The sequence below is a fragment of the Triticum urartu genome, chromosome 7A (assembly GCF_056163025.1).
Source record: "Triticum urartu cultivar PI428250 chromosome 7A, HENAU_Tu73, whole genome shotgun sequence".
Lineage (NCBI taxonomy): Eukaryota > Viridiplantae > Streptophyta > Magnoliopsida > Poales > Poaceae > Triticum > Triticum urartu.
Window position 1 is genome coordinate 202,671,322 of NC_141879.1, and position 144,179 is coordinate 202,815,500.

General features: G+C 45.0%; 1 pseudogene; it reads left to right on the forward strand.

Annotated features, from left to right (window-relative positions):
- Positions 1 to 62,533: 62,533 nt before the first annotated feature.
- LOC147959003 (uncharacterized) lies at positions 62,534 to 62,680 on the forward strand (annotated as a pseudogene).
- Positions 62,681 to 144,179: the final 81,499 nt, after the last annotated feature.

A 144,179-nucleotide genomic window follows, 5' to 3' on the forward strand; every position in this document is an offset into this window, starting at 1 on the left:
ACTTTAAACCATGTCTCTTTATCCTTAGATGTCAACGAATGTGAGGAAATAGACAATACAGTAGGCATGCTACATGGACATATGTTCCGAAAGTGATTTTATTATGTAGTTGGCACTACAATACATGCTAATATATTACAGTAGTTCACCAAAATAAGTTATGTATAAATGTTTAACCTACTTTGTTTGTTTTTTATCTCATTAGTAACTTATCTGGTACACTAATCTACAAGTTCAAACTTTCAGGAAGCTATGGAACAATTGATTGAACAACCACAACCACCTGAAGGTGACGAGGCTACTACAGGCACAATGTCACCTCTTGCTGCCGTGCGTCAGTATCTCTCCACTAACAGTGCAAAAAGCACCTTCCTGCGTAATTCTGGGTTGGTTGTCAAGGTAACCTCGTCCAAATCGCCTACTGAACAAAATCTTCCTGCTAGACAGAGTGATATATCTGTGCTCCATACACAAGTCCAATCCCTAATGGACGTTGTTTCGGAAACAAGAATAGTGGTTGAGAAACGTCGTCAAGATATGAATGGTTTTGAAACCAGACTATCAGTCACTCGATTCGTTGTTCAAGAGCAACGGCGGAAAAAGGTGGAGATCATGCTACTCCATCAGATTCTACAACCTGAAACATTAGCACTCAGGTCAAATGATCTGTGCTTCTATACATCTGATGGTGCTTTTATCTGGAAGGACTATAAACTTTATGCCAACAGGCCTTTTGTTGTATGGTTGGAATTTATTTTGTTGTGATACAACATTTATGATGCTGCCTCAGGCTGCAGTAATTACGACGCTATTTTTGTATACTGTAGGTTTATATTAGTAATGTATTCGGTCGAAAGCTTCATAGGAGCCCAACATGCCAACATTCGTCGGGCCCATTCCAATTGGGCTAAAAACGATTACGGGCCAAAATTGGCATGTAGCCCACTAAAAATATCTGGGCCTAAATCAGCATAAGCTTTCATATTTTTCTGGTAGGCCTGTGCCCATAGTGGGCCTTTAACAGGCCTAAACATAATTTGGGCCCTCAGTAAAAATTGGCCGTTTACAGGTGTAAATATCTCGAGCCCATAAAAAACATGGGCCTTTAATAGACCGAAAGTGATATTGGGCCCTGATTGTGCCAAATAACCAACTGGACTTAGTAGGCCGAAATGGTGGCCCATTTACGATGCGGATCTTTGACAGGCCGAAATTCGGACGGGCCGTAAATGCGCCGACCTAATACACGTGCCTTTAACAGGCCGGAACTTCGGTCGGGCTAGATTATCATCATTTTTATATGGGCCGTTAATGGGCCCGATATGACGTTTGGCCACATATGGCCCATGGTTTACGTCCGGCGTTAACATGCCGAAAATGACAACAGGCCGAAAGTGGCCCAAAGCTATAGTGGGCCTCTAACAGGCCGAATGTCAGACATGGCCGAATATGACCAAAATCCTTCACGGTCATTTATGGGCCGAAAGTTTTGATGGCCTGTAAATGGGCCCAAATGAAGCCGGACCTTTAACAGGCCGGAAATACACTGGGCCGTAATTCGGCCCAATTACTTAGCGGACAGTTAACGGGCCAGAAGTGACCATGGGCCGCGTTGATGACAAGTTTAGGACAAGCCGTTGACGGGCCGATTTGACAGAGAATGTTGGGCCTTTAGCTGGGTCGGCCCATTATGGTCTGCAGAATCTTGTGGGCCTTTAGCTGGGCCGGCCCATTGTGGTCTGCAAAATCTTGTGGGCATTTAGCTGGGCCGGCCCATTATGGTCTGCAAAATCGTGTGGGCCTTTAGCTGGGCCGGCCCATTATGGTCCACTAAAGTTTGTGGGCCTTTAGCTGGGCCAGCCCATTATGGTCCGCTAAATCTTATGGGCCTTCGGTTGGGCCGGCCGATTTAAACTTTGTGGGCCACTTTTGGGCCGGTCCACGTGTCAACATATCATAGGCCCATCTCGACCGTTGGATGAGTGACACCTGTGCCAACGCGGAGCTGACGCGTGGATCCGTCAGCCAATGATAATTTTGCATGTGGAAAATCGGCATTGGTCATGGCTGTTAACGGGTTATCGGATCCAAAATCCGACCCGATAGCTTAACGGCGTTCCGTTATGGTGGATGCCACGTGTCGGTCACCCTTGACGAAAGAACTTCCGCGACGCGCTATTTATCGTCATGGAAGTGGACACTTCCGTGATGATAATTTTGGCAATGTCATGGAACACTTCTACGACAGCACAGGTATGACTATCTTGATTCTGTCATAAATTTGTCATGGATGTACATGCATGACAGAAAACGCGACCTACTGTGACAAACACGTATCATCACGGAAGTGCATTTTTTTGTAGTGGTATTCACGAAGAGATTGTGCGGGCCTTGAGGTGGGAAGGGGCCGGGTGAGGGTGTCAAAATGTGCGCGTTGATGCATGTGTTGCATGCGACCATGCGAGGGATGGACGAATCGAGCGAGATGGTTGTTGTGTTACGGATGCTCCTCTCTCTGTCTCTCTCTCTCTCTCTCTCACACACACACACAAAGACACACACACACACACAAGTAAACTAGAAGACCGTTCTCTCATGTATACACAATGTATCGGCATCTGTCTATGTCTCACCCATGCATGATCATTTGCACATTCACACCTCTCTATGTCTGTATCACACGCACACCGTCTCCACATTGCCCTTCCGCCACAACACACATATGGACACATACACACGTTCTCTCTCAGTCACACACACAAAATCAGTATTAAAAAAAACTAGGGCGCACCTAAAACGTCCAAATCCAAATAAACACGAACTGGAGCTAAATTCAAATATATGGAAATATTGCAGCGTCAAGAACTTTCACAGGAAAAAAAAGTTGAGTAATATTCGAGGATTGTTTTCACACACAAAAAAAGGTTCGGTGGATGTCCTTTGAGCGTGACACGGTGACGCACCGTTCGATCGACCACGCGGCCGCGGTTCACGCGCTTGCACAGGATTCTGTATCGTGGCTGTGGTACTAACTAATAAAAGCGCTGCCTAAGTCTAATGTTTACATGTACTAGTACGGTTTTCTTTTAAGTTTGACCAACCTTATATATAAAACTAAAGTAAGCTCCCACATGCGCACTCATCAATATTCCGCCGCCGCCGTTGCGCATGCCGGCGCCCACATGCTCCGGCCAACAATTTCTCGCCCATCACCGCCGTGTCGCCGCCATCCCTGTGCCATGAAGCCGAAGGCTCACCCTCTCACGTCGTCTACAATCCCTCCTCGCGATGCTGCCGCGCCGCCAAGCATGCGAGCCGCTGGTGGAGCCGCGTCTATGCACGCAGCGTACGAAGAGGAGGACGAGCGCGGGCTCCAGCACGCCGATGAGGAGGAACTAGCGTGTCATTGTCGTCTCCTCCCGCGCGGAGGAGGCACGCATGGTGGCTGCCGTGGCGGAAGCCGGTCGCGCACGCGTCGAGCCCGCAAACCGGGTGCGGACGCGGAATCTACCTTCGAGACCTTGAATGCCACGTGGATCTTGTAATCTGAAGGAGCAATTTGGGTCAATCGACTCATGTGAGCCGTTTGATGCAACATGGATGGCTAGAAGGGCTTCTTCCACCTCTTCTGTCGTCTTCTTCCTTCGCTCCGTCGAACTTCTTTCACAAATCGACTGACCCAAATTATACTACTAGTACGAACGTATTAAGTACAATAGGAACAAGAAGATATGAGCAGTAGTACCAACTGCAAGAAGAACAGTAGTAAGACATAGTACTAGTACTACTGTACGTACTAAAGAGTTCAAAATAACGAGAAAGAACATAAACATAGTTCTGCTGGGGCCTCAGCACAACACACCCTTGAAAATAAACTAAGCACCTAGTCCGCTTGACACTGCAGTAGAACCAGCATGAGCAACGGCACTGCCACCTACTCGGAGTCCGAGTGCACGTCCACGTCCTCGACTTCGTCCTCGTCCCTCTTCCTCTTCCTCTTCGCTGACGCTTCTTTGCTTGAACCAGACACTAGGCTCTGCTTCTTCATCCAACCCTTGTAGATATTTAAACAAAGGTAGGCATCCATTGCTGCGTATAGGATGTGATTTTCATCTAATGTCTTCGACTCCCATGCATGATGAAGCTCGTGATGAGGTTTCTTCAGTTTGGCATACGAAGGATCAATCATGGCTGCTGCCAGGGTCAGCATTGAAGGTTGAGAGGAGGACACCAGGCTTTCCTTCTGGAGATCGAAGGGCTGGCCTACAACGAGACCTATCCAACGCAGGACATCCCTGTCGTTCTTAAAGCCTACAGTAACGAATTTCACTCTTTTGTCCTTGAGGAAGTTCTTAAAATCCTGGCACTCAACGTCGGCATGGCATATGTGGTAGACCAAGCAAACATTATGTATGCAAACCTGGATCATGGAGGGCTTCTTCCTCTCTTTGTCCTTTAGATCCTTCTCTTGTCCCAGGCCTGTGGTGTACTCAACATCTAGCCCAGCGACCCACTCATCCGTTGAACTGTTGAACATGCGTAGGAAGCGAGCAAGCCATGCTTTCATCGTCTCGGATCCACGTGTGTAGATGACGATGAACTGATCGCCGGTGATGGCTCTAACCTGGTACTCAGCGGCGGCCAGGGAGATTTGGGAGGCCATAGATTTTGGAGGAGGGTTAGGAGAAGTTGAACTGTTGGACCCCGCAAAAAAACTGGGAGCGAACTAATGTGAAAGGTCGGGATGACTGGGAGCGAACTATTGTAAGGTAGAAGACGGGGACGAGTAGGGCGTGCGAACGGCATGGGGTTGCTGGCTTGCCCGGTGGATAAACTGCTGCAAGCCCCCAAAGAGTTCTCGAGTACTATGCGAGACCCACTAGATGTCATGTCTACTCGACCCATATCGTAGGCCTGACAGTATAGCTTCTGCCTGTTCGTACGCCATGCCGGCGCGTGGATGTAACTTCACTTAATTCCGTCAAACATTGCGCCTCTCATGACCTTCGCCTCCCTCGCACGGTCGCGCCCTTTGAGATTTCGACCGGCTATAAATGAGCAATTTTTTTGCCTTTTTTAGACAAGCAATTTTTTTGCCTACTCCGCATGCATGATACTCCCTCTGGTCCTTTTTACTCCCATCAACTGTTTGCAAAGTGTTTGACCAAGTTTATACTTTTTTTGAACACCACCTTATATTAATTAACCAGCCACACTAGTACACTCATTCGATACAATATTCACCACACAGGGTGGTACATTATTTACAAGAATACCATCTAATCTATTGTCAAAGCTATACTTAGCGATTAAGTGTGCCACCTTATTGGCCGAACGGCTAATCTTTGACAATTGAAGATTGTTGATCAACTTCGAGATGCTCAACGCTTTCATCTTCAGGTCACGCATAACAGACCTGTCATAATCCCCCGATGCAAGAGACGCTAGCACAAAAGCGCAATCAGTCTCTAAAATTACAGGATTATGAAGAGAAATACCTATGTAGAGACCAACAATGCAAGCCCTAAGCTCTGCTTCCTCCATGCTTTGACAGGCATCAATGAAATCCCATGACCAAATTTATACTAAAAATATCAATATCTAGAATATTGATTATAACGAGTATAAGAACTACGTTTTATAATGAGTGTAAAAATATTGATTTGACATTGTGAATGTTGACATGTTTTTCTATAAGTCTGGTGAAAGTAGAGGTACATTGACTTCAGACAAAACTTAAATGCACAATGCAGACTAGTTCCTCCATCCAGGTGCGTGCCATGTCCTATCTTGTCATCACAACAAGGTTAGCTATTAGAGTACCACTACCTCCCTTCCAGTTTAAAGGGCTCGATTCAAAAATTTCACCTACTCTTAGCAACATAGTAGAGGAAGTGGAATAGTTTTTGAAGTCTGCAAAAGTACTCAACTAGTGATGTCGTTCTTCACAAAAAATGTGTTTACCAATGCATGCATGAACACTAGTTACTCTAACCCCCCTCTCTTCATTAATTCTTTGCCACATCAGCATGTTTGCTATTCCCGTGTGCATGGTACCAGCTAAGATACCACCATTATGGCCAACCTTAATCATTGCATGCAATAATTTAGAGCACCTTGAAATATGAACATGTGTGGGGCATGCATGTTTTTAATGACTTGAGACTATACCTAGCCCGGCATGCAAGATGACTTATTATGTACCATTCTCCATACCTGCAGGAAGCCTGGTCATCTCCAAATATTTTCCTCTCCATGTGTGGAAACAATATGCCTGCCAAACTCTCCTTCTCCCTCCGGCGGTCCCACCACTCCACCCCGTGTGAAAAAATCTGCATGCATGACTCTCCTCCCCCCACGCTCGTCCAATCCGTTGTGACCAGCAATATTTCCACCCCTTCGCTCCCCCGTAATTTACTCCAACAAATATGCCCACGTAGCTGTTACTTAACTGCAGGTGCATTGGGTCACTGACATGCACCGCGCGGACGGTCACGCATCACCGTTCCGCTCCTCGCCGCCACTAGTCGAGGAGGACGCGTCGGTGCTCCGCTCCTCGCCGCGACGCGTCGAGGTGGACGCGTCGGCTTTCCCAATCTCGCCAGCACGCACGCCGGAGAATGCGTCGGCTCCCCGCTACGAGGAGAACACCGCGCCGCCCGCCGAGCCCCCCCAGCCTTGAGGAGCTTTGGAAAGAAATGGATGTCGCCTTGTGGGAGGCTTTGCCTCCAGCAGAGCGCACCAAAATAGAGGCAGAGAAGAAGGACGAGGAAGAGAAGCGTACCACGGAACAAGCTACCTGGGAGGCCTATGTCGCATTCGAGAGAGTCCGGCAATTGGCTCTTTGGCAGAAGGCTCGTGCGAGGGTCGTGAGGGTGGCGGAGGATGCCCGTGCCGACGCCCTGAGTGTACTCGAGCCCAAGCGCCTCATCTACGCTTGGCGGTACGTGGACTGGGTGCATGCTTCCAGCGATGAGGAGTACCTGTTGGCGCCGGATCACCACACCGGTGAGATCGCGCTCGCCCACCGGCAAGCCGCCAATCAGCATCTCGCGAGTTGCAAGGCTGAGGAAGAGGTGTTATGTCGGCGCACTGGGAAACGGTCGCGCACCAGGGCACTCGTGGCGCGCCGCAAGCACTCCTGCGAGCGCCGTGGCTTTTAGGAGGAGTATAATTTTTGTTTCATAAGGCAATCACATTAGTTTTGGGACACAAATGATAAATCCCGAACGTTCAGGAATTTTTAGTGTCCTTAATTAAGTATGTAAAAGGGAAAGTTTGGAAACCTTGTGTATTCGTACGCATTTTGCAAGTATGTGCATATAGCACAAACTTTACTATATACTATCGCACTACACGTCTCTCTCGATATATGCTTGCAGACTGTGCTACTCCCTCCATCCAGGTCAATAAGTCATCTTTGGTTGTGCACCGTGACCAAGAAGGAGGGAAGACTTATACACCTAGATGGAGGGAGTACTACTATTACTTATGTACGTGCAAATGCATGTTTTAACATTACGATGCGGTTTTTGTAAAAGTAGAAAAACAACACTAGTCAAGCTTGTGAAACGATTCAATGCAAAACAAATGCAAAAATGCTCGTTTGATTGTTTACTTTTAGCTTCCTTCTCTGTGGTTATTTCTCTTTCGTACTTTGTATGGAGTATCTCACTGGTTGGAAAGGCATGAAAATTCCCAAACCGCTTCCTACACCCTTTATCGAATTTTTTGCCTAACAAGTTGTGCCGTGCAATTGGAATTCCAACTTGAGTACTACTACTAGTAGGAGTACCAGGGGCCAGCTCTTTTAGGCTTCTAGATTAGTAATCCCATAACTACTACCTCCGTCCTGGTTTATTGGTCCCCATTGTAATCTGTGTCAAATTTTGATCATAAATTTAACTAATGAAATGTTAGTGCATGTCACATGCACTACTCCATCCGTCTAGGTGAGTAAGTCATCTTAGGCTGTGCACCGTGACCAAGGAGGAGGAGAAAACGAGAAACGTTAATTTTTATTTGCTAATTAATAGTATTGCATGCAATGAACTAACCACTGCATGCCGTGTTTGATATCTCAAGTCATTAAAAGCATGCACACTCTTTATGTCTTATTGGTTGATATGTCAAGAAACAAGAAACGAGGTAGAAGTTAATGCACCGCGCCTAAGTGTTTTGGGATTATTTGGTTTTCGTAAGATGACTTACACACCTAGACGGAGGGATTACAATGGTGAGGAATAAATCAGTTAAATCTTTGGTCAAAATTTAGCTCAAATTACAATGGTGAGGAATAAACCAGGACGGAGTAGTAGTTTAGAAGCCCAAATAAATGAGTGAGGCGCCTTATTGTTACTCTCCACTGTGACTAGTCTTGTGGGAAAAGCTGGGAAAGCCGCCAAAAGAACTGGCCCTAGGATTAGTAGCTAGGAATCGAGTGTGCGAGATGAACCGGAGAAAGTAAATGCAGAGAGATGAAATGCAAAAAAGACGGAGGGATGTGATGGTTGCTTATCCATTTATTTTACCAGGCCACTTATTACTGGGAGTGGTTGGGTTTTGTGATATGACGGCTTTACTGCTGCGCCACAAGTGGGGTGAGAGGTGAGACTCCTGTGCAGCGCCGCCCTCTACACTTGTACTACATCGGTCATGGTTTATTAGTCCCCCATTGAATTTGACTGAAGATTTAACTGACAAAATGTTAGTGCATGTCAACAAAAACTATATCGTTGGATTCATATTTGAAAATAGTTTTGAATGATACGTTCAGCATTTATCGTACTATATATAATGTTAGTTCAATTTTTGGTCGTACTAATCTATAGTAGTAAGGTCCCCGTGCGTTGCACCGAAGAGTGAAATGCATTGATCGGGGGGTTGTTTATTTTGACAAAGGATGTGGGGGTCATCTCATGTGTAACGGGTATCGATAGGTTTCTTCGGATATTATTTCATCTCTAGATCTCACAAACATCTGGGTGAAATAGATAAAAAGGTATCTTTTGCAAACAAAAGCATTCAACTGTTCAACCTGCATCCAAAACTAGCTTGTGAAGAAATAACACTGATTGTGCTTTGCAAGAAATGATCTTTAGGAATTAGTTTTTGAGTATTGATTGTTATACATGTTGGCTATAGATGACATGGCACTTTCTTATAGTAAACAGTTGGCTACACTATTAAGTAATATTAACCATGCCCTTATACACCTAGACGGAGGGATTAAATCAGGATGACTTCCAAGCGGGCAGAGGAGATGTAAGAAATGGTTCATCGTAAGTCTTTCACCAGTACTGTAGTAAAAATTCATCCATGGAAGATTCTAGACTAAACCATAAACGGATACACTTTTATTCATGCGCGATACTCCAATAGAGAAAGATCCTGCATGGAAGTCTCCACATGCTTAGATAGCGGATTACATTGAGAGAAGACTAATGATCAACATTTAACTTGATAATTGAAAGTGCAACTATCCCTAGGTGGTTTTGGTAATACATAACAACATATAGCTCATTGAGCTAATGCTATTCCAAGATGATTATTTCAGGAAAGCTCAATGATTAGCATGGCATGGATGTGAAAGTGGAACCCTCAAAATGCTAAGGACAAGGGATTGGCTCAAGCTCAAAAGCTCAAGACTCTTCATTTTATATTTTAGTGATCCAAGATCACATTGAGTCTTTAGGAAAAGCCAATACTATCAAGGAGGGATGAGGTGTTGCTTAATGAGCCTCTTGCTTCATGTGCTTAGTGATATGCTCCAAAACCCTCAACTACTTTCACATATCCACATATGACCTAAACCCTAAGCCAAACTCGGTCCTACCGATTCTTCCTATCTGGCGCCACCGAGTTTCACTTGTCATAAGCCACTGCCAAACCCTAGCAATTCGGTTCTACCGATAGGGATCTCGGTCTCACCGAGATGGGATTGCAAACTCTCTGTTTCCCTTTCGTAACTTTTCGGTCTCACCAAAAGAGCGAATCGGTCCCACCGAGATTGCAATGTAAATCCAGTGTTTCCTTTTTGTAACTTTTCGGTCTCACCGAAAGAGCAAATCGGTCCCACCGAGTTTGCCCGACCAACTCTCTGGTTAGCTAATTACCAAATTCGGTCTCACCGAGTTTGTGTAATCGGTATCACCGAGATTTCGTTATGCCCAAACCCTAACCATATTGGTCCCACCGAGTTGCATGTCAGTCCCACCAAAAATCTCTAACGGTCACTAGGTTTACATTTTCGGTCCGACCGAGTTTGTTGATTCGGTCCCACTGAGATTGGAAAACTATGTGTAACGGTTGATTTTTGTGTGGAGGCTATATATACCCCTCCACCTCCTCTTCATTCGCTGACAGAGCCATCAGAACACATACACAATTCCAACTCATATGTTCTGAGAAAGAACCACCTACTCATGTGTTGAGACCAAGATATTCCATTCCTACCATATGAATCTTGATCTCTAGCCTTCCCCAAGTTGCTTTCCACTCAAATCTTCTTTCCACAAAATCCAAATCCTATGAGAGAGAGTTGAGTGTTGGGGAGACTATCATTTGAAGCACAAGAGCAAGGAGTTCATTACCTACACACCATTTGTTACTTCTTGGAGAGTGGTGTCTCCTAGATTGGCTAGGTGTCACTTGGGAGCCTCCGACAAGATTGTGGAGTTGAACCAAGGAGTTTGTAAGGGCAAGGAGATCGCCTACTTCGTGAAGATCTACCGCTAGTGAGGCAAGTCCTGTGTGGGCGATGGCCATGGTGGGATAGACAAGGTTGCTTCTTCGTGGACCCTGTGTGGGTGGTTGCTTCTTCGTGGACCCTTCGTGGGTGGATCCCTTTGTGGACTCGCGCAACTGTTACCCTTTGTGGGTGGAGCCCTTTGTGAACTCGCGCAACTGTTACCCTTTGTGGGTTGAAGTCTCCATCAACGTGGATGTAGGATAGCACCACCTATCCGAACCACGGAAAAAAAACATCCGTGTCTCCAATTGCGTTTGAATTCTCCAAACCTTTCCCTTTACATTCTTGCAAGTTGCATGCTTTACTTTCGGCTGCCAATATACTCTTTGCATGCTTGCTTGAATTGTGTGATGATTGCTTGACTTGTCCTACATTAGCTAAAATCTGCCAAGAACTAAAATTGGGAAAAGGTTAAGTTTTTATTTGGTCAAGTAGTCTAATCACCCCCCCCTCTAGACATACTTTCGATCCTACAATAATGCGTATGTCCAGGTGAACCTCCTTGGAGTCCCCGTGCACCGCGTCGGCGGGTAAAGGATGCCTTGGGTTTTCCAAGTCCACATTGGCGGGATAGTCCCAGCTCCCCAGAGTCCAAGTCCGTTTGATGAGGCCGGTGTCGCCGCCCACATGACCTGGAGGGGTAGTAACACTGACCACGCACCCGTACATCGGCCTTGTGTCAGTGTCAGCGTCAGCGGCGTTGCCCCTGACGCACATTACAGAGATGGGGCAGGGGCCTACGCGGGCCTCGCCGGTGCCCATGATCAAGAAGAAGACGCTGCCGTCCTCCTCCGAGACTAGCAGGCGGCGGTGATCCTCTAGCGACTCCGGCATGGTGAACGGGTAGCATGTCTCGTACTTGATGTTCTCCACCAAGGGCCAGCATTGACCATTGCACGCATCCGTGAGGTGATGCACCATGTCCGCCGGCGAGCCACAAAACGGCATCGGACACTCATAGCAGTGGATGAAGGGCTCCTTGGAGGCATCGACCAGGCCGTCCATGAAACGGGAGTGGCTATAGGGGACGTTGCGCTAGTTGAATATATGAGCAAGTTACTATGATATTTAATCCGAATAAGCACAAAATAAATCATGATGACTATAGCAGAGATGAAACTAATCATGTGGACTAGCATAGTAGTAGGATACAGGGTAGAAACATGAATTCTACCACGATTTCTAACAGGAAGGACGGAAACAATAGGGTGCAACGGGAGCAGCACCGTTGGCGTTGAGGTTGTCGCCCATGTCCAAACACCATGTAGACACGGTCTTTGAGCACGGTTCGTAGTCGTTCCATGCTCGGGCATTGAAGTTTGTAACTATTTTAGATTAGAATATACTACTCCTTCGGTGCTAATAGTAGAGCAGAGTCCTACTCTACTACTCTACTCAAGCAAGTTAGGGCATAGCACTGTAGGGAGTACCAGTACTGTGATCACTCAAGCAAGTTGTCTGGCATCGACATGACCCTACGCTGCTGGTATGTGTCTCGTAAGTCAAGTGGCGTTCTGTAGTCATCGTCACATGTCCACTTCCCGCAGCACATATTCGCTTCTCCATCTTTGTCCGCACATAATCTCGTCCAATCTTCCATCTCCGCTAAGGCGCCTCCCCCCCTCGTCCGAAACCCAAGCACTAACAATGGCAGAACCGAGCAGCGTCCGTCGAAAGAGTGGCTGGAATTTGTTCCCCACAGAGGCAATCAAGCTCACTGTTTCGCGTGTGGACAATCTCAGTACCATGTCACTCGCCGCTTGCTCGTCGGGGCTGTACTGTTTAGTCAAAGCCCTCAGGCCGGAGCTTTCTAAGCCAGCTCCTTGCTTGCTGATGCCGCCTGATCTTCAGAAACGACGTGTCACGCAGCATAACGATCATAGGGTGGCGAGCATCAACCCCCTTGATTGCGATCCGATCCCCGTCAGCCTCAACTACATTAACGGTATGTACTGGGTCGGCATGAACACGTCTTGGATGGTGCTCGTCGACGGTCGCGGCAGTTGGATGCTCGTGGAGGTCTACACCCGGCGATTGATCCCCCTTCCTTCGATTAACACTGCACTGCTTTGGCACCGCGGCCCAGAATACTCGGAATCTTACAGTAGCCAACATGATACCAAGTTTGATTTGCTCAAGGTTGTAATCTGCCAAGTGCCCACAAGATCTGCGAATTATAAAGACTTCAGGCTAATTGCGTTCTTCAACCGCGGTCTCGCCTATCTGACAGGTCACTGCGGTAAGTGGATAAATCTGCACGTCCATCGCAGGATCATACATCCTCCATGGTTCTCTGATGCCATTGAACACAAGGGCTTCATTTACGCTGTCGACTCCTTCTATGGCTGGATGTATTGCTGGCCTACTCCAGTCATCGCTACAAACGGCTGTTACAGCAGTATGTTACTTTCCTATGATATCATGATGGCTTGCTTATATTACTGTCAACATTTGCTGAAAAAATATTCATGCTCATAACATGTTGTTCTTAAGATTGACTAAATCAAGAGCCCTTTTTTATTAGACTCCAACTTGATATGATGTTGTAGGCCGCCTGGTGTCCCTATCCTTCCTAATCCCAGAACCTTTCAAAGAAAAGCGGCATGGCAGTTGCAGGTGGTTCCTGGCTCGATCAGACGACGACGGAAGATTGATGATCGTTCGCACGTACCAGACGTGTTGTTTTGCGGAATACATTCACAGTCACTGCAAGGTCTTTGAGCACGATCCCAGCTTCTCTGGGCCTTCAGGAATTTTTGACTAGAGGCTGGTAAGTAGCCTTGCTACATGCTCTCTGTTTGTCGGACTGAATTATCCGATTAACCAGGAGATAACCGACGACAAGGATCATGATGGCAGCGTGGTTTTGTTCATCAGGAAAAACGATGTGTACACAGCGTACCATGCATCTCTGCATGCACCATACCCTGATATGTGCCACCATGCTCTGCAGCCCAAAGTAGGAGAGAGGGTCGCAAGTATCAGACTTCGACTTACTGGCTAGAGTTTCCCCCGTCAGGCACCCATCTGGTTCAAGCCGTCAGCCGATCTCCACAGCTTAATAAATAGTAACGTCTAACTGAGCCAGTTAGTTAGATGCGTACACTTGGTGTAGTAGGATCTTTATTTAGTTTGATGCATAGACTTGTTCTTTTTTGGTAGCCCTTTTGTAATGATGGCTGATGCTTGGTTTGGAAGAGAGAGCTGTGTCTTCACTCTTCTGGTCTGCTTACTGCTTCTGTTGCACCCCCAACCCTGGTTGCTGCAGCTGTTGTTTTCAATGTACAATCAGTAGTATATTTTGTCCGTTGGTTGAATAAATGTGTTTTTAGAATGACAAACACAATGTTTTGGAAGTCGTTGCACGGTTCGATTGTTTAGTGCCCCGTACAGTACGTAGCGCATACTATTTTTCGTACGGAACACATTTTCCACTTGTTGATAACATGCAGCCCACTGATGAAGGACCAATAGAGAAGCCCATAATTAACTAGAAGGGAGGCTCTCACATGAATACGGCCCAGGTACATGCTCATGGTCCCCTAAACATAAATAAGTAAATAAATAAATAAAGCTAAATGCTCATGCACCAGTTCTTTGGGAAAATAGGTAGCCCAGTATTTCTTTTTGAAGAATACCCAAGCTAGGCCTATTTGTTTTCTCCGAATTACTGGGCTGCAAATCTTCCAAGACGAGGAGGGATGCATTCCGGCCTGGCTTAAGAGTATGGTCAATGTCTGTTAAAAGTCATATCAAAAGGGGTTGAAAATTCCAAAAAATTTATAGCAAATGGGACATAAGTTTCTTTTTTTGTTTTTGTTCATTGATATCTTATACGTATTTCATTGGATTTAACATGACATAGTACTAATTTATTTTTAAATTTGTTTTAGTATGGCTATTAATTTTTGGATTAAGAATATTTCATTCCCTAGCAAAAATTTGCGAATTTTCAAAATTTCCCACAAATTTAGTTAAATTTTTTACCCTGGTACTGGCCAGAAAATGGCCAGCAATTCTAAAAATGGAAAACAGGCTGCAAGAAATTCCATATAAATTAGAAAATGAGTAAAAATTATAAAAATAATAGCAAATGGGCTGTACACGCCACAGATTTCGAGGCTGACTTGTTTACGCAAGGCTTTGTCGATGAACACATGATTCTAGCAGCAGTGACTGTTGGATGTCCATCCAACGGCCGACGTGCTTCTTCACTCTCTGATCTTCCTGCTCCAGCCGCCTAAACTAGCGTCGGCGGAACTGCCTGCTCCCTCCTCTTGTGGCCCGCTGTGATGCCGCGCAGGCTTCCCCATCCCACCCTACTCCCTCCTCTGGCCTGGCCGCACGCAATCAACTGTCTCCTTATTATGCGAAAAAAATTATTCCTCCCACTGACATCTGGGGCACACCGATTGGGAGGCTGACTGTGGGCCTACTAAGTTGACGCGTACGCAGGGCTTGTCAACTTAGTCAACAAACGATTCTAGCAGCAGTAACCGTTGGATTTGAATCGAACGGTCCTGCTGCTTCTTCAATCGCTGCTCTTCTTGCACTAGCCGTCCAAACCAGCGCCGGGGAGACCGCCTGCTCCTACCTCCAGTGGCCGGCTGTGCTACCGTTGAGGTCTCATCGCCCCCTACTACTGCCACTGCTAGCCAGGCCCTGCGGCGACGGCAGCCTCACACCACAGCCGAACCAGTGAACCCTCGTACTTCTCTCCGCGTGGGCATCCACTGCCGCGTCTTCCCCAGCTCCGCGTCGTCCCCTTCCTAGGCCTCGCCGTCGTCCACCGCCTTGGTGCTCTCGGTGCGGCGTGGTTAATGTGGTCAACGACATTCCATCGAAAGAGTACTGTACGTGGAGAGGCTGACAGCTGGGTCCATGGCCACAGCCCAGTTTTTTTGTGATTTGCCAAGTAAGTCGCTTTGTCAGGCCTCTTGGGCTGAAAATGTTTCAAGACGAGGAGAGCTTTAATTCGGCTGGCCGAGAAAATGAGAAATGGGTTGTACATTTTTAAAACACATCAAACCGGCAATTAGTTTCAAATATCTTTTTTCCATTTTGAGATTTTAAATTACATTAATTTTTATGCATGGAGAATTTGTTGGATTTTATATTGATATACATTTATTTGTAAAATCAATTTGAATGTGAGTCGAAATTTCAGGATTAAAAACAGTTCGGACCGCACCGAAATATGCAAAATTTCGTATAATTTTTTAACCGTGGCCACAATATGGGCTGTAATGCTAACAAAAAGAATATGGGCTCCAAAAAAACCTTAATAATTAGCAAATGGGCTGTAAATTATTAGAAATAATGGAAGATGGGTTGTATGATGTTTTCCATAGATTTGAGGCTTTCCTAAAAAAAGGTTGACGCATAAGCAGTGACTATTGGATGGCCATCCAACGGCCGTCGTGCTTCTTCAATCTCTGCTCTTCCTGCTCTAGCCGCTCAAACAAGCGCCGGCGGGACTGCCTGCTCCCTCCTCCTCGCGGTCGGCTTTGCTGTCGCGCAGGCCTCACCGCCCCACCGTACTCTCATCGCTGGCCTAGCCATCCCTCTACTCACCCACACCTGCTGTTATTCTTCGGCGACGGCAGACGAACCAGTAAACCCTCGTACAGTCGTACTCCCCTCCGTGTGGGAAACAACTGCCGAGTCTTCCCTGCCTCCATGTCATTCCCTTCCTAGACCTCGCCGTCGTCCACCGCCCTGGTGCTCTCGGCGCGGCCTGGTCAACATGGTCAACGACCGACATGCATCTGAAGTGGACTGTACGTGGAGAGGCCGACAGCTAGGTCCATGGCCGCATGCAAGGAAATGCCTCCTTATTACGCGTAAAATAATGGTTCCTCCACCTGACATCAGGGACCCACCAAAAGGGCCTCTGTATTTCGCGAAAAGAACGTTACCCACGCTGACAGCTCGGACCCAATAACTATATCTTCACACGCAAGCAAGTGCCTCCTTATTACGCACAAAATAATGAATACTCCCCTATTAGCTGGGACCCAATATAGTGGCAGGCTGACTTGTGGGCCTACTAAGTTGACGGGGACGGAGGGCTTTGTCAAATTAGTCAATATGCACGATTCTAGCTCCAGTGACCGTACGATGTCCATCCAACGGCCGTAGTGCTTCTTCAACCTCTGGTCTTCTTGCTCCAGCCGCCCAAGCCAGCGCCGGTCGTGCCTTGTGCTCCTGCCTCCCGTGGCCGGCTGCGATGCGGCGGAGGCCTCACCGCCCCCTACTACTCCCACTGCTGGCCAGGCCATCCCTCTACTCACCCACACCCCCTGTTTTTCTGTGGCGATAGCAGCCTCACACTGTAGCGAACCAGTGAACCCTCGTACTCCTCTACGCATGGGCATCCACTGTCACGTCTTCCCCGGCTCCGCGTCGTCCCCTTCCTAGGCCTCACCGTCGTCCACCGCCCTGGTGCTCTCAGTGTGGTGTGGTCAACGTGGTCAAGGAACGGCTTCCATCAGACGTGGAATGTAGATGGAGAGGCTGACAGCTGGGTCCACGGCCACAGCAAGGAAGTGCCTGCTTATTACGAGCAAAATAATTATTCCTCGACCTGACAGCGGGGACCCACCGGACGGGCCACCATATTTCGCGAAAAAAACGTTTCCCCCCTGACTGCTGGGACCCACCAGCTACATCTTCACATGCAAGGAAGTGCCTGACAGTCGGGACCCACCTGGTCGAAGCGTACGTCGCGTTGTAATTCTGGTCGTGAATGTGTATGTACATATATACTGGTGGATGTGGAGGCGCGCACGTGTCATAGTAGAGGCGCGCACGTAGCATGTACACGTACGTACAGCGGCCAGGGTGCAAGAAAGAAAATACGGCCATGTATGTGTACATTCGGGCGGGGTCTCGAACGCCTACTCGCGCATACGTACGGCCAGGGCTTGTGTACATGGCTAGGTCGGAACGGAGAAACAGCTTCGTCGTCGTGTTCATGGGGAGGCAACGGGATGTGTCATGTTCATGGGGAGGCAACAGAATGCGTCGTGTTCATGGGGAGGCAACGGAATGGGTCGTGTTCATGGGGAGGCAACGGAATGCGTCATGTTCATCGGGAGGCAACGGAATGCATGGGAGCCAACCGGCTGGGTCGGAACGGAATGCGTGGTCGTGTTCATCGAGAGGGCTTGGACGGAATAGGTGATGAAAACGTGGCCTGGCGTACCGCAAAACAGAGGAAACAGACCTCCTATGTTCGGAATGGGGTCCTGTTGATCGGGAGGGGTGTGGCGTACCGCAAAACGGAGGAAACGGACCTCCTACAGTCGAAATGGGGGTCCTGTTGATCAGGAGGGGTGTGGCGTACCGCAAAACGGACGAAATGGACCTCCTACGGTCGAAACGGGGGTCCTGTTGATCGGGAGGGGTGTGGCGTACCGCAAAATGGACGAAACAGACCTCCTACGGTAGAAACGAGGGTCCTGTTGATCGGGAGGGGTGTGGCGTACTGCAGAACGGGACTCCAGGGGATACTGTTCATCTCCACTGTCGACCTCCTCTAGCCTCCACGGGCTCCTGTTCATCCAGCCTCCACCGCGCGCTACTCCACCGGCTACTGTTCAACCACCCCTCAACGGGCACCCATCCACCGTCTACTGTTCATCCAGCCCTCCACACCACGGGGTCCTATTCAACCACCCCTTCATGGGCACCCCTCCACCGTCTACTGTTCATCCAGCCCTCCACACCACGGGGTCCTGTTCATCCAGAGGCAATGCCACCGCTCACTGTTCATCCACCCCCCCGCAATGCTCACTGTTCATCCAATCGATCAGCTTAAGTTAGCGAAGGAATCGCTCGATCGGGTTCAGTTAACTGCCATCGATCGATCACTCGGGTTCAGTAACGCGTAGCCTGGATTGCAATTGCCCGGGTTCAGTTAGAGCCCAACGCCTCGCTCGGGTTCAGCTAGAGCCAACGCCTCGCACACACACGCGTACGTGTACGAGAGAAACGCGCATCGCTCGGCCCCCGACCTCCCACTGTAACCGGGAACTCCAAAATTTTCCTCCACCTCGCTTCTACCATGGTTTTTTCCGTCATGGACGGCCCAAAGAATGTCATGCAGCTGCGTCTCCGGCCCGCCCAGGACGAAAAGCCCATTTTCTGTCATGATTTTTTGTCATAGAAGTAGTAGCCCACCACATCTATGATGATACCGGGTTTTGTCACAATTATCGTCATAGAAGTGTCATATGTATGACAGAATTTTTTTCGTTCGGCCCAAAATGTCACGGATGTGTCTTTTTATGTAGTGGGGTTTGTCACCTAGCGGTGCTTCCAGGACGTAATTCTTCTGTGCAACAATGAGGATAATCCTCAAGTTACGGACCCAGTCCGTTTAATTGCTACAATCATCTTTCAACTTAGCTTTCTCTAGGAACGCATTAAAATTCAACGGAACAACAGCACGGGCCATTAATCTACAACCACATAGACATGCAAAATACTATCGGGTACTAAGTTCATGATAAATTAAAGTTCAATTAATCATATTACTTAAGAACTCCCACTTAGATAGACATCCCTCTAATCATCTAAGTGATCACGTGATCCATATCAACTAAACCATGTCCGATCATCATGTGAGATGGAGTAGTTTTCAATGGTGAACATCACTATGTTGATCATATATAATATATGATTCACGCTCGACCTTTCGGTCTCAGTGTTCTGAGGCCATATCTGCATATGCTAGGGTCGTCAAGTTTAACCCGAGTATTCTGCGTGTGCAAAACGTGCTTGCACCCGTTGTATGTGAACGTAGAGCTTATCACACCCGATCATCACGTGTTGTCTCGGCACGACGAACTGTAGCAACGGTGCATACTCACGGAGAACACTTGGACCTTGAAATTTAGTGAGAGATCATCTTATAATGCTACCGCAGAATTAAGCAAAATAAGATGCATAAAGGATAAACATCACATGCAATCAAATATAAGGGATATGATATGGCCATCATCATCTTGTGCCTTTGATCTCCATCTCCAAAGCACCGTCATCATCACCATCATCACCGGCTTGACACCTTGATCTCCATCGTAGCATCGTTGTCGTCTCGCCAACTGTTGCTTCTACGACTATCTCTACCGCTTAGTGATAAAGTAAAGCAATTACATGGCGATTGCATTTCATACAATAAAGGGACACCATATGGCTCCTGCCAATTGCCGATAATTGAGTTACAAAACATGATCATCTCTTACAACAATTTATATAATCACGTCTTGACCGCATCACATCACAACATGCTCTGCAAAGAAAAGTTAGACATCCTCTACTTTGTTGTTGCAAGTTTTACGTGGCTGCTACGGGCTTAGCAAGAACCATTCTTACCAACGCAAAAAAACCACAACGCGGTATAGTGATTGCTTTTTGATATTCAGAAAGAACCCTGTTCATTGAATCTGATTCAACTAAAGTTGGAGAAACAGAAACCCACTAGCCACATGTGTGCGAATCACGTCGGTAGAACCAGTCTCGCGTAAGCATACGCGTAATGTCGGTCTGAGACGCTTCATCCAACAATACCGCTGAATCAAGAATCAACTAGTGACGGCAAGCAATATGTATATATCCACGCCCACAACTCCTTTGTGTTCTACTCGTCCATATAAAATCTACGCATAGACCTGGCTCGGATGCCATTGTTGGGTAACGCAGTAATTTCAAAAAATTCCTACGCACACGCAAGATCCATCTAGGTGATGCATAGAAACAAGAGGGAAGAGTGTTGTCCACGTACCCTTGTAGACCAAAAGCGGAAGTGTTATGACAACGCGGTTTATGTAGTCGTACGTCTTCACTATCCGACCGATCCTAGCACCGAAGGTATGGCACCTCCGAGTTCAGCACGCGTTTAGCTCGAGGACGTCCCACGAACTCCGATCCAGCAGAGCTTCACGGGAGAGTTCCGTCAGCACGACGGCGTGATGACGGTGATGATGAAGTAACCGATGCAGGGCTTCGCCTAAGCACTACAACGATATGACCGAGGTGGAAATCTGTGGAGTGGGGCACCGCACACGGCTAAACAATCAACTTGTGTGTCTATGGGGTGCCCCCTCCCTCGTATATAAAAGGAGTGGAGGAGGGGAAGGGCCGGCCCTCTAATGGCGCGCCCAAGGGGGGAGTCCTACTCCCGATGGGAGTAGGATTCCCCCTTCCCTAGTTGGACTAGGAGCGGAAGGAAGGGGGAGAGAGAGGGAAGGAAAGGGGGGCCGGCCCCCACCCAATTCTGATTGTGCTTGGGGGGCCTCCACCTTGGTCGCCTGCTCTTCTCTCCTACTAAGGCCCTAGAAGGCCCATACACTCCCCGGGGGGTTCCGGTAAGCCCTCGGTACTCTGGTAAATGCCCGAACTCACCCGGAACAATTCCGATGTCCAAACATAGCTGTCCAATATATCGATCTTTATGTGTCGACCATTTCGAGACTCCTCGTCATGTCTGTGATCACATCCGAGACTCCGAACAACCTTCGGTACATGAAAACAAATAAACTCATAATACCGATCGTCATCAAACATTTAGCGTGTGGACCCTACAGGTTCAAGAACTATGTAAACATGACCGAGACTCATCTCCGGTCAATAACCAATAGCGTCACCTCGATGCTCATATTGGTTCCTACCTATTCTATGAAGATCTTTATCGGTCATACCGCATAACAACATACGTTGTTCCCTTTGTCATCGGTATGTTACTTGCCCGAGGTTCGATCGTCGGTATCTCAATACCTAGTTCAATGTCGTCACCGGCAAGTCTCTTTGCTCGTTCCGTAATGCATCATCCCGTAACTAACTCATTAGTCACATTGCTTGCAAGGCTTATAGTGATGTGCATTACCGAGAGGGCCCAAAGATACCTCTCCCACAATCGGAGTGACAAATCCTAATCTCGATCTATGCCAACTCAACAAGCACCATCGGAGACACCTGCAGGGCATCTTTATAATCACCCAGTTACGTTGTGACATTTTATAGCACACTAAGTGTTCCTCCGGTATTCGGGAGTTGCATAATCTCATAGTCATAGGAACATGTATAAGTTATGAAGAAAGCAATAGCAACAAACTAAACGATCATCGTGCTAAGCTAACGGATGGGTCAAGTCAATCACATCATTCTCTAATGATGTGATCCCGTTAATCAAATGACAACTCATGTCCATGGCTAGGAAACTTAACCATCTTTGATTAACAAGCTAGTCAAGTAGAGGCATACTAGTGACATTCATTTTGTGTATGTATTCACACATGTACTAAGTTTCCGGTTAACAGAATTCTAGCATGAATAATAAACATTTATCATTATATAAGGAAATATAAATAACAACTTTATTATTGCCTCTAGGGCATATTTCCTTCATGTATCACTAAACAGCGGCCAAAATTATCCTTAGTGGAATAAGGAAATATTTCTCGGTTATGGAGGTGACAAAGAGTTCGTGGTAAAGATTTACGTCGATGCAAGCTTTGACACCGATCTGGATGACCCTAAGTCTCGATCTAGATACATATTGAAAGTGGGAGCGATTAGCTAGAGTAGCTCCGTGTAGAGCATTATAGACATAGAAAATTTGCAAAATACATATGGCTCTGAATGTGGCAAACCCGTTGACTAAACTTCTCTCACAAGAAAAACATGATCACCCTTTTGGTGTTAATCACATAGCAATGTGAACTATATTATTGACTCTAGTAAACCCTTTGGGTATTAGTCACATGGAGATGTGAACTAATCACATAAAGATGTGAACTATTGGTGTGAAATCACGTGACGATGTGGACTAGATTGTTGACTCTAGTGCAAGTGAGAGACTGAAGGAAATATGCCCTAGAGGCAATAATAAAGTTGTTATTTATATTTCCTTATATCATGATAAATTTTTATTATTGATGCTAGAATTGTGTTAACCGGAAACTTAGTACATGTGTGAATACATAGACAAACAGAGTGTCCCTAGTATGCCTCTACTTGACTAGCTCGTTAATCAAAGATGGTTAAGTTTCCTGACCATAGACATGTGTTGTCATTTGATGAACGGGATCACATCATTAGAGAATGATGTGATGGACAAGACCCATCCCTTAGCTTAGCACTATGATCGTTTAGTTTATTGCTATTGCTTTCTTCATGACTTATACATGTTCCTATGACTATGAGATTATGCAACTCCCGAATACCAGAGGAACACTTAGTGTGCTATCAAACGTCACAATGTAACTGGGTGATTATAAAGATGCTCTACAGGTGTCTCAGATGGCGTTTGTTGAGTTGGCATAGATCAGGATTAGGATTTGTTACTCCATTTGTCGGAGAGGTATCTCTGGGCCCTCTCGGTAATGCACATCACTATAAGCCTTGCAAGCAATGTGGCTAATGAGTTTATTACGGGATGATGCATTACGGAACGAGTAAAGAGACTTGCCGGTAACGAGAATGAACTAGGTATGATGATACCGACGATCGAATCTTGGGCAAGTAACATACCGATGACAAAGGGAACAACGTATTTTGTTGTGCGGTTTGACCGATAAAGATCTTCATAAATATGTAGGAGCCAATATGAGCATCCAGGTTTCGCTATTGGTTATTGACCGGAGATGTGTCTCGGTCATGTCTACATAGTTCTCGAACCCGTAGGGTCCGCACGCTTAATGTTTGATGACGATTTGTATTATGAGTTATGTTATTTGATGACCGAAGTTTGTTCGGAGTCCCGGATAAGATCATAGACATGACGAAGTGTCTCGAAATGGTCGAGACATAAAGATCGATATATTGGAAGGCTATATTCGAACATCGGAAAGGTTTTAAGTGGTTCGGGTATTTTTCGGAGTACCGGACAGTTATGGGAATTCGCCGGGGGAAGTATTGTGCCTTAGTGGAAAGGCGAGAAGGGCCACAAGGGGAGCCCCCCCCATCGGCTGGTCCAAATTGGACTAGGGAGGGGGCGGCGCCCCCCTCTTTCCTTCTCCCTCTCCTCTCCTTCCTTCTTCTCCTACTTGGACTAGGAAAAAGGGAAACCTACTCCTACTAGGAATAGGAATCCCCCCTTTGGGCGCGCCCCTTATGGCTGGCCCTCCTCCTCCTCCCCTCCTTGATATACGGGGGAGGGGGCACCCCATAGACACACAAGTTGATTTCTTAGTCGTGTGCGGTGCCCCCCTCCAGAGATTTCCACCTCGGTCATATTGTCATAGTGCTTAGGCGAAGCCCTGCATCGGTAACGTCATCATCACCGTCACCACGCCGTCGTGCTAACGAAACTCTCCCACAGCCTCAGCTGGATCTAGAGTTCAAGGGATGCCACCAAGTTGAACGTGTGCACATCGCGGAGGTGACGTGCGTTCGGTATTTGATCGGTTGGATCGCGAAGATGTTCGACTACATCAACCGCTTTACTTAAACGCTTCCGCTTTCGGTCTACAAGGGTACGTAGAGACACTCTCCCCTCTTAGTGCTATGCATCCCTGTCGTCCTTAAATCCTACAGTAACGAATTTCACTCTTTTGTCCTTGAGGAAGTTCTTAAAATCCTAGCACTCAATGTCGGCATGGCATATGTGGTAGACCAAGCAAACATTATGTACGCAAACCTGGATCACGGCGGGCTTCTTCCTCTCTTCGTCCTTTAGATCCTTCTCTCGTCCCAGGCCTGTGGTGTACTCAACATCTATCCCAGCGACCCACTCTTCCGTTGAACTGTTGAACATGCGTAGGAAGCGAGCAAGCCATGCTTTCACCGTCTCGGATCCACGTGTGTAGATGAGGATGAACTGATCGCCGGTGATGGCTCTAACCTGGTACTCAGCGGCGACCATGGAGATTTGGGAGGCCATAGATTATGGAGGAGGGTTAGGAGAAGTTGAACTGTTGTACCCCGCAAAAAAACTGGGAGTGAACTAATGTGAAAGGACGGGATGAGTGGGAGCGAACTATTGTAAGGTAGAAGACGGGGACGAGTAGGGCGTGCGAACGGCATGGGGTTGCTGGCTTGCCCGGTGGATAAACGGATGCAAGCCCCCAAAGAGTTCTCGAGTACTATGCGAGACCCACTAGATGTCATGTCTACTAGACCCATATCATAGGCCTAACAGTATAGCTTCTGCCTGTTCGCATGCCATGCCGGCGCGTGGATGTAACTTCACTTAATTCCGTCAAACGTTGCGCCTCTCATGACCTTCGCCTCCCTCGCACGGTCGCGCCCTTTGAGACTTCGACCGGCTATAAATGAGCAATTTTTTTTGCCTTTTTTTAGACAAGCAATTTTTTTGCCTACTCCGCATGCATGATACTCCCTCTGGTCCTTTTTACTCCCGTCAACCATTTGCAAAGTGTTTGACCAAATTTATACTTTTTTTGAACACAACCTTATATTAATTAACTAGCCACACCAGTACACTCATTCGATACAATATTCACCACACAGGGTGGTACGTTATTTACAAGAATACCATCTAATCTATTGTCAAAGCTATACTTAGCGATTAAGTGTGCCACCTTATTGGCCGAACGGCTAATCTTTGACAATTGAAGATTGTTGATCAACTTCGAGATGCTCAATGCTTTCATCTTCAGGTCACGCATAGCAGACCTGTCATAGTCCCCCGATGCAAGAGACGCTAGCACAAAAGCGCAATCAGTCTCTAAAATTATAGGATTATGAAGAGAAATACCTATGTAGAGACCGGCAATGCAAGCCCTAAGCTCTGCTTCCTCCACGCTTTGACAGGCATCAATGAAATCCCATGACCAAATTTATACTAAAAATATCAATATCTACAATACTGATTATAATGAGTATAAGAACTACGTTTTATAATGAGTGTAAAAATATTGATTTGACATTGTGAATGTTGACACATTTTTCTATAAGTCTGGTAAAAGTAGAGGTACATTGACTTCAGACAAAACTTAAATGCACAATGCAGACTAGTTCCTCCGTCCAGGTGCGTGCCATGTCCTATCTTTTCATCACAACAAGGTTAGGTATTAGAGTACCACTACCTCCCTTCTAGTTTAAAGGGCTCGATTCAAAAATTTCACCTACTCTTAGCAACATAGTAGAGGCGGTGGAATAGTTTTTGAAGTCTACAAAAGTACTCAACTAGTGATGTCGTTCTTCACAAAAAATGTGTTTACCAATGCATGCATGAACACTAGTTACTCTAACCCCCCTCTCTTCATTAATTCTTTGCCACATCAGCATGTTTGCTATTCCCGTGTGCATGATACCAGCTAAGATACCACCATTATGGCCACCCTTAATCATTGCATGCAATAATTTAGTGCACCTTGAAATATGAACATGTGTGGGGCATGCATGTTTTTAATGACTTGAGACTATACCTAGCCCGGCATGCAAGATGACTTATTATGCACCATTCCCCATACCTGCAGGAAGCCCGTTCATCTCCAAATCTTTTCCTCTCCATGTGTGGAAACAATATGCCTGCCAAACTCTCCTTCTCCCTCAGGCGGTCCCACCACTCCACCCCGTGTGAAAAAATCTGCATGCATGACTCTCCTCCCCCCACGCTCGTCCAATCCGTTGTGACCAACAATATTTCCACCCCTTCGCTCCCCCGTAATTTACTCCAACAAATATGCCCACGTAGCTGTTACTTAACTGCAGGTGCATTGGGTCACTGACATATGGGCCCAACAGGGGTCTGGCTCACATGTCAGTGACGCAACTGGACCTGCAGTTAAGTCAGTGCAGCTCAGTCCATATCTTACGTAGGTGTGCCATTGCTCGCTATAAATACTGCGCCTCCCACGACATCTCTATCTCCTCCCCCTCACGTTCACGTTCATCGCTATCTCCTCCCCCTCCCTCTCACGTCGACCACCATGGCATCGCCCCTCCCAAGACCTAGGAGCCCCTCGCTGCACCGCGCGGACGGTCACGCGTCATCGTTCCATTCCTCGCCGCCACTAGTCGAGGAGGACGCGTCGGTGTTCCGCTCCTCGCTGCTACGCGACGCGTCGCCATTCCGTTCCTCGCCGCCACTAGTCGAGGAGGACGCATCGGCTTTCCGCTCCTCGCTGCCACTAGTCGAGGAGGACGCGTCGGTGTTCCGCTCCTCACCGCGACGCATCGAGGTGGACGCGTCGGCGTTCCCAATCTCGCCAGCACGCACGCCGGAGAACGTGTCGGCTCCCCACTACGAGGAGAACGCCGCGCCGCCCGCCGAGCCCCCCAGCCTTGAGGAGCTTTGGAAAGAAATGGATGTCTCCTTGTTGGAGGCTTTGCCTCCAGCAGAGCGCGCCAAAATAGAGGCAGAGAAGAAGGACGAGGAAGAGAAGTGTACCATGGAACAAGCTGCTTGGGAGGCCTATGTCGCGTTCGAGAGAGTCCGGCAATTGGCTCTTTGGTAGAAGGCTCGTGCGAGGGCCGTGAGGGTGGCGGAGGATGCCCGTGCCGACGCCCTGAGTGCAGTCGAGCCCAAGCGCCTCATCTACGCTTGGTGGTACGTGGACCGGGTGCATGCTTCCAGTGAGGAGGAGTACCTGTTGGCGCCGGATCACCACACCGGTGAGATCGCGCTTGCCCACCGGCAAGCTGCCAATCAGCATCTCGCGAGTTGCAAGGCTGAGGAAGAGGCATTGTGTCGGCGCGCTGGGAATCGGTCGCGCACCAGGGCACTCGTGGCGCGCCGCAAGCGCTCCTGCGAGCATCGTGGCTTTTAGGAGGAGTATAATTTTTGTTTCATAAGGCGATCCCATTAGTTTTGGGACGCAAATGATAAATCCCGAACGTTCAGGAAATTTTAGTGTCCTTAATTAAGCATATAGCACAAACTTTACTATATACTATCACACTACACGTCTCTCTCGATATATGCTTGCAGACTGTGCTACTCCCTCCATCCAGGTCAATAAGTCATCTTTGGTTGTGCACAATGACCAAGAAGGAGGGAAGACTTATACACCTAGATGGAGGGAGTACTACTATTACTTATGTACGTGCAAATGCATGTTTTAACATTACGATGCGGTTTTTGTAAAAGTAGAAAAACAACACTAGTCAAGCTTGTGAAACGATTCAATGCAAAACAAATGCAAAAATGCTCGTTTGATTGTTTACTTTTAGCTTCCTTCTCTGTGGTTATTTCTCTTTCGTACTTTGTATGGAGTATCTCACTGGTTGGAAAGGCATGAAAATTCCCAAACCGCTTCCTACACCCTTTATCGAATTTTTTGCCTAACAAGTTGTGCCGTGCAATTGGAATTCCAACTTGAGTACTACTACTAGTAGGAGTACCAGGGCCAGCTCTTTTAGGCTTCTAGATTAGTAATCCCATAACTACTACCTCCGTCCTGGTTTATTGGTCCCCATTGTAATCTGTGTCAAATTTTGATCATAAATTTAACTAATGAAATGTTAGTGCATGTCACATGCACTACTCCATCCGTCTAGGTGAGTAAGTCATCTTAGGCTGTGCACCGTGACCAAGGAGGAGGAGAAAACGAGAAACGTTAATTTTTATTTGCTAATTAATAGTATTGCATGCAATGAACTAACCACTGCATGTCGTGTTTGATATCTCAAGTCATTAAAAGCATGCACACTCTTTATGTCTTATTGGTTGATATGTCAAGAAACAAGAAACGAGGTAGAAGTTAATGCACCGCGCCTAAGTGTTTTGGGATTATTTGGTTTTCGTAAGATGACTTACACACCTAGACGGAGGGATTACAATGGTGAGGAATAAATCAGTTAAATCTTTGGTCAAAATTTAGCACAAATTACAATGGTGAGGAATAAACCAGGACGGAGTAGTAGTTTAGAAGCCCAAATAAATGAGTGAGGCGCCTTATTGTTACTCTCCACTGTGACTAGTCTTGTGGGAAAAGCTGGGAAAGCCGCCAAAAGAACTGGCCCTAGGATTAGTAGCTAGGAATCGAGTGTGCGAGATGAACCGGAGAAAGTAAATGCAGAGAGATGAAATGCAAAAAAGACGGAGGGATGTGATGGTTGCTTATCCATTTATTTTACCAGGCCACTTATTACTAGGAGTGGTTGGGTTTTGTGATATGACGGCTTTACTGCTGCGCCACAAGTGGGGTGAGAGGTGAGACTCCTGTGCAGCGCCGCCCTCTACACTTGTACTACATCGGTCATGGTTTATTAGTCCCCCATTGAATTTGACTGAAGATTTAACTGACAAAATGTTAGTGCATGTCAACAAAAACTATATCGTTGGATTCATATTTGAAAATAGTTTTGAATGATACAGTCAGCATTTATCGTACTATATATAATGTTAGTTCAATTTTTGGTCGTACTAATCTATAGTAGTAAGGTCCCCGTGCGTTGCACCGAAGAGTGAAATGCATTGATCGGGGGGTTGTTTATTTTGACAAAGGATGTGGGGGTCATCTCATGTGTAACGGGTATCGATAGGTTTCTTCGGATATTATTTCATCTCTAGAGCTCACAAACATCCGGGTGAAATAGATAAAAAGGTATCTTTTGCAAACAAAAGCATTCAACTGTTCAACCTGCATCCAAAACTAGCTTGTGAAGAAATAACACTGATTGTGCTTTGCAAGAAATGATCTTTAAGAATTAGTTTTTGAGTATTGATTGTTATACATGTTGGCTATAGATGACATGGCACTTTCTTATAGTCAACAGTTGGCTATACTATTAAGTAATATTAACCATGCCCTTATACACCTAGACGGAGGAATTAAATCAGGATGACTTCCAAGCGGGCAGAGGAGATGTAAGAAATGGTTCATCGTAAGTCTTTCACCAGTACTGTAGTAAAAATTCATACATGGAAAATTCTAGACTAAACCATAAACGGATACACTTTTATTCATGCGCGATACTCCAATAGAGCAAGATCCTGCATGGAAGTCTCCTCATGCTTAGACAGCGGATTACATTGAGAGAAGACTAATGATCTACATTTAACTTGATAATGCGTATGTCCAGGTGAACCTCCTTGGAGTCCCCGTGCACCGCGTCGGCGGGTAAAGGATGCCTTGGGTTTTCCAAGTCAACATTGGCGGGATAGTCCCAGCTCCCCAGAGTCCAAGTCCGTTTGATGAGGCCGGTGTCGCCGCCCACGCGACCTGGAGGGGTAGTAACACTGACCACGCACCTGTACATCGGCCTTGTGTCAGTGTCAGCATTAGCGGCGTCGCCCCTGACGCACATTACAGAGATGGGGCGGCGGCCTACGCGGGCCTCGCTAGTGCCCACAATCAAGAGGAAGACGTTGCCGTCCTCCTCCGAGACTAGCAGGCGGCGGTGATCCTCTAGCGACTCCGGCATGGTGAACGGGTAGCATGTCTCGTACTTGATGTTCTCCGCCAAGGGCCAGCAGTGACCGTTGCACGCATCCGTGAGGTGATGCACCATGTCCGCCGGCGAGCCACAAAACGGCATCAGACACTCATAGTAGTGGACGAAGGGCTCCTTGGAGGCATCGACCAGGCCGTCCATGAAACGGGAGTGGCTGTAGGGGACGTTGCGCTAGTTGAATATATGAGCAAGTTACTATGATATTTAATCCGAATAAGCACAAAATAAATCATGACGGCTATAGCAGAGATGAAACTAATCATCTGGACTAGCATAGTAGTAGGATACAGAGTAGAAACATGAATTCTACCACGATTTTGAACAGGAAGGACAGAAACAATACGGTGCAACGGGAGCAGCACCGTTGGCGTTGAGGTTGTCGCCCATGTCCAAACACCACGTAGACACGGTCTTTGAGCACGGTTCATAGTCGTTCCACGCTCGGGCATTGAAGTTTGTAACTATTTTAGATTAGAATATACTACTCCTTCGGTGCTAGTAGTAGAGTAGAGTCCTACTCTACTACTCTACTCAAGCAAGTTAGGGCATAGCACTGTAGGGAGTACCAGTACTGTGATCACTCAAGCAAGTTGTCTGGCATCGACATGACCCTACGCTGCTGGTATGCGTCTCGTAAGTCAAGTGGCGTTCTGTAGTCATCATCACATGTCCACTTCCCGCAGCACATATTCGCTTCTCCATCTTTGTCCGCACATAATCTCGTCCAATCTTCCATCTCCGCTAAGGCGCCTCCCCCCCTCGTCCGAAACCCAAGCACTAACAATGGCAGAACCGAGCAGCGTCCGTCAAAAGAGTGGCTGGAATTTGCTCCCCACAGAGGCAATCAAGCTCACTGTTTCGCGTGTGGACAATCTCAGTACCATGTCACTCGCCGCGTGCTCGTCGGTGCTGTACTGTTTACTCAAAGCCCTAAGGCCAGAGCTTTTTAAGCCAGCTCCTTGCTTGCTGATGCCGCCTGATCTTCATAAACGACGTGTCATCCAGCATAACGATCATAGGGTGGCGAGCATCAACCCCCTTGACTGCGATCCGATCCCCGTCAGCCTCAACTACATTAACGGTATGTACTGGGTCGGCATCACTAGTGCAGAACCGGGCAATAGCACCGGTTCGTAAGGCCCTTTAGTGCCGGTTTAGGAACCGGCACTATTATTTCGGCACTAAAGGCCCCCCCTTTAGTACCGGTTGAGCACGAACCGGTGCTAAAGGGGTACCACGTGGCACGAGCCAGCTCCGGGGGCCGGGAGCCCTTTAGTACCGGTTGGTAAAACCAACCGGTACTAAATGGTTGTGGGTTTTTGTTTTATTTTGTATTTTTCAATTAAATTTGTGTTATCAATTTAATTTAGGATTGTTTTACGTTATAATGAGTTGTAGTCGTCGTCATCATCATCATCATCGCATATTAATAAATAAATAAACTCTAGCTAGCTAAAAATCATCATAGTCATCTAATTACCACTATTTAATCATCATAGTCATTACCGCTAGCTATGTAATCATCATCAACGTTGGCTAGCTTAAAGAGGAAACATTCACATTGTAACAGAAGCAAAGAGATATCATCAAGTTCAACATAATCATCACCAACATCAAAGTTCAAGACACGGATCCATGAGACAAGTACTAATTAAGAGCATGAAGTAGTAGCTACTGATTCTACTGCTCCTTCTCAGGTAGAATAGCATAGAACATGTATAGCTCTCCTGATTCATCATACTGGAGCATGCAGATGAATCTGTCTCCTAATCTTGGGTTGCGCTTCTCCTTACTGCCCCCTAGTACTTCTCTGCGATCGTTAACAATTTTGCTCCAATCTTTCACTATTAAGCATTCTTCGCTTTTAGAAATCCTGAATGCACTCATGTGCAATGTAGGAAATCTTGGTCGTAAGCTAACCATTGACATGCGACCTTTTGTCTCGATCCACTGAGGCACAACTGTCATCGGAAGTCCCTGTTGAACAACATCGTATAGTAATTAATATACTAAGCAATGAAAGTTTAGCTTCAAAAATAATGTATGCAAAAGATGCACTAATTAAGGACAAATATTTAAAATCTTACCATCTTTTGATTATAGATGTGACCGTAGTTCAATACGATCACCATTGGTCGCACGTTTTGAGTACTAACATTTCTAAGTTTAGGAAAAAAAATTGTCTTGACAGTATTAAGATCCTCAAGCCATGAAACATAATGACTTATCTCCTCGCAGTTTAGTTGAGCCCCGGGGCAGTAGTAGGTCCTGTCTACCAAGCGCCGGACATGTTTGCTTGAACCGAAATAAGCTGACAATACAAATTAGTTGTCAACTATTTTTGAATAAACTGTATGAAAGACATAAACATATGCATGCATGGTTGAGAAAAACTCACCAAATGGTAGGACTGGAGGCGTTTGCACATCGACCCAGATGTCTATATTACCTTCAATATCATCTTCCGGACGAATATCAAAGGTGATAACCATATCAGGCTCAAATGCATAAGCCTTGCATAGTGCTTGCCAAGTTTTGCATTCAAAATGGGTGTATGTGTCTCCATTATATAATTTGACGTTGAAAGTATACCCATGCTCCGTCTTCAAGTAAACTCTCTTTACCTCCATATCATCTATAGCACTAAAACCTATCTTATCCAAGACAAAAATTCTTGCATGGCAGGGGATGCGCTAGTAGAATAGTGAAAATTTAAAATTGTAAGTTGAAGCAAATGAAGCATAAGTTTTGCATTCAAATAATAATTGACAAAGTTACTTACTGTATCAACTTCGAATGTCTCATCCAGCTTGATGCTGAAGCGCCTACCATCAACAAGGAAATTTTGGTCGCACAGGCCGCGCTGGTCTTCACAGTGTTCGCACCTAATAAAATCTTTTTCGTCGTCAGATGACATTTCCTATGTTCATATAGGTGAAACATTAAACACCTATATCTAGCCAAATATATATTCATCTAACATTTTACATTAATATGTCTAACTATATATTCAATTGACATTACAAAATATTTAACTTTTCTATCTAATTCATCTAACATTCGACATTAATCTAACATTTATATAAACTCAAAATATATAAAAAAAAATTCTTACTAAAAATAAACTAGTTATATTAATTATTCCACTAGTTCTAATCTCATATACCTAAATTTTCTTACTAAAAATAAACTAGTTATATTAATTATTCAACTAGTTCTAATCTCTAGTTCGATAATTTTTCTATCTAGCTAGCTAATTCATCTAACATTCGACATTAATCTAACATTCGATCATCTAATTAACTTTTCTAAAAAACAAAAAATAAGTAAAAAATGTGTGTGTGTATGTGTGTGTATGCATGTGTGTGTATATATACGTATATGTGTGTACGTATGTGTGTGTGTATGCATGTGTGTGTGGTATATGTGTGTGTCTGCGGCCCCGTACGCCGCCGCCCCGTACGTACGAGCGGGGGCGCCGGCGTACGGGGCGGGTGCGCCGGTGTGTGTGTGTGTGTATGTGTGTGTACGTATGTGTGTGTATGTGTGTGCGGGAGCGAGAGAGAGACGTACGGCCGCGGCGATGGCGACGGACGGCGGCGGCGTTCGGGGCGGTAGCGCGAGACGACGACGACGACGGGCGGCGGCGGGGACAGCAACGATGACGACGGACGACGGTACGGGCGACGGGCGGCGACGACGGGATCGAGCGGCGCGCGCGGCGGAGGTTGGAGACGAAGTGGGGATGAAACTGAAATTTTCGTAAGTGCTATATATATAGGATGGGCCTTTAGTACCGGTTCATGGCTCCAACCGGCACTAAAGGCCTATTTTCGCCAGGCCAAGCGGCGGGAAACGAAGGCTTTTAGTACCGGTTGGAGCCACCAACCGGTACTAAATGGGGGGCCTTTAGTACCGGTTGGAGCCACCAACCGGTACTAAAGGGTGTGCGCTGCCAGGCGAGGGGCGCAGAAGTTTAGTCCCACCTCGCTAGCCGAAGGGCGCACACACCTGCTTATAAGCCCCGCCGCCGCTGCTGTCTCGAGCTCCTCTCTAAAGCAGGCCTTCTGGGCTTACCTCTGCTACTCTGCCCTGTGGGGCCTATTGAGCTTGCGGGCCTGCATCCTGGCCCAACAACAGGTTGGGTTTCTAGTTGTATGCAGGCCGCTGTGGCCCGGTAGGTGGGCGTTTTTCATTTAGTTTTTTCTTTTCTGCTTTATTTATTTTGTTTTATTTATTTTTAGTTGTTTTTTGCTGTATTTAGAGTTTCTTTGTGAATATTTTTGATAGTCTTTAGAAACTTTCAGTTAGTGCCGGTAGTTTTTAAATTTGAATAGTTTAAATTTTGAATTATTTGAAATTTGTGTGAATCACTAGTTTGTGAATAACTTAACTTTAAAAATACATTTTTCAGTGATTCTTTTTTCTTATGTTTAATATTAGTGTGTTTTATCATTATATTCAATTTGGTAATGCTTAAGTTATTTAAAAAATGAAATGCCTTTGTAACGGATGAGTTTTCGTCCGAAACCCTGATACTTCGAAACAGATTGTCCATTTTGTACACGAAGTGCATCCAGTTTTTGCGATAACCCTCTCTACTTTTTTGCACATGCTATGTGGGTGAAATTATGATACCATGCCAACTTTCATCCTTTTCTGAGTTCATTTGAAATGCTTTTCAATTTCAGGGTCATTTAGCTGAAAAAATCAGTAAATGCATGAAAGAATTTGCTTGCACATAAAATTTCTTCGCGTTTCAAGGCTTGAAGCTAATCAACATGTAGATGAGCATTGCAACTCTTCGTCATTGTCTGTGCACTCACGGCTTATAAACCGCTCATACTGCCTCTCTCTTGGCGAAGATCACAAGATAGTTTGGTTAAATTGCATTACTTGTAAGTCCAGTTAACATGGATGCTTATGATGCAAGAGCAACAGCAAAAGTGAAAATTTGGCACAAATAGGTAGTTGTGTAACTAAAATAGGTAGGAGGAGAGATAGCTCTTATGTCACAAAAAAGAAGTTGTATCAAACCTTTTATGTCGGATCTAGAACAAACCAATCGGTATCGCCATCATACAGCCCAACCATGGCTCGTGATGCATATATATGCATATGAAATGCACGGTTGGACGTATGATGGCGAATCTGAATGATTTGTATTCAGTCGATGAACTGGTAGATGTATGCAGTCGATGAACTGGTAGATGTATGTAGTCGATGAACTGAAAGACTTATGCAGGGAAGGCGAGAGGTGGGCTATATATAGGGTCGTCTGGCTCACAAAGTGATTGTGGTAGTTTCGATCGAACGACTCACATGAGCTAGGAAGAAACACACCCTTGATCCAACGACTCGCAAGAGCTAGAAAGAAACACACGATCCGTGTGATTCTTCCTGATTGGTGGGATGCACATTAATTAGTACCCACTCCGGACTCCGAAACCCTGATACTCGGAAAGAGTTTGTCCAGTTTGTACACGAAGTGCGTCCAGTTTTTGCCGTGACCCTCTCTACTCTTTCGTGCATGTTATGCGGGTGATATGATGATACCATGCCAAGTTTCAACATTTTCAGGATTCATTTTGTAGTGATTTTCAATTTCACGGTCATTTAGCTCTCTAAACAATTAGGTAAATGACCGAAAAACAACAAATGATGTCAGAACATGTTGGAAATTGATGACGTCGCTTTAAATGCTGCATACTGAACACAAAAGAAGTCCAGCGTTTAAATAAGTTATTAAAAATAAAAAAGAGGTGCAATGCTGGTTAATTTGCTTCAAGCCTTTCGGAATAGTATAGATTGCACTAAGCCACTGCAAATAGCTCAATGCAATCTATGCTATTCCGCAAGGCTTGAAGCTAATCAACATGTAGGTGAGCATTACAACTCTTCGTCATTGTCTGTGCACTCACGGCTTATGAACCGCTCATACTGCCTCTCTCTTGGCGAGGTGGGACTAAAAACAGCTTGCCGTAACCTCATTAGTACCGGTTCGTGCTATGAACCGGCACTAAATGGTGATGGTGGGGCCATAGCCTGACCGCAGGCTGACACAGCCTCTTTAGTACCGGTTCGTGGCATGAACCGGTACTAAAGGTTCGCCACGAACCGGTACTATTGATCGCCGCCACGAACCGGCACTAATGTACACATTAGTGCCGGCTCTAATGCAAACCGACACTAATGTGCTTCACGTTTGACCCTTTTTCTACTAGTGCATGAACACGTCTTGGATGGTGCTCGTCAACGGTCGCGGTAGTTGGATGCTCGTGGAGGTCTACACCCGACGATTGATCCCCCTTCCTTCGATTAACACTGCACTGCTTTGGCACCGCGGCCCAGAATACTCGGAATCTTACAGTAGCCAACATGATACCAAGTTTGATTTGCTCAAGGTTGTAATCTGCCAAGTGCCCACAAGATCTGCGAATTATAAAGACTTCAGGCTAATTGCCTTCTTCAACCACGGTCTCGCCTATCTGACAGGTCACTGCGGTAAGTGGATAAATCTGCACGTCCATCGTAGGATCATACATCCTCCATGGTTCTCTGATGCCATTGAACACAAGGGCTTCATTTACGTTGTCGACTCCTTCTATGGCTGGACGTATTGCTGGCCTACTCCAGTCATCGCTACAAACGACTGTTACAGCAGTATGATACTTTCCTATGATATCATGATGGCTGGCTTATATTACTGTCAACATTTGCTGAAAAAATATGCATGCTCATAATATGTTGTTCTTAAGATTGACTATATCAAGAGCCCTTTTTTATTTGACTCCAACTTGATATGATGTTGTAGGCTGCCTGGTGTCCCTATCCTCCCTAATCCAAGAACCTTTCAAAGAAAAGCGACATGGCAGTTGCAGGTGGTTCCTGGCTCGACCAGAGGACGGCGAAAGATTGATGATCGTTCGCATGTACCGGACGTGTTGTGTCGCGACCAGACCTCAAACAGTCTGATCTCTGTGCTCCGGTGTCATCCCTGGATCAGTAATGCTGACACCACACAGTACTCGGAGGATTTATAACAGAGTTGCAATCACACACTTATTACATCGAGTGTCTCAAAAGAGAACTTATTACAATAAATATGGCTTAAGGCCATCTAATAACGATAACAACGGAAGGCTTGAAAGATAAGTGAGTCCATCAACTCCAACGGCATCACTGAGTATAGAACCACGACCTAAAAACTCCTTAATCATCGTCTGAAAATTCTGCAACATTAACGTTGTAGCCCGAAAACGGGTCAGCACATGGAATATGCTGGCAAGGTAACACATAGAGAGTAATGGAATGAAACAGCTATACTATATGCATATTTGGCTGGTGGAAAGCTCTATGGTTACAGTTTTGCGTAAAGCCAATTTTTCCCTACTACAAAGGAATAAATTTATTTAACTATCATGGTGGTTGTTAAACATTGAGAATGGTTGACAGCATTCTCAATCCCAATTAAGCATCATCATTAAGCATAACCCAACAAAATTAATTTAGAGTAACATGTTGAGATTCACATGAAAATCCAAGTACTAGATACTCAAGATGTCCATAACCAGGGACACGGCTAACCATGATTAGTTTATTATACTCTGCAGAGGTTTGCGCACTTTTCCCCATAAGACTCGATTGCCTCCGTTTGGTTTCTCGCACTACATGGTGTTTGAGAAGACGGATGACCGAGACATAGTCTTTCAGAAGCGCTAGCACCTTACGATCGGGTAGACCGTACCACCTACATCCCCTACATCTATTAGTCTACCACTGTAAGAGTTCGCACAACTTAGTCAACTATGCTAGAGCCCATAATAGCTTGTGGCTGCACACGGAAGTTTCTAGTATGAATAGTCTCATGATCCCTTTGAGCCTGGGTGGCGGTCCAAAAGAAAACAGGCAAGTCCTGGAATACCCAGGTGCCTCAATCCACCTAGATGTGTGTTTAAGTTGCCACCTTAGATAAACCATTAATTAACAATCTCACATCTGTCATGGATATCACTCATCCAATCCACGTCTACTAGCATAGCATGGCATAATAAGCAAACGTAGAAGTAACTCCCAAAGGTTTGATAATAAACAGGTAATAGGTACTACCTCAACTACTTCCTATCCCACAATTTAATTAGATCCTAATCATGCAATGTGTGAGGATTGACCTAATGCAATAAAACTGGGTAGTAGAAAAGGTATGATCAAAGTGTTACTTGCCTTGCTGATGATCCGCGAAACCAAACGATTCGAAGTAACAAGCAGCGCACTCCGGGTATTCTATCACAAACAAACAAACAAGCATACAATAAGTACTCATCTAATGCACAGGTAAAACTCAAATAAAAGATCTAACCAGAAGGTTCAACTTAAGAACTCCGGTTGGCAAAAAGAATCAAATCGAACAAAGCAACGAAAATCAAACGGCGAAAGAAAACAACTTCGTTCTAGTAATCTGGATCTAGGGAAAATTTTACAGTAGAAAAAACTTGTTTAAGTTGGTTAAACGGGTAGAGGGTTTCCAGACGAATCCCTAGGCGCTTGAATCGCCTGATTCCGATAAACGAGCGAAAAGTTATACTAAAACAAAAATCGGATCAGGAATCGCGATCAGAAAAATCACGGATTTAATCCGAGAAAAAGAAAAACAACGAACGCCGAATTTTTTTTCTCTTTTTTTCGGCACGGAAAATGAGGCGCGACGAACCTTGGGTGGTGGGATCGTTGGCGGCGGCGGCTCCGGCGGCGCGCGCGGATCAAGGTGGGGCTGATGGGCTGGGGCGGCTCGGGGCGGCGCTATTTAAAGGCTGCCCCCGGGCGGTGTCCCGCTCGGGTACGGCCCGAAGTCGGTTCGTTTTTTTTAATTATTCCGCTCGGAAGAAAAATAAAAAGAAATACTAAATGGACTCCAAAAATTCCAAAATAAATTTTCACGGGCTTCTAAAATCAAGCCGCACAAGGTGAACATTTATTTGGGCCCTAAATGCAATTTTGAAAAAGGCACTTTTTTCCTAAATTCAAATAAAACACCGAAAAACTCCGAAATAAAATCTTATTTGATTTTATTATTAAATCCTCAATATTTCTTTATTTTGGGAAATTCATTTTGTTCCCTCTCTCATATTTTTGTAGTAGAAATATTTGATGATAAAATAAATAAAATCAAATGATCCTATTCTCAAAATTTGAGAAAACTCAAATATGAAAAATAACGAAATCCCCAACTCTCTCCGTGGGTCATTGAGTTGCGTAGAATTTCTAGCATCAACCAAAATGCAAAATAAAATATGATATGCATGATGATCTAATGTATAACATTCCAAATTGAAAATTTGGGATGTTACAAACCTACCCCCCTTAAGATGAATCTCGCCCTCGAGATTCGGGTTGGCTAGAAAATAGGTGAGGGTGGTCTTTGAGCAAATCTTCCTCTCGCTCCTAGGTGGCTTCATCCTCTGAGTGGTGGCTCCACTGAACTTTGCAAAACTTGATAACCTTGCTGCGAGTAACTCGGCTGGCAAACTCGAGAATCTTGACCGGTTTCTCCTCGTAGGTCAAATCATTATCCAACTGAATAGTTTCCAAAGGCACTGTGTCTCTCAATGGTATGTCAGCCATCTCCGCGTGACACTTCTTTAACTGAGAAACGTGGAACACATCATGTACTCCTGACAATCCTTCGGGCAATTCCAACTTGTAGGCCACTTCTGCCATACGCTCCAAAACTCGATATGGTCCTACAAATCGTGGTGCTAACTTCCCTTTAACTCCAAAACATTTTTTCCCCGAAGTGGAGATACTCGAAGATAAGCTCTATCTCTGACTTCGTAAATTGTCTCCTTGCATTTAGAATCCGCATAACTCTTCTGTCTGGACTGGGCTACATTGAGCCTATCGCGAATCAATTTCACCTTCTGTTCAGACTCCTTAATCAAGTCAGACCCAATCAACTGGCGGTCTCCAACTTCGTCCCATGACAATGGTGTCCTGCACCTCCTTCCGTACAAGGCTTCGAAAGGGGCCATCTTTAAACTGGTTTGGTAACTGTTGTTGTAAGAGAACTCTGCATATGGCAAATTATCGTACCAACCAGATCCATAATCTAGCGCACAAGCTCTCAGCATATCCTCCAAAATCTGATTGACTCTCTCGGTCTGTCCATCTGTTTGTGGATGAAAAGCTGTACTGAATTCTAGCCTGGTTCCCAAAGTTTCGTGCAACTATTTCCAGAACTTTGAGGTAAACTGGGTTCCTCTATCCGATACGATACTCCTTGGAACTCCATGCAAACATACGATCCTGGTCATGTATATCTTTGCCAACTTAGCACTGGTGTAAGTGGTCTTTACCGGGATGAAATGAGCTACTTTCGTCAATCGATCAACTACAACCCAAATCGAGTCATAGCCTAAACGAGTCCTGGGCAATCCCGTGATAAAATCCATGCCTAGCTTATCCCACTTCCATTTGGGTATCGGCAATGGTTGTAACAATCCTGCTAGCTTTTGATGCTCTGCCTTTACTCTCTGACATACATCACAAACTGCTACATACTCCGCTATATCCTTCTTCATTACGGTCCACCAGAAAATATCCTTCAAATCCAGATACATCTTGGTATTTCCTGGGTGAATTGAATACGGTGAGTCGTGTGCCTCTTGCAAAATCAACTTCCTGATCTCCGGGTCATTGGGCACATAAACGCGGTCTTCAAACCATAAGGTGTCGTGCTCATCCTCACGAAATCCTTTAGCTTTTCCTTTGCTCAGTTTCTCCTTTACAGCGGCAATCTCTTTGTCAGCTTTCTGAGCTTCCCTGATTTTATCCATCAAGGTTGACTGAATCTCCATTGCTGCTACATAACCTCTCGGAACTATTTCCAAACATAGTTCACGAATATTTTCTGCTAACTCCTTGGGTATTTCTCCCATCATTAATGTATTGACGTCGCTCTTACGGCTTAATGCGTCAGCTACTACATTAGCCTTTCCGGGGTGATAATGCAATTTCATATCATAATCCTTGATAAGCTCCAACCATCTCCTTTGTATGAGATTTAACTCCTTCTGTGTGAAAATGTACTTCAAACTCTTACGATCCGTGTACACCTCACAATGATTTCCAATGAGAAAATGTCTCCATGTCTTCAATTCATGCACTACGACTGCTAACTCCAAATCATGCGTGGCATAATTCAACTCATGAGGTTTCAGTTGTCTTGAGGCATATGAAACAACTCTCCCTTCCTGCATAAGCACTGCTCCAAGTCCTCGACATGAAGCATCGCAATACACCTCATAATCCTTGGTCTGGTCTGGCAAGATCAATACTGGTGAGGTAACTAAGCGTTTCTTCAACTCCTGGAAACTAGCCTCACACTCCTCCGTCCATATGAACTTGGTATCCTTCTTCAACAACTCAGTCATAGGCTTCGCAATCTTTGAGAAATTCCCAATAAATCTCCGGTAGTATCCTGCGAGTCCAAGAAAACTCCAGATCTCTCCAACTGTTGTTGGGGCTTCCCACTTGGTCACGGTTTCGACTTTAGCGGGATATACTGCTATACCTTCTCCAGATATAACATGTCCGAGGAATCCTACTTCCTTCAACCAAAACTCACATTTGCTGAACTTGGCATATAATTGATGTTCTCTGAGCTTTCCAAATACCAAACGCAAATGTTCCTTATGCTCCTCTTCATTCTTTGAATAAACCAGGATATCAACAATGGACACTACGACGAACTTATCCAAGAACTCCATAAACACTTTGTTCATCATGTTCATAAAATAGGCAGGTGCGTTAGTCACACCAAATGACATAACGGTACACTACTAGGAAACGGCATGCTAGTGGCGCACCGAATTTGCCTTCTAATGGCGCACTACTGGTGCGCCACTGGCATCACGCCATTAGAATTAAATTCTAATGGCGCACCACCGGTGCGCCATTAGTATCTGGTGTTCTAATGGCGCACCACGTAGTGCGCCATTAGTATAGCGTGCAGTGCGCCATTAGAATGCCTCCCAGGGGGCCATATGTACCCATGTGCTTTGGCATTCTAATGGCGCACCAGCAGTTAATGCGCCATTAGTGTGATGATCACAGTGCGCCATTAGTGTCTTGTGTGGTGCGCCATTAGTATGAATATTAGGTTTTTTTTTGCTTTTCTGATTTTTGCACAGGTTACAAAATATATTATTGGACCGAATATAGACAGCAGCACACATCAACATCAGATTCATCGAATACAATAGAAGATTAGCTAATAACTATTTTGAAATAAACAATATAAATTAGCTAATAACTATGTTTGAGAAACTCACATAGCGGTAGAACTGGAGGCGTATCAACAAGGACCCAAATGTCCATATTGTCTTGGTTGATGTCAGGATTACCAAGATCCATGGTGATAAGCATACCCTCATCAAAACCATACATCTTGCAAAATGCTTCCCAATTTTTGCAACTAAAATGGGTTACGCTCTCAGAATTATATAGATTTACTTCAAAGTCCACATCGTGATGAGTCCTTAGGTGAATTTTCTTTGTTTCAGAAATTTCATGGTCTTAAAAATCCATCCTCTCGAAGACATAGCGTCTTGCATGGCATGGGATAAGCAATACTCGAATTGTAAAAGATGAAAATTACACGTTGAAATAGTTGAAGTCATGCTTAATTATGAAAATAACACTTGTCGTTGTTGTGTACAGTTTCAACTTCGAAGGTCTCCTCGAGCTTAATGTTGAAGCACCGATCATCGTCCAGGTGAGGCATGTCGCACAGACCTCGATCGTCGTGGCACCAGTCGCACTCCGCCAGGAAACTTTCGTCGTCCGATGATGATGACGACATATCCTGGGACAGCTCCCAGAATTGCTTGCCACCCGAACTACCAGCCTCATCGTTGTGGGCCATGTTTCGCTCTAAATAGGAAAAAAGTTTGGTCAAAAAGTTGGTTATTGTCAAGGAACAAGATCATGGTCTCATCATTTAGGGTTTGTCGACACCGAGGCACCCTAAAAGCCTAAGCTTTCATCATTTAGGGTTTGTCGACGCCGAGGCACCCTAAAAGCCTAAGCGTACATCATTTAGGTTCTCATCGACACCAAGGCATCCGGGGTAGCCAAGTTAAGTTTTCATCATTTAGGGTTTATCGATGCCAAGGCACCCTAGGTTGGGCCTAATCACTTGGCACTAATCACTTGGCTCTATTGCCACCTATGGTTTAATACAGCAAGAATAAAGGGGCAGTTGATCCTACTTAATTAAGTACTAAGATACCCCGGCCCAAGCATTAGTAGCAAGTACCTCATATGTCCGTTTTTAGCAAAGTCATGCTAAAATTCACGGAAAATTTCAGCATGACCTTTGCTGAAAATAGGACATATGGAGTACCCGAATTTGCCGGAACAGAAGTTAATCAACATTCCGGCAAACTCAAGGGCCTCTCGGGGTACCTGCAAAATCATCACGACACGAAGGGCCTCTCAAGGGCCTCAAGCAGCAGCGACGTCTCCCAGGACCCCATTTTTTTGCTAAATTTCTTTGAGCAACAATCAGAGCAGAAAATTCAGCATATTTCTATACAACAGCACTGTAAAGATGAAGAACAGTTCTACAGCAGCCCATTTATATACAATAGCATCTTTGGTCATACCAATTTCTGAAACAATTCAAATCTGAACTATATCTTTGGTCATACAAATCTTTGAAACTATACAAATCTGATATATATATTTGGTCATACAAATTTATGGAACTAATCAAATCTAAACTGTATCTTTGGTCATACAAATCTCTGAAAATTTTCTAATCTGTGGTCATACAAATTTATGGAACTAATCAAATTATGATAGCTGGACACATAAATTATGATAGATTGTGATAGCTTGGGGAATAGATTATGATAGATTGTGTTGCATGGACTTGTTCTACTCCAGGTTTTCAATTTACAAACACATACAAGCACAAGCAGTGCCAGAGATGATATTTGCTAGATATAATTTCGGCAATGAGATTTAAATAGAGCTGTGGTGATGTAACCTAGGTGAATATACATGAAATAAGGTTTACTGGTGCTACCCAATGCTAGTAATCAAGCAGTAACATAAAATGCTAGTAAGTTCACTGGGAGAACTGTGAAAAAACAAGCAGCGGTAGCAGAATATGTTTGGAGTAGCATCAACTATTTTACAAATCAAATAGGCCACACAAGGGGCTGATCTAGGAACCTTGACAGGGATACCCAGAACAGGAGACTCAGTCATGTGCAGCTTACAGCCTAGTAGCCTACAGGCATGGAATTGCAGAGTACAAGCATTGTTGGAGACCACAAGGTTGGGTATGTTTCCCTGGAGGTGCTCACGCATGGGTCCATCCGATATATGCAATGGTTGTCGGCAGCCTAGTAGTGGAAAATTTTCTGGATTCTAGAGTGTTGGCTAGCAAGCTCCAGCCAAAGTGTGAATGCGTTAAGTCTATGAGGTCAGGGGCATTCTTGCGTTATAACTGTGGAAACAGAACCGCGCCAAGGCTGACACATCTCTGCACCATGGAGTGTTCCTTTTTCTCAATTCCCCAAGCAGCCTGGCACAGCTCCATGACCTGACCTTTTATACTATGATGAACAAAAGCATCTACCTTAGAAATCTCCAGTACATAGACCACGGGTAGAACAAGTCCATGCATCACAAAGTCACACAAATCAGAGTGACAACACCAACAATTTCGAGCTCCCTGTGCTACAAAGCAGCCCTGGAATTGCTCAGACGGGCAGTCCGACTGGTGACAGGGTCCGAACCAAAAGCTATATGCTACCACAATCTATCATGAACACGGCCCAAACGAAGTCAATTCTACACTACATCTAACAGACTACTCCGTGTTCTCTCAGATTTCCTCCACTCGCCGAAATGGGTTCCCACCCAGCCCAGCCATCCCCGCCTCTCCTCTCTCGCGCGCACGCAGCAACCCAGAAAAACACAAGACAAGCAGTAGAATCTCTGCTCTACCGGGAGGCAACGAAGTGGCCAAGGTCACAGGGGGCGATACCTGAGCAGAAGCCCTAGGCTAGCGTGAGGGGGCGGAGCGCTGCTGCTGCTGTTGCTCGAGGACGGCGAGGTCGGAGTGGGCGGCGCGGGAAGGCGGCGGGAGGCGGGGGAGGGGGTTCCGCCGATCCGGCTGGAGGGGCGAGAGGTGGGAGGAGACGAGGCGGCGGCGCGGTCGGGTGGGTGCGTGGGGCAATCCTCCCTGGTCCGGACTGGCCAGGCTGCTCGGGGACGACGAAGGAGGCGAGGGGGGCGGCGAGGGGGACGGCGAACACGGGGGGCAGTGGGTGAGATCGATGAGGCAGGGGATTTAGTGTGGGGGGAAGCTTTCTAATGGCGCACCACCCCCTCGTGCGCCATAAGTATGACTATTCTAATGGCGCACCACCCCTCGGTGCGCCATTAGAATTTTGTTTTAATCATAACAGTAATACTTTTTTTATAAAAACAGTAATAATTTTTTAAAAAATATGTTCAAATTTGTTACTTGAAAATATCATCGGCGGCGGTGGTGGAGCGGGGGAGGGTGCGGGGGGTGCCCGTTGGCGCCGGTGGAGCGGGGGAGGGTGCGGGGGGGCGGGTGCTCGTCGGCGGCGGTGGAGCGGGGGAGGGTTGCGGTGGGTCGTCGGCGGCGGTGGAGCTAGCGGGGGAGGGTGCGGGTGGGATCGAGATGGAGGGGGATCGAGATCGAGATGGAGGGGGAATCGAGATCGAGATGGAGGGGGATCGAGATCAAGTGTCCTCATGAATTCAAAAAGTGCCCATGAAATTTAAAAATATTCATGATATCAAAAAGTTCCCATGAAATACAATCGAGAAATGAAGACTACGATTTAAATACAATCGATCTTAGCTAGCTATCTGTTCACAATCTTCTTGCCCTTCTTTTTCGCCAATGGAGTTCTTCTGTGGAACGGACGTCCTTTAGGTAGGGTGGTCCTGCTTCTTCTTGTGGTGTGTGCTGCTACTTCATCATCGTCGTCATGTTCGATCTTCGGGTCGCCGTACTTGTCGAAGTCTTGCTCATTGGCTACACCATCCATTCCGATGATCTTCCTTTTGCCTCTCCTCACAACAACACGACTGGGCTTTGACGGGTCGATAATGAAGAAGCATTGGTCCACTTGGGAAGCCAGTACCCATGGCTCATTTTTCACGGTGACGTTTGCGCCCACGGTGTTGGATTTGGCTTCGGGTATAACCATGGTGGTGAAATACCGGTCTTCTTTTAGGACGCTCTTGGCCCATCTGATACGGAACATCGGGACCTTCTCTCCAGCGTAGCTCAGCTCCCAGATCTCCTCGATCCTTCCGTAGTATCTGTCCTTGTCGTTACCGGTGTAGGATTCCATCGTTACCCCGGAGTTCTGATAACCATCGCTCTTCATGTCCTTGTCCTCAGTGTAGAATGTGTAGCCGTTGATATCGTACGCCTCATAGGTCATAAGGTTGTGCTCGGCGCCCTGTGACAAGGCGAATATGAGTTGTTCTTCCGCGGAAGAATCTTCATGTAAAGGGTACGACAGAAGCTTCTGCTTGAACCAACGCGTGAAACATGAGTTGTGCTCTTTGAGTATATCTCCGTCCGTCCTCTGTTGGCCTCAGTCATTGTACGTCTTCTCAATAAAGGTTTTGTGCTCTACCACCCAAGGATCGACCACATCTATGTGTTGTAGCGCGACTAGGTTTGCTCTTTCAAAGTCGGTGAGTCGACCCTCGAAGTCGACATGCATTTCGCGGCGACCCTCACGGTGACCCCATCCAGCGAGCCTGCCGAGGTGCTTGTTGACGGGCAGACCAATGGGGTTCTCGATGCCTAGATAATTCGTGCAGTAGGAGATGCACTCTTCTGTCAGGAAGCCCCTGGCTATACTTCCCTCTGGACGTGACATGTTGCGAACGTATCCTTTGATGACACCATTCATCCTTTCGAACGACATCATGCTGTGCAGGAACGTCGGCCCGAGTTGGATGATATCCTCCATGATATGGACCAGCAGATGCACCATAACATCGAAGAATGCGGGCGGGAAGTACATCTCAAGCTCACATAGTATCACCACGATCTCTTCCTGTAGCCTTCTGAGTTGCCTCACGCCAATCGACTTCCGAGAGATGACGTCGAAAAAGTTGCATAGGCCAAATAGCGTTTCACGGACGTGCGCGTCCAGGATCCCACGGATTGCAACTGGAAGTATCTGCGTCATCAGCACGTGACAGTCGTGAGACTTCATCCCGCTGAACTTCTGCTTCGCTGGGTCTAGGTATCTGCTTATCTTCCCCGCGTAACCGTAAGGAAGTTTTACTCCTAGGACGCAGGTGAAAAACTGCTCGATCTCCTCCTGACTTAGAGTGAAGCACGCGGGAGGGTAGTCATTTCCGGTCTTCTTGGCCTATTTGCCTTTGCGACGACTTTCTGTGTCCTACTTCGCCTCATCATCATCATCATCATCATCATCATCATCATTAGCGTGAAGCTCCTGCCTGATGCCCATTGATTTCAAGTCTGCCCTTGCTTTTGGCCCATCTTTGGTCCTCTCTGGCATGTTGAGCAGGGTACCAAGCAGACTCTCGCACACGTTCTTCGTGATATGCATGACATCAAGGCTGTGAGGCACACGGTGGATCTTCCAGTACGGCAAGTCCCAGAAAACATACCTCGTTTTCCATACCTTCAGCAGCGGCTCTGGCGCCTTTCGCTTCTTTCCCGGCTCTGGCGCCTTTTGCTTCTTTCCCGGCAGTGGGCAGTCTTTCCAATTTTTCAACAGCTCGTCTATTTCCTCACCGCTCCTCATACACGGGCGTTTTTGGGGTTCGGTTTCACCATCGAACAGATCCTTGCGTTTCCTCCACGGGTCATCGTCGCGAAGCCACCTTCGATGTCCCATGAACACGGTTTTCGAAGACCCGGGATCTCTATCTAGCTGGCGATACGTTGTGTCATCCATGCACCGTACGCATCCAGAAAATCCGTGGACTACCTGCCCCGCGAGATATCCGTAACCGAGATAGTCGTGCACCGTCGTGAGCAGTGCGGCTCTCATAGGGAAATATTCTTTCTCTGCGGCGTCCCACGTATTGGCTGGCGTTTTCCACAGCGTGTCTAGCTCCTCCTTCAGCAGCCCCAGATACAGATTGATGTTGTTCCCTGGTTGTTTCGGCCCTTCAATTAGCATACTCATGTGAATGTACTTCCTCTTCATGCACAACCAGGGGGGAAGGTTGTACATCCACACAAACACAGGCCAGGTGCTATGTGTGCTTCTCTGGCTGCCAAATGGATTGACTCCGTTGGTGCTCGCGCCCAGCACGATGTTCCTTGGATCCTTCCCAAATTCTGGGTATTCGAAGTTCAACGCTTGCCACTGGCTCGCATCCTTAGGGTGACTCAGCATCTTGTCTTTTTTATTTATCACCGGATCATTTCCGTCATCTTCCCGCTTCTTCTCCTCCCTATCCGCGTGCCAACGCAGGAGCTTTGCTACCTTAGGGTCCGCGAAATACCGCTACAGACGAGGAGTGATCGGAAAGTACCACACTGATTTTCGAGGAGCTTTCTTCCTCTTCTTGTATCGAGTGACGCCGCACACCGGACATATGGTAGACTCCGCGTGCTCGTCCCGATAAATGATACAATTGTTCATGCACACATGGTATTTCACGTGCGGTAAATCCAGAGGACACACGATTTTCTTCGCCTCCTCGAAACTGGTCGGGCACTTGTTCCCCTTGGGAAGACGTTCGTGCCAGAATGACATGTTCTCGTCGAAGCATGCATCGGTCATTTTGTGTTTTACCTTCATCTCCAGAGCCATGAGCGTTACTTTCAGGCGGGTATCCTCGGGCCTGCATCCTTCATACAATGGAGTAACCGCGTCTATCTCCAGTTGATCCAGCTTGGCTTTCTCTCGGGCGGCAGCTCTTGCGTTATCCGTCTGCTTGAGAAGCAGCTCTTGAATATGAGGGTCCTGCACCCAGCCTCCATCGTCGTCTGCTCCGGCATCTTCATCTTCATGATCATGCCCTTCGTCTTGATCTTCCTCATCATCATGTACGACATCTTCTACATGATGACTGTGTACAGCATCACCGTCGTTATCATGTCCTGGAGATTCTTTGTCTTCTCGCCCGCCCTCGCCGCGGTGGTACTTGTCTTGTTGCCCTTCCTCATTTCTTGCCCGGCCCCCATGGACGACTTCATAGTCATCTTCATCACCTTGCCACCGATAGCCATCCATGAAACCACGCAAGAGCAGGTGGTCCCGCACCTGCCCGGAATCCGGGTCCGCAATAAGGCTCTTCAGCTTGCATCTTCGACACGGACATCTTATCTCCGTCTCGTTCTTTTGAAGCATCTCGGCCTTCGCGGAGCTCAAAAACCTATTCACGATGCCTTCAGTCATCGTGCGGACCATGGTCGCCTGCGGGGTAGAGCAAAACGATATTTTAGAACCAAGAAAAAATTTGGCATGACCTTCCCTAAAAATAGGACCAAAAAGAATGCATAGTGCCAAAATTCTCGCCGAAACGGAAATGAATCAAAACATTCCGGCAAAATATTGGCAACTATCGCATTTCAAATACCGGTACCTTCAAACACAAACATATATGCAACACCACAAACACATGCAACACCACAAACATACATAGATCTAGCTAGGCCACAAAAAGTGCATGTGCACGTTGTTGGAGCGAGCTAGGGAGAAAAAAAGTAGATCTACAACATGAAGATAGCTTTCCCCTTACTTACCTATCAAAAAAAGGTAATTTCACCACTTAATTTTGATGAATCTATGGTGGAAATGAGGTGAGGAGGAGGAGATGGCGGAAAGCTTGGAGAAGGAGGTGGAGGGAATGAAGTGGGGAAAGTGAGTGGGTAGGTGTGGGGCTGTCCAAAATATCTTGTTGGGGTCCCAGGTTACTAATGGCGCACCACCAGCAAATGCGCCATTAGTAACCCTGGTTACTAATGGCACACCTGCAAGTGGTGCGCCATTTGTAGTTTTGCAAAAAAGAAAAAAAAATTATATATATATATATATATATATATATATATATACTAATGGCGCACCAGGTAATAGTGCGCCATTACTAGTTTAAACTAGTAATGGCGCACTGTGAAACGATGCGCCATTAGTAGTTTTGCAAAAAAAAGAATAATTTTTTTACAGTAATGGCGCACTGTCTGCTTGGTGCGCCATTACTACTTAGAACTAGTAATGGCGCACTTCGACCTGATGCGCCATTAGTATGTATGGAAAAATGGAAAAATAATAATTTAATACTAGTCGCACCCTGTTTCTAGTGCGCCATTAGTGTCTTCCACACTAATGGCGCATCACCAACCGGTGCGCCATTAGTATATAGTAGTGGCGCACTGCTTCCATGGTGCGCCATTAGTATCAATCCTATCTATAGCCCTTTTCCTAGTAGTGGTATACTCATACAGCCCATACCTGGTGGTGAAAGCTGTCTTAGGAATATCCTGTTCTCGAATCTTCAACTGGTGGTATCCTGATCGCAGATCGATCTTGGAAAATACCTTAGCTCCTTGCAATCGATCAAATAGATCGTTGATCATTGGTAGTGGGTACTTGTTCTTGATCGTTGCTTCATTCAATCCTCGATAATCAATAACCATCCTTAACGATCCATCCTTCTTCTCCACTAGAAGTACTGGCGATCCCCAAGGCGAAGAACTTGGGCGAATATATCCCTTATCCAGTAACTCCTTAATCTGCTTCTTAATTTCCACCAAATCCTTTGCTGGCATCCTATATGGTCTCTTTGATATTGGCCCTGTGCCTGGCAATAGCTCAATCAAAAACTCAATATCTCTATCCGGTGGCATGCCTGGCAACTCCTCTGGAAATACTTCAGGGAAATCCCTTACCACTGGTAATTCCTCCTGCACAACTCCTATTAGGCAATTTACTTGAGTCCTCTTTGGCTCATGCCGGGATACATACTTGATCCTTCTCCCTTCTGGTGTGGTAAGCAAAATTGACTTACTAGCACATTCAATATTCCCTTCATACTTTGATAACCAATCCATGCCTAATATCACATCCAATCCTTGAGAGTCCAATACTATTAGGTCTGAGGGAAAAACATAGTTACCAATCCTTAATGGTAACCGATCACACCATAGACTAGCCACATACGCTGCTCCGGCGCGAGGTTACTAACATGGGTGACCTAAGGGCTTGAGTTGATAGGTTATACTTATCCACAAATCCCCTTGAGATGTATGAATGCGATGCGACAGTATCAAAAAGAACGAGTGCGGTAAATGACTTAACCAGAAACTTACCTATTACTGCATCGGGCTGAGCTTCAACCTCCTCCACGCTAACGTGGTTCACTTGTCCCCTGTTGAAAGGGTTCGGCTTCTTCCCAGAACTTCCATTGCTATTTCCATTTTGCAATTCAGGACATTCATTTGCATAATGTCTTGTCTTCGAACACTTAAAACAAGTGACTTGGCTTAAGTCCTTCTTGGCTGGGGTTGATGGGTTGGTGCGATTCTGGCCATTGCTTCCTCCATTGCCATTACCATTCTTGGTGCCATTGTGATTGTGCGAGCTACCTCCTCCATGGGTATGCTGAAAATGTCCTCCCGGTCTAGGGGTAAAACATGGCTTCTGCTGAGCTCCCGAATTGTATTTTCCTTGTCCATACTTCCTCTTGCGATTCTCAATCTGCTGCTGCTTCCCTTCAATCATAAGAGCATGATCTACCAACTCCTGGTAGTTGTTGAAGGTTGCTACCATCAACTGCATGCTCAACTCATCATTCAGTCCTTCCAGAAACTTTTCCTACTTAGCTGCATCCGTAGCAACGTCATCTGGGGCATAACATGCTAGCTTACTAAATTCCTCCACATACTGGCCAACTGTCCTTCCTCCTTGGCGCAAGTTGCAAAACTCCCGCTTCTTCATGGCCATAGCTCCTGCTGAAACGTGTGTAGTACGAAAAGCCTACTGAAACTGGTCCCATGTGACTGTGTCTACTGGGAAAGTGGCTGTGAAATTCTCCCACCATGATGCCGCGGGTCCTTCTAGCTGATGTGCGGCAAACTTCACCTTCTCCGCATCTGTGCATCCTGCTGTGGTCAACTCCCTAACTGTCTTGCGGAGCCAATCGTCTGCTACTATCGGCTCGGTGCTACTGGAAAACACCGGCGGATTCAGCCTAAGAAAACGGGCTAAGTGGTCAACAGGTGGTGGTGGTGGTGGGTTGTTGTTGTTTTTCCCCTGATTCTGATTCTGGACTAGCAACTGCATCAATGTGTTCTGCTGCTGGATCAACTAAGTGAGCTCTGGTGGAAAGGCAAATCTGGGGTCACGTCTCGGAGGCATCTGAGGGTTGAGATATAAGAATAGAGGGGGTCTAAAGAGAAAACACTACCCATATGCACATGAGGCAAAACAAACAATTCACTTCAATCAATCAAACAAGGGCATACAACCGATCTATCTATCGCAAAAGTGCTCGGACTACTATTTTTACATGGTGGACTACTACTACTAATGAGGTGCTCTACTAGAAATATTCTACGGTCGTTGACTCCATAATATCTGCTCCAGCTTCATCAACATGGTCATCATCGCTACTATCTACTTCCGAGTCGGTGCCGTCGATGATGATGTAGTCTTCCGGGCTAATTTCCTTGGGTTCTTCATCTTCATCTACTGGCGTAGGGTCTCCCATAAATATTCCAATCTTCTTGATTAGGTCGTCATTCTTCTCCACCAATACTTCAATTTCTTCTTCATAATCTTCACGTGTAGCCTTGAGTTCTTCCTCCAGTTCCTTGATTCTAGTCTTAGCCTTCTTAAGATCAATCATGTCGGCGCACATCTGGTTCTCCTGTCGTCGAATGTGCTGGTTTAGCTCCTAGATAAAAGCTGTGATTGACCTATCCTTCCTGGTACTGATCATCTCCCAGTGCTCATCTCGGCGCCCACAAATCTGGTAGATAGTATCCTTGGGATCCTTGCGGTAGACTTCTCCAATGCGTCCCATGGCGATGTGAGCTGCCATGCTCTTTCCTAGACTCCAAGTTGGTGCATCAAAAGAAAACTCTATGGGCTCAGTGACTGGCATGAACGTCCTTCCTGGAACTTGAACTTGAATCATCCAGCGCTCTTCTTCAGGTAAAGTGGTGTTGTAGGTTCCTGTGAAGCTTGGTACTCCTATATTCAGGTATCTAGTGACTTCCTTCAAGTGACGTCCAAAGGGTGTATCTTCATCCGGTTGCGTGAACATGTTCCTTGCATCCGCCATCCTAAAGAGTAGAAAAGATGAGAGGTCAGAAGAGAAGAGAGTGAATAGTGATCTAGATCTCTAACTTAGTGGTCGTGTCCTACAGTCAGCGTGTGCTCTGATACCATCTCTGTAGAGACCAGACCTCAAACAGTCCGATCTCTGTGCTCCGGTGTCATCCCTGGATCAGTAATGCTGACACTACATAGTACTCGGAGGATTTATAACAGAGTAGCAATCACACACTTATTACATCGAGTGTCTCAAAAGAGAACTTATTACAATAAATATGGCTTAAGGCCATCTAATAACGATAACAGCGGAAGGCTTGGAAGATAAGTGAGTCCATCAACTCCAACGGCATCACTGAGTATAGAACCACGACCTAAAAACTCCTTAATCATCATCTGAAAAGTCTGCAACATTAACGTTGCAGCCCGAAAACGGGTCAGCACATGGAATATGCTGGCAAGGTAACACATAGAGAGTAATGGAATGAAACAGCTATACTATATGCATATTTGGCTGGTGGAAAGCTCTATGGTTATAGTTTTGCGTAAAGCCAATTTTTCCCTACTACAAAGGAATAAATTTATTTAACTATCATGGTGGTTGTTAAACATTGAGAATGGTTGACAACATTCTCAATCCCAATTAAGCATCATCATTAACCATAACCCAACAAAATTAATTTAGAGTAACATGTTGAGATTCACTTGAAAATCCAAGTACTAGATACTCAAGATGTCCATAACCGGGGACACGGCTAACCATGATTCGTTTATTACACTCTGTAGAGATTTGCGCACTTTTCCCCACAAGACTCGATCGCCTCCGTTTGGTTTCTCACACTACATGGTGTTTGAGAAGACGGATGACCGAGACATAGTCTTTCAGAAGCGCTAGCACCTTACAATCGGGTAGACCGTACCACCTACATCCCCTACATCTACTAGTCTACCACTGTAAGAGTTCGCACAACTTAGTCAACTATGCTGGAGCCCATAATAGCTTGTGGCTGCACACGGAAGATTCTAGTATGAATAGTCTCATGATCCCTTTGAGCCTGGGTGGCGGTCCAAAAGAAAACAGGCAAGTCCTGGAATACCCAGATGCCTCAATCCACCCAGATGTGTGTTTAAGTTGCCACCTTAGATAAACCATTAATTAACAATCTCACATCTGTCATGGATATCACTCACCCAATCCACGTCTACTAGCATAGCATGGCATAGTAAGCAAACGTAGAAGTAACTCCCAAAGGTTTGATAATAAACAGGTAATAGGTACTACCTCAACTACTTCCCATCCCACAATTTAATTAGATCCTAATCATGCAATGTGTGAGGATTGATCTAATGCAATAAAACTGGGTAGTAGAAAAGGTATGATCAAAGTGTTACTTGCCTTGTTGATGATCCGTGAAACCTAACGATTCGAAGTAACAAGCGGCGCACTCCGGGTATTCTATCACAGACAAACAAACAAGCATACAATAAGTACTCATCTAATGCATAGGTAAAACTCAAATAAAAGATCTAACCAGAAGGTTCAACTTAAGAACTCCGGTTGGCAAAAAGAATCAAATCGAACGAAGCAACGAAAATCAAACAGCGAAAGAAACAACTTCGTTCTAGTAATCTGGATCTATGGCAAATTTTACAGTAGCAAAAACTTGTTTAAGTTGGTTAAACGGGTAGAGGGTATCGAGACGAATCCCTAGGCGCTTGAGTCGCCTGATTCCGATAAACGAGCGAAAAGTTATACTAAAACGAAAATCGGATCAGGAATCGCGATCAGAAAAATCGCGGATTTAATCCGAGAAAAAGAAAAACGACGAACGCCGATTTTTTTTCTCTTTTTTCGGCATGGAAAACGAGGCGTGACGAACATCGAGCGGCGGGATCGGCGGCGGCTCCGGCGGCACGCGCGGATCGAGGCGGGGCTGATGGGCTGGGGCGGCGCTATTTAAAGGCTGCCCCCGGGCGGTGTCCCGCTCGGGTACGGCCCGAAGTCGGTTCGTTTTTTTAATTATTCTGCTCGGAAGAAAAATAAAAAGAAATACTAAACGGACTCCAAAAATTCCAAAATAAATTTTCACGGGCTTCTAAAATCAAGCCGCACAAGGTGAACATTTATTGGGGCCCTAAATGCAATTTTGAAAAACACACTTTTTTCCTAAATTCAAATAAAACACCGAAAAACTCCGAAATAAAATCTTATTTGATTTTATTATTAAATCCTCAATATTTCTTTATTTTGGGAAAGTCATTTTATTCCCTCTCTCATATTTTTGTAGTAGAAATAATCGATGATAAAATAAATAAAATCAAATGATCCTATTCTCAAAATTTGAGAAAACTCAAATATGAAAATAACGAAATCCCCAACTCTCTCCGTGGGTCATTGAGTTGCGTAGAATTTCTAGGATCAACCAAAATGCAAAATAAAATATGATATGCATGATGATCTAATGTATAACATTCCAAATTGAAAATTTAGGATGTTACATGTTGTTTCGCGGAATACAATCATAGTCACTGCAAGGTCTTTGAGCAGGATCCCAGCTTCTCTGGGCCTTCAGGAATTTTTGACTGGAGGCTAGTAAGTAGCCTTGGTACACGCTCTCTGTTTGTCAGACTGAATTATCTGATTAACCAGGAGATAACTGACGTCAAGGATCATGATGGCAGCGTGGTTTTGTTCATCAGGAAAAACTGTGTGTACACAGCGTACCATGCGTCTCTGCATGCACCATACCCTGATATGTGCCGCCATGCTCTGCAGCCCAAACTAGGAGAGAGGGTCGCAAGTATCAGACTTCGACCTGCTGGCTGGAGTTTCCCCCGTCAAGCACCCATCTAGTTCTAGCCGTCAGCCAATCTCCACAGCTTAATAAATAATAACGTCTAACTGAGCCAGTTAGTTAGATGCGTACACTTGGTGTAGTAGGATCTTTATTTAGTTTGATGCATACACTTGTTCTTTTTTGGTAGCCCTTTTGTAATGATGGCTGATGTTTGGTTTGGAAGAGAAAGCTGTGTCTTCACTCTTCTGGCCTGCTTACTGCTTTTGTTGCAACCCCAACCCTGGTTGCTGCTGCTGCTGTTTTCAATGTACAATCAGTAGTATATTTCGTTTGTTGGTTGAATAAATGTGTTTTTAGAATGACAAATACAATGTTTTGGAAGTCGTTGCACGGTTCGATCGTTTAGTGCCCCGTACCGTACGTAGCGCATACTATTTTTCGTACGGAACACATTTTCCACTTGTTGATAACATGCAGCCCACTGATGAAGGCCCAATAGAGAAGCCCATAATTAACTGGAAGGGAGGCTCTCACATGAATCCGGCCCAGGTACATGCTCATAGTCCCCTAAACATAAATAAGTAAATAAATAAATAAAGCTAAATGCTCATGCACCAGTTCTTTGGGAAAATAGGTAGCCCATTATTTCTTTTTGAAGAATACCCAAGCTAGGCCTATTTGTTTTCTCCGAATTACTGGGCTGCAAATCTCTCAAGACAAGGAGGGATGCATTCCGGCCTGGCTTAAGAGTGTGGTCAATGTCTGTTAAAAGTAATATCAAAAGGGGTTGAAAATTCCAAAAAAAATATAGCAAATGGGATATAAGTTTCTTTTTTTGTTTTTGTTCTTCACTGATATCTTATACGTATTTCATTGGATTTAACATGACATAGTACTAATTTATTTTTAAATTTGTTTTAGCATGGCTATTAATTTTTGGATTAAGAATATTTCATTCCCTAGCAAAAATTTGCGAATTTTCAAAATTACCCACAAATTTAGTTATTTTTTCCCTGGTACTGACCAGAAAATGGCCAGCAATTCTAAAAATGGAAAACAGGCTGCAAGAAATTCCATATAAATTAGAAAATGAGTAAAAATTATAAAAATAATAGCAAATGGGCTGTACACGCCACAGATTTCGAGGCTGACTTGTTTACGCAAGGCTTTGTCAGTGAACACATGATTCTAGCAGCAGTGACTGTTGGATGTCCATCCAACGGCCGACGTGCTTCTTTAATCTCTGATCTTCCTTCTCCAGCCGCCTAAACTAGCGCCGGCGGGACTGCCTGCTCCCTCCTCTTGTGGCCCACTGTGATGCGGCGCAGGCTACCCCATCCCACCCTACTCCCTTCGCTGGCCTGGCCGCATGCAATCAACTGTCTCCTTATTACGCGAAAAAAATTATTCCTCCCACTGACATCTGGGACGCACCGGTTGGGAGGCTGACTATGGGCCTACTAAGTTGACGCGCATGCAGGGCTTGTCAACTTAGTCAACAAATGATTCTAGCAGCAGTAACCGTTGGATTTGAATCAAACGGTCCTGCTGCTTCTTCAATCGCTGCTCTTCTTGCACCAGCCGTCCAAACCAGTGCCGGGGAGACCGCCTGCTCCTACCTCCAGTGGCCGGCTGTGCTACCGTTGAGGCCTCATCGCCCCCTACTACTCCCACCACTAGCCAGGCCCTGCGGCAATGGCAGCCTCACACCGCAGCCGAACCAGTGAACCCTCGTACTTCTCTCCGCGTGGGCATCCACTGCCGCGTCTTCCCAGCTCCGCGTCGTCCCCTTCCTAGGCCTCACCGTCGTCCACCGCCTTGGTGCTCTCGGCGCGGCGTGGTCAATGTGGTCAACGACATTCCATCGGAAGATTACTATATGTGGAGAGGCTAACAGCTGGGTCCATGGCCACAGCCTAGTTTTTTTGTGATTTGCCAAGTAAGTCGCTTTGTCAGGCCTCTTGGGCTAAAAATCTTTCAAGACGAGGAGAGCTTTCATTCGGCTGGCCGAGAAAATGGCCCATCAGTAATGAGAAATGGGCTGTACATTTTTAAAACACATCAAACCGGCAATTAGTTTCAAATATCTTTTTTCCATTTCGAGATTTTAAATTACATTAATTTTTATGCATGGAGAATTTGTTGGATTTTATATTGATATACATTTATTTGTAAAATCAGTTTGAATGTGAGTCAAAATTTCGGGATTAAAAACAGTTCGGACCGCACCGAAATATGCAAAATTTTGTATAATTTTTTAACCGTGGCCACAATATGGGCTTTAATGCTAACAAAAAGAATATGGGCTCCAAAAAAACCTTAATAATTAGCAAATGGGCTGGAAATTATTAGAAATAATGGCAGATGGGTTGTATGCTGTTTTCCATAGATTTGAGGCTTTCCTAAAAAAAGGTTGACGCACAAGCAGTGACTATTGGATGGCCATCCAACGGCCGTCGTGCTTCTTCAATCTCTGCTCTTCCTGCTCCAGCCGCTCAAACAAGCGCCGGCGGGACTGCCTGCTCCCTCCTCCCCGTGGCCGGCTCTGCTGTAGCGCAGGCCTCACCGCCCCACCGTACTCTCATCGCTGGCCTAGCCATCCCTCTACTCACCCAAACCTGCTGTTATTCTCCGGCGACAGCAGACGAACCAGTAAACCCTCGTACAGTCGTACTTCCTTCTGTGTGGGAAACAACTGCCAAGTCTTCCCTGCCTCCGTGTCGTTCCCTTCCTAGGCCTTGCCGTCGTCCACCGCCCTGGTGCTCTCGGCGCGGCCTGGTCAACGTGGTCGACGACCGACATGCATCTGAAGTGGACTGTACGTGGAGAGGCCGACAGCTGGGTCCATGGCCGCATGCAAGGAAATGCCTCCTTATTACGCGTAAAATAATGATTCCTCCACCTGACATCAGGGACCCACCGAAAGGGCCTCTGTATTTCGCGAAAAAAACGTTACCCACGCTGACAGCTTGGACCCAATAACTATATCTTCGCACGCAGGGAAGTGCCTCCTTATTACGCACAAAAAAATGTATACTCCCCTGTTAGCTGGGACCCAGTATAGTGGCAGGCTGACTTGTGGGCCTACTAAGTTGACGGGGACGGAGGGCTTTGTCAACTTAGTCAATATGCACGATTCTAGCTCCAGTGACCGTACGATGTCCATCCAACGGCCGTAGTGCTTCTTCAACCTCTGGTCTTCTTGCTCCAGCCGCCCAAGCCAGCGCCGGTCATGCCTTGTGCCCCTGCTTCCCGTGGCCGGCTGCGATGCGGCGGAGGCCTCACCGCCCCCTACTACTCCCACCGCTGGCCAAGCCATCCCTCTAATCACCCACACCCCCTGTTATTCTGCGGCGACAGCAGCCTCACACTGAAGTGAACCAGTGAACCCTCGTACTCCTCTACGCATGGGCATCCACTGCCACGTCTTCCCCGGCTCCGCGTCGTCCCCTTCCTAGGCCTCGCCGTCGTCCGCCGCCCTGGTGCTCTCAGCGTGGCGTGGTCAACATGGTCAAGGAACGGCTTCCATCAGATGTGGAATGTACATGGATAGGCTGACAGCTGAGTCCACGGCCACAGCAAGGAAGGGCCTGCTTATTATGAGCAAAATAATTATTCCTCCACCTGACAGCGGGGACCCACCGGACAGGCCACCGTATTTCGCAAAAAAATGTTTCCCCCCTGATTGCTGGGACCCGCCAGCTACATCTTCGCACGCAAGGAAGTGCCTGACAGTCGGGACCCACCTGGTCGAAGCGTACGTAGCGTTGTAATTTTGGTCATGAACGTGTATGTACATATATACTGGTGTATGTAGAGGCACGCACATGTCATAGTAGAGGCGCGCATGTAGCATGTACACATACGTACGACGGCCAGGGTGCAAGAAAGAAAATACGGCCATGTATGTGTACATTCGGGCGGGGTCTCGAATGCCTACTCGCGCATACGTACGGCCAGGGCTCATGTACATGGCTGGGTCGAAACGGAGAAACAGCGTCGTCGTCGTGTTCATGGGGAGGCAACGGAATGTGTCGTGTTCATGGGGAGGCAATGGAATGCCTCGTGTTCATGGGGAGGCAGCGGAATGCGTCGTGTTCATGGGGAGGCAACGGAATGCGTCGTGTTCATCAGGAGGTAACGGAATGCGCCCTGTTCATCGGGAGGCAACGGAATGCGTGGGAGCCAACCGGCTGGGTCGGAACAGAATGCGTGGTCGTGTTCATCGGGAGGTCTTGGACGGAACATGTGATGTAAACGAGGCCTGGCGTACCGCAAAACAGAGGAAACGGACCTCCTACGTTCGGAATGGGGTCCTGTTGATCGGGAGGGGTGTGGCATACCGCAAAACAAAGGAAACGGACCTCCTATGGTCGAAACGGGGGTCCTGTTGATCAGGAGGGGTGTGGCGTATCGCAAAACGGACGAAATGGACCTCCTACGGTCGAAACGGGGGTCCTGTTGATCAGGAGGGGTGTGGCGTATTGCAAAACGGATGAAATGGACCTCCTACGGTCGAAACGGGGGTCCTGTTGATCAGGAGGGGTGTGGCATACCACAAAATGGACGAAACAGACCTCCTACGGTCGAAACGGGGGTCCTGTTGATCGGGAGGGGTGTGGCGTACTGCAAAACGGGACTCCAGGGGATACTGTTCATCTCCACCGTCGACCTCCTCTAGCCTCCACGGGCTCCTGTTCATCCAGCCTCCACCGCACGCTACTCCACCGGCTACTGTTCAACCACCCACTACTAGGGAAAACCTTATACACAGAAGTTTATCAGTAGCGCGGTTTAAAAATGGGCGCTACTGCTAATTAGTAGTAGCGAGGGGTATAAAAACCGCGCTACTACTAAGTTGATAGTAGTAGCGAGGGGTATAAACCCGCGCTGCTACTAAGTGGTGTCCAACAATGCCCCGTGGATAGGCCATAGTAGTAGCGAGGGGTATAAAACCGACGCTACTACTAAGTAAGTAGTAGTAGCGTAGGTAAGACCCCCACGCTACTACTAAGCGTGTCCACCCCGGCCCGACCCACACTCCCACCCCACCACGAACACATGACTAAAAAACAATGTTCCTCGGTCCACCCCACCCCGGCTCCTCTCCCCATGATCTCCTCGCCGCCTCCACCACCCACCCTGGCCGGTTCCGGCGAGCATCGGTCGCGCGCAATACTCCCCCAAGCTCCGCCCCTCCATCCAGATCCGACATGGTTGCAGTTCCTGCATGGACACCCTCTTCTCCACCGCGCTCTCGCACCACTTCATCCCGCTCCTCCGCCGCCTCCTTTGCCTGCGGCCCGCTGCGCGCCGTGTCGGCGCTGCTGGTGCCACGGAGGCGGCTCCTGCTGCCCATGGCCATGGGGGACGCCGGGGGGACAGAGCGAGGGCGCCGAGGGAGGATCTGCCATTCCCCGTGATGGCGCGACAAAGGAGGAGCTGAGCTGTTGTGCACGCCGGACAAGGAGCTCAAATCCTGCTTCGGGAGGCAACGCACAGGAAGTAGCAACTAAGCCAGAGGAGATGCATGGGAGGGAACACGCCGTTGCCGTCCGCCTGACACCCCCGCTTCTTCTCCGCCGTCGGCGTCGTCCCCATGATTCAGCTGTTCTCTCGCCAGATCTGAGTGAATAGGGCATCTCAAAGGTTCATTCTCTAGCTAAGTACACTTCTGATTTGTTTTTCCTCCTTCATTAATTGCAAAGGGGATTAATCACCGCTATCTGATTCTGCTTGTTGTATTGTTGTTTTTGAGTAAAATTGGTATGCCTATATGTAGAGAGTTTTGTAGCTAACTGATGAAAATAAAATGTGGCATCTCAGAAGCCTTTTTGTTCGTCTGAATCCTAAAGCTATATGCAGATGCGTAGATGGGGAACTTAGGGGAGCATTAAGATTAAAACGTGAGGGTCGGTTTCAATAGATAGTAAGATTAAAGCGCCAGGGTAAATTTTTACTGAAAGACAAATTGCTGTATATTTCTTTAGTGGGTGCATCTGCATCGGGCAACCCAACGTCTTCACCATGATTGAGCTGATCAATCTTCACATCTGAATGAACAGGGCATCCATCCATCTCAAAGGTTTATTTTGTACGACTAGCTAATTAAACTTCTTATTTGTTTTTTCTTATTCTTCATTCAGTAATTGCTAGCTGATTCTACTTGTTGTACTGCTGTTGGTGTGAATCCCATTTGAAAATTGCTTTGCCTGCAACTGCAACGGCAACGCCAGCAAAGTAAGGAACGCTAAGGCTAGGTAGAGCAAGGAAGGGGAAGGATGACCATGCCGTGGGAGCTGGTGGCGTACATGGTGGACATGGTGTGGGCGGTGCTCACCTAGTGGGTGTCGGCATGCCTGCAGGTCGCCAACGAGATCGCCCGCGGCATGCGGGCCGGGGAGATTGGCCCCTTCGTCGTGGGGTGAATCTCACTTCGGGAATCCTCCCTTCTAACTCCTTCATGCAGGTGCTCTGCTCTGAACCTTCTGCTCTAGTTTCTTTGCAAGTAAATTGATGAACATGGGGATACATTTTTTGATTACCCTATCTGCTCTATATCCTGAAATACACGCCGGTGATGTGTTAATTGGCTCTGAGATTTGTGTTTGCCAAATACATTCAAGTACCTAACAAGAGGCTAATGAGAGACTTTATACAGAGTAGTTTTATCTTCTGGATATAGGTTATTTTTCTTCTGGATAAGATAAGATGTTGTTATACTGGTATAGGTTATACTATACTGGTATAGGTTATTTTTCTTCTGGATAAGATAAGATGTTGTAAAATAGTCTCGGCTTGAACTAAGTTCAAATTGGTTCAGTAAATCACTAGGCAAATGAATGCTCCATTGCAGCAGAGCTGCACATGGACGTGGAGTTGTTATACAAGTGAATGCTGTTCTGCACTTTTGCTTATTGTACGCTCCTCCTTTTGCCCATTTTATTTCCTTAGGCAATGTACTCTGATTCAGCCAGGATATCACACGACTGTGCTCTATTTCTTCTCAGGTCCAGCCTGATTCGAGCTTCCTGGACAGCCACAAGGCATGCCTTGGCCGCCATTGAGCAGAATGCCGCTGGTGGCCAGCGGCGATAGAGTGTCGTCTCAGCGGATAAGGGAGTATCAAGCGAGACATCATCATCATCAAGTGAGCATGGGAGTTTTTCCTGCAAGCAAGTATCTCATTATCCTTACCTTCATCTGAACCACACTTGCATTTTTAAATCTTTGGAGAAGGCGTAGGATAAGGCCCAGATGAACGCTTGTGGAAATATTATAGCCCCACTATTAGGAGTACAAGTTAAGTCCTGACAGACTGGGCGTAAGTGGATTGGTTTGCCTTTTGATTAGTATATAAGTAGATGGTAGCAGACCTGGACAAATAGCATTAAAAATAAACTTCGCCTATTCCCTGTTTTGAAGAGCAGTGGGAATCAATTTTGTGATCTCCTTTGTTGGCGATTTCCCTATCCATGAAATGATAAATTTTGAACAGATGTTAACTGTCAAATATTTCAAGCATATATAGCTCAAATACACTAGTATTTCTTGAATGCACCAAAACAAGAAGATATCATGAACACGTACAGCTAGGGTATGCATTTAGTAGGTGTTTTTCCGTTTTGAAGATTCATAATAGACTAAAAGAGAAAAAATTGAAGAAAATACCCTACTGGATCTGCACGAGGGCGCGAACTAACAAGTTTTCACTTTCTCGACTGGGTGCAGGGTGATCGACGAGGACTACTGCGGACCGATGGGAGTTGTGCTCTTCAACTACTCGGAGGTAGACTTCACCGTGAAGCCTCGCGACCGCGTCATACAGATTATCGTCCAGGTGATTGTGACGCAGGAGGTCCCCGGGGTGGAGGACCTCGACGCCACCGTCCGGTCACCGAGGTGGAGGACGCCACCACCGTCCGGAGTTCCTCAAGGTGGAGGTCCTCGACGCTTTGTACATACATCTAGAGAAGTGGTCTGGTTAGGTTGGTGGTGAAACGCTAGGGAAGGTACCAACCTTTTGATGATGGTTGTGTGCGTCCTCATGATCTCTTCGAGTTGAGATGTTCAATGTTGCATCCATGAACACTGCTAGTGTTAAGATGGTTCTGTGAAATTTATTTTGCACTGGATGTGTCTCTGATCTCCATTCATGAATACTGCATCTATTTTTATTTTTTTTTATTCCTAATTTGTTACTAGTAGCATTGGGAAAAAAGTGCCCTACTAGTATTTAGGATACTAGTATCGCTGGTTTTATAGGCACGCTATTACTACTTCATTAGTAGTAGCGCGAGTCTGTAATAGTAGTAGCGTGGGCGGCACACGCTACAACTAACAAAGTTAGTAGTAGCGCGGGTCTCACCCATGCTACTACTAACTATTAGCTGTAGCGCTGCTAGTAGCCTTTTTCCTAGTAGTGACCCCTCAACGGGCACCCATCCACCGTCTACTGTTCATCCAGCCCTCCACACCACGGGGTCCTGTTCAACCACCCCTCCACGGGCACCCCTCCACCGTCTACTGTTCATCCAGCCCTCCACACCACGGGGTCCTGTTCATCCAGAGGCAACGCTACCGCTCACTGTTCATCCACCCCCCCGGCAACGCTCACTGTTCATCCAATCGATCAGCTTCAGTTAGCAGCACTAGCGAAGGAATCGCTCGATCAGGTTCAGTTAACTGCCATCGATCGATCGCTCGGGTTCAGTAACGCGTAGCCTGGATTGCAATCGCTCGGGTTCAATTAGAGCCCAACGCCTCGCTCGGGTTCAGCTAGAGCCAACGCCTCGCACACACACGTGTACGTGTACGAGAGAAACGCGCATCGCTCGGCCCCCGACCTCCCACCGTAACCGGGAACTCCCCAAAATTTTCCTCCACCTCGTTTCTACCACGGTTTTTTCCGTCATGGACGGCCCAAAGAATGTCATGCAGCTGTGTCTCCGGCCCGCCCAGGACGAAAGGCCCATTTTCTGTCATGATTTTTTGTCATAGAAGTAGTAGCCCACCACATCTATGATGATACCGGGTTTTGTCACAATTATCATCATAGAAGTGTCATATGTATGACAGAATTTTTTTTCGTTCGGCCCAAAATGTCACGGATGTGTCTTTTTTTTGTAGTGGGGTTTGTCACCTAGCGGTGCTTCCAGGACGTAATTTTTCTGTGCAGCAATGAGGATAATCCTCAAAGTTACGGACCCAGTCCATTTAATTGCTACCATCATCTTTCAACTTAGCTTTCTCTAGCAACGCATTAAAATTCAACGGAACAACAACACGGGCCATTAATCTACAACCACATAGACATGCAAAATACTATCGGGTACTAAGTTAATGATAAATTAAAGTTCAATTAATCATATTACTTAAGAACTCCCACTTAGATAGACATCCCTCTAATCATCTAAGTGATCACGTGATCCATATCAACTAAACCATGTCCGATCATCACGTGAGATGGAGTAGTTTTCAATGGTGAACATCACTATGTTGATCATATATAATATATGATTCATGCTCGACCTTTCGGTCTCAGTGTTCTAAGGCCATATCTGCATATGCTAGGGTCATCAAGTTTAACCCGAGTATTCTGCGTGTGCAAAACTTGCTTGCACCCGTTGTATGTGAACGTAGAGCTTATCACACCCGATCATCAGGTGGTGTCTCGGCACGACGAATTGTAGCAACGGTGCATACTCAGGGAGAACACTTGTACCTTGAAATTTAGTGAGAGATCAACTTATAATGCTACCGCAGAATTAAGCAAAATAAGATGCATAAAGGATAAACATCATATGCAATCAAATATAAGGGATATGATATGGCCATCATCATCTTGTGCCTTTGATCTCCATCTCCAAAGCACCGTCATGATCACCATCATCACCGGCTTGACACCTTGATCTCCATCGTAGCATTGTTATCATCTCGCCAACTGTTGCTTCTACGACTATCTCTATCGCTTAGTGATAAAGTAAAGCTATTACATGGCGATTGCATTTCATACAATAAAGGGACACCATATGGCTCCTGCCAATTGCCGATAATTGAGTTACAAAACATGATCATCTCTTACAACAATTTATATAATCACGTCTTGACCGTATCACATCACACCATGCTCTGCAAAAACAAGTTAGACGTCCTCTACTTTGTTGTTGCAAGTTTTACGTGGCTGCTATGGGCTTAGCAAGAACCGTTCTTACCAACGCAAAAAAAACCGCAACGCGGTATAGTGATTGATTTTTGATATTCAGAAAGAACCCTGTTCATTGAATCCGATTCAACTAAAGTTGGAGAAACAGAAACCCACTAGCCACATGTGTGCGAATCACGTCGGTAGAACCAGTCTCGCGTAAGCGTACGCGTAATGTCGGTCTGAGACGCTTCATCCAACAATACCGTTGAATCAAGAATCAAGTAGTGATGGCAAGCAATATGTATATATCCACGCCCACAACTCCTTTGTGTTCTACTCGTGCATATAAAATCTACGCATAGACCTGGCTCGGATGCCATTGTTGGGTAACGTAGTAATTTCAAAAAATTCCTACGCACACGCAAGATCCTTCTAGGTGATGCATAGCAACAAGAGGGAAGAGTGTTGTCCACATACCCTTGTAGACCGAAAGCGGAAGCGTTATGACAACGCGGTTGATGTAGTCGTACGTCTTCTCTATCCGACCGATCCTAGCACCGAAGGTACGGCACCTCCGAGTTCAGCACACGTTCAGCTCGAGGATGTCCCATGAACTCCGATCCAGCAGAGCTTCACGGGAGAGTTCCGTCAGCATGACGGCGTGATGACGGTGATGATGAAGTAACCGATGCAGGGCTTCGCCTAAGCACTATAACGATATGACCGAGGTGGAAATCTGTGGAGGGGGGCACCGCACACGGCTAAACAATCAACTTGTGTGTCTATGGGGTGCCCCCTCCCCCGTATATAAAAGGAGTGGAGGAGGGGAAGGGCCGGCCCTCTCATGGCGCGCCCAAGGGGGGAGTCCTACTCCCGGTGGGAGTAGGATTCCCCCTTCCCTAGTTGGAGTAGGAGCGGAAGGAAGGGGGAGAGAGAGGGAAGGAAAGGGGGGACGGCCCCCACCCAATTCTGATTGTGCTTGGGGGGCCTCCACCTTGGTCGCCTCCTCATCTCTCCTACTAAGGCCCTATAAGGCCCATACACTCCTCGGGGGGTTCCGGTAAGCCCTCGGTACTCTGGTAAATGCCCGAACTCACCCGGAACAATTCCGATGTCCAAACATAGCCGTCCAATATATCGATCTTTATGTGTTGACCATTTCGAGACTCCTCGTCATGTCTGTGATCACATCCGGGACTCCGAACAACCTTCGGTACATGAAAACACATAAACTCATAATACTGATCGTCGTCGAACGTTAAGCGTGTGGACCCTACGGGTTCAAGAACTATGTAGACATGACCGAGACTCATCTCCGGTCAATAACCAGTAGCGTCACCTGGATGCTCATATTGGTTCCTACCTATTCTATGAAGATCTTTATCGGTCATACCGCATAACAACATACGTTGTTCCCTTTGTCATCGGTATATTACTTGCCCGAGGTTCGATCGTCGGTATCTCAATACCTAGTTCAATGTCGTTACCGGCAAGTCTCTTTGCTCGTTCCGTAATGCATCATCCCATAACTAACTCATTAGTCACATTGCTTGCAAGGCTTATAGTGATGTGCATTACCGAGAGGGCCCAAAGATACCTCTCCCACAATCGGAGTGACAAATCCTAATCTCGATCTATGCCAACTCAACAAGCACCATCGGAGACACTTGCAGAGCATCTTTATAATCACCCAGTTACGTTGTGACGTTTTATAGCACACTAAGTGTTCCTCCGGTATTCGGGAGTTGCATAATCTCATAGTCATAGGAACATGTATAAGTTATGAAGAAAGCAATAGAAACAAACTAAACGATCATTGTACTAAGCTAACGGATGGGTCAAGTCAATCACATCATTCTCTAATGATGTGATCCCGTTAATCAAATGACAACTCATGTCCATGGCTAGGAAACTTAACCATCTTTGATTAACGAGCTAGTCAAGTAGAGGCATACTAGTGACATTCATTTTGTCTATGTATTCACACATGTACTAAGTTTCCGGTTAATAGAATTCTAGCATGAATAATAAAAATTTATCATTATATAAGGAAATATAAATAACAACTTTATTATTGCCTCTAGGGCATATTTCCTTCATGTATCACTAAACAGCGGTCAAATTTATCCTTAGTGGAATAAGGAAATATTTCTCGGTTATGGAGGTGACAACGAGTTCGTCGTAAAGATTTACGTCGATGCAAGCTTTGACACCGATCTGGATGACCCTAAGTCTCGATCTAGGTACATATTGAAAGTGGGAGCGATTAGCTAGAGTAGCTCCGTGTAGAGCATTATAGACATAGAAAATTTGCAAAATACATATGGCTCTGAATGTGGCAAACCCGTTGACTAAACTTCTCTCACTAGCAAAACATGATCACCCTTTTGGTGCTAATCACATAGCGATGTGAACTATATTATTGACTCTAGTAAACCCTTTGGGTATTAGTCACATGGAGATGTGAACTAATCACATAAAGATGTGAACTAATCACATAAAGATGTGAACTATTGGTGTGAAATCACATGATGATGTGGACTAGATTGTTGACTCTAGTGCAAGTGGGAGACTGAAGGAAATATGCCCTAGAGGCAATAATAAAGTTGTTATTTATATTTCCTTATATCATGATAAATTTTTATTATTGATGCTAGAATTGTGTTAACCGGAAACTTAGTACATGTGTGAATACATAGACAAGCAGAGTGTCCCTAGTATGCCTCTACTTGACTAGCTCGTTAATCAAAGATGGTTAATTTTCCTGACCATAGACATGTGTTGTCATTTGATGAACGGGATCACATCATTAGAGAATGATATGATGGACAAGACCCATCCCTTAGCTTAGCACTATGATCATTTAGTTTATTGATATTGCTTTCTTCATGACTTATACATGTTCCTATGACTATGAGATTATGCAACTCCCGAATATCGGAGGAACACTTAGTGTGCTATCAAACATCACAATGTAACTAGGTGATTATAAAGATGCTCTACAGGTGTCTCCGATGGCGTTTGTTGAGTTGGCATAGATCAGGATTAGGATTTGTTACTCTGTTTGTCGGAGAGGTATCTCTGGGCCCTCTCGGTAATGCACATCACTATAAGCCTTGCAAGCAATGTGACTAATGAGTTTGTTACGGGATGATGCATTACGGAACGAGTAAAGAGACTTGCCGGTAACGAGATTGAACTAGGTATGATGATACTGATGATCGAATCTCGGGCAAGTAACATACCGATGACAAAGGGAACAACGTATATTGTTGTGCGGTTTGACCGATAAAGATCTTCGTAAAATATGTAGGAGCCAATATGAGCATCCAGGTTGCGCTATTGGTTATTGACCGGAGATGTGTCTCGGTCATGTCTACATAGTTCTCGAACCCGCAGGGTCCACACGCTTAACGTTCGATGACGATTTGTATTATGAGTTATGTTATTTGATGACCGAAGTTTGTTCGGAGTCCCGGATAGGATCACAGACATGATGAAGAGTCTCGAAATGGTCGAGACGTAAAGATCGATATATTGGAAGGCTATATTCGAACATCGGAAAGGTTCTAAGTGGTTCGGTAATTTTCGGAGTACCGGAGAGTTACGGGAATTCGTCGGGGGAAGTATTGTGCCTTAGTGGAAAGGCGAGAAAGGCCACAAGGGGAGCCCCCCCCCATCAGCTGGTCCAAATTGGACTAGGGAGGGGGCGGCGCCCCCCTCTTTCCGTCTCCCTCTCCTCTCCTTCCTTCTTCTCCTACTTGTACAAGGAAAAGGGGAAACCTACTCCTACTAGGAATAGGAATCCCCCCTTTGGGCGCGCCCCTTGTGGCCGGCCCTCCTCATCCTCCCCTCCTTTATATACGGGGGAGGGGGCACCCCATAAACACACAAGTTGATTTCTTAGTCGTGTGCGGTGCCCCCCTCCAGAGATTTCCACCTCGGTCATATTGTCATAGTGCTTAGGAGAAGCCCTGCGTCGGTAACGTCATCATCACCGTCACCATGCCGTCGTGCTGACGAAACTCTCCCACAGCCTCAGCTGGGTCTAGAGTTCGAGGGATGCCACCAAGTTGAACGTGTGCAGATCGCGGAGGTGACGTGCGTTCGGTATTTGATCGGTTGGATCACGAAGATGTTCGACTACATCAACCGCGTTACTTAAACGCTTCCGCTTTCGGTCTACAAGGGTACGTAGAGTCACTCTCCCCTCTCACTGCTATGCATCTCCTAGATAGATCTTGTGTGATCGTAGGAAAATTTTGAAATACTGCGTTCCCCTACATAATAGTCATACTGCTTACCAGCAACGTCTTACTTTGATTCGGCGGTATTGTTGGATTAAGCGGTCCGGACCGACATTACATGACCACATTCTTGAGACTGGTTCTACCGACGTGCTTTGCACATAGGTGGCTAGTGGGTGTCTGTTTCTCCAACTTTAGTTGAATTGAGTTTGACTACGCCCGGTCCTTGTTGAAGGTTAAAACAGCACACTTGACGAAAAATAGTTGTGGTTTTGATGCGTAGGTAAGAACGGTTCTTGCTAGATGCCCGTAGTAGCCACGTAAAACTTGCAACAACAAAATAGAGGACGTCTAACTTATTTTTGTAGGGCGTGTTGTGATGCGATATGGTCAAGACGTGATGAGATATAAATTGTTGTATGAGATGATCATGTTTTGTTGAAGTTATCGACAGCTGGCAGTAACCTTATGGTTGTCTCTTTATTTCATAAGATGCAAGTGCCATATAATTGCTTTACTTTATCGCTATGCAATAGCAATAGTTGCAAAAGCAATAGTTGGCGAGACAACCATGTGACGACACGTTGATGAAGATCAAGATGATGGAGATCATGGTGTCATGCCGGTGATGATGGATATCATGACGATACTTTGGAGATGGAGATCAAAGGCACGAGATGATGATGGCCATATCATGTCACATATTTTGATTGCATGTGATGTCTATCTTTTATGCATCTTATTTTTCTTAGTACGACGGTAGCATTATGAGATGATCCCTTACTAAAATTTCAAGGTATAAGTGTTCTCCCTGAGTATGCACCATTGCACAGTTCTTCATGCTGAGACACCATGTGATGATCGGGTGTGATAAGCTCTACGTTCACATACAATGGGTGCAAGCCAATTTTGCACATGGATAATACTCGGGTTAAACTTGACGAGCCTAGCATATGCAGATATGGCCTCGGAACACTGAGACCAAAAGGTCGAACGTGAATCATATAGTAGATATGATCAACATAGTGATGTTCACCATTGAAAGCTACTCCATCTCACGTGATGATCAGACATGGTTTAGTTGATATGGATCACGTGATCATTTAGATGACTAGAGAGATGTCTATCTAAGTGGGAGTTCTTAAGTAATATGATTAATTGAACTTTAATTTATCATGAACTTAGTCCTGATAGTATTTGCATATCTATGTTGTAGATCAATTGCTCACGTATAGCTTCCCTGTTTTATTTATGATATGTTCCTAGAGAAAACTAAGTTGAAAGTTGATAGTAGCAATGATGCGGACTAGGTCCGTGATCTGAGGATTATCCTCATTGCTGCAAAGAAGAATTATGTCCTTGATGCACCGCTAGGTGACAGAACTATTGCAGGAGCAAATGCAGACGTTATGAACATTTGACAAGCTCGATATGATGACTACTTGATAATTTAGTGCACCATGCTTTACGGCTTAGAACCGGGACTTCAAAAATGTTTTGAAACGCCATGGAGCATATGAGATGTTCTAAGAGTTGAAATTTGTATTTCAGACTTATGCCCGAGTCGAGAGGTATGAGACCTCTGACAAGTATTTTTTTCCCTACAAGATGGAGGAGAATAGCTCAACCAGTGAGCATGTGCTCAGAATGTCTGAGTACTACAATCGCTTGAATCAAGTGGGAGTTGATCTTCCAGATAAGATAGTGGTGGACAGAGTTCCCTAGTCACTATCACCAAGTTACTGGAACATCATGATGAACTATAATATGCAAGGGATGACGAAAACGATTCCTCGAGCTCTTCGCGATGCTGAAATCGGCGAAGGTAGAAATCAAGAAAAGCATCAAGTGTTGATGGTTGAAAAGACCACTAGTTTCAAGTAAAAGGGCAAGGGAAAGAAAGGGAACTTCAAGAAGAATGACAAGCAAGTTGCCACTCCCATGAAGAAGCCCAAAGCTAGACCCAAGCCTAAAACTGAGTGCTTCTACTTCAAAGGAAATGGTCACTGGAAGCGGAACTGCCCCAAATTACTTGGAGGATAAGAAGGATGGCAAAGTGAACAAAAGTATATATGATATACATGTTATTGATGTGTACTTTACTAGTATTCATAGTAGCCCCTGGGTATTTGATACTGGTTCAGTTGCTAGGATTAGTAACTTGAAACAGGAGTAGTAAAATGAACAGAGACTAGTTGAGAGCAAGGTGACGATGTGTGTTGTAAGTGATTCCAAGGTTGATAAGATCAGCATCGCAGACTCCCTTTACTTTTGGGATTAGTGGTGAACCTAAAATAAATGTTATTTGGTCTTTGCGTTGATCATAATATGATTGGATCATGTTTATTGCAATACGATTATTCATTTAAGTCAAAGAATAATTGTTATTCTGTTTACAAGAATAAAACCTTCTGTGGTCATACACCCAAGGTGAATGGCTTATTGAATCTCGATTGTAGTGATACACATATTCATAATATTGAAGCCAAAAGATGCAAGGTTAATAATGATAGTGCAACTTATTTGTGGCACTGCCGTTTAGGTCATATTGGTGTAAAGCGCATGAAGAAACTCCATGTTGATGGGCTTTTGGAACCACTTGATTATGAATCACTTGATGCTTGTGAACCATGCCTCATGGGAAATATGACTAAGACTCTGTTCTCTGGAACAATGGAGCGAGCCACTGACATATTGGAAATAATACATATCGATGTATGCAGTTCGATGAGTGTTGAGGCTCGTGGCGGGTACGTTATTTTCTGACCTTCATAGATGATTTGAGCATATATGGGTATATCTACTTAATGAAACACATGTCTGAAACATTGAAAAGTTCAAAGAATTTTAGATTGAAGTTGAGAATCATCGGAACAAGAAAATAAAGTTTTTACGATCTGATCGCCGATACATCTCCAACGTATCTATAATTTTTGATTGTTACATGCTATTATATTATCTGTTTTGGATGTTAATGGGCTTATTCATACACTTTTATATTATTTTTGGGACTAACCTACTAACCCAAGGAATATCAAATGGAATCCAAACGGAATGAAACCTTCGGGAGAGTTATTTTGGGAACAAACGTGATCCAGGTGTAACGCCCCGGATACAACTTTCCATATTTGTAACTCCGACTCTTGCCTTTTCCAAAGATGCGATATGAGATTCCCTTCGTGGTAGGGTTTTGTCTTTGTTTTGCATTTTGTTCATTTCATGTCATGTCATCATGTGCATCGCATTTGCATACGTGTTTGTCTCTTGCATCCGAGCATTTTCCCCGTTGTCCGTTTTGCAATCCGACACTCCTACGTCCTCCGGCGCCCCCTTTTGCCTCTTTCCGTGAGCGGGTGTTGAACTTTCTCGGAATGGACCAAGATTTGCCAAGCAGCCTTGGTACACCACCGGTAGACCGCCTGTCAAGTTTCGTGCCATTTGGAGTCCGTTTGATACTCCAACGGTTAACCGGGGAACCGTAAAGGCCTCGTGTGTGTTGCAGCCCAACACCCCTCCCAAGACATCCCACAAACCTTTTCAGACCCCCTCCATCCTCTCGACCGTTCGATCACGATCGCGTGGCCGAAAACCGCACTCCATTTGGACATTCCTACCTCCTCCTAGCTATAAATATGTGTCTTCCTCCGAAATTCGCGGTCTAACCCTAATCTTCTTCCTCCACCGCGCATCCGGACGCGTCCACGCCGCGCCGGACATGTCCACCGCGCCGGACATGTCCACCGCGCCCTCCACGTCACTCCGACCAATGGCGTCACACCACGTCACCTCCGCCGCCGCCCTCAGCCTACCGGAGCGCGCCACGTCGCCTCGCCGGCTCCCCTGCAGCCGCCGGGCCCGCAAGCCCAGATCTGGCCCGCCCGGCCCGATCCGCCGCCGCCGCCCGCCCGTGGGACGCTCGCACCTGAGCCCGCAAGAGCTCTCCGCCGCCCGTGCCCGAGGTCGCCAGCGCCTCCACTCCGGCGCCGTCCGCTTCCCGCCTTCGCTCCGCGCCTCCGTCTCCCGCCGCCGCCTTCGCCGGCCGCGGCCCGCACGCCGCCCAGCACCGACCGGCGCCGCCCCGAAGACCCGCGCGTCTCGCCATGGCCTCGCCCGACGCCGCCCTGCGCCGTCTCCTCCTCGCCGGAGTTCCGCCTTCGCTGGATCCGGGAGAGGTGGACGAGATCCACCAATCCCAGGAACCAAACGCCGTGCCCACGTCCTGGATCCCTCCATCCCGCTCGTCCCCGTCCACTTTTCTCGGAGGTTGATTTTCGTCTAAGTCCCTAAATTCAGACATTCTGGTGCACTATTCATCATGCCATAACTTGTTGCATACTGCTCCGTTTTGTGCGTGCAGTATATCAAAATGTTCATCATGATGTGCTCTTCATTTTGTTCCATTGTGGCATGCTTGTTTGAGTCCATATTGATGCCCAAATTTTTGATGAAAGAGTGCTATAAATTGTTATGTGCTGATTCTTATCAGAGTATGAGCTTTTGTCATTTTTTCTACATTTGTTGTGTGCTGCATATGGACATGAGCCGTACATGTATTTTGAACTATGCCATGCCATCTTTACAAGGGTGTATGCCATGTATTTTTGTGATCTTTGTGGTGACTAGCACATGCATGCAAAGTAGCTCTCGTGATATTGCTGATTTCAGAGACTTAGAATTTCACTAAGTCATTTCCCTATTGTTATTTTTATGACATGTATTCATGTTGCTACAGAGTGATCCATGCTTTATTTGAGTTGCTTCAGTAAGGATGATTTGGACATATGGTTTTGCTCTATCCATTCATGTCCCTATTTGTATTTATGGAGTGCCCTAGAATGACTTAATCTTGCTCTACTTTTGCTATAAAATGTTCCTGGCAGATTGTTTACATGTTAATCAATTTTGCCAAGGTTGTTGTAGTTGATCCTGCATGCTATAAGATTGTTCTTTCCATGGTTAGCTTCATGATCATGCCATCTTGCTGGTAGTTTGCTTATCTTGTCATGCAATGCCTTGTGGTGAGTGAATCGAGCTCGCACACATGCCTTCATAATTCTGTTTATGCCATGCCCAGTTTTCTGTTAAGTCTGAATCTGTTAACGAAACTTGCTATGTTTACATGGGTACCATAATATCTTCTGTGCCTTTTTGGCTCTTGGTCAAGAAGAGAATTTTGTTCTATGCATTTAGTAGATTCATGCCATGCCTTTTATTGCTATGATGTGTTCCTATAGCATGTTTCTAGCTTGCTCTAAACATTGCTTCCTGATGTTATTTCTAGCATGTTAGTTTTTTGACCAAGTCTATGAAGCCGATATCTTTTGCACTTTTGCCATGCTTGTTTGAACCTGCTCTTGTGTGATTTAGCCGTAGCTCAGTGTTCATCTTTTGCCAAGCATCTTGAGTAGATCACTTCCATGTGCTTTTTTGTTATGTTGGAGTGCAGTAGCTTAGTTTCTTGTTGCACTCTAGATGGCATCGTGCTGTTAAGCGCAATATTGTGACATTCTTGTTTTGCTTGCCATTTGCAAACCGTGCATCCGATTCCGGTGATCTTTATATCGATTTCGACCAAAATCATCTCATGTTTCCAGTGACACACTTGGTTAGCCAAGTTGGTGCCTGGTTCAATCTTTCCGTTCCGAAGCACGCATATGCATTGCATATCACATCTCGCATATCATGCCATGTTTTGCATCATGTTGATTGTGCATTGCACCGTGATTGATTGTTGGTCCGTTGCTTGTGTTCTTACTTTGGGTAGAGCCAGGAGACGATTACGTGATTGAGGAACCCGTTGAGTACGCTTACGAGGATCAAGCTTTCGTCAACTCTGAGAACTTTGCAGGCAAGATGACCATACCCTCGAAATCACTTCTATCTTTGCTTGCTAGTTGCTCGCTCTTTCGCTATGCTGCGATACCTACCACCTGCTATATCATGCCTCCCATATTTCCATGTCAAGCCTCGAACCCACCTTTCCTAGCAAACCGTTGTTTGGCTATGTTACCGCTTTGCTCAGCCCCTCTTATAGCGTTGCTAGTTGCAGGTGAAGATGAAGTTTGTTCCTTGTTGGAACATGATTATTGTTGTGATATCATTATTATATCTTGTTTACTTTAATGCATCTATATACTTGGTAAAGGGTGGAAGGCTCGGCCTTATGCCCGGTGTTTTGTTCCACTCTTGCCGCCCTAGTTCCTGTCATACCGGTGTTATGTTCCTTGATTTTGTTTTCCTTACGCGGTTGGGTGTTATGGGAACCCCTTGATAGTTCTCTTTGAATAAAACTCCTCCAGCAAGGCCCAACCTTGGTTTTACCATTTGCCACCTAGCCTTTTTCCCTTGGGTTCTGCTACCTCAAGGGTCATCTTTATTTTAACCCCCCCGGGCTAGTGCTTGTCTAATTGTTGGTCCGAACCTGTCAGCCGCCGGTGGCCACCAGGGGCAACTCTGGGCTGGCCTACCAGAATCTTGGACAATCCGGTGATGCCCTGAGAACGAGATATGTGCAGCTCCTATCAGGATGTCGGCGCATCGGGCGGTCTTGCTGGTGTTGTTTTACCATTGTCGAAATGTCTTGTAACCGGGATTCCGAGTCTAATCGGGTCTTCCCGGGAGAAGGAATATCCTTCGTTGACCGTGAGAGCTTGTGATGGGCTAAGTTGGGACACCCCTGCAGGGTTTTTGAACTTTCGAAAGCCGTGCCCACGGTTATGGGCAGATGGGAATTTGTTAATGTCCGGTTGTAGAAAACTTGACATTTAACTTAATTAAAATGAATCAACCGCTTGTGTAGCCGTGATGGTCTCTTCTCGGCGGAGTCCGGGAAGTGAACACGGTCTTGTGTTATGCTTGAACGTAAGTAGCTTTCAGGATCACTTCTAGTTCATGACCGTTGTTTTGCTTTCTCTTCTCGCTCTTATTTGCGTAAGTTAGCCACCATATATGCTAGTGCTTGCTACAGCTCCACCTAACTACCCTTTCCTACCCATAAGCTTAAATAGTCATGATCTCGCGGGTGTGAGATTGCTGAGTCCTCGTGACTCACAGATACTTCCAAACAGTTGCAGGTGTCGATGATACCAATGCAGGTGACGCAACCCAGCTCAGATGGGAGCTCGACGAAGATCGTGTTCGTTGTGTTGTTTCATTTCCTTTCGAGCAGTAGTGGAGCCCAGTTGGGGCGATCGGGGATCTAGCATTTGGGGTTGTCTTTCTTTATTTTGGTTCCGTAGTCGGACCTTGATTGTATTCTGGATAATGTATGATATTTATGCATTGTGTGAAGTGGTGATTGTAAGCCAACTCTTTATCCCGTTCTTATTCAGTACATGGGATGTGTAAAGATTACCCCTCTTGCGACATGCCTACCATGCGGTTATGCCTCTAAGTCATGGTCCGACACGTGGGAGATATAGCTGAAGGAAATATGCCCTAGAGGCAATAATAAAGTTATTATTTATTTCCTTATATCATGATAAATGTTTATTATTCATGCTAGAACTGTATTAACCAGAAACATAATACATGTGTGAATACATAGACAAACAGAGTGTCACTAGTATGCCTCTACTTGACTAGCTCGTTAATCGAAGATGGTTATGTTTCCTAACCATAAACAAAAGAGTTGTTATTTGATTAATGTGATCACATCATTAGGAGAATGATGTGATTGACATGACCCATTCCATTAGCTTAGCACCCGATCGTTTAGTATGTTGCTATTGCTTTCTTCATGACTTATACATGTTCCTATGACTATGAGATTATGCAACTCCCGTTTTTCGGAGGAACACTTTGTGTGGTACCAAACGTCACAACGTAACTAGGTGATTATAAAGGTGCTCTACAGGTGTCTCCAAAGGTACATGTTGGGTTGGCATATTTCGAGATTAGGATTTGTCACTCCGATTGTCGGAGAGGTATCTTTGGGCCCTCTCGGTAATGCACATCACATAAGCCTTGCAAGCATTGCAACTAATGAGTTAGTTGTGAGATGATGTATTACGGAACGAGTAAAGAGACTCGCCGGTAACGAGATTGAACTAGGTATTGAGATACCGACGATCGAATCTCGGGCAAGTAACATACCGATGACAAAGGGAACAACGTATGTTGTTATGCGGTCTGACCGATAAAAGATCTTCGTAGAATATGTAGGAGCCAATATGAGCATCCAGGTTCCGCTATTGGTTATTGACCGGAGACGTGTCTCGGTCATGTCTACATTGTTCTCGAACCCGTAGGGTCCGCACGCTTAAGGTTTCGATGACAGTTATATTATGAGTTTATGCATTTTGATATACCGAAGTTTGTTCAGAGTCCCGGATGTGATCATGGACATGATGAGGAGTCTCGAAATGGTCGAGACATAAAGATTGATATATTTGAAGCCTATATTTGGATATCGGAAGTGTTCCGGGTGAAATCAGGATTTTACCGGAGTACCGGGAGGTTATCGGAACTCCCCGGGAGGTATATGGGCCTTAGTGGGCTTTAGTGGAAGAGAGGAGAGGTGGCCAGGGCTGGGCCGGGCGCCCCTCCCCCCCTAGTCCGAATAGGACAAGGAGAGGGGGGCGGCGCCCCCCCCCCCTTCCTTCTCTCTCTCCTCTTTCCCCCTCCCGAATCCTATTCCAACTAGGAAAGGGAGAGAATCCTACTCCCGGTGGGAGTAGGACTCCTCCTGGCGCGCCCTCCTCCTGGCCGGCCGCACCCCCTCCTTGATCCTTTATATACGGGGGCAGGGGGCACCCCTAGACACACAAGTTGATCCACGTGATCATATTCTTAGCCGTGTGCGGTGCCCCCTTCCACCATAATCCTCGATAATATTGTAGCGGTGCTTAGGCAAAGCCCTGCGACGGTAGTACATCAAGATCGTCACCACGCCGTCGTGCTAACGGAACTCTTCCCCGACACTTTGCTGGATCGGAGTCCGGGGATCGTCATCGAGCTGAACGTGTGCTAGAACTCGGAGGTGCCGTAGTTTCGGTGCTTGATCGGTCGGGCCGTGAAGACGTACGACTACATCAACCGCGTTGTGCTAACACTTCCGCTGTCGGTCTACAAGGGTACGTAGATCACACTCTCCCCTCTCGTTGCTATGCATCACCATGATCTTGCATGTGCGTAGGAAATTTTTTGAAATTACTACGTTCCCCAACAGTGGCATCCGAGCCTAGGTTTTATGTGTTGATGTTATATGCACGAGTAGAACACAAGTGAGTTGTGGGCGATATAAGTCATACTGCTTACCAGCATGTCATACTTTGGTTCGGCGGTATTGTTGGACGAAGCGGCCCGGACCGACATTACGCGTACGCTTACGCGAGACCAGTTCTCCCGACGTGCTTTGCACAAAGGTGGCTAGCGGGTGACAGTTTCTCCAACTTTAGTTGAACCGAGTGTGGCTACGCCCGGTCCTTGCGAAGGTTAAAACAGCACCAACTTGACAAACTATCGTTGTGGTTTTGATGCGTAGGTAAGATTGGTTCTTGCTTAAGCCCGTAGCAGCCACGTAAAACTTGCAACAACAAAGTAGAGGACATCTAACTTGTTTTTGCAGGGCATGTTGTGATGTGATATGGTCAAGACATGATGCTAAATTTTATTGTATGAGATGATCATGTTTTGTAACCGAGTTATCGGCAACTAGCAGGAGCCATATGGTTGTCGCTTTATTGTATGCAATGCAATCGCGCTGTAATGCTTTACTTTATCACTAAGCGGTAGCGATAGTCGTGGAAGCATAAGATTGGCGAGACGACAACGATGCTACGATGGAGATCAAGGTGTCGCGCCGGTGACAATGGTAATCACGACGGTGCTTCGAAGATGGAGATCACAAGCACAAGATGATGATGGCCATATCATATCACTTATATTGATTGCATGTGATGTTTATCTTTTATGCATCTTATCTTGCTTTGATTGACGGTAGCATTATAAGATGATCTCTCACTAATTATCAAGAAGTGTTCTCCCTGAGTATGCACCGTTGCGAAAGTTCTTCGTGCTGAGACACCACGTGATGATCGGGTGTGATAGGCTCTACGTTCAAATACAACGGGTGCAAAACAGTTGCACACGCGGAATACTCAGGTTATACTTGATGAGCCAAGCATATACAGATATGGCCTCGGAACACGGAGACCGAAAGGTCGACCCTGAATCATATAGTAGATATGATCAACATAGTGATGTTCACCAATGAAACTACTCCATCTCACGTGATGATCAGACATGGTTTAGTTGATTTGGATCACGTAATCACTTAGAGGATTAGAGGGATGTCTATCTAAGTGGGAGTTCTTTAAGTAATATGATTAATTGAACCTAAATTTATCATGAACTTAGTACCTGATAGTATCTTGCTTATTTATGTTTGATTGTAGATAGATGGCCCGTGTTGTTGTTCCGTTGAATTTTAATGCGTTCCTTGAGAAAGCAAAGTTGAAAGATGATGGTAGCAATTACACGGACTGGGTCCGTAACTTGAGGATTATCCTCATTGCTGCACAGAAGAATTACGTCCTAGAAGCACCGCTGGGTGCCAGGCCTGCTGCTGGAGCAACACCAGATGTTATGAACGTCTGGCGGAGCAAAGCTGATGACTACTCGATAGTTCAGTGTGCCATGCATTACGGCTTAGAATCGGGACTTCAACGACGTTTTGAACGTCATGGAGCATATGAGATGTTCCAGGAGTTGAAGTTAATATTTCAAGCAAATGCCCGGATTGAGAGATATGAAGTCTCCAATAAGTTCTATAGCTGCAAGATGGAAGAGAACAGTTCTGTCAGTGAGCATATACTCAAATTGTCTGGGTATAATAATCACTTGATTCAATTGGGAGTTAATCTTCCAGATGATTGCGTCATTGACAGAATTCTCCAATCACTGCCACCAAGCTACAAGAGCTTCGTGATGAACTATAATATGCAAGGGATGAATAAGACTATTCCCGAGCTCTTCGCAATGCTGAAAGCTGCGGAGGTAGAAATCAAGAAGGAGCATCAAGTGTTGATGGTCAACAAGACCACTAGTTTCAAGAAAAAGGGCAAAGGGAAGAAGAAGGGGAACTTCAAAAAGAACAGCAAGCAAGTTGCTACTCAAGAGAAGAAACCCAAGTCTGGTCCTAAGCCTGAGACTAAGTGTTTCTACTGCAAAGGGACTGGTCACTGGAAGCGGAACTACCCCAAGTGATTGGCAGATAAGAAGGATGGCAAAGTGAACATAAGTATATTTGATATACATGTTATTGATGTGTACTTTACTAGTGTTTATAGCAACCCCTCAGTATTTGCTACTAGTTCAGTTGCTAAGATTAGTAACTCGAAACGGGAGTTGCAGAATAAACAGAGACTAGTTAAGGGTGAAGTGACGATGTGTGTTGGAAGTGGTTCCAAGATTGATATGATCATCATCGCACACTCCCTATACTTTCGAGATTAGTGTTGAACCTAAATAAGTGTTATTTGGTGTTTGCGTTGACCATGAATATGATTTGATCATGTTTATTGTAATACGGTTATTCATTTAAGTAAGAGAATAAATTGTTGTTCTGTTTACATGAATAAAACCTTATATGGTTACACACCCAATGAATATAGTTCGTTGGATCTCGATCGTAGTGATACACATAATCATAATATTGAAACCAAAAGATGCAAAGTTAATAATGATAGTGCAACTTATTTGTGGCACTGCCGTTTAGGTCATATTGGTGTAAAGCGCATGAAGAAACTCCATGCTAATGGGTTTTTGTAATCACTTGATTATGAATCAGTTGATGCTTGCGAACCATGCCTCATGGGCAAGATGACTAAAACGCCGTTCTCCGGAACTATGGAGCGAGCAACTGACTTATTGGAAATAATACATACTGATGTATGAGATTCGATGAGTGTTAAGGCTCGTGGAGGGTATCATTATTCTGACCTTCACAAATGATTTGAGCAGATATGGGTATATCTACTTAATGAAACACAAGTCTGAAATATTTGAAAAGTTCAAAGAATTTCAGAGTGAAGTGGAGAATCATCGTAACAAGAAAATAAAAGTTTCTACGATATGATCGCAGAGGTAAAATATTTTAGTTACGAGTCTGGACTTCAGTTAAAACAATGTGAAATAGTTTCACTACTCACGCCACCTGGAACACCACAGCATAATGGTGTGTCCGAACATCATAACCGTACTTTATTAGATATGGTGCGATCTATGATGTCTCTTACCGATCTACCACTATCGTTTTGGGGTTATGCATTAAAGACAGCTGCATTCACGTTTAAAAGGGCACCATCTAAGTCCGTTGAGACGACACAATCTGAACTGTGGTTTGGCAAGAAACCAAAGTTGTCGTTTCTTAAAGTTTGGGATTGTGATGCTTATATGAAAAAGTTTCATCCGGATAAGCTCAAACCCAAATCGGAGAAATATGTCTTCATAGGATACCCAAAGGAGAGTATTGGGTACACCTTCTATCACAGATCCGAAGGCAAGACATTCGTTGCTAAGAATGGATCCTTTCTAGAGAAGGAGTTTCTCTTGAAAGAAGTGAGTGGGAGGAAAGTAGAACTTGATAAGGTAATTGTACCTTCTCCCTTATTGAAAAGTAGTTCATCACAAGAAATCTGTTCCTGTGACTACTACACCAATTAGTGAGGAAGACTAATGATGATGATCATGTAACTTCAGATCAAGTTAATACCGAATCTCGTAGGTAAACCAGAGTGAGATCCGCACCAAAGTGGTACGGTAATCCTGTTCTGGAAGTCATGTTACTAGACCATGACGAACTTGCAAACTATGAGGAAGCGATGATGAGCCTAGATTCCGCGAAATGGCTTGAGGCCATGAAATCTGAGATGAGATCCATGTATGAGAACAAAGTATGGACTTTGATTGACTTTCCCAATGATCGGCGAGCCATTGAGATTAAATGGATCTTCAAGAGGAAGACGGACGCTGATAGTACTGTTACTATCTACAAAGCTAGAATTGTCGCAAAAAGGTTTTCGACAAGTTCAAGGTGTTGACTATGATGAGAGTTTCTCACTCGTATCTATGCTTAAGTCTGTCCGAATCATGTTAGCAATTGCCGCATTTTATGAAATCCAGCAAATGGATGTCAAAACTGCATTCCTGAATGGATTTCTGGAAGAAGAGTTGTATATGATGCAACCGGAAGGTTTTGTCGATCCAAAAGGAGCTAACAAAGTGTGCAAGCTCCAGCGATCCATTTATGGACTGGTGCAAGCCTCTCGGAGTTGGAATAAACGCTTTGATAGTATGATCAAAGCATATAGTTTTATACAGACTTGCGGTGAATCCTGTATTTACAAGAAAGTGAGTGGGAGCACTACAGCATTTCTGATAAGTATATGTGAATGACATATTGTTGATCGGAAATAATGTAGAATTATTCTGCAAAGCATAAAGGAGTGTTTTTAAAGAAGTTTTTCAAAGAAAGACCTCGGTGAAGCTGCTTACATATTAAGCATCAAAATCTATAGAGATAGATCAAGACGCTTGATAAGTTTTTTCAATGAGTACATACCTTGACAATATTTTGAAGTAGTTCAAAAATGGAACAGTCAAAGAAAGAGTTCTTGGCTGTGTTACAAGGTATGAAATTGAGTAAGACTCAAAGCCCGACCACGGCAGAAGATAGAAAGAGAATGAAAGTCATTCCCTATGCCTCAGCCATAGGTTCTATAAAGTATGCCATGATGTGTACCAGGTCTATTGTATACCCTACACTGTGTTAAGCAAGGGAGTACAATAGTGATCTAAGAGTAGATCACTGGACATTGGTCAAAATTATCCTTAGTGGAATAAGGAAATATTTCTCGATTATGGAGGTGACGAAAGGTTTGTCGTAAAAAGTTACGTGGATGCAAGTTTTGACACAGATCTGGATGACTCTAAGTCTCGATCTAGATACATATTGAAAGTGGGAGCAATTAGCTAGAGTAGCTCCGTGCAGAGCATTGTAGACATAGAATTCGCAAAATACTTACGGATCTGTATGTAACAGACCCGTTGACTAAAATTATCTCACAAGCAAAACATGATCACACCTTAGTACTCTTTGGGTGTTAATCACATAAATGATGTGAACTAGATTATTGACTCTAGTAAACCCTTTGGGTATTGGTCACATGACGATGTGAACTATGGGTGTTAATCACATGGTGATGTGAACTCTTAGTGTTGAATCACATGGCGATGTGAACTAGATTATTGACTCTAGTGCAAGTGGGAGACTGAAGGAAATATGCCCTAGAGGCAATAATAAAGTTATTATTTATTTCCTTATATCATGATAAATGTTTATTATTCATGCTAGAATTGTATTAACCGGAAACATAATACATGTGTGAATACATAGACAAACAGAGTGTCACTAGTATGCCTCTACTTGACTAGCTCGTTAATCGAAGATGGTTATGTTTCCTAACCATAAACAAAAGAGTTGTTATTTGATTAACGGGATCACATCATTAGGAGAATGATGTGATTGACATGACCCATTCCATTAGCTTAGCACCCGATCGTTTAGTAAGTTGCTATTGCTTTCTTCATGACTTATACATGTTCCTATGACTATGAGATTATGCAACTCCCGTTTGCCAGAGGAACACTTTGTGTGCTACCAAACGTCACAACGTAACTGGGTGATTATAAAGGTGATCTACAGGTGTCTCCAAAGGTACATGTTGGGTTGGCGTATTTCGAGATTAGGATTTGTCACTCCGATTGTCGGAGAGGTATCTCTGGCCCTCTCGGTAATGCACATCACATAAGCCTTGCAAGCATTGCAACTAATGAGTTAGTTGTGAGATGATGTATTACGGAACGAGTAAAGAGACTTGCCGGTAACGAGATTGAACTAGGTATTGAGATACCGACGATCGAATCTCGGGCAAGTAACATACCGATGACAAAGGGAACAACGTATGTTGTTATGCGGTCTGACCGATAAAAGATCTTCGTAGAATATGTAGGAGCCAATATGAGCATCCAGGTTCCGCTATTGGTTATTGACCGGAGACGTGTCTCGGTCATGTCTACATTGTTCTCGAACCCGTAGGGTCCGCACGCTTAAGGTTTCGATGACAGTTATATTATGAGTTTATGCATTTTGATATACCGAAGTTTGTTCGGAGTCCCGGATTTGATCACGGACATGACGAGGAGTCTCGAAATGGTCGAGACATAAAGATTGATATATTGGAAGCCTATATTTGGATATCGTAAGTGTTCCGGGTGAAATCGGGATTTTACCGGAGTACTAGGAGGTTACCGGAACCCCCCGGGAGGTATATGGGCCTTAGTGGGCTTTAGTGGAAGAGAGAAGAGGTGGCCAGGGCTGGGCCACGCGCCCCTCCCCCCTAGTCCGAATAGGACAAGGAGAGGGGGGCGGCGACCCCTTCCTTCTCTCTCTCCTCTTTCCCCCTCCCGAATCCTATTCCAACTAGGAAAGGGGGGAATCCTACTCCCGGTGGGAGTAGGACTCCTCCTGGCGCGCCCTCCTCCCAGCCGTCCGCACCCCCTCCTTGATCCTTTATATACGGGGGCAGGGGGCACCCCTAGACACACAAATTGATCCACGTGATCATATTCTTAGCCGTGTGCGGTGCCCCCTTCCACCATAATCCTCGATAATATTGTAGCGGTGCTTAGGCAAAGCCCTGCGACGGTAGTACATCAAGATTGTCACCACGCCGTCGTGCTAACGGAACTCTTCCCCGACACTTTGCTGGATCGGAGTCCGGGGATCGTCATCGAGCTGAACGTGTGCTAGAACTCGGAGGTGCCGTAGTTTCGGTGCTTGATCGGTCGGGCCATGAAGACGTATGACTACATCAACCGCGTTGTGCTAACGCTTCTGTTGTCGGTCTACAAGGGTACGTAGATCACACTCTCCCCTCTCGTTGCTATGCATCACCATGATCTTGGAGTGCACGTCAAGAAAGAAATTTTTTGAAATTACTATGTTCCCCAACAATAGCCGCATCGTGGGTGTTACACCAGGGGACATGGAGTGCCTGCCCCCCTAGGCGCGCCCCCACCCTCATGGGCTCCTCGCAGCTCCACCGACCTACTTCTTCCTCCAATATATATCCATATACCCCGAAAACATCCAGCAGTACCACGAAACCCTATTTCCACTGCCGCAACATTTTGTACCCGTGAGATCCCATCTTGGGGCCTTTTCCGGAGCTCCACCGGAGGGGGAATCGATCATGGAGGGTTTCTACATCAACGCCATAGCCTCTCCAATGATGTGTGAGTAGTTTACCACAAACCTTCGAGGTCCATAGTTATTAGCTAGATGGCTTCTTATCTCTCTTTGGGTCTCAATACAATGTTCTCCTCGATCTTCTTGGAGATCTATTTGATGTAACTCTTTTTGCGGTGTGTTTGTCGAGATCGGATGAATTGTGGGTTTATGATCAAGTTTATCTATGAACAATATTTGATTCTTCTTTGAAATCTTTTATGTATGATTGGTTATCTTTGCAAGTCTCTTTGAATTATCATTTTGGTTTGGCCTACTAGATTGATCTTTCTTGCAATGGGAGAAGTGCTTAGCTTTGGGTTCAATCTTGCGGTGTCCTTTCCTACTGACAGCAGGGGCAGCAAGGCACGTATTGTATTGTTGCCATCGAGGATAAAAAGATGGGGTTTATATCATATTGCTTGAGTTTATCCCTCTACATCATGTCATCTTGCCTAATGTGTTACTCTTTCTTGTGAACCTAATACTCTAGATGCATGCTGGATAGCGGTCGGTGTGTGGAGTAATAGTAGTAGATGAAGAATCGTTTCGGTCTACTTGTCGCGGACGTGATGCCTATATACATGATCATGCCTAGATATTCTCATAATTATGCACTTTTCTATCAATTGATCGACAGTAATTTGTTCGCCCACCGTAATACTTATGCTATCTTGAGAGAAGCCAGTAGTGAAACCTATGGCCCCGGGGTCTATATTTTATCATATAAGTCTCCAATCTATTTTATTTCGCAATCTTTACTTTCAATCTATCATAAAAAATACCAAAAATATTTATCTTATTATTATTATCTCTATCAGATCTCACTCTCGTAAGTGACCGTGAAGGGATTGACAACCCCTTTATCGCGTTGGTTGCGAGGTTCTTATTTGTTTGTGTAGGTACGATGGACTTGCGTGTAGTCTTCTACTGGATTGATACCTTGGTTCTAAAAAACTGAGGGAAATACTTACGCTACTTTGCTGCATCACCCTTTCCTCTTGAAGAGAAAACCAACGCAGTGCTCAAGAGGTAGCAAGAAGGATTTTTGGCGCTGTTGCCGGGGAGATCTACCCATCACAAACTCTTATACCTCGCATTACATTATTTGCCATTTGCCTCTCGTTTTCCTCTCCACCACTTCACCCTTGACGTTTTATTCGCCCTCTTTTCCGTTCGCCTCTTTTTGTTTGCCTCTTGCTTGCTTATGTGTTGGATTGTTTGTCATGATAGCTGAAGATAATACTAAATTGTGTGATTTTTCCAATACCAACAATAATGATTTTATTAGCACTCCGATTGCTCCTCTTACCGATGCTGAATCTTGTGCAATTAATAATGCTTTGCTGAATCTTGTCATGAGAGATCCGTTTTTCGGCAATCCTAGTGAAGATGCCGCTACCCATCTAAACAGCTTTGTTGATTTGTGTGATATGCAAAAGAAGAAAGATGTGGATAATGATATTGTCAAATTGAAGCTATTTCCATTTTCACTTAGAGAACATGCTAAAACTTGGTTTTTGTCTTTGCCTAAAAATAGTATTGATTCTTGAAACAAGTGCAAAGATGCTTTTATCTCTAAGTATTTTCCTCCCACGAAGATCATCTCTCTTAGAAATGATATTATGAATTTTAAGCAACTAGATCATGAGCATGTTGCACAATCTTGGGAGAGGATGAAATTAATGATTCGTCATTGCCCTACACATGGTTTGAATTTGTGGATGATCATACAAAAATTTTATGCTGGATTGAATTTTGCTTCTAGAAATCTCTTAAATTCGGCCGTGGGAGGCAGTTTTATGGAAATCACTTTAGGATAAGCTACCAAACTCCTAGATAATATTATGGTCAATTATTCTCGATGGCACACCGAAAGATCTACTAGTAAAAAGGTTCATGCTATAGAAGAACTTAATGTTTTGAGTGGAAAGATGGATGAACTTATGAAATTGTTTGCTAATAAGAGTGTTTCTTCTGATCCTAATGATATGCCTTTGTCTACTTTGATTGAGAATAATAATGAATCTATGGATGTGAATTTTGTTGGTAGGAACAATTTTGGTAACAACGCATATAGAGGAAACTTTAATCCTAGGCTGTATCCTAGTAATTCCTCTAATTATTATGGTAATTCCTACAACAATTCTTATGGAAATAATAATAAGATGCCCTCTGATTTTGAATCTAGTATTAAAGAATTTATTAGTTCGCAAAAGAGTTTCAATGCTTTGATTGAAGAAAAAATGTCTAAGATTGATGAGTTGGCTAGGAACGTGGATAGAATTTCTCTTGATGTTGATTCTTTGAAACTTAGATCTATCCCACCTAAGCATGATATCAATGAGTCTCTCAAAGCCATGAGAATTTCCATTGATGAGTGCAAAGAAAGAACCGCTAGGATGCGTGCTAAAAAGGATTGCTTTATAAAAGCGTGTTCTTCTAGTTTTGATGATCTAAAAGTGATTGATGTTTCTCCTATTAAATCTTTGTTTTCCAATATGAATCTTGATAATGATGGGACTGGAGATGAGTCAACTTTAGTTAAAAGGCATCCCAATGATTCAGAGTTTTTAGATCTTGATGCAAAAATTGGTAAAAGTGGGATTGGAGAGGTCAAAACTTAATTATGATAATTGCTCTTTGATAGATTGTATTTCCTTGTTGCAATCCGTGCTAAATTCTCCGCATGCTTATAGTCAAAATAAAGCTTTTACCAAACATATCGTTGATGCTTTAATGCAATCTTATGAAGAAAAGCTTGAACTAGAAGTTTCTATTCCTAGAAAACTTCATGATCAGTGGGAACTTACTATTAAAATTAAACTTAAAGATCATGAATTCTATGCTTTATGTGATTTGGGTGCTTGCATTTCCATGATTCCAAAAACTTTGTGTGATGTGTTAGGTTTCCGTGAATTTGATGATTCTTCTTTAAATTTGCATCTTGCGGATTCCACTATTAAGAAACCTATGGGAAGGATTAATGATGTTCTTATTGTTGCAAATAGGAATTATGTGCCCGTAGATTTCATTGTTCTTGATATTAATTGCAATCCTACATGTCCCATTATTCTTGGTAGACCTTTCCTTACAACGATTGGTGCAATTATTGATATGAAAGAAGGGAACATTAGATTCCAATTTCTGTTAAGGAAGGGCATGGAACACTTTCCTAGAAATAAAATTAAATTACCTTATGAATATATTATTAGAGCCACTCATGGATTGCATACCAAAGATGATAATACCTAGATCTATTCTTGTTTTTATGCCTAGCTAGGGGCGTTAAACGATAGCGCTTGTTGGGACGCAAACCAATTTTATTTTTGTTTCTTGATTTTTGGTTCTGTTTAGTAATAAATAATTCATCTAGCCTCATTTTATATGTGGTTTTATGCTTTTAATTAGTGTGTGTGTGCCAAGTAGAACCTTTGGGAAGACTTGGGGAAAGTTTTAGTGATCTTGACGTAAAAACCAGAAACTTTAGCGCTCACGAGATTTGCTGCCATTTTTTGCTGGAGAGTGCTATTAGGTTGATTCTTTTTTAATATTATTAATAGAAAAATTCCTAACTTCCATAAATTTATTTCAGAATTTTTGGGGTCACATAAGTATTCGAAACCTACAGAATACTACAGACTGTTCAGTTTTTGACAGATTCTGTCTTCTGTGTGTTGTTTGCTTATGTTGATGAATCTATGGCTAGTATCGGAGGGTATGAACCATAGAGAAGTTGGAATACAGTAGGTTTAACACAAATATAAATAAAGAATGAGTTCATTGCAGTACCTTAAGTGGTGTTTTGTTTTCTTATACTAACGGAGCTCATGAGATTTTCTATTGAGTTTTGTGTTGTGAAGTTTTCAAGTTTTGGGTAAAGATTTGATGGATTATGGAATAAGGAGTGGCAAGAGCCTAATCTTGGGGATGCCCAAGGCACCCCAAGGAAAAATTCAAGGACAAACAAAAGCCTAAGCTTGGGGATGCCCCAGAAGGCATCCCCTCTTTCGCCTTCTTCAATCGGTAACTTTACTTGAGACTATATTTTTATTCACCACATGATATGTGTTTTGCTAGGAGCGTCTTGTATGATTTGAGTCTTTGCTTTTTAGTTACCACAATAATTCTTGCTGTACACACCTATTGGGAGAGACACTCATGAATTGGAATTTGTAAGAATACTCTATGTGCTTCACTTATATCTTTTGAGCTAGATAGTTTTGCTCTAGTGCTTCACTTATATCTTTTGAAGCACGGTGGTGGTTTTATTTTATAGAAATTATTGATCTCTCATGATTCACTTATATTATTTTGAGAGTCCTTTAGAACAGCATGGTAATTTGCTTTGGTTATGAAATTAGTTCTAATATGATAGGCATCCAAGATTGGTAAAATAAAAACTATCATAGAAAGTCCATTGAATACTATGAGAAGTTTGATACTTGATAATTGTTTTGAGATATAAAGATGGTGATATTAGAGTGTTCTAGTTGAGTAATTGTGAATTTTAGAAATACTTGTGTTAAAGATTGCAAGTCCTGTAGCATGCATGTATGGTAACCGTTGTGTAACAAATATGAAACATGAGGTGTTATTTGATTGGCTTCCTTATGAGTGGCGGTCGGGTACAAGCGATGGTCTTTTCCTACCAATCTATCCCCCTAGGAGCATGCGCGTAATGCTTGATTTTTGATGACTTGTAGATTTTTGCAATAAGTATGTGAGTTCTTTATGACTAATGTTGAGTCCATGGATTATACGCACTCTCACATTTCCATCATTGCTAGCCTCTTCGGTACCATGCATTGTCCTTTCTCACCTTGTGAGTTGGTGCAAACTTCGGCGGTGCATCCAAACCCCGTGATATGATACGCCCTATCACACATAAGCCTCCTTATATCTTCCTCAAAACAGCCACCATACGTACCTATTATGGCATTTCCATAGCCATTCCGAGATATATTGCCATGCAACTTTCCACCGTTTCATTTATGACACGCTTCATCATTGTCATATTGCTTTGCATGATCATGTAGTTGACATCGTATTTGTGGCAAAGCCACCATGCATAGTTTATCATACATGTCACTCTTGATTCATTGCCCTTCCCGGTACACCGCCGGAGGCATTCATATAGTCATATTTTGTTCTAGTATCGAGTTGTAATCATTGAGTTGTAAATAGATAGAAGTGTGATGATCATCATTAATAGAGCATTGTCCCAAATAAAATATATATATATATAAGGGAGAAAGTCCAAAAAAAAATAAAAAGGGACAATGCTACTATCCTCTTTTTCCACACTTGTGCTTCAAAGTAGCACCATGATCTTTATGATAGAGAGTCTCTTGTTTTGTCAATTTCATATACTAGTGGGAATTTTTCATTATAGAACTTGGCTTGTATATTCCAACAATTGGCTTCCTCAAATGCCCTAGGTCTTCGTGAGCAAGCAAGTTGGATGCACACCCACTTAGTTTCTTTTGTTGAGCTTTCATACATTTATAGCTCTAGTGCATCTGTTGCATGGAAATCCCTCCTCCTTGCATTGCCATCAATTGATGGGCATCTCCCTAGCCCATTGATTAGCCTCGTCGATGTGAGACTTTCTATTTTTTTGTCTTCTCCACATAACCCCCATCATCATATTCTATTCCACCCATAGTGCTATGTCCATGGCTCACGATCATGTATTGCGTGAAAGTTCAAAAAAGTTTGAGATTACTAAAGTATGAAACAATTGCTTGGCTTGTCATCGGGGTTGTGCATGATGAGAGCATTCTTGTGTGACAAAAATGGAGCATGACGAAACTATATGATTTTGTAGGGATGAACTTTCTTTTGCCATATTATTTTGAGAAGACATGATTTCTTAGTTAGTATGCTTGAAGTATTATTATTTTTATGTCAATATTAAACTTTTGTCTTGAATCTTTCAGATCTAACCATTCATGCCACAATAAAGAAAATTACATTGAGAATTATGCTAGGTAGCATTCCACATAAAAAATTCTATTTTTATCATTTACCTACTCGAGGACGAGCAGGAATTAAGCTTGGGGATGCTTGATACGTCTCCAATGTATCTATAAATTTTGATTGTTCCATGCCATTATATTATCTGTTTTGGATGTTAATGGGCTTATTTATACACTTTTATATTATTTTTGGGACTAACCTACTAACCCAAGGCCCAGTGCAAATTGCTGTTTTTTTTGCTTATTTCAATGTTTCACAGAAAAGGAATATCAAACGGAATCCAAACGGAATGAAACCTTCGGGAGAGTTATTTTTGGAACAAACATGATCCAAAGGACTTGGAGTGGACGTCAAGAAAGAAACGAGGGAGCCACGAGGCAGGGAGGTGCGCCCCCACCCTTGTGGTCCCCTTGCAGCTCCACCGACCTACTTCTTCCTCCTATATATATATATCCATATACCCCGAAAACATCCAAGAGCACCACGACACCCTATTTCCACTGCCACAACCTTCTGAACCCATGGGATCCCATCTTGGGGCCTTTTCCGGAGCTCTGCCGGAGGGGGAATCGATCACGGAGGGCTTCTACATCAACAGCATAGCCTCTCCGATGATGTGTGAGTAGTTTACCATAGACCTTCGGGTCCATAGTTATTAGCTAGATGGCTTCTTCTCTCTCTTTGGATCTCAATACAATGTTCTCCTTGATCTTCTTGGAGATCTATTTGATGTAACTCTTTTTGTGGTGTGTTTGTCAAGATCAGATGAATTGTGGGTTTACGATCAAGTTTATCTATGAACAATATTTGATTCTTCTCTGAAATCTTTTATCTATGATTGGTTATCTTTGCAAGTCTCTTCGAATTATCAGTTTGGTTTGGCCTACTAGATTGATCTTTCTTGCAATGGGAGAAGTGCTTAGCTTTGGGTTCAATCTTGCGGTGTCCTTTCCTAGTGACAGCAGGGGCAGCAAGGCACGTATTTTGTTGTTGCCATCGAGGATAAAAAGATTGGGTTTATATCATATTGCTTGAGTTTATCCCTCTACATCATGTCATCTTGCCAAATGTGTTACTCTGTTCTTATGTACTTAATACTCTAGATGCATGCTGGATAGCGGTCGATGTGTGGAGTAATAGTAGTAGATGCAGAATCATTTCGGTCTACTTGCCGCGGACGTGATGCCTATATACATGGTCATGCCTAGATATTCTCATAATTATGCACTTTTCTACCAATTGCTCAACAGTAATTTGTTCACCCACCGTAATACTTATGCTATCTTGAGAGAAGCCACTAGTGAAACCTATGGCCCGCGGGTATATCTTTTATCATATAAATTTCCAATCTATTTTACTTCGCAATCTTTACATTCAATCTATATCATAAAAAATACCAAAAATATTTATATTATTATTATTATCTCCATCAGATCTCACTCTCGTAAGTGACCGTGAAGGGATTGACAACCCCTTTATCGTGTTGGTTGCGAGGTTCTTATTTGTTTGTGTAGGTACGAGGGACTTGCGTGTAGTCTCCTACTGGATTGATACCTTGGTTCTCAAAAACCAAGGGAAATACTTATGCTACTTTGCTGCATCACCCTTTCCTCTTCAAGGGAAAACCAACGCATGCTCAAGAGGTAGCAGTAACTCAAATATTCACCTCCGCGATAGCTACCTCTTCAGCACTGCATTGGTTTTCCCTTGAAGAGGAAAGGGTGATGCAGCAAAGTAGCATAAGTATTTCCCTCAGTTTTTGAGAACCAAGGTATCAATCTAGTAGGAGGTAACACGGAAGTCCATAGTACCTACACAAACAAACAAGAACCTCGCAACCAACATGATAAAGGGGTTGTCAATCCTTCACGGTCACTTACGAAAGTGAGATCTGATAGAGATAATAAGATAAATATTTTTGGTATTTATATTGTATAGATTGGAAAATAAATATCGCAAATTAAACAACGAGAGAAATAGCAAGTTGATAGGAAAATAATATAATGGAAAATAGACCTGGGGGGCATAGGTTTCACTAGGGGCTTCTCTCAAGATAGCAAATTCTATGGTGGGTGAACAAAGTACTGTCGAGCAATTTATAGAAAAGTGCATAGTTATGAGAATATCTAGGCAAGATCATGTACATAGGCATCACGTCCGCGACAAGTAGACCTAAACGATTCTGCATCTACTACTATTACTCCACAATCGATCGCTATCCAGCATGCATCTAGAGTATTAAGTTCATAAGAACAGAGTAACGCATTAGGCAAGATGACATGATGTAGAGGGATAAACTCAAGCAATATGATATAAACCCCATCTTTTTATCCTCGACGGCAACAATGCAATACGTTCCTTGCTGCCCCTGCTGTCACTGGGAGAGGACACCGCAAGATTGAACCCAAAGCTAAGCACTTCTCCCATTGCAAGAAAGATCAATCTAGTAGGCCAAACCAAACTGATAATTCGAAGAGACTTGCAAAGATATGAAATCATGCATAAAAGAATTCAGAGAAGAATCAAATATTGTTCATAGATAATCTTGATCATAAACCCACAATTCATCGGATCTCGACAAACATACCGCAAAAAGAACTACATCAAATAGATCTCCAAGAGCATCGAGGAGAACTTTGTATTGAGATCCAAAGAGAGAGAAGAAGCCTTCTAGCTAATAAGTATGGACCTGAAGGTCTGTGGTAAACTACTCACACATCATCGGAGAGGCTATGGTGTTGATGTAGAAGCCCTGCATGATTGATTCCCCCTCCGGTGGAGCACCGAAAAAGGCCCCAAGATGGGAACTCACGGGTACAGAAGGTTGCGGCAGTGGAAATAGGTTTTCATGGTGCTCTTGGATGTCTTCGGGGTATATGAGTATATATAGGTGAAAGAAGTAGATCAGCGGAGCCACAAGGGGCCCATGAAGGTGGGGGCGCGCCTGCCCCCCTGGCGCGTGCTCCTACCTCGTGGCCACCTCGTTTCTTCCTTGACGTCCACTCCAAGTCTCCTGGATTGCGTTTGTTCGAAAAATAACTCTCCCAAGGGTTTCATTCCATTTGGATTCCGTCTGATATTCCTTTTTTGCGAAACACCGGAATAGGCAAAAAACAGCAATTTCCACTGGGCGTTTGGTTAGTAGGTTAGTCCCAAAAATAATATAAAAAGGTATATTAAAGCCCATTAAACATCCAAAACAGATAATATAATATCATGGAACAATCAAAAATTATAGATACTTTGGAGACGTATCAAGCATCACCAAGCTTAATTCCTGCTTGTCCTCGAGTATGTAAATGATAAAAATAGAGTATTTGATGTGGAATGCTACCTAGCATAATTCTCAATGTAATTTTCTTTATTGTGGCAAGAATGTTCAGATCCGAAAGATTCAAGACAAAAGTTTAATGTTGACATAAAAATAATAATACTTCAAGCATACTAACAAAGCAATCATGTCTTCTCAAAATAACATGGCCAAAGAAAGTTATCCCTACAAAATCATATAGCCTGGCTATGCTCTATCTTCATCACGCAAAGTATTTAAATCATGCACAACCCCGATAACAAGCCAATAAATTGTTTCATACTTTTTATGCTCTCAAACTTTTTCAATCTTCACGCAATATATGAGCGTGAGCCATGGACATCGCACTATATGTGGAATAGAATGGTGGTTGTGGAGAAGACAAAAAAGGAGAAGATAGTCTCACATCAACTAGGCATATCAACGGGCTATGGAGATGCCCATTAATAGATATCAATGTGAGTGAGTAGGGATTGCCATGCAACCAGTGCACTAGAGCTATAAGTGTATGAAAGCTCAACAAAAGAAACTAAGTGGGTGTGCATCCAACTCGCTTGCTCATGAAGACCTAGGAAATTTTGAGGAAGCCCATCATTGGAATATACAAGCCTGGTTCTATAATGTAAAATTCCCACTAGTATATGAAAGTGACAACATAGGAGACTCTCTATCATGAAGATCATGGTGCTACTTTGAAGCACAGGTGTGGTAAAAGGATAGTAACATTGTCCCTTCTCTCTTTTTCTCTCATTTTTTTATTTGGGCCTTCTCTTTTTTTATGGCCTCTTTTTTCTCTTTTTTATTTTATTTTTAGTCCGGAGTCTCATCCTGACTTGTGGGGGAATCATAGTCTCCATCATCCTTTCCTCACATGGGACAATGCTCTAATAATGATGATCATCACACTTTTATTTACTTACAACTCAAGAATTACAACTTGATACTTATAACAAAATATGACTCTATGTGAATGCCTCCGGCGGTGTACTGGGATGTGCAATGAATCAAGAGTGACATGTATGAAAGAATTATAAAGGTGGCTTTGCCACAAATATGATGTCAACTACATGATCATGCAATGCAATATACCAATGATGAAACGTGTCATAACAAAGGGAACGGTGGCAAGTTGCATGGCAATATATCTCGGAATGTCTATGGAAATGCCATAATAGGTAGGTATGGTGGCTGTTTTGAGGAAGGTATATGGTGGGTGTGTGATACCGGCGAAAGGTGCGCGGTATTATAGAGGCTAGCAATGGTGGAAGGGTGAGAGTGCGTATAATCCATGGACTCAACATTAGTCATAAAGAACTCACATACTTATTGCAAAAATCTATTTGTTATCGAAACGAAGTACTACACGCATGCTCCTAGGGGTATAGATTAGTAGGAAAAGACCATCGCCCGTCCCCGACCGCCACTCATAAGGAAGACAATCAATAAATAAATCATGCTCCGACTTCATGACATAACGGTTCACCATATGTGCATGCTACAGGAATCACAAACTTTAGAACAAGTATTTCTCAAATTCACAACTACTCAACTAGCATGACTCTAATATCACCATCTTCATATCTCAAAACAATTATCAATTATCAAACTTCTCATAGTATTCAATACACTTTATATGATAGTTTTTATGATACCCATCTTAGATGTCTATCATATTAGGACTAATTTTATAGCCAAATCAAATTACGATGCTGTTCTAAAAGACTCTCAAAATAATATAAGTGAAGCATGAGAGATCAATAATTTCTATAAAATAAAACCACCACCGTGCTCTTAAAGATATAAGTGAAGCACTAGAGCAAAATTATCTAGCTCAAAAGATATAAGTGAAGCACATAGAGTATTCTAATAAATTCCGATTTATGTGTGTCTCCACAAAAGGTGTGTACAGCAAGGATGATTGTGGTAAACTAAAAGGAAAATACTCAAATCATACAAGACGCTCCAAGCAAAACACATATCATGTGGTGAATAAAAATATAGCCTCAAGTAAAGTTACCGATGGACGAAGACGAAAGAGGGGATGCCTTCTGGGGCATCCCCGAGCTTATGCTTTTGGTTGTCCTTGAATTTTACATTGTCATGCCATGGACATCCCCAAGCTTAGGCTCTTGCCACTCCTTATTCCAAAATCCATCAAATCTTTACCCAAAACTTGAAAACTTCACAACACAAAACTCAAAAGAAAATCTCATGAGCTCCGTTAGTGTAAGAAAACAAACCACCACTTCAAGGTACTATAATGAACTAATTATTTATTTATATTGGTGTTAAACCTACTGTATTCCAACTTATCTATGGTTCATACCCCCCCCCCCGATACTAGCCATAGATTCATCAAAATAAGCAAACAACACACGAAAAAACAGAATCTTTCAATAACAGAACAGTCTGTAGTAATATGTAGGTTTCGAATACTTATGTAATCCCAAAAATTATGAAATAAATTGGTGGACGTGAGTAATTTGTCTATTAATAATTTGCAAAAGGAATCAACCTAATCAAACTCCCAAGTAAAAAATGGCAGCTAATATCGTGAGCGCTAAAGTTTCTATTTTCTACAGTGAGATCGCAAACACTTCCCCCAAGTCTTCCCATAGGTTCTACTTGGCACAAACACTAATTAAAAACATAAAACCACATCTAAACAGAAGCTAGATGAATTATTTATTACTAAACTGGAAAAAAACAATAAATAAAAATAAAATTGGGTTGCCTCCCAACAAGCGCTATCGTTTAACGCCCCTAGCTAGGCATTGATAATTTCAATGATGCTCACATGAAAGACAAGAATTGAAGCACAAAGAGAGAATCATGAAACACATGAAAAACACATATAAGCCTAACATACTTCCTATGCATAGGCATCTTATAATCAAACAAATTATCAAGACAAGCAAAAACTAGCATATGCAAGGAAAGAGAAAGAAACAATAACAATCTCAACATAACGAGAGGTAATTTAGTAACATGAAAATTTCTACAACCGTATTTTCCTATCTCATAATAATTACATGTAGGATCATAGGCAAATTCAACAAAATAGCTATCACATAACATATTCTCAACACGATCCACATGCATACGAAGTTGACACTCTTCCAAAATAGTGAGATTATCATTAACTAAAGTCACGACCTCTCCAAACCCACTTTTATCCAAAATACCATAAGATTGAACATTCTCCAAATATGTGGGATCTAATGTTGACACTCTTCGAAACCCACTTTCAATATTATTGCAAACACTATTATCAATCTCATATTCATCATGGTGCTTAAATAAATAAAATTTCAAGATCATAAGAAGAATCACCCCAATCATGATCATTGCAACAAGTAGTAGACATAGCAAAACTAGCATCCCCAAGCTTAGGGTTTTGCATATTATTAGCACAATTGACATCAATAGAATTTATAGTAAAATCATTGCAATCATGCTTTTTATTCAAGGAACTATCAAGTATGGGTGCAATAGCAATAATCTCGTGTTTAACATAAGGAACTATAGCAAATTCACGTCCATAAATATTGGCATCATGGCTATAGGAATAGCAAGCATCATGTTCATCAAGGGATATTTCAATAAAATCACCGGAATCATAATTATCTATAGATTCGTGCATATTATTATTTTCTTCCAAAGCAACGGTCATTCTCTCAATAAATTCCTTAACATAGGCATTGTGAGCATAGTTTTCATAGCAATATTTAAGTATGTCAGAATTTTCAGATTTGTAGAGAGTAATATCATACTTTTCAATCAAAGAAGCAACTTCATGAGCACCCTTAAAAATGACAAATTCTTCAATTTGTTCGATATGATAGTAACTATAAACACCCTTTCCATAAGAAGATAAGATTTCATTATCATAAACTCACATAGGTAGGGAATGTGTTTTTAGGGTTCTTAGAGAAACAAGTAAATTCGTGAATTTTACAAAGATTCCAAGCATAGCATAGCAAACTATTTATTTGATACCATAAGAGCTTCCCCTTTTTAGACAAATGATGATGCACAAAATGAGCATGCTCATCTAAAGATTTCCCATCAACTAGGCTAGTTGGGGTTTTAGCACGAGCGCATAAGGATCAAAGATGATCCAAGTAGAACACTTTAAGTGTATCCATATCAATAGATTTTTAGCAATAAAAGATGCAAGAAAATATAAGGCACATGGAAACACAAAGAAAGATACATACGGGAAGAAGGCGAAGAAAAGGAAAAGGTTTTCGAAAATCTTTTTAGAAGTGGGGGAGAGGAAAACGAGAGGCAAATGTCAAATAATGTAATGCGAGGGATAAGAGTTTGTGATGGGTACTTAGTATGTCTTGACTTGGCGTAAATCTCCCCAGAAACGGCGCCAGAAATGGCTTGTTGACGGGAGATCAAATCTTGACTTGACTTGGTGCAACCTCCCCAACAACGATGCCAGAAATCCTTCTTGCTACCTCTTGAGCATGCGTTGGTTTTCCCTTGAAGAGGAAAGGGTGATGCAGCAAAGTAGAATAAGTATTTCCCTCGGTTTTTGAGAACCAATGTATCAATCCAGTAGGAGGTAACACGCAAGTCCCTAGTACCAACACAAACAAACAAGAACCTCGCAACCAACGCGATAAAGGGGTTGTCAATCCCTTCACGGTCACTTACGAAAGTAAGATCTGGTAGAGATAATAAGATAAATATTTTTGGTATTTTTATTGTATAGATTGGAAAATAAAGATTGCAAAATAAACAACGAGAGAAATAGCAAGTTTATAGGAAAATAGACCCAGGGGCCATACGTTTCACTAGTGGCTTCTCTCACGATAGCAAATTCTCGGTGGGTGAACAAATTACTATCGAGCAATTGATTGAAAAGCGCATAGTTATGAGAATATCTAGGCATGATCATGTACATAGGCATCACATCCGCGGCAGGTAGACCGAAACGATTCTGCTTCTACTACTATTACTCCACACATCAACCGCTATCCAGCATGCATCTAGAGTATTAAGTTCATAAGAACAGAGTAACGCATTAGGCAAGATGACATGATGTAGAGGGATAAACTCAAGCAATATGATATAAACCCCATCTTTTTATCCTCGATGGCAACAATACAATACGTGCCTTGCTGCCCCTGCTGTCACTGGGAAAGGACACCACAAAATTGAACCCAAAGCTAAGCACTTCTCCCATTGCAAGAAAGATCAATCTAGTAGGCCAAACCAAACTGATAATTCAAAGAGACTTGCAAAGATATTAAATCATGCATAAAAGAATTCAGAGAAGAATCAAATATTGTTCATAGACAATCTTGATCATAAAACCACAATTCATCGGATCTCGACAAACACACCGCAAAAATAATTACATCAAATAGACCTCCAAGAGAATCGAGGAGAACTTTGTATTAATATCCAAAGAGAGAGAAGAAGCCACCTAGCTAATAATTATGGACCCGAAGGTCTGTGGTAAACTACTCATACATCATCGGAGACGCTATGGTGTTGATGTAGAAGCCCTCCGTGATTGATTCCCCCTCTGGCGGAGCACCGTAAAAGGCCCCAAGATGGGATCTCACGGGTACAGAAGGTTGCGGTGGTGGAAATAGGCTTTCGTGGTGCTCTCGGATGTTTTCAGGGTATATGAGTATATATAGGCGAAAGAAGTAGGTCGGCGGAGCCACGAGGGGCCCACGAGGGTGGGGGGCGCGCCTACCCCCTGAGCGCGCCCTTCTACCTCATGGCCGCCTCGTTTCTTCCTTGACGTCCAATCCAAGTCTCCTGGATTGCGTTTGTTCCAAAAATGACTCTCCCAAAGGTTTCATTCCATTTGGATTCCGTTTGATATTCTTTTTCTGCGAAACACTAAAATAAGCAAAAAAACAGCAATTTGCACTGGGCCTTTGGTTAGTAGGTTAGTCCCAAAAATAATATAAAAAGGTATATTAAAGCCCATTAAACATCCAAAACAGATAATATAATAGCATGGAACAATAAAAAATTATAGATACATTGGAGACGTATCAGTTACGAGTTTGGCTTTCATTTGAAACAATGTGGAATAGTATCGCAACTCATGCCACCTGGAACACCACAGCGTAATGGTGTGTCCGAACGTCGTAACCGTACTTTATAAGATACGGTACGATCTATGATGTCTCTTACTGATTTACCACTATTGTTTTGGGGTTATGCATTAGAGACACCTACATTCACGTTAAATAGGGCACCGTCTAAAAATGCATTGAGACGACACCGTATGAACTATGGTTTAGTAAGAAACCTAAGTTGTCGTTTCTTAAAGTTTGGGGTTACGATGCTTATGTGAAAAAGTTTCAGCCTGATAAGCTCAAACCCAAATCGGAGAAGTGCGTCTTCATAGGCTACCCAAAAGAAACTGTTGGGTACACCTTCTATCACAGATCCGAAGGCAAGATCTTTGTTGCTAAGAGTGGATCCTTTCTAGAGAAGGATTTTCTCTCGAAAGAAGTGAGTGGGAGGAAAGAACTTGATGAGGTAGTTGTACCTTCTCCCGAACTGGAAAGTAGTTCATCACATAAATCAGTTCTAGTGATTTTGACACCAATTAATGAGGAAGCTAATGATGATGATCATGAAACTTCAGATCAAGTTACTACCGAACCTCGTAGGTCAACCAGAGTATAGTCCGCACCAGAGTGGTATGGTACTCCTTTGTGAAAGTCATGTTACTAGACCATGACGAACCTACAAACTATGAGGAAGCGACGATGAGCCCAGATTCCACGAATGGCTTAAGGCCATGAAATTTGAGATGGGATCCATGTATCAAAACAAAGTATGGACTTTGATTGACTTGCCGGATGATTGGCAAGCCATTGAGATTAAATAGATCTTCAAGAGGAAGACGGACGCTGGTAGTAGTGTTACTATCTACAAAGCTCGAATTGTCACAAAAAGGTTTTTGACAAGTTCAAGGTGTTGACTACGATGAGAGTTTCTCACTCGTATCTATGCTTAAAGTCTGCCTAAATCATGTTAGCAATTGCCGCATTTTATGAAATTTGGCAAATGGATATCAAAACTGCATTCCTTAATGGATTTACTAAAGAAGAGTTGTATATGATACAACCAGAAGGTTTTGTCAATCGTAAAGGTGCTAACAAAATGTGCAAGCTCCAGCGATCCATCTATGGACTGGTGCAAGCATCTCGGAGTTGGAATATACGCTTTGATAAATTGATCAAAGCATATAGTTTTATACAGACTTGTGGTGAATCCTGTATTTACAAGAAAGTGAGTGGGAGCACTACAGCCTTTCTGATAAGTATATGTGAATGACATATTGTTGATCGGAAATGATGTATAACTTTCTGTAAAGCATAAAGGAGTGTTTGAAACGAGTTTTTCAAAGAAAGACCTCGGTGAAGCTGCTTACATATTGGGCATCAAGATCTATAGAGATAGATCAAGACGCTTGATAAGATTTTTCAATGAATACATACCTTGACAAGATTTTTCAAGTAGTTCAAAATAGAACAGCCAAAGAAGGAGTTCTTGCCTGTATTGCAAGGTGTGAAGTTGAGTAAGACTCAAAACACGACCACGGCAGAAAATAGAAAGAGAATGAAAGTCATTCCCTATGCCTCAGCCATAGGTTCTATAAAGTATGCTATGCTATGTATCAAACCTATTGTGTACCTTAGCATGAGTTTGGCAAGGGGGTACGATATTGATCCAGGAGTGGATCACTTGACAATAGTCAAAATTATCCTTAGAAGACTAAGGAGATATTTCTCGGTTATGGAGGTGATAAAGAGTTTGTCGCAAAGAATAATGCCGATGCAAGCTTTTACATCGATCCGGATGACTCTGAGTCTCAATCTGGATACATTTTGAAAGTGGGAGCAATTAGCTAGAGTAGCTCCATGCAGAGCATTGTAGACATAGAAAATTTGCAAAATATATATGGCTCTGAATGTGACAGACCCATTGACACTATAAGCCTTGCAAGCAATGTGACTAATGACTTAGTCACAGGATGATGCATTACGGAACGAGTAAAGAGACTTGCCAGTGACGAGATTGAACTAGGTATGATGATATCGACGATCGAATCTCGGGCAAGTAACATATCGATGACAAAGGGAACAACATATGCTGTTATGCGGTTTGACCGATAAAGATCTTTGTACAATATGTAGGAACCAATATGAGTATCCAGGTTCCGCTATTGGTTATTGACCGGAGATGTGTCTCTGTCATGTCTACATAGTTCTCGAACCCGTAGGGTCCGCACGCTTAACGTTCGATGACGATTTGTATTATGAGTTATGTGATTTGATGAACAAAGTTTGTTCGGAGTCTCGGATGAGATCACGGACATGACGAGGAGTCTCGAAATGGTCAAGACATAAAGATTCATATATTGGAAGGTTGCATTGGGACTTAGAATGGTTCCGAGTGATTTGGGCATTTTTCTGGAGTACTGGGAGGTTACCGGAACCCCCCGGGAGAAGTATTGGGACCAGTGGGCCTTATTGGAGGAGAGGACAAAGGGCCACAAGAGAGGGGCACACCCTCCCCTTGCCCAAACCGAATTGGACTAGGGGAGGGGGCCGACCCCCCTCTTTCCTTCCCCCTCTCTCTCCATTCCCTTTCCCTCCGGTGGAAGAAAGGAAAGGGGGGGCGAATCCTACTTCGACTTGGAGTCCAAGTAGGACTCCCCCCTTGGCGCGCCCAACCTGGTCGGCCTCCTCTCTCCCTCCCTCCTTTATATACGTGGCGAGGGGCACCCCAATAATACAACAGACAATCTCTAAGCTGTGTGCGGTGCCCCCCTCCACTGTTACACACCTCGGTCATATCGTCGTAGTGCTTAGGTGAAGCTCTGCGCCGGTAACTTCACACTAGTGCAGAACCGGGCTATAGGACCAGTTCATAAGGATCTTTAGTGCCGGTTCTGCAACTGGCACTAAAGGGTGGGGACTAAAGGTCCCCCCTCCCCCGTAGTACTGGTTCAGCACGAACCGCCGCTAAAGGGCCACCACGTGGCACGAGCCAGCGCCGGGGGTGGGGAGACCTTTAGTACCGGTTCGTAACACCAACCGGTACTAGAAGTTTTGGGGGGTTTGGGGTTCATGATTTCTTTTTCCTTTAATTTTGTGTTTTCCATTTAATTGCTTTTCATTTGCTGGAATTTTACGATACTACATATTGTACACGTTATGCATATATATAAATAGAATTTCTCATAGAACCGATCATATATATATATATATCATCGAATGTCTCGCACCACCATTCACACATACACATGTATATATATACAATTTCTCCTACATGGAGGCATTACTGCGGTTGCGGGTAATGGTATTCTCCTTTGGGATCTATGACCTGGTCGAGCAAAAATCCCGCTATTTCCTCTCCAATTGCCCGTACGCACTCCATTGGTAGGAGCTTCTCCCGCACCTCAGGGAACTTTTAAGAAGGAGATCAATATGCATGTATTAGTTGTGTGATTAGATATCGATAATGATGTAAAAATTGTGAATAGTGTTCTAGGAAACGTACCCATCGTTGTCTAGCATTTCTGGTCCTTTTGTACGCCATCATGCAAATGCTTTCGCAAACGTAGTATGCACATAAATCAGTCCTCGGCGCCTACTTCATGGCCTTTATGAGAATAGAATTCAATCAGATACTAATTAATCAAGCATGATAATTAATGGTATTGAAACTAGAATTAAAGAGATGGTAGCTAGCTAGTAGTACTTAAAATTACTTACCTTGGGTCGAAACCAATGCAGCTTTTCTTTGAACGGGCCTGGAACCGCTTTGATGAACTTTTGCCAAGCCCCGCCCGCCGGCAAAGAAAATGAATAAAGGAGATATTAATTAGTTGATATCAGGAAATGACGAACTAAAGAGACGGAATATAGTTCAATAATGATTGAAATTACCTGTTGACTATCCCCTTCATGATTGAGTAGTCTTTAGGTTCTTTAAGCAGTGAGTCCAGTACTTTAACTTTTCCTTCATCAATTTTAATGATTAACAAGATCCAGTGGAACCTGCATGCGCATACGTTTGCATGTATAAATTAGGCGAGCATGTGCATAACACTCATCAACTAACCCTAAACCCTATACACTTATTAACATCTAGCTAGTAAGCAAAAACATAATTTGTAGTACAAGCAGTGTGACTCACTCGAAGTTGTAAGTAAATAGTATATCTCGATTGGTATTGAGTCGCTTGTCGATGTCAAAACCGGTGGATCTCGGGTAGGGGGTCCCGAACTGTGTGTCTAGGATCGATGGTAATACCCTACGTCCTGCTTGATTGATCTTGATGAATATGAGTGTTACAAGAGTTGATCTACCACGAGATCGTAATGGCTAAACCCTAGAAGTCTAACCTATATGACTATGGTAATGAATATACCCTTTCTGGGCTAACCCCTCCGGTTTATATAGACATCGGGGGGATCTAGGGTTTACATAGAGTCGGTTACATATGAAGGAATCTTCATAGTCGGTCGCCAAGCTTGCCTTCCACGCCAAGGAGAGTCCAATTCGGACACAGGTACAGTCTTCGTCCTTCATGTCTTCACAGCCCATCAGTCCAGCCCATGGATAACAGGTCGGACGCCTGAGGACCCCTTAGTCTAGGACTCCCTCAGTAGCCCCTGAACCTGGCTTCATTGACGAGGAGTCCGGCGCGCAGATTGTCTTCGGCATTGCAAGGCGGGTTCCCTTCTATCCAAACTTCAAGATAGTCTTCGGATGCGATGATAGTATCCAGACCTGTCACACACACCATACATAACCGCAGAGAGAATATATATTTTTACATGAGTCTAATCTGCTGATGACCTCACGTCTGTCCAGTCATAATTTCGAACCGTTTTTCGTCTGCCGCTCCATGTTTTGAGACGTGGTTACCATTGGCACGTCTTGTCAAAGCAGAGATCGTGTCCCCTTATTACGGGATTCTCATCAATGCAGGCATGGGTAACCCAACCGTGTCATTTATACAGCCCTTGGGAATAGGCGAATCTTAAGGCGACTGAGGAGGCGTTTAATATGCATTGCCTTTATAAGGGGGTAAGGATTCCCTCTTCCTCTCTCACGCCTTCTCTCTGTGTTCGCCTTTCCAATCTTGAGCTCCAACGCCCAAGTTCTCATCTCCTTTCCACTCAAGCAACCATGTCTGGATCCGGAGGTCAGGGCAAGTGGATGGTCTCCTCCATCAAGGATGAGAACATTATGGAGCTTCGGGTGGCCGGATACTTGGCGAAGGAGATCACTCACCGCCTGCCGACCGAGGGACAAGTCATCCCCATGCCGAAGCCCATCAAGAGGGTAGTGTTCATCCCCCATTTCTTCTGCGGGCTAGGGTTTTCACTCCACCCTTTCGTCTGCGGGCTGATGTATTATTACGAGATAGATTTCCATGATATGTCCCCAAATTCCTTCCTCAAAATCTCGGTGTTTATCGTCGTGTGTGAGGCCTTCCTCCGCATCCAACCCCACTTCGGGCTATGGCTCAAAGTTTTTAACATGAAGCTGAAGGTGGTGGATGGCCAGCATGCGGAGTGCGGAGGAGCCATGATGAGCAAGCTGTCCAATGTCTCCTGGCCCAAAGGCAATTTTGTGGACACGGTAAAGGAGTGGCAGAAGCAATGGTTCTACATTACAGAACCTCGCGGCACCACCTGGGCCGCAGCTACCGAATTCCGCTCTGGTGCTCCCATGCGACTCACCTCCTGGGTCGAGAAGAGTCCGGATTGGGGTTCCCCTGATGAGGTGATAGCGCTACAGACACGCATTCAAAGCATGGTAACCAAGAATGTCAAGCTCGTTGATGTGATCCAGGTGATGCTAGTTCGCCGGATCCTTCCGTGCCAGCGCCGAAGACATCCTCTGTGGGAGTTCAACCCGAAGAAGCACCAGATCCTGGTGAGGCTCTTCGAGACTACTCACGAAGGTGCATGGAAGTTGCTCTTTAAGGGCAATGAGAAACTGCCGGCCGCAGATTCAGATCGCGGGCACAGCGCTAAACACCTTGCTAGCGAGGTATGTCTCTTTTCATGCATTCTTTACTTGTTTGTTTCAAGGATGATGCCTGAGATTATATTGTTGCTTTTTCAGGACTGGATGGAGAGGGAGAAGTGAATCTAGTGTTCGACTCCGCTGCCTGAAGAACCGGTCATCCCGCGTCTGGCGAAGATGCTGGTACCGGCGCCTTATAAGGCGCCGGAGAAGAAGGCCAAGGGGGCCAAGAGTGGCCCCAGTCGCAACGGTACTTCGGACGTGACGCCCAAAGACGACGAAGCTCATTCCTCCATCCCTGAGGACAATGGCGAGGAATAGGAGGAGGAGGAGGAAAACAATCCTCCCCCTAAGGAGAGGAAGAAGAAGAGGGCGGCTTCGGCACACCCGGAGGCAGAAACGCCTAAGAAGGGTGTCGGTGTCAAAACCGGCGGATCTCGGGTAGGGGGTCCCGAACTGTGTGTTTAAGGCGGATGGTAACAGGAGGTGGGGGACACAATGTTTACCCAGGTTCGGGCCCTCTCGATGGAGGTAATACCCTACTTCCTGCTCGATTGATCTTGATGATATGAGTATTACAAGAGTTGATCTACCACGAGATCGTAGAGGCTAAACCCTAGAAGCTAGCCTATGATTATGATTCTTCTTGTCCTACGGACTAAACCCTCCGGCTTATATAGACACGGAGGGGGCTAGGGTTACACAGAGTCGGTTACAAGGGAGGAGATCTACATATCTGAATTGCCAAGCTTGCCTTCCACGCAAAGGAGAGTCCCACCCGGACACGGGACGAAGTCTTCAATCTTGTATCTTCATAGTCCAACAGAATGGCCAAAGTATATAGTCCGGCAGTCCGAGGACCCCCTAATCTAGGACTCCCTCAGTAGCCCCTGAACCAGGCTTCAATGACGATGAGTCCGGCGTGCAGATTGTCTTCGGCATTGCAAGGCGGGTTCCTCTTCCGAATACTCCCTAGAAGATTTTGAACACAAGGATAGTGTCCGGCTCTGCAAAACAAATTCCACATACCACCGTAGAGAGTATAATATTTCCACAAATCTAATCTGCTGACAACTTTTCATAATGTGACATCACGCCATGGCCCGGTCATTATTCGAACCGTTTTTCTCAACCAGCTACTGCACATATTGCGAGGCGGTTTTCTTGGCACGTCTTGTCAAAGCAGAGATCGTGTCCCCTTATCACGGGATTCTCATCAATACGGGTGCGGGTAACCCAATCACGCCTGCTGGTATGACTCCTCGATTTTAGGCAAGTTCCGAACAGCCACGCGGAGGACGCTTGATATTCATCCTCTTTATAAAGGGGCCAAGGCCTGTCCTTTTCTTCTCGCGCTCGATCCTTCCCTTCCCCACCTCGAATTCCAACACCCAAGGCTCAGGCTAAGCGCTTCGGACCTTCAATCATGTCCAGATCCAACCTTCAAGGCCGGTGTATGGCCTCTTCTGTCACAGAGGAGGACATCAAGAAGCTAAGAGAAGCCAGGTATCTGCCCTCCGAAATTTCGCACAGGCTGCCTGCTCAAGGGCAGGTCATCCCCACTCCCGAACCCAACAAGAGTGTCATATTTGTTTCCCACTTCCTCCGAGGGCTAGGCTTCAGTCTTGATCCCTTTGTTAGAGGGCATATGTTCTATTACGGGCTCGACTTCCATGATCTAGCTCCAGATTCCATCCTTCACATCTCGTCGTTTATCGTCGTGTGTGAGGCCTTCCTCCGCATCACCCCGCACTTCGGCTTATGGCTTAAGACCTTCAATGTGAAGCCGAAGATGATCGATGGGCGACACGCAGAATGCGGAGGCGTCATAATAAGTAAAGGCGTCGATGCTCCATGGCCAAAGGGTTCCTTCCTGGAGATGTCTGACTTATGGCAGCGGGAGTGGTTTTACATCACAGCTCCCTGAAGTACTAAGTGGGTAGCTGCCACCGCTTTCCGTTCGTGCCCCCCGCCACAACTGGCGTCATGGGTCAACAACAGGCTGGACTGGGTGCCAGTTAATGACGTGCCGACATTGCAGAGTCGCATCCGAGATCTCCTCAAGAGAGATGTCAGCCTAGTCAAGGTAATGCTAGTCATGCTAGTTCATCGGGTCCTTCCATGCCAACGTCGACCTCTCCTTATGTGGGAGTTCAACCCAGAAGGACCGCGAACTATTCGGCAATTCTTCAGCGTGACGCTCGAAGGGATGTATGGATTGTTCTTCGTATCACGAATAAAGTGTCCGTACACCACCGAGGATGCGGATCTAAACAGCAATCGTCCAGATACCCACGTAAGTAATTCTGCAGCCGAACACGCCGTCTTTTTATTTGTCATAACATCATTCTGAAAAATTTGCTCTTGGCCAGGACTGGATAAGAAAGGCAAAGATGATCAGGTGTTCGGCCCCCCTTCCCAAAGGCTCACCGGATCCTGTACTAGCCAGGATGCTTGAGCTCGCACCTTATCAAGTGCCATCAGGGGAAGATAAAGGGAGGAATAAAGAAGCTGAAAGCGGGCCTCGCGCATTACTCATCCAAACCGGGGGAATTAGTGTCTCCACGAAGGAGGATAACCGGGGAGAAGAATCTCAAATTCCCTCTCCCCAAGGAAAGAAGAGGACCGCCTCTGAAGACTTGGAAACGAGGGTTTCCAAATGAGGGAAGAAATCTTCGCCAGGGGGCCCTGCCCCAGAGGGCATCCTTACCGCACAGTGCCCGCAAGGGGATCATCCCTCTACCAAGCTCTAAGTGGACCAGAGTACTTTTTGTAAATATATTCTGCTTCATCTCTGAGGACAATAACCGAGACGTATGTCTTGTAGTTCAGATCGTAGCCCTTCTCGACAGAGTTCGTCTTCGGGGGATCTTCTTCCGGAGATGATGGAGAGCGAAACGCCTCCCTCTGTCTCCCCGCCTCATGAGGCGGATGACCCCGAGGTGTCGTCACGGATGATTTCTCCTGATCCACCAAGGCCGGAAGGTAACCCTTCGGCCACCCAAAGTCTGGAGTATTCGGCTCCTAAGGGGAGCAACAGAAAGTGTCCGGGACTGTCCGGTGCACAACCGGACGCACTGATGGGTCTTCTGGAGCAAGCGGCTATCTCAGAGGTGCATCGTACTTTAATGGGTATGGTGGTTGAAAGGATTTCATCCACCAAAAGTGGGTTGCATGAAGCTTTTATGAGCCTGCTAAAAGGCTTTCAGGTACGCGAAGTAATATGTATATTTTTTGACGGTACCGCACACGCTAGGTGTGCCCTATACAGATAGTAACCCCTGAGACTCTGGTTGCTGTCCAGAGGCGGCAAACAGAGGATCATAGTCCCAGGTAATGATCATGCTGCTCACATGTGTAGGCGGCTGAGGGTCCGGTGGCTGGCCGGACTGGTGAGTTTGCCGAACTAAGGTGGCAGCTTGATACGGCAGATGCCAACATCATGCTTGTGAACAAGCGGCTTGATGAGGCACTGGGTATGTATTCTCCGGTGGTCAATAGATATTAAGAGGAGCATGATGCTAGTATCTATAACATGCTGTGACTGCAGATGGAGCTGCCTCCGTGGAGACCCTTCGGGCGGAGCTTGCCCGAGCCAAGGAACAAGCCAGGAGAAGTGATGCGGCCGCCCTAAAGGCGGCCGAAGAGTTAAGAGCCGAACGGGCTTCTCATCGCTAGAGCGAAGATGAAGTAGCCAAGATGGCTGCTGAGCTGAAGGATGCCGCCGCCCGGTATGAGCTTCTTGAAAAGGAAAGCCCAGCGAAAACGGCGGATCTAAAGAAAGCCATGGTAGCAGCCAAGGAAACCCGCTCTAAAATCAGAGCGGCGAAGGAGGAGCTTCATAAAGCCGGAGATATCACGGCTGGGAAGCCCTATTTGTTGCGGACGAAGTTTGGAGATCCGAAGTATGCCCCTCTGGATCAATTATGGAGTGCTGCAGACGCGTACTTGGACTTGGCAATGAGTGCTACTGATGAGACTGAGTTTTTCAAAGATCACAAAGTGGAAAAGTTGTTCTGGTCGCACTTCAGTGCTCCAACACGTCCGCTGCTGTTAAATGAGAAAATCGCCGAGTGGGCTGAGCTTCATAGGTTGTCTGGGCTTGCCATGAGGTCTGTCGTGGATCACCTTTGGCCGAAGGACCAAGGCCGAATAGTTATTTTGGTTTAGTGCAACGATTCCTTGGTGATGTGCCGCATATCGACGCTGTAAAGAGGTCAACGTGCATAGAGGCTGCGCGGATGGCTCTTGCCCGTGTTAAGACATATTGGGCAGAGATGGATGCCACCGCTATTGCAACCCAGGGTCCGGCCGTAGGCCAGGTCTCGACCGAGCACTATTTTGAAGAAGTCCTAGAAGGCGCTCGTTCAATAGAGGCTCAGTGCTCGAAGAGTATCATGTTCGAGTGACATGTATCCCAATTGTAAAAACAATGCTATTTGGATTATAAAGGCTGTGTTTATACTTTTGCCTGAAAGTATTGTGATGCCTCCTGTGCGGCCGTTTATGTATGTATATAACCTGAAAGTTTGCAGTCGTCGGCTTCAGCCCCCACGCATATAATGCGGGGGTGTTCGGAAAAGCGTGTATTCCCACTTGATCCAACATCTTGGTCCATTAAGGAGGTGATAGCGTGGAGAATAAGGCAATCGGACTATATTGCTTTAACACTTTCACTTAGCCATAGGAGTTTGACAGTGGGGCTACTATATAGCCCCTGGTACTTCCGCCCATATCCGAATATGGTGCGCGTACATACATGACCGGGAAACCGGTCCTTCGTTAATGCGGAGGAATCGTGAAGATTCTGCTGAGTCCTCGAGTGGTTGACCAGTCTCGCGCTTTATCATGACAGTCAGTTTTCGGCTTTCTCTACTGAGGTGCTCATCCAGATGAACTAGGGCACAATCGCAGTAGTTCTCCCGGTTCCACCTTAGCCGATAGAGCGGAACGTAAGGTAGCAAAACACGGGAGCCGGGAAAACCCAACTATTGACCAAAGACATGAATCGGAGCTGATGCATATAAGGCCAAACTCACGACACCGAACACTCCCTAAGGTATTCGGTCTTTACAACGTATACTGGGCTGAGTAACGCCCTCGATAATAAGCCCTGAATTTCCAGGTACGTGCATTAGTCTAACGTGAAGAAATGCCAATAACGCCAGCATCCCTCTTGGTTATGTTGAGTATCCAGAGGGTGTGAAGCAACAAGAGACAGTAAAAAAGGTTCACACAGGGTCTTAATCTAAAAAGAAACCTTTGAACGGGGCCCTGCTGCATGTCTGCGACTGTGTCTCCATTGTGCCGTATCCTGGAAGGGTGTAGCACGATGATCATCTGTAAGAGAGAAAACCCCAGGAGAAAGTTTTCGTGCGAAAAATTGATTATTCTTAATAAACCATTAAAATTCAATCTAAATATGGTCGAGCCGAACTATAGTCCTTTTTACATGTGGGAAGCCCCTAGCACCACCTGTGGGGGTACATCCATCGACCCAGTCTTAGGTTTATCTGAGCTGTTACAGCTAGTGGTGCGTTGGACTCGTCTAGCCGTGTCCGCGCTCTTGACGACCAATCATTTATTCTGGTTGGAGAGGTCGTTCAGTGTTCGGCTGCTAAAGCCGCCACACATTCTTCCGCATGTAAGGAACGCTCTATGTTTCCGCTAACTATGATGATGCCACGTGGACCGGGCATCTTAAGCTTAAGATAAGCATAATGCGGTATTGCATTAAAACAAGCGAAGGCCGTTCTTCCAAGTAGTGCTTGATAGCCGCTTCGGTATGGAGCGATGTCGAAGGTTAACTTTTCACTTCGGAAGTTGTCAGGAGAACCGAATACAACCTCTAGTACTAGAGAACCCGTGCAACGGGCCTCTGGGCCTCGTATTACTCCTTTAAAGGTAGTATTGCTTTGGCTGATTCTTGTCGGGTCTATCCCCATTTTGAGGACTGTGTCCTGATATATCAGATTAAGACTACTGTTGTCATCCATAAGGACTCGGGTGAGATGGTATCTGTCAATTATTGGGTCTAGTACCAAGCCAACCGATCCTCCATGCTGGATACTAGTCAGGTGATCCTTGCGATCAAAAGTGATCGGGCAGGCCGACCAAGGGTTGAACTTGGGGGTGACGGGCTCCATGGCGCATATGTCTCGGAGTGCGCGTTTGCTCCTCCTCTTTGTTACGTGAATCATGTTCACTGTTTTGACCTCTGGTGGGAATTTTTCTGTCTCCTAGTGTTTTGCTGACGAGGCTCATCCTCGTCTTCACTTGGTGTCTCCCTCCCCTTGTGTTCAGCGTTTAGCTTGCCGGCCTGCTTGAAGACCCAGCATTCTCTGTTGGTGTGACTTGCCGGTTTGTCGGAGGTGTCATGAATCTGACATAATCTGTCTAGAATCTTTTTTAGGTTGGACGGTCCATCTCTGCTACCTTTGAATGCCTTTTTCCGTTGACCAGGTCGAGAGCCCCTGAATCCGGCATTTACCACCGTGTTGTCTGGGCTATCTTCATTGTTTTGATGCTTTCTTTTATTGCGTCGTGGTTTTCCATTGCCATCCCTGACTTCGGATGTGCCTGGGTCACTGGTGCCGCTACGGGCCAGCCAACTATCTTCGCCCGCGCAAAAGCGGGTCATAAGGCTTGTTAGGACTACCATTGTCCTCGGTTTTTCCTGGCCGAGGTGTCTGGCGAGCCATTCGTCCCGGACACTGTGTTTGAAAGCCGCTAAGGCTTCGGCGTCTGGGCAGTCGACAATTTGATTCTTCTTAGTGAGGAATTTGTTCCAAAGCTTTCGGGCTGACTCTCCGGGCTGTTGACTTATATGACTTAAATCGTCTGCATCCGGAGGTCGGACATAGGTGCACTACAAAAAAAAGACACATCCGTGACATTTTGGGCCGAACGAAAAAAATTTCTGTCATACATATGACACTTCTATGATGATAATTGTGACAAACCCGGTATCATCATAGATGTGGTGGGCTCCTACTTCTATGACAAAAAATCATGACAGAAAATGGGATTTTCGTCCTGGGCAGGCCGGAGACGCAGCTGCATGACATTCTTTGGGCCGTCCATGACAGAAAAAACCGTGGTAGAAGCGAGGGGGAGGAAAATTTCGTGGAGTTCCTGGTTATGGTGGGAGGTCGGGGGCCGAGCGATGCGCGTTTCTCTCGTACACGTACGCGCGTGTGTGCGAGGCGTTGGCTCTAACTGAACCCGAGCGAGGCGTTGGGCTCTAACTGAACCCGAGCGATTACACTGCAGGCTACGCGTTACTGAACCCGAGCGATCGATCGATGGCTGTTAACTGAACCCGATCGAGCGGTTCCTTCGCTACTGCTGCTAACTAAAGCCGATCGATGCTGCCTCTGGATGAACAGTGAGTGTTGCGGGGGGTTGGATGAACAGTTCCCGGTGGGGGTGGATGAATAGGACCCCGTGGTGTTGCCTCTGGATGAACAAGACCCCGATCGATCGAGCCGGTTGGGGCTGGATGAACATGACCCTGTGGAGGGCTGGATGAACAGGACCACCCCGTGGAGGGCAGGATGAACAGTAGACGATGGAGGGCAGGATGAACAGTAGCCCGTGGAGGGGTGGTTGAAAAGGAGCCCGTGGATGAACAGTCGCAGGTGGAGGCTGCAGGAGGTCGACGGTGGATGAACAGTAGCCACAGAATAACAGGGGGTGTGGGTGAGTGGAGGGATGGCCTGGCCAGCGGTGGGAGTAGTATGGGGGCGGTGAGGCCTCCGCGGAAGCACAGCCGGCCACGGAAGGCAGGAGCAGGCGGCACGACCGACGCTGCTTTGGGCGGCTGGACCAAGAAGACCAGAGGTTGAAGAAGCACTACGGCCATTGGATGGACATCATACGGTCACTGAAGCTAGAAACGTTTATTATTGACTAAGTTGACAAAGCCCTTGGTACGCTCCAACTTAGTAGGCCCACAGGTCAGCCTCCGAAATGGTGCACCCCAGATGTCAGGGGGAGGAATCATTTTTTGGGCGGCCGAAGCTAAGAATATCCGAGATTGAAGAAGAAGCCCGACATCTGTTGGATAGACATCCAACGACCACTGCTGCTAGAACCATGTGTTGACTATAATAAGTTGGCAAAGCCTTGCATACACATCAACTTATTTTTTTAGGGGACGCGTCACTTAGTAGGCCCACAAGTGTGTGGCAGAGAACTTATAGCCCATTTGCGTTTTGTAAGAATGTACAGCCCATTTTGGAATTCTAATGGAATTTACAACAACCCATTTACAGTTTGTTAAAAGTACAATTCACAAAATAATTTGTAAGAATGTACAGCCCATTTTGGAATTCTAATGGAATTTACAACAACCCATTTACAGTTTGTTAAAAGTACAATAATTTTGATGGGCTCCGAAATATTTTTATCCCGAAATTTCTAGTCAGATTAAATATAAATTTGTATTACGTAAAAATCCAACGAAACATTGCGCGCGCAACAATGAAAATTTAAGATTTTCAAAATCCATAAATAATATTTTATAAACTAATTTCGTGTTTGGTGCATTTTTTATAGTTACTGCCCAGTTTTTATAATTACATCCCATTTATTATTTTTAAAGCCCATTTTCCTGTTAAGCCTAATGCATCCCTCCTACGAAAGATTTGCAGCCCAGTGGGGCGGAGAATAACAAGTTGACCTTGCCTGGGTATTCCTCAAAAAGACGTATAGCCGGGCTAGCCATTTTCATCTTGAAAAAATTAGTATCTGGCCTGGATATCTGGCCTAGGCTAGACGGGCCGCAGCCCGCCCAGTTAATACCCTGCTCTCCTCTGAACAACAACGAAATCATCGCCAAGAAAAACTCTGCAATGCTCACGCCTCAAAAACACAAATACTACTCGAGCTGCTTGGTCCCAGCTGTCGGCCGCACCTTGTGCAATTCTCTCGTTTATATTGACTACATAGGTTGACAATGGTGTGGGACCGTGATGTCACGAAACCAGGAGAAAGCAAAAAAATATAGTTGTACATAATAAGGAGGCACTTGCGTACGTATGGCTATGGCCCTAGTGGGTCCCTAGTGTCATCCAGTCAAAATAAAGTCATCTCCTGAATCCTCGTGTTCGTTGACGATGTTAACAATGCTCGGCGCCACGGCGAGCGCAACAACTCGAAGGGCAACGGAGAGGAACTCGCGGGCCCTACGGATGGTCTTATACAGCGCCCGCTACTCATTCAGGAAGACAGGATCATCAGACACCTATGAGCACCTTCGAGAAACTGAGACGGCATGAAACGGTAAGGCCGCGCTTGAGAGCTCTGGTTTATTTCAAACATGTATTAACATACAAGTGTAATTTACTCGTCATCAAAAACAACGTGTAAAATACAGGCGTAATGGAACCGAGGGCCCGAGGTCTGTAAGTATAACTGGCGGGTTACGCGTGTAATTTGAGAGAGCAGTGTATATTTTACGAGCACTGCTATATGGACGACATTACCATATGATACATGCACGACGTGTGTATCATGCCATCCATGGGCAAGGCTGAAACAGCAGCTAACGGCTGGATTAGCAATCATCCGAGTGTCGTTCAGCGTTTTTATCGTGTGTCAAGTACTTTCGATATTTTACTAGTCGAAATCGACCAACCAAGCGCCTTCGCCCGAGACCATCTGCTTTAATTTACAAGCGTCAGTTTTACAAGCGGTTTTGGATGGAAACGACGATCCAATCACGTCCTAATATCATGAGTTGGTCGGAAGATCATATGGTTTCACGTCTAACCTACCCGACTTGTCGTATAGGCTATGAATGAAACATCAGACGATGAACTTCTTAAGCACGGAAACAACAGAAGAGTATGATCTTCTTAACAAGCAATCACTGGCATTAGATCGACATGCAAAACAATACGAAGCATTATTCTCAGGAGGCACGGTGAACAGCTTGTGATGCCGCATGCCACAACATTCCGAGCTCAACTTTGTAATCAAACACAAGGTCTGGTATTACATAGACAATATTCAGAACAAACTCTTAACACAGGAATATCTCAGCAGAGTAACTATTTACTTCTAAACTGAACACAAGAATATGAAAAAACACTCAATGCTGCTCACAGCAAGGGTGTCCCACTCAAAAATATCAAATGCATGTCTTCTGGCTAACATCAATGAGAAAATTTTGACAAGGTTTTCCAACTCCAATATATTAAACTAACGACTTCTTGCTAACATCAATGATTAAACTTTGACAAGCTTTTCCCATTCAAAATATGTAATGCCTATGATCGTGGAGTCCTGTCGTAGCTTTTATACTTGTTTGGGCACTTTTTGCCCAGGGCACTCCACGTATTGTTAAATTGCCAATGGTCTCTGCAGACTAGTCATGTCACCGGTGTCTAATAATACTCTGTAAAGCTTCTCGGTCATTCCTTCTGTAATGTAGCGCAAATAGAGACTGCTTCTTTCTGCAAAGTGGAACGACCCACTAGACCCAGTAATGCAGAAGTTTTCCTTACACATTGGCTCCTTTTTTGAAGTTCAACTAAAATCGAAGTCGGAATAAAACTGAGCTTTAATTTTGATATCCCTGTAAGCAACAATAGGTATAAGGGAAACAATTAGTAAGAAATAACGGTTGATGACTTGTACTCCAGAAGAAAAGCATCTACTGATCTACTTTATCTTAATGGGAAACAAAGCAGGAGAGTAGCAATTCTCCATCAGTGTGATTCATTCATATTGACTGAGACATTATCTTAACAATGCCTTGTTTCAACATGTATAAAGAACGACAAATCTTATAAAGGGGGTGATGCTGAATTTGTTGTAACAAAGCAACAAGCATCATGTCTGGGTTGGTCCCATTTTTGTTCACTACTTAATGGGAAAAGACAGCAATACAATAGCTTCAATTCATTATTTATTTAAAACAGTACCAATACAAGTAGCACAACATCTCAAAACACACTGCACGATCATGTGGATGAAGGCAAGTACCAACCTGTCATGACGCACACAAGATCACGTATGAATCTGCCAACACGAATAGGAAATCCAATCTCATTTTGTGCAGTTGCACTAAAATCAAGCAAAGTGTTTCGCGTAGCGAAGCAAAATGTCACAATAGCAACAAGTTGAATAGATATCCTTGTATAAACAGAGGCAAAAAAGGAATCAATTACTGGCTAATAAAGGAGGATGAAACATGCGGCCACAAAAATGGTAATCCCGCCAATCCCTAACAAGTGTTGCAGTTTTGAAATAAGATTCAGTAGTTAATTCTGAGAGTGGCATCAATTACTAGCTTATAAAGGGGGTGATGCTGAATTTGTTGTAACAAAGCAACAAGCATCATGTCTGGGTTAGTCCCATTTTTGTTCACTACTTAATGGGAAAAGATAGCAATACAATAGCTTCAATTCATCATTTATTTAAAACAGTACCAATACAAGTAGCACAGCATCTCAAAGCACACTGCACAATCATGTGGATGAAGGCATGTACTGACCTTTCATGAGACGACCAACATAAAATACGAATCTACCAACACGAATAGGAAATCCAATCAAGTTTTGTGCAGTTGCACTGAAATCAAGCAAAGTTGCCGGTGTGACGTTTAAGTTTTCTATAGCAACAAGTTGAATAGATATCCCTGTTTTAAGAGGCAAAAAAGAAAACAATTAGTGACCAATAAAGGAGGATGAAACATGCGGCCACAAAAAGAAGCATCTACCTTATCATGATGGAAAACAAAGTATAGGACAATGGCATTTCTAAAACGGTTGCATTGATTCATATTAACAGAGAAATTCTTTTAAAACAGATCAGTAGTTAATTCTGAGATTAACAACAGCAAAATAGCTGCATGGGACATGCCAGCACCATGTGTGTCCACACGTATAAATGGGTGATGCAGAGTATGTAGCCAAGCAGCATATATGCGTTGGTCCCATATTTGTTCTCTTTGAACCTTCTTCCCATGTGAGGGCAGCAAATCTAGTCGTGCACAAACTACCCGACCCCCCAGTTTCTTTCCCTTTTCAACAAAGAGATCGGTTCCTTACAGATGTGTGTACTGGGTTACCCCCTTTTCCCTTTTCGACCTACAAAGCGGCTGGATAGCTAGTCTATACTACTTTCCGCCCCTCCTTTCCTAATTGAACCACGTCCTAGATTCTTGCTCCAGCCCACTGCACCCTTCATTCCTCTTTGAACCAAGACCTAGATTCGACTATAGATCGAAAAAGATCCACATGCAGCTAGAGCAACGACGGTTTCAAAGAAACTTATACCTTAGGGTCGTCGGGATGTGGCAAGGCGTGCGGCGGGAGGCCAGATCTGCCCACACTAAGTACGGTAGCGAGGAAGAAGGGGTCGGTGGCCCTCCCGCACAGGCGCTGGGTGAAAGAGAACAGCGCAGCCGACAGTGGATTGCCTCCCTCGCCGAAGGCGATAGAGTGAACGCTGCACCTCCTCCCCTTCCCGGTGCGACGGGATACGGATGCCTCCTTCACCAGCTGTGAGGGGGGAGAGAGATACAAGAGGCCAACGCAGTCTTGTTTAGATATGGTGAAGAGAGGGTGAGAGACTATGAATATAGCAAACCCTAGCAAATGTATCTAGACTCATTTTAGTGCTAGATACCTCCATATCTAGACAAATCTAAGACAAGTAATTCGGAACGGAGGGAGTAACATATATGTAGTGCGACGAGCGTGTGGAGAGTGCAAACCCTAGCGAACAAGCGCTGAGGCTCCCGCTTATATATATACTACTGTAGTACGGACTAAGCTCTGGTGCCTTCACTACACCTGCTTTTGGCTGTATGACAGGTGAGCCAGCCACATTTTGGGCCCACCTGTCGTAAAACCCTAGCGAAAATTGCACCAACATGAAAGACGACTGCGTCTCCAACGCAACCAAGGTGAACTGACGAAGGATATCATCTTTGTGCGTAACAAGCAAAGAGCACTGATGGAAGACAGCTTGTTTTTCATCGAAAATCGATCAGCTTCACCAGCCGACGCAACCATGAGGCGCAACCATGAGCATCGATAGGTCATCGTGGTGATGCATCATCCATTTGGCATCAAGTTTGGGTGAGGAACCTAAGAAGTTCGACAAATCCTCACTGTGGTCTGTTTCTTCTCAGTAATCAAGCTCGAGGAAGGAAGAACCATGTGGCAGAGGACAGTGAGGCGGAACAACAATGGTCATCCAATTTTGTGCAGTTCCACTAAAATTGAGGAAGACATGCCTAGGTATGGAGACACGCATCGCTGTTTCCAAAAATATAAAAAAGGGTTAGCAACGACATCTCAATTGTCAATAAGAATTAATGAAAAGTACACCAACAAACAGAAGCATCATAATTATCTTGATGGGAACTAAACCAGGATACCTGAGAAAAAAAGCATTTCTTCATTTAACCAGTGATAGTACTACCACCATATGGACAATGACCGCACAACCACCATGTACTTTTTGTCGAAACAACATGTATACCTCCATCGAGGCATAAATCAGGACAACTTTTTGAGTGGCATTTCCTCTATAATAGTACTAGTAGGTGATGTTGGACCAGCCGACGAACCCTAGCTACTATGCATGGGGAGCTGGGGAGTAGTCACATAGAAGAAAACCCGCACGCAGCGACCTGGGGAGCTGGACCAGTACAAGTTATACCTCAGGTGGGTGAGATGTCGTTTAGGCGGGCGGGTGGGATCTGCCCACACGACGGCAGCTAACAAGGGCGCGGAGGATCTTCGTCTGCGCCAGCGCCGGCTCCGAGAGGACGGTGTGCATCGGCTTCCTCCGTCGCCGACGGCGACAACGTCAATGCTGCACCTCCTCACCTCCTGCAACGGACGGGATTCGACCGGATCTGTGACCACTGGTGAGGAGAGAGATAGAGTGGACACTGTCATCTTGTTTTGATATGGAGAGGGTGAGAGAGCGAGACGTGAGAAACTCTATCAAACAATAGGCTATAATGGAGTAAAAAATCTCTCCATAGCAGTGGTTTTAAATAGAATACGCGCGTTCCTGGAAAAAAGAAACAAAAACTGGCGGACAATTTTTTAAGGGTCTGTCTAGGACACATCTAGATGTGACATAGTTATGTCACATATAAGTTGATGTCCACTCTATTTGTGGTCTTTTCCTAGTTTTTTTTTGTTTCTTGTTTCTACATTATATACTTGTGGGAGCTTAGATGTGATATCCTTAAATAACATCTAGATGTGAATTAGACAAACTGATTTTCTAACGTACCAAGAAAGAAAACTCGATAAAAAACACGCCCCCGCTTCCAGGTCGTGAGAATCGTCTCGCAACACACATAGACATAGACATGCATATCCGTGTTTACGTAAAATTCCATTTCCATCTCCATCTCCAATCATATTTGTCCAACTGGCACATTATTTATGTTGTTAATTATATACGCAGCAATATTAACGTACATCATCTCTTGTTTGCGCACGTCCGGGTCGCTGCCACGGCCGGTCCTGACCAACCCGAACCCTCTTCATCACCCGCGCGTGCTTCCCGCCCAAAACGGTCAGTGCCGCATTCATGCCCGGCCAGAGCGGACGCGACCTCTCACTGGCGTCAGCATTGATTGCGGCGCGCCGGCCGAGAGAGCGTCGCCCGCCCCGCTTCCGGGTGCACGCGGCTGCTCCGCGTTCAAAGTCACAATAGCCGGCTACAACATGTGCGATCTCTTCTAGTAGTAAGTTAGTTCTTGGGAGTCCGTGCTATAGCTAGCTGTCCTCCCCCAACTCGTCAATCTCTTCTAGTAGTGCTAGTACTCCATGGCGCGATCCATCGACAAGTAGGCGGGAAAGTTATGGTATACTACTCGGTTTGCGATGAGTGGCATGCCGAGCAACCGTGTGGGGTCGAGCCGTGGAGGAGGGTGAGACACGAACACGACAGACATGATTTAAACGTTGGTTTTGCTCGATGGCGTGATCCAACGAAACAAAACTTCGGTTTCTCTCCGTTTCCATTTTTTCTCCGGAAAAACGGAAACTTTTCCACTCCATTTTCATTCCTATTCCAAGGTTGCCCCGTTATAACATTCCATAAAATACAAAGGAAAACTAACACGCATGCTGATGCATCTCAATGATTCACAGATCATAGCCAATATTTACTTCACAACTAAAGAAAAAACTTGTGGGAGTGTGTACGATAGAAAAACTACTGATGGGGTCACTACAACGTAAACCCTAAACCCTAAACATGATTTAATTTCCTGGCCAGGTAGAACCTGTCGAAGGAAAGACGGCTGGCACCCTCGGATCATACGATGCTTTTGTGCAGTTCCACTAAAATCGACCTGAGCATCCCTGATGGCAAAGATATTGAAGAAGTGTGATTAGAATAATAGTACTGGCACTAGTTCATGAGACATAAACTCATCACAAGTAGAAGCCGGTAGAAGTAGAGAAAGATCGACATGGAGATGGAGCTACGACAGTGGAGCAAGCCGGCTCCAAAAGGAAGATGGACTACTTGGGACGTCGGGCTGTAGCTAGAAGGGCGGTTGGGATGCGGCATCGGCCCATACCGCGGTGGCCCCCGATTGGGACGCACCGACTGTAGGTTTTCTCCCTCGCCGATGTCGACCGCATCTACGTAGAACATTGTTCCCTTCCCCCAGCTGCGGGATCAGGCCCGTCGTTCTATGCTTGTGAAGAGAGCAACCTAAGCAAGCAGGCTTGTATCTTAGGCTCCTTCTAGTGTATATATAGTGGTTTTCTTTTTCTCTCCATATCAACCATTTTATATTGCGTACATGTCATTCAAGAGTGAAATGATGGTTGCTTCTTCCGACTAACTGTGTGATTTGACTGCTCCTTAGTGCCCCCTACACGTACTCCCCCTACGTGTATGCATCAGTCACACGTACACATGGACGCAAAAACGCGCGCGTCGCCCTAATGCATGCATGTCCGAGCACACGACGGAACACACACGGTCACGCTCAAGTGCTCAACCTACACGTGCATACACACACATACTCAGTCAGGGTGAGCTAGTGACTGTATGAACACCGTAAAATATATATATTGAGCGCAATGAGCGTATTATGAAGTCCACTGACCGTATTTTTACAAATATACAGTGACAGACAATGTATTTATCTCGTTTGAAATTAAGCCATATTAACTGGAGAGGAGGCAGCATGGACTAGCATTACTTTGTTGTGTCCCGTCAACTTGCCGAATGAGGAGAAGGTTGCAGGGCGGGAGAAGCTTGCGCGCAGTGGCTTGCGGGACAAGGAGAAACTTTTGACTAATGCAAGCTCTCCCTCGCTCAGGCGGTGGACGTGCAATAGTTAATTCGGTGTCAGATTGCCAGAAGCATACACTATACTACTAGTGCTATTATTGTTCGACTTCCCGAACAGCCAAGCACAAAGTTTACTAGTACTAGTACTATAGTCCATAAAGGTACGTACTATACTAGTACTAGGAACCGGATGGAGGAGCGTCTGCACTCTTATTATAATTTTAAAATGTGATAAAGCAATCTTCAACACATTTGGTTCTCTTCGAGGGTTCTCGCATGTGATAATGGAAGTTGATTGCATGGAACACTCGCCACAATTCTCGCTTAATTCTGGCTCATATCCTGTTATAAATAGTAGCGCTCAGTAATATTTCCTCTTTTTTTGTTATTCGGCATGTAAACAGGTCATCAAACCTTGCGGCGCATCTTCGTGCGAACCGTGCTTGTTGCACTTTGAATGTGGCCGAGAGCTGGCTTGATGAAACACCTCGCTTCCTACTTCTTTTTTTGCGGGGTACCTCGTTTCCTAGTGACCAGTGTCTTGGCTGATCGTCCTAAGAATGCTTATATATGAATAAAGCTCTCCCATTTACCCACAAAAAAAGATTAAGCCATATTAACTGGAAAGGAGGGAGTATGGACTAGCACTACTTTTTGGTGTGTCCCGTCAACTCGTAGAACGAGGAGAAGCTTGCAGGAGAAGGTGAAGCTCGCTTACGCCTTTTGACTAATGCAACTTACCCTCAGTGGACATGCATCAGTCCATTCGGTGTCAGATTGTCAAAGGCATACACTGTAGTACCCCACATGCGGAGTACCATCATCGTTCGACTTCACGAAGGGGCGAAGAGCCAAGCGCAGTAGTACGCGTACTTGGTTTTGCACCTTCATACTACTCCACCCTCCGTCACAGTTTACAGGGCGCGCTTCATTATGATGCATTTCTCTCAATGCATTTCCACCACCAGAGAGACTTTAGACGCGTTTGGTATAATGCTCAATTAATTAGGGCGTGGTAACCGCAATCAAGTCCACAATTTTCTCTCCATGTACTGTACTACTACGGAGTGCATGCATGTGTGTACCCGGGGTGGAAGCACTGCATGCATGTGTGTACGCATTATTCCCTCTAGTAATAGACGCCATGCTATAACTACCAATGCTATTTTTCAGGCCGATCGCTAGTCGCCTTGGTCCCACAGATTTTTTTCCTTTTTTCTGAAGCGCGTTGTATAAGCAGTGACGGATGGAGTAGTATGAGCGGATTCAAAGAAGAGCGTATTGATGGTTGCTTCTTCAGAGCAACTTACAGTGGGAAAGGTGGGGCTTATGATTTGACTGCTCATTACTCACTATTAATGCAGCGCAATGACCGGGCTGAGTCTCCCATGCGGTTGTGCACTACCCCCTCGGTTCTTAAATATACTCCGGAGTATTTGTCTTTCTAGGGATTTCAACGAGTGACTACTCTCTCTCTCTCAAATATTTGTATTTTTAGAGATTTCAAATGGACTCACACATACGGATGTATATAGACATATTTTAGAGTGTAGATTCACTCATTTTGCTCCATATGTAGTCACTTGTTGAAATCTTTGTTAAGACGAATAGAATATTTAGGAACGGAGGGAGTACACATAAGAAGCAAAATGAGTGAATCTACACTCTAAACTATGCCCGTTTGAAATTTGTAAAAAGACAAATATTTAGGAACGAAGGAGTATAATTTTGTGCATGGCACATGGACCCGGATGATGAAGAGGCTTCTGGCAATGCTATCAAGCTTCCATCATTTTTTTACATAATTGATGTACTATACAAATAATTTTCCAGCGACATGAAATTGTACAATGGTGTGAGCTTTCAGCTTTTGTTTCGCGTGTCTTGCCATCGATGCTCTTTCGGAAACAATAAAAAACTAACTTACTTGCTAATGCATGTCAATTATTAGCATATCAGAGCTAATAATTACATCACAAGTGAAGACAAAGTTCTGAGAAGGTGTTAAATTAAAATTGATCCATGCTTTCATTGGCAGCAACGTCCCCCCAGCTCTGTCTAAATCAACAAGGCATGTTGGGGAAAAAAGTAGCTGTCTGGAGCATGCAACATTCTGATCATTTTGTGCAGTTCCACTCAAATAGAGCTGAGCGTCCCTGTTCCAAAGATATCAAGTGTGATTATGATAATAGAGGACTGCTAATGAAATAATAAGCACACAAATAGAAGCCGGTCACCTTTCCAGTCTCTCTTAAGACTAACTAGTTGGAGAAGATTAGGCTCGGAGTTGGATGAGGAGGATAGAGCAAAACCAATCTCCCTTTGTGCAGTCGCACTGAAATGTAGAGACGTTCCCCGTGTGACATTTTAGTACAACTGCACAAAACACTCTTAAGAAAAAAGTGATTTGTGCAGTTCACCAAATGGTCGCAATAGCAACAACATGAAATGGATAGCCCTGTTTGCAAAAAAGAGGTAGAAAGGAAACAATTACTAGCCAATAACAGTTGATGACACATGCGACGACAAAAAAGAAGCATATTCCTTGTCCTAAGGGAAGATAACAACACGGTTGTGTTTGTCTAAAACGGTGTGAGGACGAGCATGCAATATGGAAAGTACGCCAGACGAGCGATGTTTTGGGCAAAGAACTATGGAAGATCCACATGCAGTGATGTGGGAAAACGGGCAGTGGAGCAAGGCCGGAGGGGATACCTGGAGGTCGTCGGGATGTAACTAGGTGAGCGGCGGCGGGCGGAATCTGCGAGCAGGTGGCGTAGGCCCTGCCGCGCCAGAGCTTTGGTCAGAGAGAACGGCATGTACCGCAGATCGGGACGTGCTGCCTTGGCGCCGTCGAACAGAGAAACGATGCACTTCCTCCCTTTCCCCCGGTGGACGGGATGCGGTCAGATCAGTGACCAACGGTGAGAGAGAGAGAGAGGCCACCGCACTCCCTTTCCCCCGGCATACGGGATGCGGCCGGATCAGTGACCAATGGTGAGAGAGAGAGAGAGGCCACCGCACTCCCTTTCCCCCGGCAGACGGGATGCAGCCGGATCAGTGACCAACGATGAGAGAGAGAGAGGCCACCGCACTCCCTTTCCCCCGGCGGACGGGATGCGGCCAGATCAGTGACCAACGGTGAGAGAGAGAGAGAGGCCACCGAAGCCTTGTGTGAGATACTCTGAAGAGCGGACTACCTTTTCCTCCATAAAAATCATTTTATATTCTGTGTACGTGCCATTGAGCGCTATAACTTTATTTAAAAATAATGCGGCAACGCGTCAAGTCGAATTTTGTTTCGTGCACGTGTGGTACACGACCTCCCTAGGTAAACAACCGCTACAGGCGTTCAAATTAGCACGTGGGCTGCCATTTCGTAAAGAAATGAGCTCCACCATGTACCCGCGCGGGTGTGGCTGGGCACGAAGCGTGAGTACGTGCACGGTGCACCTATTCTCTTCTTGTATACGCACTCCACCTGCGTGGGGTTGTGTGAGAGAGATACAAACTTAGAGAGATATGGTGTGTGGGTTCTTGAGAGTTTTTTTGGGGGGGGTCAATCAAAAATTTTAAGATATGCAATGTGTGTGAAATAGAGTCCTGGGTCTAACATATATATAGAGGGGGCGATCCACGAGAAGAGAGTGGAGGTATCATCGGCTTGAGGTGTCCATAGAATCGAAGAGAGGAATGATGTGTGTGTGTGTGCGCGTGCGATCCATAAAGAGTGCCATCGAATTTGTGTGTGCCCACGTCAAAGATATAGAGTGGTTGGCCTACTGGAACATGAGATGGGACATGTGCAGTTTGTCTCCGTGGCATGGATACCTACCTGCAGTGCTCGACTATCGGTGTGTGGTGGGGGAAGAGGGAGGACCAATTAACTATAGAGGTACAATGGCTGGTATATGTGTGGAGGAGGAGAGAGGCCTACCTCATGTATTAAGGAGATCGATCTGCCTCATGTATTAAGGGAGATCGATCGACATCCATGCATATGTGCAGGAGATGAATAAGGTTGGGAGAGAGACAGAGCTAGAGTGTTAGAGGGGGTGGTAGTGGAGTTGCTTCTAACAAATGGTGGGATAGGCTTGCTAGACAAACGAAGGGCACACTCGCAATATCAATAAGAGAGGAGATGGCTGCTTGTTGTCTGTGCACGTGTGTGTGAGAGACGGGTCAGGAGGCATGCACGAATGATGAGGGGGGACGATGTGGCTGTGGTAAGCAGACGTAACTACATAGGAAGATCAATCGCCCTTTGTAAGAGAAAGGAGAGACATAACTTGTGAGGCACATCGATCGATGGGGGGGTAGTTAAAGTCGATCTAGGTATATGTTGGGAGATCGATCAGTATACATGCATGTGTGTGTTAGAAGCAAATGAGGCACGAGGAGAAGGATAGAGAGAGAGGGATGCATGTAGGAGGTGGTACGAGAGGCATACTATATCGAGGGGGAGGAGTGTGCGAGTACGAGAATGATGAAAAGAGTGGTGGGAGTGAGGCATGGACGGTGACAAGAGAAGAGGGGAAGTTTGTGTTTGTGCTAGGCACACCTGGCTAGAGAGGCATATCGATCGATGTGTGCCGTAAAGAAGGAGTTGGGGGGCCTACACACACCGTGGGTGAATGACCTAAAGTGAAAAGACGAATTTGCGCGATGGAGCTAGAGAATGCTGAGGGAGGGTGAGAGGGATGCGGGCGTGTGCATGCACAAGAGAAAGTTAGCGCTAGCTACAAAGATAAGAGGGTTGTGTGGGTGTAAAAGGCGAATAGAGATCATATATACTTCATTATAAAAAGCGAATTCGGATATTTGAAGAATTTATCATAGTGTTTCAAAGCGACGGATGTGTGAATATATATAACGGTGATACACATGGTGTGGTTATGAACATAGTATACTACATTTAATATGTTTTATCTCTACTCTTATAAAAACCGGAGTTGTTGATGATGGTGTGCCTACCATCTTGCATTATAGGCCGTCTGATTTATATCTGGCGGATAGCAAGGAAACTATGATGGTTGAAGTTGGCAACAATCATGATTGTAGATTCTTATTGAAATAGAGAAACGAATTCAAATTTAGTTCGAATTGCAGCGGTAGTATAGACATTTGGAATGCACTAAAATGTTGGTATGAGTAGGTTACATGCATTATACAGCAAGCGAAAAAAATTAATCGGACATAACATGGATTCATGCTCCCTCCTTCCATCTATATAGGGCGTAATGTGATTTTTAAGACCGCCTTTGACTATTGACAAGATTAATAGTACATGACATGCACAATGTGAAAATTATATCATTGAAAGAACCTTTCACAGACGAATTTAACGGTGTGCTTTGTGTAAGTTGCATGTCATATATCATTGCTCTAATATTTGGTCAAAGTTAGCATCGAAAACACATTAGGACCTATATAGATGGAAGGAGGGAGTAGCTTTGAATAGCATTTGTATAGTAAAACGGGGCAAGACTCTCTCTTTGTGTGGTGTGAATAGTTTTATTTTTTTCGTTTTCTTTTTGGTTGAGGGAATTGCGAATTGATGTGGTACGTACAAGTACAATATTACTACACGTAAGGCTTGTCCCTAAAATTCAACCCGCATCTTCTTATATCCCGAAAATTCAGATATCGTGCTCCCAAAACTCGCGCCTTCACAACCCACGCCTTGTTATCCCGAAATTACAACACGCGCGAAAACTCCCTCCAGCTGCCAAATCCCGACACGCGAAATCCCCCTTCTAACCCTAAGCCGAAAGGGCCGCTAGTTCAAATCGGTGGGGGGTACTTTTGTAACACACCCTACATTTTGGACAAGCGCGTTCCTAAGTCATGCTTCACCCCCTCCCATCGCCCCCTTTTCACCATTTGAAATCCCAGGCCGCCATAACCTCTCCGCTCCAGCCGCGAAACCCCACCCTCCTCTGTTCGCCACGTCACCGCTGCCCAACCGGAGCCTCTTCCCCGACGACGTCGTCCAGCACAGCAGCTCGACGTCCCTCGTCCACCTCCCCGGATGAGGATCCCTCGTCCATCTCGTCATCCCGCCGGTTTAGCCGCCCCGTCCTCCACCTCCAAGGAGCTGCTCCGACGATCGCCTCGTCTATCGCGGCTGCTCCATCCCCACAGCGCCGCCTTAACCTGCTCCACCGAAACCACAGCATCCTCACCGACTCCTCAGACAAAGCCGAGGCCAACTCGGCGCCACCAAAGAGGTTGTACACTCATCGCATCGCACCTTCTCCTTAACTCGACCTCCCGGCGCCGACGGTGCTCCAACCCGCACCCCCATGGAGCGGCTACCTTGAAGCCGGCGCCGCGGGCGACATCTCCACGGCGGCTCTCCCCCAGTGTGAGGCCCCTTCGGCGGCGGCGTCCATACCAGCCGGATCTGCTGCTGCTCTGGCACTCGCTCGATCGCTTGCTCACCCAGCTGCTGTTGCTGCTCTCCTCCTTGCTCGTGCTGCTGCTCTGCTCCGATTAAGCCACACTTCAGTCGACTGAATCGACTTTTGGGTCAGTCGATTTTCAGGGGTTGGGGGGCTCGCCGAAGTTAAGGAAGAACCACCCGCAGCGGGGACGGGGGCTCGCCGGAGAGGTACCCCAGTATCTATCTTAGGGTTCAGGGTGAGGGCGGGGGGCCTAGAGGGCTGGCCGGGGCGGCGGTGGCGAGTTGTTTCGGGGCGGCGAGGCGGCGGTGGGGCTGGCGGTTCGGCCGGTGGTGGCTGGCGGCTCAGGGGGTGCAGGTTGAAGATGAACTGCAGGCCCTCCCTAAGCTACATGTCAAGTGCCTCTCTGCTACCATTGCGTTTAGTTTTGACAGTAGCATTCAGATTCCATAGTAAATTTCAGTTTCGACAGTTAAGTTCAGAGTCAACAATTTTTACCTCATAAGTTGTAGTCAGGTGGTTTTTGGTGATGTTAATTTTACATCCATTTTACATCATCTATTGGAGATGCTATTAGAATCCCACTTGAGATTGACGATGTCTGTCTTGTGCTGCTTCAGCGTTGACGTCTTACGGCTCACCGGAGCTGCTCCAACGACAGAACGATCCGTCATAATAGAGCAGTGCCCTGGACGCCGTCTACAGATTCCATAGATCTTCCTCCACACCTCCGACAGCCACCTCTGCCTCAACTGCTTCAGCGACCAACCCAATGATGCTGAGGTCGACACGGCTACGGCAAAGAGGTTGTACACTTGTTGCATCACTTATTACTATACATTCACGTCGATCCATTAGGGCTATTTTGGTTCAATGGAAAAACATCGATCCACTGGTTGTTACCATCACTCTAAATTTCTGCATGCTCTCCTTACATAATCTCACCATATTTTTTTTGTATGCATGTCAGATATTGTACACAGTCATGCTGAACATGTAGAGAAAAAGAGAAGAGTTTTGCGCGGCAATACAATGTCATGCAGACATCGCTCCATGGTGGGTTCAATGGCAAACCCTCCCCACCCCTCTCCAGATTGTAATCCAGAGGAAGATATATGTTCTGAGGCAGATTCGGACGCCGCTGACCACTCCTATTTACCCCCCAAGGTGTTTGCTCTACCTTGGCATGATGATGTTAGTCATATCATGCATATGTTGCCTTGCAGTGCCTACTTTTAACATCATATATGTCATCTGCTTAGTTTAGACATGTTCTGTAATGCCACCTGTTTAGTTTCTATATCATATATGGGAATTATGCAGTCTCATGTCTTTTAGCCAGCCATAATATATGTGAAATGTGCAATGCCATCCTGTTTAACCAGGCATCATATATTTGAATGATATCTTGCCCATCCTTTTCTTCATTACATTTCCATTTGTCGACAATGTTTGTACATTAAACTACTCTTCCTGTGAATCAGCCATTTGGGTGGGAGATGGAAAAATCTGGAGTGAAAACAAGGCCTTCAGAGCAGACAGTGCTACCTGTCGAAGCAGGTCTCTTGTTGGGTCCCGATAGCTTCTCAGAGATGGATTTAGAGATAGGTGACCAGTCCTATTCCCCCACTGAGGTGTATGCTCTAACTTGGCATGGTTATACTGCTCATATCATGCATACGGTGTCTTGCATTGCATAGTTTAGACATCATATACACAATATTCAACACCATGTTCTTAGTTCAGACATCATATCGAATGCCCTCTATTTAGCATATAAATCACATATGTGAATTAAATGATGCGATCCTGATTATTTAGATAACATGTAGGTGAATTATGTCATGCGATCCTGTTTAGTTATTCATCATATCTTTGAATTATGTTATGCTATGCTATCCAGTTTAGATAGATATCATATATGTGAAATTATGTCATGCTATCCATTTTAGTTAAACAATATACATGTCAACTATTTCATGCCCTCTTTTTTCCACACTATCTATTGCATCTGTCTCTCATACAATGTCTGTACATTCAACTATGTTTCCTGTTTATCCGCCATTTGAATTGGAGCGGGTGATGCCAGTATCTAGCGGACTAAAAACACGGTCTTCAAATAAAACAGTGCTACCTCTTGGTGGAGATAGCACCCTAGTTGTACATGCACAAGAACCAGCCCTACCACACATAACCCAAACTCTCGCATATTGTACCCCTACTACGATGGACAGAGAACCAGCTTCACCCAATCTAACCCCAACCCCAGCCGATAGTAACCCAGTTCCTGTTGACACAGCACCATCTCCACCACAGAGCTCCCAAACAAGAGCAGTTAGTAAGGCAGCTCCAGTGCCCATAGGGCCAGTACTATCACGGCAAACCCCAACTCCACCAGTTAGTACGCCTATTCCTGTGGAGGAAGCACAACCAGCTAGTCGTAGTTTAGCATCTATCGCATTTGATGTTGTTAAATCGTATGTGCGTATCTTCCCATCTTGGAAATATTATACTGAAGATGAAGGAAAATGCCAGTTGTAGGTGTTTGTCCAGGAGTTATGTGTAAGTAATGTTATTCATGGCAATTACTTTGCTTCGTCCCATACATCCTACCTCCATGATGGTTATAATACAGCAAATTTTCCCATTTTTCTCTATAGAGAAGGACCGATTTGGAAACTCAGGATGAGGTAACTTGTGCTAATACCTCTGCTATCTTCAAGAATGCTTGGTGGCAGTATCGGAATTACCTGAAGAAAACGTACTTCACCGGCAAAGAAACTCATCAAATTCCCTTACGTTCTCCTGAGACACATTTACTGGACGATGACTGGGAATGCCTTGTTCTGTACTGGTCCCGAACCAACAATGTGGTAAGGTCTATGAGCTCATTTTCTATTTTTAAGTATTATATTCTTGCGTCTTACTGTACTCTGTTCATGTAGAACAAGTGCCTAAACCTGAAGAACAACTGTTCTAATTTAAGATTCCATTGCTACCATAGGATATAGATATATGTTTGTTTGATGCTTTTATTATGACTAGTACTTGGCAATAGAAGACTTGGTAGTTTAATCCTGTCCACCTTACTAATGAACTGGTTCACCGATATGAGTTTCATATACTAGTGCATGCTAAACTTGTTATGTGTCTGCTTGTTTCTTCTTTTAGAATGCTGACAGAATATTGGGGAAGAGTGCCTTATTAAGCAACGGTAAAGGAAGTAATGCAGATAAGGTTCAGGATAGTGACACATCCTGTCTTGATGTAGTGTTCGAGTTACTGGCCACTACTGCTGGCACAAGCTCTTCGAACTCGCTGCCTGAATCAGTTCGTCTTCTTGTGTCTCAACTTCAAGTTGAAAGACATCGATCAGATGTGCTGCGACAGGAAGCTAAAGGATTGAGGAAGTCCCTGCAGAATTCAGATGCATATTTTCTGGTGCAACAGCAAGCGCTGGAGGATTTAAGCGCCAAACAAGAGAAAGTTAATAAGCTTGCTAAGCATCTTGCCAGCATTATGGGTACCCAGGATATTGTTTCTTGAGATCTTTTGAAGAGGTTTCAGTTCAGGATTTGTTTTGTTGCGGCGTTTATTTGCGCTGGTTGCCAACTTTGACAACCAGTGTATATGATAAGCTGCATTGTTCCCTGTATTTGCACTGGTGGCGAACTTTGATGCCCAGTGGATGTAATATGTGTAATAGCCGTGATAGCCTAGCGTTAGTTGCTTGCTTATTTATTTCCTTGTTGTCTTGTTTATTTGTTTGCCTGTAGTCATTGCAGTTCTTTTTCCGCGGTTAACTAGTGGCTGCAATAACCTATTTTTGAAAACTAGGCCACAATAATCATGGGCTAATATTTACTGTAGTGACACTGGGCCTCCTACGGGCCGTAGAAACAGTGGGCCTTCTACGGGCCATAGAAACAGTAGGCCTTCTACGGGCCGTAGAAACAATGGGCCTTCTATGGTTTGTATCATCAATGGGCCTTATACAGGCCGTATGATCGATTGGCCAAACATGGGCCAATAAGAGGCCGCATTATGGCCGTAAACGGGCTAGAGTTGGAATCGTCCGTTCATGGGTTGACCGTAACGGGCCATCGTTAATAGGCCGTATTTGATGACGCTATGAAAACGGCCCAACGTATTAACGGACCCCAAACAGGCCGACTGTAACCATGGTCTGAATTTGGCCCACAAGCAGAAAATGACAGTAACCAGCCATAAGTAAACAAATGCTGGAAATGAGCCCAAGAATAAATGGGCTCTGAGAAGGCCGAAAGATAACATGGGCTGGAAATGGCCCAACGGAATAACGGGCCATTAATGGGTATAAAGTGATACACTGTTCATTACGGGCCAGTTTCACCACGGGCCGTTAATGGGTGTAAAGTGATACACTGTTCATTACGGGCCAGTTTCACCACGGGCCGTTAATAGGCCAAGAGTTACATAGGGCCTCATATGGGCCGAAAGACATCACGGGCCATACATGGGCCAGAAGTGAAAACGGGCTCGAATCATATTGGATGGCCCAGATGACGCTACTGGGCCTAATTCGGATAGGGCGTAACGGGCCTTGGGTTAGCGGGCTGTAAATGGGCTATATGGGAACAAGCCGTTAAGAGGCTTTCCATGGGCCGGCGCCACCTTTTGACCAAGTCAAACGGGACGGCCTTTTCACAGGAATGGGCCTCTGTTGGCCCGTGCCACGTGTCGACGTATCATAGGCGCCTTCCGTCCAATGAGTGGTTGACATATGTCCCAACGATGAGCCGTCACGTGTTTCCTCCAGCCAATGATGATTTTACACGTGGAAAACTACCCGATAGCTTAACGGTGTTCCGTTACGATGGATGCCACGTGTCGGTCACCCTTGACGAAAGCACTTCTGTGACGCGCGATTTATCGTCATGGAAGTGGACACTTCCGTGATGATAATTTTGGTAATGTCATGGAACACTTCTACGACAGCACAGGTATGACTATCTTGATTCTGTCATAAATTTGTCATGGATGTACATGCATGACAAAAAAAGCGACCTACTGTGACAAACACGTACCATCACGGAAGTGTATTTTTTGTAGTGTACGTCCCTTGAAAATTAGCCCTAAAAGCATCCTCAAGATCTTCCCAACTTCCAATTGAGTTTTCGGGGAGGCTCTTCAGCCAGTGCCGCACTAGTCCTTTCAACTTGAGGGCAAGTATTTGATGGCATGGAGATCATCTCTGCGAGCCATGTGGATATGAAGGATAAAGTCCTCAATCCAGACCCCAGGGTCTGCCATTCCGTCGTATGCCTCTATGTTCACGGGTTTGAATCCTTCTGGAAATTCATGATCTAGAACCTCATCGGTGAAGCATAGGGGGTGTGTGGCACCCCTGTATTTGGATGTGTCATGGCATTCTGACGGTTGTAGTGCTCGGTTTTGATTCTGTGCCGGAGCGCGCTTCCTAGATCCATAGATGGACCTGGTCATGTCGGCTTTTTGGTGCAAGTCCTCACGTAAATCGTGTGCTGACTTATGTGCGATGTCGTTAGCCGCCCTATCGCGGCCACGGGATGGTCGATCCGGCTGATCAGTTGTTTTATTTTTCGGCTGTATAGGCTCTAAAGCCTCGTCATCGAATTCAAGCAGCAGCTTGCGCTTTGGATAGCTCTTTGTGAGGCGGCTGCCACCGTACTTTTCTTCAGTGTCGAGTACTTTGTTCCATCTACTATTGAGTGTATTTTGCGTGGCCTTAAGCCTTTGCTTCTGCTTCTTCAGACTCCTCGCGGTGGCAATAAGCCTTTTGTGGAGGTCCTCTTGCTCCCAGTGCCTTTCCGGGATGATGTGTGCATCATTGTCCGGACTGTTCTCCTCTCCAGAGACAGGTTGATGAGCTTTACCCTCGGTGTCTCCGTGATGGGACAGCGGCTCCGTACTATGTTCATCATCCGCTGGTTAATCCTGCTCTGTCGCTGGGTCCATGTGGTCACCATTTGCTTTGGAGTCGACCGGGGTATTATCCTTTCTTGCGCTATTATCACGGTTTTTGCCGAGGCGGGATTTGGAGCGGTGCCTACATCGTCGCTTTGGTTGCTTCTCGAGGGGATTATCCTTTGCTGCATCCTTTCGTTCCTCGTCATTGTTTTCTTTGGGTGTATCCACCATCTATATATCGTGTGATGAAGTGGCTGTACAGCGCCCTGTGGGTGGTGGTTCCTATTCCTCTCCTGCATCGTTGTCCATACCGTTGATGTCTTCGGAGTCGAAATCAAGCATGTCGGTTAAGTCGTTGACAATGGCTATTAAGTGGGTGGTGGGTGGGGGACGAATTTCTTCGTCGTCAGCTTCCCACTCCAGCCGGACATAGTTCGGCCAAGGGCCTTCTGACAAGGAGAGAGACCTTAATGAATTCAGCGCGTCGCCCAGGGGCGAGTGCTGAAAGATATCCGCGGAGGAAAACACCATAATCGGCGCCCAATTAGATTCGATAGGCACGGATGCAGGTGGTTCGGAGCCCGTGGCCGGGGATGAATCCAAGGATCCGGCAACACAGGTCTCGTAGGAGGTGAAGTCAGTATTCGGCTCCGTCGCCGCTGAGTGTAAGGCCTCCATGGAGGGGTCCATCCACCCGTCCTCGGACGGCACGATCTGCTCCGGATCAAGGGCCGGAGTTGCCACAGGTGTGATCTCCCGAACACTGTCCGGCGGCAGAGCTAAGTCATGCTCGTCGTGGCTGTGCGGCGCACCTGACACGGGCTCGAGTCCGTCGAAGATCAAGTTGAAGGAAATATGCCCTAGAGGCAATAATAAAGTTATTATTTATTTCCTTATAATCATGATAAATGTTTATTATTCATGCTAGAATTGTATTAACCGGAAACATAATACATGTGTGAATACATAGACAAACAAAGTGTCACTAGTATGCCTCTACTTGACTAGCTCGTTAATCAAAGATGGTTATGTTTCCTAACCATGAACAATGAGTTGTTATTTGATTAACGGGATCACATCATTAAGAGAATGATCTGATTGACATGACCCATTCCATTAGCTTAGCACCCGATCGTTTAGTATGTTGCTATTGCTTTCTTCATGACTTATACAAGTTCCTATAACTATGAGATTATGCAACTCCTGTTTACCGGAGGAACACTTTGGGTACTACCAAATGTCACAACGTAACTGGGTGATTATAAAGGAGTACTACAGGTGTCTCCAAAGGTACATGTTGGGTTGGCGTATTTCGAGATTAGGTTTTGTCACTCCGATTGTTGGAGAGGTATCTCTGGGCCCTCTCGGTAATGCGCATCACATAAGCCTTGCAAGCATTGCAACTAATGAGTTAGTTGCGAGATGATGTATTACAGAACGAGTAAAGAGACTTGCCGGTAACGAGATTGAACTAGGTATTGGATACCGACGATCGAATCTCGGGCAAGTAACATACCGATGACAAAGGGAACAACGTATGTTGTTATTCGGTCTGACCGATAAAGATCTTCGTAGAATATGTAGGACCAATACGGGCATCTAGGTCCAGCTATTGGTTATTGACCGGAGACGTGTCTCGGTCATGTCTACATTGTTCTCGAACCCGTAGGGTCCGCACGCTTAAGGTTACGATGACAGTTATATTATGAGTTTATGCATTTTGATGTACCGAAGGTTGTTCGGAGTCCCGGATGTGATCACGGACATGACGAGGAGTCTCGAAATGGTTGAGACGTAAAGATTGATATATTGGAAGCCTATGTTTGGATATCGGAAGTGTTCCGGGTGAAATCGGGATTTTACCGGAGTACTGGGAAGGTTACCGGAACCCCCCGGGAGCTAAATGGGCCATGATGGGCCTTAGTGGAAAAGAGAAGAGGCAGCCCTACATGGGCTGCGCGCCTCCCCCTTCCCCTAGTCCTATTAGGACTAGGGGAGGTGGCCGGCCCCTCTCTCTCTTTTCCCCCTCCGCGAATCCTATTCCAACTAGGATTGGGGGGGGGGGATCCTACTCCCAGAGGGAGTAGGACTCTCCTAGCGCGCCACACCTTGGCCGGCCAGCCTCCCCCCCCTCTAGTCCTTTATATACTGAAGCAGAGGCACCCTAGAACACACATGTTGATCCACGTGATCTATTCCTTAGCCGTGTGCGGTGCCCCCAGCCACCATATTCCTCGATAATACTGTAGTGGAGTTTAGGCAAAGCCCTACTGCTGTAGTGCATCAAGATCGTCACCACGCCGTCGTGCTGACGGAATTCTTCCCCGACACTTTGCTGGATTGGAGTCCGGGGATCGTCATCGAGCTGAACGTGTGCTTGAACTCGAAGGTGCCGTAGTTTCGGTGCTTGATCGGTTGGATCATGAAGACGTACGACTACTTCCTCTACGTTGTGTCAACACTTCCGCAGTCGGTCTGCGTGGGTACGTAGACAGCACTCTCCCCTCTCGTTGCTATGCATCACCATGATCTTGCGTGTGCGTAGGAATATTTTGAAATTACTACGAAACCCAACAGTGGCATCCGAGCCTAGGTTATTTATGTTGATGTTATATGCACGAGTAGAACACAAGTGAGTTGTGGGCGATATAAGTCATACTGCCTACCAGCATGTCATACTTTGGTTCGGCGGCATTGTTGGACGAGACGACCCGGACCAACATTACGCGTATGCTTACGCGAGACCGGTCCCCCGACGTGCTTTGCACATAGGTGGCTTGCGGGCGACTGTCTCTCCAACTTTAGTTGAACCAAGTATGGCTACACCCGGTCCTTGCAAAGGTTAAAACGGAGTCTATTTGACAAACTATCGTTGTGGTTTTGATGCGTAGGTGAGATTGGTTCTTGCTTAAGCCCGTAGCAGCCACGTAAAACTCGCAACAACAAAGTAGAGGACGTCTAACTTGTTTTTGCAGGGCATGTTGTGATGTGATATGGTCAAGACATGATGCTGAATTTTATTGTATGAGATGATCATGTTTTGTAACCGAGTTATCGGCAACTGGCAGGAGCCTTATGGTTGTCGTTTTATTGTATGCAATGAAATCGCGATGTAATGCTTTACTTTATTACTAAGCGGTAGTGATAGTCGTGGAAGCACAAGCTTGGCGAGACGACAACGATGCTACAATGGAGATCAAGGTGTCGCGCCGGTGACGATGGTGATCATAACGGTGCTTCGGAGATGGAGATGACAAGCACAAGATGATGATGGCCATATCATATCACTTATATTGATTGCATGTGATGTTTATCCTTTTATGCATCTTATCTTGCTTTGATTGATGGTAGCATTATAAGATGATCTCTCACTAAATTATCAAGAGGTGTTCTCCCTGAGTATGCACTGTTGCCAAAGTTCGTCGTGCCCAGACACCACGTGATGATCGAGTGTGATAAGCTCTACGTCCATCTACAACGGGTGCAAGCCAGTTTTGCACACGCAGAATACTCAGGTTAAACTTGACGAGCCTAGCATATGCAGATATGGCCTCGGAACACGGAGACCGAAAGGTCGAGCGTGAATCATATAGTAGATATGATCAACATAACGATGTTCACCATTGAAAACTACTCCATCTCACGTGATGATCGGTTATGGTTTAGTTGATTTGGATCACGTAATCACTTAGAGGATTAGAGGGATGTCTATCTAAGTGGGAGTTCTTTAATTAATTTAATTAACTGAACTTAAATTTATCATGAAACTTAGTACCTGATTAGTATCTTGCTTGTTTATGTTTGATTGTAGATAGATGGCTCGTGCTGTTGTTCCGTTGAATTTTAATGCGTTCCTTGAGAAAGCAAAGTTGAAAGATGATGGTAGAAATTACACGGACTGGGTCCGTAACTTGAGGATTATCCTCATTGCTGCACAGAAGAATTACATCCTGGAAGCACCGCTGGGTGCCAGGCCTGCTGCAGGAGCAACGCCGGATGTTATGAACGTCTGGCAGAGCAAAGCTGATGACTACTCGATAGTTCAGTGTGCCATGCTTTACGGCTTAGAATCGGGACTTCAACGACGTTTTGAACGTCATGGAGCATATGAGATGTTCCAGGAGTTGAAGTTAATATTTCAAGCAAATGCCCGGATTGAGAGATATGAAGTCTCCAATAAGTTCTATAGCTGCAAGATGGAGGAGAACAGTTTTGTCAGTGAGCATATACTCAAAATGTCTGGGTATAATAATCACTTGATTCAATTGGGAGTTAATCTTCCGGATGATTGCGTCATTGACAGAATTCTCCAATCACTGCCACCAAGCTACAAGAGCTTCGTGATGAACTATAATATGCAAGGGATGAACAAGACTATTCCCGAGCTCTTCACAATGCTGAAAGCTGCAGAGGTAGAAATCAAGAAGGAGCATCAAGTGTTGATGGTTAACAAGACCACTAGTTTCAAGAAAAAGGGCAAAGGGAAGAATAAGGGGAACTTCAAGAAGAACAGCAAGCAAGTTGCTGCTCAGGAGAAGAAACCCAAGTCTGGACCTAAGCCTGAAACTGAGTGCTTCTACTGCAAGCAGACTGGTCACTGGAAGCAGAACTGCCCCAAGTATTTGGCGGATAAGAAGGATGGCAAGGTGAACAAAGGTATATGTGATATACATGTTATTGATGTGTACCTTACTAGAGCTCGCAGTAGCACCTGGGTATTTGATACTGGTTCTGTTGCTAATATTTGCAACTCGAAACAGGGACTACGGAATAAGCGGGCACTGGCAAAGGACGAGGTGACGATGCGCGTGGGAAACAGTTCCAAAGTCGATGTGATCGCGGTCGGCACGCTACCTCTACATATACCTTCGGGATTAATATTAGACCTAAATAATTGTTATTTGGTGCCAGCGTTGAGCATGAACATTATATCTGGATCTTGTTTGATGCGAGACGGTTATTCATTTAAATCAGAGAATAATGGTTGTTCTATTTATATGAGTAATATCTTTTATGGTCATGCACCTTTGAAGAGTGGTCTATTTTTGATGAATCTCAATAGTAGTGATACACATATTCATAATGTTGAAACCAAAAGATGCAGAGTTGATAATGAAAGTGCAACTTATTTGTGGCACTGTCGTTTAGGTCATATCGGTGTAAAGCGCATGAAGAAACTCCATACTGATGGACTTTTGGAACCACTTGATTATGAATCACTTGGTACTTGTGAACCGTGCCTCATGGGCAATATGACTAAAACACCATTCTCCGGTACTATGGAGAGAGCAACAGATTTTTTGGAAATCATACATACCGATGTATGTGGTCTGATGAATATTGAGGCTCGTGGCGGATATCGTTATTTTCTCACCTTCACAGATGACTTAAGCAGATATGGGTATATCTACTTAATGAAACATAAGTCTGAAACATTTGAAAAGTTCAAAGAATTTCAGAGTGAAGTTGAAAATCATCGTAACAAGAAAATAAAGTTTCTACGATCTGATCGTGGAGGAGAATATTTGAGTTACGAGTTTGGTGTACATTTGAAAAATTGTGGAATAGTTTCGCAACTCACGCCACCCGGAACACCACAGCGTAATGGTGTGTCCGAATGTCGTAATCGTACTTTACTAGATATGGTGCGATCTATGATGTCTCTTACTAATTTACCGCTATCGTTTTGGGGTTATGCTTTAGAGACGGCCGCATTCACGTTAAATAGGGCACCATCAAAATCCGTTGAGACGACGCCTTATGAACTGTGGTTTGGCAAGAAACCAAAGTTGTCGTTTCTTAAAGTTTGGGGCTGCGATGCTTATGTGAAAAAGCTTCAACCTGATAAGCTCGAACCCAAATCAGAGAAATGTGTCTTCATAGGATACCCAAAGGAGACTGTTGGGTACACCTTCTATCACAGATCCGAAGGCAAGACATTCGTTGCTAAGAATGGATCCTTTCTAGGGAAGGAGCTTCTCTCGAAAGAAGTGAGTGGGAGGAAAGTAGAACTTGACGAGGTAACTGTACCTGCTCCTTTATTGGAAAGTAGTACATCACAGAAAACTGTTTCTGCGACACCTACACCAATAAGTGTGGAAGCTAATGATGATGGTCATGAAACTTCAGATCAAGATACTACTGAACCTCGTAGATCAACCAGAGTAAGATCCGCGCCAGAGTGGTACGGTAATCCTGTTCTAGAAATCATGCTACTAGATCATGATGAACCTACGAACTATGAAGAAGCGATGGTCAGCCCAGATTCCGCAAAGTGGCTTGAAGCCATGAAATCTGAGATGGGATCCATGTATGAGAACAAAGTATGGACTTTGGTTGACTTGCCCGATGATCGGCAAGCAATTGAGAATAAATGGATCTTTAAGAAGACTGACGCTGATGGTAATGTTACTGTCTACATAGCTCGACTTGTCGCGAAAGGTTTTCGGCAAGTTCAAGGGATTGACTACGATGAGACCTTCTCACCCGTAGCGATGCTTAAGTCCGTCCGAATCATGTTAGCAATTGCCACATTTTATGATTATGAAATTTGGCAAATGGATGTCAAAACTGCATTCCTGAATGGATTTCTGGAAGAAGAGTTGTATATGATGCAACCAGAAGGTTTTGTCGATCCAAAAGGAGCTAACAAAGTGTGCAAGCTCCAGCGATCCATTTATGGACTGGTGCAAGCCTCTCGGAGTTGGAATAAACGCTTTGATAGTGTGATCAAAGCATTTGGTTTTATACAGACTTTCGGAGAAGCCTGTATTTACAAGAAAAGTGAGTGGGAGCTCTGTAGCATTTCTGATATTATATGTGGATGACATATTACTAATTGGAAATGATATAGAATTTCTGGATAGCATATAGGGATACTTGAATAAGAGTTTTTCAATGAAAGACCTCAGTGAAGCTGCTTACATATTAGGCATAAAGATCTATAGAGATAGATCAAGACACTTAATTGGACTTTCACAAAGCACATACCTTGACAAGATTTTGAAGAAGTTCAAAATGGATCAAGCAAAGAAAGGATTCTTGCCTGTGTTACAAGGTGTGAAGTTGAGTAAGACTCAATGCCCGACCACTGCAGAAGATAGAGAGAATATGAAAGATGTTCCCTATGCATCAGCCATAGGATCTATCATGTATGCAATGCTGTGTACCAAACCCGATGTGTGCCTTGCTATAAGTCTAGCAGGGAGGTACCAAAGTAATCCAGGAGTGGATCACTGGACAGCGCTCAAGAACATCCTGAAATACCTGAAAAGGACTAAG